At 37.6% G+C, this 144,179-nt stretch overlaps 3 protein-coding genes and 1 pseudogene across 3 annotated transcripts; 1 reads left to right on the top strand and 3 right to left on the bottom strand.

The window, feature by feature from the left end:
* Nucleotides 1-4,407: 4,407 nt before the first annotated feature.
* LOC121452974 lies at nt 4,408-5,469 on the top strand (annotated as a pseudogene).
* A 19,900-nt stretch (nt 5,470-25,369) lies between these two features.
* Cpa3 (carboxypeptidase A3) lies at nt 25,370-49,543 on the bottom strand. Its single transcript, XM_041659354.1, has 11 exons — nt 49,476-49,543; nt 49,224-49,299; nt 46,325-46,449; nt 39,757-39,859; nt 39,550-39,651; nt 37,930-38,031; nt 35,967-36,077; nt 34,834-34,924; nt 33,529-33,731; nt 30,649-30,733; nt 25,370-25,723 (listed from the first exon to the last, which is right to left on the bottom strand). Exons 1-11 carry the CDS (start codon nt 49,541-49,543, stop codon nt 25,536-25,538), a joined length of 1,254 nt encoding a protein of 417 aa, XP_041515288.1. The 3' UTR covers nt 25,370-25,535.
* A 5,467-nt stretch (nt 49,544-55,010) lies between these two features.
* Nucleotides 55,011-85,741, bottom strand: Cpb1 (carboxypeptidase B1). Its single transcript, XM_041659500.1, has 11 exons — nt 85,677-85,741; nt 85,512-85,587; nt 77,567-77,691; nt 70,818-70,917; nt 70,625-70,726; nt 69,778-69,879; nt 68,914-69,024; nt 68,741-68,831; nt 67,665-67,867; nt 57,345-57,429; nt 55,011-55,198 (listed from the first exon to the last, which is right to left on the bottom strand). Exons 1-11 carry the CDS (start codon nt 85,739-85,741, stop codon nt 55,011-55,013), a joined length of 1,248 nt encoding a protein of 415 aa, XP_041515434.1.
* A 31,924-nt stretch (nt 85,742-117,665) lies between these two features.
* Agtr1 (angiotensin II receptor type 1) lies at nt 117,666-119,012 on the bottom strand. The gene has a single exon (XM_041659372.1). It carries the CDS (start codon nt 119,010-119,012, stop codon nt 117,933-117,935), a length of 1,080 nt encoding a protein of 359 aa, XP_041515306.1. The 3' UTR covers nt 117,666-117,932.
* Nucleotides 119,013-144,179: the final 25,167 nt, after the last annotated feature.

The raw sequence follows: 144,179 nt of genomic DNA, 5'->3' as shown, positions 1-144,179 counted from the left end.
CCAGCTTTTCTCAAATTCTGAAGGTTTGAAAATTATCAGGTCTGACAATGGTCAGGAGTTGTGTAACAGCTTCACCTTGTGGATGGAAAATGTAATTGTTAGAAGCTATTCACATCCAAGAGTGACTTCAGTGAATTGCTGAGTTTGGGGATAAAGTCTCTAAAGACACAGTCAAGATTCAGTGAGACCATGGGAGTGGCACCCTACCCGTATAGAACTGCTATCTTTTAATAGAGTCTTCTTCCCCTCCCGTTCTTTTTCCTTGCTGTCTTACCCCCTTTGTTCCCTTTCCCTCTCTCCTTTTCTATCATAATTCCTCACAGACATAAGGTTGAAGCAGCAGCAGCTGGTTATAAGCCAGCAGGAGTGGCCTTACCAGATACTGACTATATCAGTGAGAAAATATTGTTTTGTTGTTTATAGCATTTTGATTTTTAGGTCAACTCTAAGATACTCAGTCTCACTTTTTATTTGCAACCTCTGTGGATTCTGTTCTGTGAACTTGGAAGTTAAGAGCAATGAAGATCCTATTACTCTGTTTGGTCTGCTGGCAGATGAAATACAATCATAATTAATCTTGATAATAAAAACCTAGAGTCATATATTGGGGTAAAAGCTGAAAGATCAGAGAAGTAAAGAACCAGCCACAGTCACCTCTTACCTCTCTGACTGCTCAGACCAAAAAAGGCCAAGATCTTGTCTATGCCCCTCCTTATCACTTCCTCTCTCCACCCAGCCTTATCATTTCCTGTTTCTCTGTAGAGACCTCCAGATCTCTATGGTTAACTAGTGGCAAGCTCCACCCTCTGATTTTCAGGAAAGCTTTATTTGTCAGAAGACAAACAGAATATCACAACAGGCAGAGACAGACTTTTTAAATAAAGGACTTGGCATGAGTAATGCACAGTCTGATATCAAAGGACTGTGATGACAATGGATAAGATGTGAGGGAGAATACCACAGTCGCTTATGTTGGGAGAGTGCTGTCTTTACTTAATGTTTTAATTTTATGTATGTATGTATGTGTGTGTGTATAAATGTGTGTGTTTTACTTGCAGGCACCTATAGGCAACATGTTTGTGCAGTACCACAGAGGCCAGAAGAGAGTGTTGAGGACTCTGGAACTGTGGTTACAGAGAGTTGTGAATTACATGTGGGTTCTAAGAGATAAAACTGGGTCTTCTTGCACTCTCTCCAGTCTAGAGATAACAGTACTTAAAACATTCACCCTCTGGCTCTCCAGGAGGCATTGCACAGTGACTACTAGCTAAATCGTAATCCCCCAGTCCTCCTTCTGCAGGGCAAGACTCCAGTCCCAAGACTGGACAATGGAACAGGTTAGCTCCCAGAGCTGTTTTTACCATGGAAAACAATGAAAGCTGCCCTACCCCAGCACTCATTCTTCTACTACAGTCATTATTTCTGGTCCACATGATTCAGTAGCTATTTTATGGTGAAACCCAAAAGGTGAGTCAGATTTTCAGGATGCTTCTCTCTAACCGGTAGTTCCAGGTCCCCATCCCTCTCCACTTCAGAAGCTGTGTAGGGTTCTGGTTGGCCCATCCTGCACCTATAGCACAACTCCTAGTCATGAGCAGTGGAATCTTTCCCACAAAATATGAGACTACAAATAGGCTTCTGACCCATACATCATCTCTACAATGGAACTCTTACCCCAAATTCCTACTGTCTGCCCAAAGTATGAGCCTTCACTCTAACTTTTGCACCCCACATGATCACACATTACTTTATAGTGTTAAAGATGAGAGATGTTTGATGATTGAAAGTTATTTGGGTTTTCTCATATTAACATTGACACTGACTGAAAGGATTACGCTTCACCAAAATGACTACTTGGGGAAACTGACAGGTTGGAATTTATTTAAAACTGAGCTTCAGTCTGAGTCTTATCTAAATGTCACACAAAGTTACTTATTCTTATAAACATTGATGGCTCTTCATAGTATTTATAACTAGTGTCTATGTGACTTCTTCCTGTGAATTACCACTGCTTTTATTTATGACTGGGGTGGAAGGCTCAGTCAGTATCTTCAGAAATGTAGCCTCTGATAGGTTGACTGCCAATGGTACAATTAGTGGTCTTATACTAATACATACATTGGCAGCATAAAGTAGAATCAATAAGATTTAAAGTGACGCATGGAGGTGGAAGAGTTATGGGGGTGTCTCAGTTAGGGTTTTTGTTTTTGTGAAGAGACAATATGACCATGGTAACTCTTATAAGGAAAGCATTTAGTTGAAGGGACACACAGTTTCCTAGATTCAGTTCATTATCATCATGGCGGGGAGCATGGCAGCATAAGGGCAGACATGTTGCTGGAGAAGCAGCTGAGAATCCTACATCTTGCAGGCAACAGGAGGTCTGGGTGGTATCCTGGGGCAGTTTAATGACCCAGTATACGATCTCATTAGGTGTAAAGTTACATGTCTCAATTCTTGCATTAGAAATAATGGTGAGATAAGAAGCCCATAGTGGAATCAGTATGGACCTGCTGGACATGAAGTGTATTTCTAAGTTTAAATTTTAACTGCATTTTTAAACTATACTAGGCAATGAGTCCAGTTGTCACAGGGATAATGACTCAGAAGGACTTCCTGTGTCATTAGTTAAAGGCCAGAAAAGATTCAATTTCTGTGCTGGATCCTTTTAGGACCTTGAACTATACCCCAGCCCCCAGGATAAGCTGAAGGCTGTAGGACCCCTCTTTAGGGGAAGTATTAGCTAATGAAGAAACCTAAGTTACATAAAGTTGCTGACTGCAGCCCATTCCCACACCCAACTTCCCCTATCAGCTGGGTGATATCAGATAGGTAATATTTCAAGCAGCCCCTGCAGATAGCACAGGGTCAGCAGATGTCTGGAGGATGTAACCAGGGGAGCTGTCTATCCCCCTTAGATACTAATAGCCTATCAGGAGCTAACAGCTGAGCTTTACCTCACCTTTAGCCAATTGTGATATAGGATACATAGTTTTATATTTTGAGATTGTAACCTTGTGATTGTTTTGTGTTTTTTGTCTTTATCTACCCCAAACAATAGTAGATGGGGTCCTTCTCCCTCCATCTGCTGTGTTAGACTGTGAGGCAGAGTACCCATGCTAGCCTGTACTTAATAAATGAAACCTTGCTTTTGCATTTGGAAGTGTGGCTCCATGGTGATCTTCTTGGGCACCCTTAGCCACTACTGTTTCTCTTCTGTTGGTAACCAAAGTGAGTTCAAATTAAAAAAGAAAGCCCTTTTCTAAAAATTTCTAGCTCATCTACATTGTCCTGTTCTCTCATGGAAAATTCTACCCTCTCCTTAATAATTTCTCCACACACTTTTATGACTTCCGGCTTATTGTGATTCTCTCTCAACTCTGTTAACCTTTTTGCTGTCATTCTTTTTTGGCAGGGTTTGGTTTTTCAAGAGACAGGGCTTCTTTGTGTAATATTCCTAGCTGACTTCCGGCTTATTGTGATTCTCTCTCAACTCTGTTAACCTTTTCGCTGTCATTCTTTTTTGGCAGGGTTTGGTTTTTCAAGAGACAGGGCTTCTTTGTGTAATATTCCTAGCTGTCCTGGAACTCACTCTGTAGACCACACTGGCCTTGAACTCATAGAGATCGGCCTGCCTCTGCCTCCCACATGCCGGGATTAAAGGTGTGCCCCGCCACTGTCCAACATTTTTTATCATTCTTATAGAGACTGATGGTTTAGGATTTTGAGGGTTGTGCTTAAGAACATTGGATTTAGGATATTGTGCTGATTAGTTTTGTTAACTTGACACAAACTTGAATCATCAAGAAATAAGGAGTCTCAGCTGAGAAACTGCCTTTATCAGATTGGTCTCTGGGTATGTCTGTGGGGCATTTTCTTAATTAGTTATTATTGATATGGGTAGTATCATCTCTCAGCAGGTGGTTATGGGTTTGTATATAAAAGAAAACTGAGCAAGCAAGTAAACAGCATTTCTACATGGTAATTGTTTCAGTTCCTGTTGAATTTCCTGACCTGATGGTTCTCAATGATGGGCTGAAACATGGCATTGTAAGCCAAATAAACCCTTTCTTCCCAAGTTGGTTTTGGTTAAGTGTTTTATCACAGCAATGAAAACAAACCAAGACAGACATCTTGGTTTAATATGGAATGATTTTATAGACTAATTTAATTTTACAGCTTTCCTTTTCTTTTTTTTAGTTGTCTTATTCACTGTTATATTGCTATGAAGAGACATCATAACCAAGGAAACTCTGATAAGAAGAAGCATTTAATTGGGGATTTCCTTACATTGCAGTGGCATAGTACATTATCATCATGGTAAGAAATATAGTTCTAGGGTCCGGGGGCGGCTGGCCCCACCGCCGCCCTCTCTCTCGGAGGCGGGCCGGGCAGACAGCGGCGGCCATGTTTGTGGCACGCAGGATCGCGGGGGACCACAAGGAATTCATCCACAAAGTGTCTTTCGACTTCCACGGGTGCCAGATGGCCACCTGCTCCAGCGACCGGAGCGTCAAGGTCTGGGATAAAATGAAAGCGGAGATTGGCATTGCACTGCTAGTTGGAAGACACATAGTGGATCTGTGTAGCGTGTGACATGGGCTCATCCTGAATTTGGACAAGTTTTGGCTTCCTGTTCTTTTTGACCGAACAGCGGCTGTTTGGGAAGAAATAGTAGGAGAATCAAACGATAAACTTCGAGGACAGAGTCACTGGGTGAAGAGGACAACTCTAGTGGAGAGTAGAACATCTGTTACTGACGTGAAACATATGGGTCTGATGTTAGCAATCTGTTCAGCAGATGGTATAGTAAGAATATATGAGGCTCCAGATGTTATGAATCTCAGCCAGTGGTCCCTACAGCACGAGATCTCATGTAAGCTGAGCTGTAGTTGCATTTCTTGGAACTCTTCCAGCTCTCATGCTCACTCCCCCATGATCACCGTGGGAAGTGATGACAGCAGTCCAGATGCCATGGCCAAGGTTCAGATTTTTTAATCCAATGAAAACACCAGGAAATATGCAAAAGTGGAAACTCTTATGACCGTCAAAGATCCTGTTCATGATATTGCCTTTGCTCCAAATTTGGGAAGATCTTTCCATATCCTGGCAATAGCAACCAAAGGTAAGAATTTTCACATTAAAATCTGTGAGGAAAGAACTTACTTCTTCTGGTGGTCCCACAAAATTTGAAATCCATATTGTGGCTCAGTTTGATAATCATAATTCTGGAGGGTGAGTTGGAACATTACAAGAACAGTACTGGCGTCCTCAGGAGATGAAGCCTGCATGAGGTTGTGCAAAGCTAATTACATGGACAATTGGAAGTGTACTGGTATTTTGAAAGATAACGGGAGCCCAGTAAATGGGAGTTCTCAACTGGGAAACTCAAATCCTTCACTAAGCTCAAATATTCCAAATCTTCAGAACTCACTAAATGGATCTTCTGCTGGCAGAAAGCACAGCTGAGTTGTACTTGTAGCTAGCTGGAGTAATTTTGCTGTTTGGCTGCTTGTTACATGCACACAGGAATGGAAATCAAATTCCTTTTCCCCTTCCCCAGCGCTGTTTGATCTCTCCCAAGATGCACCAGAAGCCTGATCACTACTAAACACAGTCCGAAAGGCCTTTAAAATTGCAGTGTATATGGAAGGCAGAGAGAGGCAAGCAATCTCAGTGAGTTCAAAATTAGTCCTGTCTACAGAGTGAACTCCACGACAGTCAGGGCTACACAGAAAAACCCTGTCTTGAAAAAAATTCCATTGTATTGCTTGTGATCGTTATGCCTCATCTATGGTTCTAAGATTGATGATGTATAGATGTTATTTATGTATTTTTATTCGTAAATTTAAGTTTAATGTTGCTGCAAAAGTTGGTTGATTGCATGGAGTAAGTGTGTCCCCTTAGCATTTCTTTTGTCAAATAAAATTTACTTAAGGTGAAAAGTTTTTTCTAGTTTGAAAAAAAAAATTGCAGTGTATATAATTTTTTGTACAAGTCAGTTTACCGACAGTATAAATAGAAAGGCTTTTTGTTGAGACATCATCACCAAAACAATTTTTTGAAATGTTCTTTAGACTAACTTGGGCTTAAAAAAACCGGAAAAGATTGCTACTATCCTCATAAACTATTGGGAGGAGGAAAAATACAATATTATTCCATTTGGAGAATATAGGGATCTGTCTTTTATTTTCTAAAACAATAAGCTAAAATGATGAGTTTTTATAATTTTAATTTGAAAATTGAACAAATATTTTTCATGAAGATTGTTTTGAGTGCTAATTTGTTCACCTTTTGTAGAACTGCTTTATAGGTGATATTATCTACACAACTGGTTTTTCTTGTAATTAAAAATACTAGTAAAGGAGCAGATAATTAACGTAGCACCAGAGTTCAGATAAAATGGTTTGTAGCTAAACATCACATTAGCATTTGCTATAGCTTTTTTTGGTAGTAAAATAGTGGAAGCACTTTTAAATTTTCATCCCGTATTCAATAAAGAGATGGCTATTTCTATTATGTGCATGAATGCTGATGGTGTGCTTCTATACAACTTGGTTTCCTTTTAGACAATTTGGAAACAGAAGAAGAGTTGACATTTTGCTGAAAATTTGCATGCAGTTGAAATTCCATGTCTCAGGATTTTTAATGTGTTGTTTCAATGAATTCCTGTCTTCTAAAACTCTTGACTTTGATAAAGTTATGCACCTTTTTATTTACTAAATTCTATACATATTATGGGTAAGTTATAAGATGGCAGAATAACAGACTATAATTCTTTGAGTCTTTTTAGACACCAAACCTGTAGCGATTCTCAGTTTTTTGCAGGAAACCAAAACTGTTCAATGATTATATTTTTCAAAAGCATGTTGCAGTAGCCAGCTTTCCAGTGTGAGAGCGTGTTCGGGTTTGTTCTCAGTATCATGTGTGCACTAAACAGTTGTGCCTGCTGCTGCAGCAAATACAGCTTTGCTCCAAATGGAAGGCATATTAGATTTGTAAATTACGGGATCAAATGAGAGATTAGATAAGGCTTTAAATTTATAAAATTAATGTCTCTGTAACATATGTACTGATAATTTTTTGGCATTTTAACTTCAACAGATTTTTTTTTCTCCCAAATTTTTATACTTGCTTAAGCAACCTTGATTTAAGTGAGAGTCTTGATTTATACTATTATGTTCCATTGGTTTTGGCATGAATATACAAGCTTTTTTCCATTTTTTTCTTTCCAGCATGTTTTCTCTTCTTTGGTTCTCTTTGTATTTACTGCTTTTCTCTTTTTCTTCTGTTCCCCCCCCCTCCTTCCCCCTGTTGTTTTTGTTTTGGTGTTTTGTTCCTGTCTTCATTATTTCAGATATTTCTTTCCCCCTCTGGATTCCCCACAGGCTAGATCAAGATGGTCCAGTTGTGCCCAGCTCCTTCCTCCTCCTGCTCCTCTGGTAGAGCACTCTTGCGGTGCCGATGCTGCCAACCTCCAGTATCCTCACCCTCGCCGAGGGTACCTCTCTGGGCCTCTTAATCCCTTACCTTAGAATGAATGGGTTTAAAACACTGACTAAAGGCCTTGTTCAGATGCTTGTAAATGCTTTTATTTTGGGCTGCTTTTTTGTTTTTCTTCATTTTCTTTCAGAAGATCCTTCTTATTTAGGGCATGTCTTGCATGTATTACAACTGAAGTATTTGGAATCAAACTGTCCTGCACCAGGAAATCCTGGCTTCACTAGTTGGTTACCTCTGATGAGATGAGCTTCAAAAAAAGCAACACTAACTGTGAAAGATCCCTGTATCTGATTCACAGTGCCTGTCGTGTAAATTCTGTGTGGAGTTGTTACTGTAGAGTTCAGTTTAGCCTGTTTATAGGCAGCTTTATGGGAAAGCTTATCATTGTGAACTTCACTCTGCATTTCAGACACTAAGAAATGTTTTTAATTTTTTTGGTTGATGTTACAAATGCTTGTAAAATAAATCATTCCTGTGTATAAAGCAGCAAATCATAAGGATATTTTTGTTTTTGTTTTTTAAATGAAAATGCCTTTCATTACTTGGAATTACTATTTAAAGCTTTTGTAATTATTCTCCAAGTAGATTATTTAATAAAAATATTTTAAAGGGGAACCCCCCCCCCAAAAAAAACAAAAAACAAAAAAAGAAACATGGTTCTAGGGCAGTTGCTGAGATCTACTTCCAGATATGCAGTCAGAGAGAGAGCGGGGGCGGGAGGGAATGCTGGGTTTGGTATAGGTTTTTGAAACGTCAAATTCCACCCCCACCAGTGTTTAAACACCAAAACTATTTAGTAATATTGTTCCACTAGGAGTCACTGTGGCCTCAGTGAAACCAGTCCAATCATGCCCACAAACTATTTGGCTACATAACAATGATTATCAAATGTCTACCTGAAGGTTCCTCAGATCTTTCTGGTAATCATTATCAGAAACAGTAGACATACATCAGTTTCTGGAAGACAGTTTCTTCCATCAGAAAGACAAATGTTACGAGACTATTTAAAAGACTTTGAACCCTTCACCTCAAGGTAGGAGTTTCAGCTCATTGTTGTTATTTGTGACACAAGGGCTCCATCTTTTTGCAATGTATATTGAACTATTTTGTGATGAACTATTTACAGCTTTTTGCAGTATGGTCTTTTGCTCATTTCAGCTATTACATTCCCACTCTTCCTATGCATTTCTCTCAGTCAGAGGTAGGTGGTGGATCCAGGAATACCACCCCTGAAAAAAGGAATGAATGAAGGAGGCATTCAGGGATATTCTCAGGCCAGGGATAATATAGGATACTGCTGTGGGACAATGGTCTTGTACCCTGTAAAGATTTGTCACTTGTATTGGTTTTATAAAACACTGACTGGCCAGTAGACAGGCAGGAAGTATTGGCAGGGTGACCAGAATAGGAGAATTCTGGGAAGAGGAAAGGTTCAGTCTGCAGTTGTCACCCAGAAGCAGAGTATTATGATGAGAATGCCTCACTGATAAAAGGTACAAAGCCATGTGACTAACAAGGATAAAAATATGAGTTTATGTAAGATGTAAGAGTTAATTAATAAGAAGTCTGAGCTAACAGGCCAACCAGTTCATAGTTAATATAGGCCTCTGTGTGTTTCTTTGGGACTGAATGGCTGCAGGACCAGGCAGAACAGAAACCTCTGTCAACAATTGGTGCCAGTGTGACCAACTAAATCAACTGAAAACCTAAAAGAATTCTCATTTTGGGGTATGATGCTCACAACCTACTTCAAGTCTGGAGGCATCTGTGCTCATTTGGAATCAAGAAGAAAGAAGCTGAGACCATGCCTGTTGATTGCCTTTGGGTGGGCTACTCAGTCTAGGGATTGTAACCCACCCGGCAGTCAATTATTCCAGGGTCACGGAGAGGCACCACCTGGAAGATAATGGGCTAGGAAAGCGGAAAGAGGCTAAGCGAGAATTCTTGTCAAAGCCTCAGTTTATTAGAGACGGGGTACAACTTTTATAGGGTAAAGAGTTGGGGGGTGGGCACAGGGGCCTGGGCTCTTGCCACGTGGTTCACATTGGTCACATGGTCCGAGTTGGTCACGTAGGCAGGAGGTTGTCTTCGGTCAGGTCACTGTAGGCCAAGAAGTCACGAGTTGACACACCTAGATCCCTAGATAGTTTGGAATGTGGGGTAGGTTCCGCTAACAGATAGCTCTCATTAACAGCCAATTTGGGTGTGGGGTAGGCTCTGTCAATAGAACTATTCCTAACACAATTAAGGGTGTGGGGTTCTCTGCAGACTCCCCAGGGTGATGGTTCCTGTAATGATTTTAGGAGGAAATTGGCTCCTAACACATGCCCATGGCTCAGCACTCTCTGCCTGGGCAGGCAACAGATCAACTCTGTAAGGCATGAGCAGGCAGGACAGCATGGCGGATTTGGGCTGCCATACACAGAGGTATTTCTAGACCACACAGTGAGTTGCATGGTAGATTTAGCTTTTAGTTAGATAAAAAGGGTTTATGTGCTGAACAATCAGAGTTGAGGTTAGTGAGGACAGCTCCCACCCAGCAGTGAACTGCCTCTGCCATATTGAAAGCCTGAGAGAGAAAAATTCAGCATCCAACATTATCATTTTAAAAGTGCTCCTGGATTTCCCTGTGTGCTAACCTGCTGAGTGGGAGCCTCACCCAGGAGCTCTAAGTAGACAGACACTCAAGGGCCAAAAAAGGCTTCTCTCTTGGATGGACCACAGGGCACACTGGGACAAACAGGTCTGCTCTCGCTGTCTCCCTCTGCTCTTCAGGCTCCACCTAGTCCCCTTATTTCATCTGTCCAATAACTTGGAGGGGGAAGAGAAGACTACTATAAAAAACATGGATGGTGTTTTTTTATTAAAATGGAAAAGCCATTTTATTCGGTAAACTTAAAGTCTCATTTCCATGTGATTTCTCTATGCTAAGGCTGTAATATATTTGCCTCATTCTTGAACTAAATTTCTGGTTCCAAAGCCATCCAAAAAACACAAAATATAAATACACTATTTTAAATTCTACAGGATATTTTGGGCATGATTCACTGTAGTTTACATTTAGGGACATGTAGATGCTACTTTTTTCTACTTTGTAAACCACAAGGCGTGGGAGGCTAGAAGAAAGTTTAAATTTTGAACTTGATGAATTGCTCACTGTAAAAATTAAGTGAAATATTGTCTCTATCCCATCTTGAGATTAAATGAAAGTACCAGAATTTATATCACATTATTTGTAAAAATTATAGTAAATTATAACCTTTCAAATGTTTATATATTGAACTTGAGGTTTGTGGCCTTTAAAAATAAATCTGACATAGCAACTATAAAAAAAATAAAAGTGCTCCTGATCAGAAAATTATTACAGATATTCAGTAAAGACAAATTCACGTGTAAGATGGTATCTCAGAGTTGCTTTGCATTAGCATTTTCCTGGTGGTTAAGGATGTTGAACATTTCAAGTGTCTTTTGGACATTTGAGATTCTTCTGTTGTGAATTATCTGTTTAGTTCTGTATCCCATTTTTTAATTGGGTTATTAGGAATTTTAATGTCTAATTTCTTGGGTTCTTTATATATTATGGAGATCAGCCCTAAGAGGATGCTCAAACTGGCCTCGCCCTGTTATCATACTGATGAATATCTTTTTTTTAAGTCTGTGTTTACAAAAATTTATTATCCAAATCCACATTTCTGATCAGACTCCAGTGCAGGGGAGAAAAACTGATGAATATCTTAAAAATCAGAACCTTCATGTAGCAACTGATGGAAACAGAGGCAGAGAACCGCATTGGAGCATTGAACTGAGCTCCCAAAGAACAGTTGAAGAGTGGGAGGAATGAGAATATGAGTAAAGAGGTCAAGATCATGATGGGGACACCCACTGAAACAATCTACCTGAGCTAATGGGAGCTTACCAACACCAGCTGGACTGGGAAGGAACAAGCATAAGATGAAACTAGTCCCTATGAATGTTGACAGTTGCATGGCTTGGGAAGACTGAGGGACCACTGGAATTGGCACCAGGATTTATCCCTACTGCTTGTACTGGTTCTTTGGGAACCTATTCTCTTTGGATGAATACCTTGCTCAGCCTAGATACAGAAGGGAAGGCCTTGGACCTCTCCAAAGCAATGGGTCTTACCCTCTCTGAGGAGTGGATGGGACATGGGGTCGGGGGGTAAGTGGAGGGAATTGGAGGAAGGAGGTAGTGGGAACTTGGATTGGGTATATATAATGAAAAAAGTTTGTTTCCTTTTTAAAAAAAGAAAAAAGAGAAGAAAAAAGACATTTAGATGTAAAAGACTTCTAAATGGGTTACAGTGTTGGATAAATGTATGTAGGCTTAGGAGAGATAAAAGATAGTTAAAAAGTAAATGATTTTAAAAAATAAAACAAAAACTTTAAAGGCACAGAGTATAGACAGTCATAGATTAAAGGAGTAAATATAAAAATAAGCCATGCAAAGATGAAATATACATGGAGGATCTGGATTATGTATATTATTGCATTTTTTTTAAAATTTTTCACTGTGAATGAGCTAAATACAGAGAGCCATCTCATTGTATAGGTGGTTAAACTAAACCAACATATATATTTTAAAGATTTCTTGACTTTAAAATTTAGGTCTGAGGATATGTTGCTTTGGAAAAGAGGTTCTGCTTTTGTTTCCACAGAGGATGAGAACCTGTGGATTCCTTCTAGACTAATATGGTTTGATGGACTAAGAGCCCCTAAAAATCTCTTTTAGAAGCTGATGACCCAGATGACATTTCAGAGGACCTCTGATGGAGTTTTCTCTGAGTGATACATCCAGAACAGCCTCAAGACTATTGGTTGAGATGATCAAGCCTCACAGAATATTCTAATCAGAACTTGATCATATCCTAAATTTTCTTTAGGTCCCCATAAGATTATCAGCACCCTCAATAAACAGAAAGTAGTATTTTTTTTCTTTTGGTTTTTCGAGACGGGGTTTCTCTGTGGTTTTGGAGCCTGTTCTGGAACTAGCTCTTGTAGACCAGGCTGGTCTCGAACTCACAGAGATCCGCCTGCTTCTGCCTCCCGAATGCTGGGATTAAAGGCGTGCACCACCACCGCCCGGCAGCAGAAAGTAGTTTAAAAACTATACCCAAATTCCCAAAAGTAGATTATGGATATTTGTCTTTGTTTAGAGTATTGATTATAAGTTGTTATGGATAATGGTCAAAAAAGCTAAATAAAGAAGATTAGATTCAGAGTATGTGTTATAAAAAAAGGGAGGAAGGTATTATGGGACAATGTCCTTGTACCATGTAAAGATTTGTCACTTGTTTTGGCTTAATAAAATACTGATTGGTCAGTAGACAGGCAGGAAATATAGGTGGGATGACTAGAATAGGAAAATTCTAGGAAGAGGAAACGCTCAGTCTAGTCAGCACTCCGACACGGAGGATGCAAGATGAGAATGCCTCACTGATAAAAGTTACCAGGCATGTGGCTAACATAGACAAGATTTATGGGTTAATGTAAGAGTTAATTAATAAAAAGCCTGAGCTAATAGGCCAACCAGTTTATGCAGGTCTCTGGGAGTTTCTTTTGGCTTGAAGGGTTGAAGGACCCGAAGAGGAAGAAACCTCTGTAAACTGGATGCAAATTTCCATGTACTTGTATCCCAGAACAATAAATCACACACATAGCTAGAAACAGAAATAGATACAATTTATTAATAAAAAGGTAGACAGCTTCTAATAATGGGAGTTGGAGAATAAGTTGGGGAGGGGTGCCATATGTTCAAGAAGATACAGGGATTACCATCCTTTATAGGACTTTTACATACTACCCGGCTCACCCTCATTTGGATATAGTTGTCGTGTGATACTTTGTTTGTTTCTGATCAATAAAGCTTGTCTGGAGATAATAGGAGAGAGAACTAACCACCATTTAACTATAGAGACAGGGCAGTGGTGGCACACACCTTTAATCCCAGCACTTGGAAGGGGGAGACAGGAAGATCAGAAGTTCAAGGCCATCGTGGACTACATGAGATTGAACCAGTCTGAAGGAGAAACAGATCAGGGCAGTGGTGGTGCATGTCTTTCATCACAGGGAAGTGGAGACAAGAGTATAAGGTCAGTAGAGATAGAGACAGGATGCCTGCCTCCATTCAGTCTGAGGATTCATAAAGGTAAGAAATTTCACTGGTGGCTGCTGCTTTGCTTCTCTGATCTTTCAGTTTTCACCCTAGTATCTGAATATGGATTTTTATTTAATAAGACTAATTAGGATTCCCCTTCATATATGTCTTGTTCTTCTCTTTTCCTTTTTCCCTTTTGTTTTTTTTTTCCACATAGGATTTTTTTTAAGATTTATTTATTTATTTATTTATAGAGTATCCTGCCTGAAGGCCAGAAGAGGGCACCAGATCTTATTATAGGTGGTTGTGAGACACCACATGGTCACTGGGAATTGAACTCAGGACCTCTGGAAGAGCAGTCAGTGCCCTTAACTGCTGAGCCATCTCAATAGCCCTCACATATGGTTTCTTTGTGTAACTCTGGCTCTCCTGGAACTGGCTCAGTAGACCAGGTTGGCCTTGAACTCAGCAATTCACCTTCCTTGTCTTCCCAGGTGGTGGAATTAAGGCCTGTGCCACCTGCCAGGCTTCATTTACTGTTCTTAATCATGTTCCATTTGTTATGTGTGGCTCAGGTGGGAGAAGGGTTCCTTTAGTTTTCCTCTACCGGTAGTCTCACGTGCTAGGATAAATTGTGACTTTGTTGAACATGTGACTTCCTTAGGGATCATTGAGGACATTTTTCTGTGTGACTTTCTGGTTTGTAGAATTTATACTGGCAATGTTCCAACATCTGAGTCTTCACAGGTTCTCTGAACAAGATAATAGATAACCCACTACAGAGTAGTCTTTCATTGTCACACACCTAGTTTAACTGGGAGCAAGAGCCTCCAAGCTGTCCATTCTCTTAAATATTACATTTACTATGTTTGGCCTCCAAGTTTGTTTTTGAAAATCCTGCAGGTCATTTATACTAACTAGTCTAAAAGAACAACGTAGACGGAAAGCACATCTGATTTTTTCCCCTTTGATAGAACAGACCCACTTAGAGGATGATAATGAATCACAAATTTTCAGTTATTGGTCATTTATTTTAAAACAATTGACTTCAACTTTCTGGTGGTATTGTACAAGGCCAAGATAAGATAATTTTTAAGGCTTTGATAATTAATTTGTCCCAATTATGGAGAATACACCAGAAAAGAAATCAATATGTCTTATTTAGGGTTTACATTGCTACAAGTAAAGACCATGACCAAAAAAGCACATTGGGGAGGAAAAGGATTTTTCAATTTGTTCTTCCACATTGCTATTCATCAACAAAGGAAGTCAGGATAGGAACTCACTCAAGCACCTAGAGGCAGGAGCTAATGTAGAGGCCATGACCATCCTCATTGATCACTAATTAAGAAAATGCCTTAGGAAGCATTTCCTAAACTGAGGCTTCTTTTTCTGATGAGTCTAGGTTGTGTCAAGGTGACATAAAACTAGCTAGTACACAATAGGATTTAAAGTGAAGAAATAATCCAATCTGGTTTAAATGGTCTACTTTTTCTGACTCTTACAAGTCAGGACCCATAAATTGCCTGGAAATCAGCAGTAACACTTATTGCTCAATCCTGCGGCTACTATGCAGTTGAAAAGCAAGGTTCAAAAGTTTACTGGGAATAGTCTTAGCATATTCTCATCAACTCTAGGGATACTTTAGTGGTGACTAAGTTTCTGAACTAACAAATCTCTGAACCCACAAATTTCCTGAATCAAGCATTACTTTAAAAAAAATCAATTAAGAGACAGGATTTCCTCTTTCAAATGTTGCATTGTTTTTCCTCATGCTAGGATCTGGATTGATTTGGAGAAATCTACAAGAGTTAGTTGTAGATGTCCATAGGCCATGCTGCTGTTGGCGACCATGTTGATGTGAGTGGCCTGTGCAGTCACCCAAGGCCATGTAATGTAGGCATGTACTGCTGCTGAAGGCCATGTTTGGAGCTATGGCCCTAAAACAGCTGGAGTCTATGTAGATGTCCATGACATGTGTTTCTACCAAAGGCCAGATGGATACCTGTGATCTCTGCCCTCACTTGAGGCCATGTTGATGTCTAGCAGGCATGCTGCCACTGGGACCACACTGATATGAGTGGTCTGTGCTGCTGTTGGTGACATGTTAGCCTAACCTGCAGCTCAGGGTCATGTGTAGGTCTGTGGGGGGTTTGTGTTGATGTGCATGGCTCATGTTGCCACCAAAGGCCATGGAAAGCTGGCCTTTGGCTTGGGCACCAGAGGGTTGGTCTAGTGAGCAATCTCAGTTAGAGAACTAATCCCTCCTCCTAGGAGAACAGGTTTCAGTGTCATGGTCATGAGATAGTTGGCTGTGAGACACTTGACAGCCCTGGGAAAACTGTCTTCCAGCTTAACAGCCCCTGCAATAGGAGAACTGGCCTGCACATGAGAGATCTGCCCCATGCCTCACCATCTGTGCAGGAAAACTGTGAGGGAGAGCTGGCCCTGACCTTCACCTGAGTAGAGGCCCAGACTGACCAATTCAGCTACCACCCAGGACCACATCCAGGGCCTTGAGTTGGATCACTCCAATATCTACTCCACTTATTACCTGCTGGAGCACATGAAGGGATTGGGCTCCACAGAATCTCCATGACTCAGGACAACAGCAAGATATCCAGGAGAGATTTCAGTAAGGATCTAGTATTGATGGTATACCAGAAGGCCTTGAATCAGCAACTCATCACAATGAACATTTGCTAATAAGGCTATCTGGGCAAAAGGATGGACTGGGTTGGCACATGGCTTGACAAATGGATATGTGATAGAGTGGTGGGAAGCATGGAGAAGCAAAACTTGTTTCTTTCCTTCTTTCTCTTTATTTTTAAATTATTTTTGTTTTTGAAATTTTCTTTTGTGGAGGCTGTAACATGACTAATAAAAACCTAGAGACAGACATTGGGGCTTAAGATGAAAGATCACAGAAGCAAAACAGCCAAGTTCTTACCTCTATGAAATCGTCAGACTGAAAAGAAAGTGAGTTCCTGTCTTATACCACCTTCTGTTCCTCTCTAGTGCTGGGATTAAAGGCGTGCACCACCACCACCCAGTCTCTGTGGCTAACTGGTGTGGCTGCTGAAACCAAAAGTGACTTCCACCACTGCCTGGCCTGGATGGCTGACTAGTGTGGCTAGCTTTGCATTCTTATTTTCAGGCAAACTTTATTTCATAAAACACAAATAAATTATTACCATTTACAAAGGCTACAAAGGTGGAGGGTGGACTTGGAAGTACTGGGAAAGGAGCTAGATTGGGGTATATGGTGTGAAATTCCCAACGAATCAATACGATTTACGTTAATGTCAAAATATGTGTTAAGTATGCTGAAGTGTGTCTCTTCACAACTAATTATTTCTGGTGGGGGGTGCAGGTGGGTAAAGACTCAGTTTTTTTTTCGGGCTGTCCACTGTGACTTTGACCATGCTCCCGCGAGTACATGGACAACACATGGGATTTGTGTTCTTTTGTTCCCTTTTACCCTCCTTTTTTTTTTTTTTTGCAGGGAGGAGGGTCACAAGTGGTGGGGTCTGACCTGTGAGGACTGGGAAGTAAATGTGATCGGGGTGCATTATGTGAAATTCCAAAATAATCAGTAAAAATATTATGTTGGAAAAAACAAAGAAACCAAAATCATTTAAAAGATAGGATTTCTTGTCTTAGATGTTACATTATTTTTCCTTCTGTTTAGATTTGGAATGATTTGGAGAAATACGAAGAGCTATTTATTGAAGCCACAAATGTGTTGTGTTACAGGCTCATAGCTACAGGAGAATCTGCAGGACCCCGTTCATACATTGTATAACATATCCTGCACAAAACTAGAGGATCCCACAATGAAAATCTGTTACTACCTCCTTATTTTGAAATATGAACTATATTGACCTAACTACATGAAAGTTCTCTCCCCCACTCTTACCTATCTTGGAGTAGAGTCATGAGGCAGCTGGTGTACAGTGCATGTCGTATTATTTCCCTGGATTCCTACAAGCGAGGCACAGTTGCAGGATGCTTCTATAGCTGCAAACTTCCCCTATAGCTAGCTTGCTCAGAAAGTGGGCTTTAAAATATTAGCATCTTTTCTTTTTCTCTTTCTCTTTCTCTCTCTCTCTCTCTCTCTCTCTCTCTCTCTCTCTCTCTTTTGGTTTTTCGAGACAGGGTTTCTCTGTGGCTTTTTTGGAGCCTGTAGACCAGGCTGGTCTCGAACTCACAGAGATCTGCCTGCCTCTGCCTCCTGAGTGCTGGGATTTTTCTTTCTCTTTTTTAGTTATATTTTTATTATTTAAAACACTTTTTAAATTTAAAATATGTTTTAATTATATTTTTACTCTCCTTCAAGTCCTTCTAAATCTTTTCCTCCTCTCAACCCCCTGAAATGTTTAAGTTCTTTGGTGAGAGTGGAGTGTTGAAGTGTATGAAGTTTGAGGCGTGATTTATGCTTCAGTAATGTTTCTTTTACATATATGGCCCTTGTATTTGGGACATAGATATTCGGAATTGAGATTTTATCTTGATGAACTTTTTTTCTGTGATGAATATGAAATGTCCTTCTCCATCTGTTTTAACCAATTTTAGTTTGAAATTTATTTTGTTAGATATTTGGCTAGCTATACCAGCTTGCTTCTTAGGTCTGCTTGATTGGAAAATTTTTTCGCAAGCCTTTACCCTGAGGTAATGTTTGTCTTTAAAGTTGAGGTGTGTTTCTTGTATTCAGCAGAGGGATGAATCCTGTTTTTGTATCCATTCTGTTAGCCTGTATCTTCTAAAGGACACATTGAGTACATTGATATTAATGATACTAATGATCAGGGATTGCTAATTCCTGTTACTTTTGCTTTTCTCATTAATAGTGGTAGTGTGTGGGATGTGTGTGTGTGTGTGTGTGTGTGTGTGTGTTTCCCCTCTTTGGGATTTTCTGGTGTGAGGTTACTACCTGTGTTTTGTGAGTGTAGTTAAATTCTTTGGGTTGTAGTTTTCCTTCTAGTACTTTTTGTAGAACTGGATTTGTGAATACGTATTGTTTAAATCTAGTTTTGTCATGGAATATCTTGTTTTCTCTGTATATGGTGATTGAAAGCTGGGCTGGCATCTGTATTCTCTTAGTGTCTGCAGAACGTCTGTCCAGGACCCTCTTGTTTTCAGAGACTCCAATGAGAATTCAGGTATATTTCTGATAGGTCTGTTTCTATATGTTACTTGGCCTTTTTCCGTTATAGTTCTTAGTATTCTTTTTAATTATATATGTTTATTATTTTGATCATTATGTGGTGAGGGGACTATTTTTTTAGTCCAGTCTATTTGGTGTTCTGTAAGTTTCTTGTAATGTCATAGTCATGTCCTTCTTTAAGTTGGGTAAGTTTTCTTCTGTGATTTCATTGAATATATTTTCTGTGCCTTTGAGATGTAATTCTTTTCCTTCTTCAATTCTTATTATTCTGAGGTTTGGGCTGTTCATTCATGGCATCCCAGATTTCCTGCAGTTTTTGTGCTAAGAATTTGTTGGATTTAACATTTTCTTTGACCAATGAATCTATTTTCTCTATTGTATCTTCAATGCCTGAGATTATCTCTTCCATCTTTTGTATTCTGTTGGTTAAGCTTGCATCTGTATTTCTTGTTCATCTACCCAGATTTCCCATTTACAAAATTCCCTTGGTTTGGGTTTTCTTTATTGCCTCTATTTCACTTTTCAAGTCTTGTCTTGAACTATTTCCTTCACCTGTTTGATTTCTCTTGGCTTTGTTTAAGGAATTTATTGATTTCTTCCAATTTTTTCTTTGTCTTTTCTTCTATTTCTTTAAAGGAAATTGTCATTTCCTCTTTATGAATGTCTCTCATCTTTATAAAGTTATTTTTAAGGTCATTTCTTCTGCATTAGGATGTTCTAGTCTTGCTGGTGTAGGACAACTTGGTTCTGGTGGTTCCACATTTCTCTTCATATTGTTGAGTGTATTGTTGTACTAGTGTTTACGCATCTCTTCCTCCATTTGGTGCAGGTGATGCCTTTAGCTCTGAGACTGCTACCTTCAATTGGTGCAGGTGGTACCTGTGCCTCGAGGGGTAACTTATCATCTAGTCTGTACAGGTGGAGTCCTTGTCTCTGGGGGCTATTCTTCATATGATTAGTGCAGGTAGTGTCTTTGTCCTGGAGCCTCACTTCATACAATCTGTTCAGGTGGTGTCTATGCCAGAAGCCTCTGCCAGTCCAATTGGTGCAGGCAGTGTCTGCGTTTCTAGGAGCTGCTAATGCCAGGGAGGGTGGTTGGGGTTGGCAGGAAGAGGTGGCCTTGTGATTACAAGGCCCAATTGGGATATGGTGGTGGAGAGGCCTGACTACAGGTGCCTTGCCTGCTTGCAGGATAGTGGGGCTGTAATCAGTAGGGGAGAGGTCTGGGGCCTAGAGTTGGTGCTGTCCCAAGTGTGAGACCAGTCTCTCAGCACTTTGTACAGTCAGTTCAGATGGTACCTGTGTCATTAGGAACTACTGTTAGAGAGGGGAATGGTGGATTTTGAGATGTAATGGGCCTTGTAGATTACAGGGTCCAATAGGGGTGGTTGTGGAGAGAGAGCTGCAGGCACCTTTTCTACTGACTGACTAGTGGGGTAGGGATGGGTGGGAGAAGGGCCTAGGACTTAGAGTCTTACCTGTCCTGGTGGGAGACCCGTCACTTAGCACTTTGTGCAGTTGGTTCAGGCAATGTCCCTGTCTCCAGGAACCACTGATGCCACGGGGAGGGGGATGGTTCTTGTTTGTCATTTGTATATAGGGGGACTATAGATATTTTTTGAGTTAATCTAGTATTCTGTTACTTTGATGAAAGTATCGTTGTAGGAGTCTTCCGGTGGAATTTTTAGGGCCATTTATATATACTATTATATCATCTGAAAATAAAGACATTTTGACTTCTTTCTTTCCAATTTCCATCCCTTTGATCTTCTTCAGTTGTCTTATTTCTCTAAGACTTCAAATACAATATTGAAAAGATATGAAGTGAGTGGACAATTATGTGTTTGTTCCTGATTTTAGTGAAATTTCTCTAAATTTCTCTCCATTTAAGTAGATGTTGGCTATTGGTTTGCTATAATTGCCTGTATTATATTTGCCCAGAGTCAGCTTCTTTTCTTTAGATTCTCAAGATCAAGCTTGTTTTGATTCTTGAAGCTGTAATCATAGTGTGGGGTAAAGGGGTATCCTCAGTGGAGTGATAGCTTTACAAGAGTAGATTCGTAGCCCACAGTCCATTCTTAGAGTTCTCATGAAGGTCTATGGTGTGTCTCTTTTCCAATTACTCCAGCCTAAGCATCCTGAGGCAAACCTCAGAGTCTCGATAGGCGAATCAAAGACTGGTTTCAATCACCAACAGTCATACTCATCCTTACCCTGGCTGGAGTTTTGACTAATTGCTTACACTTACATTGCCTCTGTTCCAGAGCTAAGTCTGTAGTCCTTGTTTTGAGCATATTTGGGCTTTGGTCTTTTACTTCAGCAGGATAAAATCATTTTCTTACACTCTTCTAAAGAAACTCTTTAAAAATCCTGACTTGTTTGTATAAACAGATTTGGCTTGCTTTTTGTTTTTTGTCTTATTTTTTTTTTAAATATAAACCTGAGTTGCCATTCAAGTGAGCAGTGTATGGGTGGGAATTTTCCTTAGGTCTAAAGCTCAAAGCAATGTTTGTTTTCCTTGAGTTATTATTTCCATAGCCTTCAGAACAGACTATCTGCAGTAAATGAGCAGTGAGGAGTTGAGAGCAGTTACAACAGTGGTTCTCTAACTTCCTAATGCTGCGCCTCTTTAATGCAGTTCCTCATGTGTGGTGACCCCCAAACAGAAAATTATTTTATTGCTACTAGATAACTAATTTTGTGACTGTTAAAAATCTTAATGTAAATATCTGATCTGTGAACCCTGTGAAGGAGTTCAACCTACAGGTTTAGAGTTATTGAGTTAGAGTATAAATGAAGGAACAGAACCATGTCTGAGACTTCCTGTTCCCATCATCCAAGCAGACATCTTGGAGGGTGGAAAGAACGCTGGGGTTGTAAAATGAATCCAGTGGTATGGGAAAATCTAGGGGTGCGGTGGTTTTTCTGGCACCCAGTGGGTTTAGGGACCACATAAACTTCATGATCTAGACAGAGGCTCCTCCCAGATTCATAGAAAGAATCGCTTGAGTGGAAGGAGACTGACCAACCAAGGAGACATGTTTTGCTATCTGCAGGTTGTGCAGAGACCTCCCAGGATATAGCTTTTGTGAGTTGTCACCTGTGTTAAGTCACCTGCTTTTGAGTCATTTCTACTACTATATATATATCCCCTCACCAATACTCCAGCTAATCATGCCAATAAATACTTATTGTTTCACTAACTGGGATTCCAGTGCAGTTGTTACTTTAGTCTGTCACAGGCTCCTTATTTGGGGTGAGTAGACATGTGTGTACATCACTGTGAGTGTCACCTCCCTTGGAAACGTTTGTCACACAATATGGACAAGTACAAACGAGTTTGTGTCTACTTCCTGGTCAGCTTAGCAAACAGTATAGGTGTGGATCTTAGTTTGGAGGGCACTCACTGATGTTTCCAGGCTGTGTCTCAGGACAGTGCTAGTTTTTTGTTGTTGTTGTTGTTGTTTTTTTTGTAAACTTGACACAACTTGAGTCACCTGAGAAGTGGAACTACAACTGAGAAAATATCTTTATCAAATTGGATGGTAGGCACATCTATAGGGGCATTTTCTTCATTAGTGATTGATGTGGGAGGACCCAGGCCATTGTGGATAGTGCCACCCTCAGCGGGTGGTCCTAAGTTGTATAAGAAAGCAGGTTAAGACCAAGCTGCTAAGAGCATTCCTCTATGGCTTTTGCTTCAGTTTCTGCCCTGACTTTTCTTCATGATGGACTTCAACTGTAAGCTGAATAAAACATTTTATCCCCAAGTTGCTTTTTGTCATGTTGTTTTATCTCAGTACCAGAAAGAAAACTAGGATGGAAGGCATTTTCTCCAAAAGCACTGTACTATGAGGTTTATGGCTCTTCACAGGTAATTTATATAGCACCTACTTCTCTCACACACGGCCTTTACTGACCCATGCTCTGGTGTATGTGGCCCAGATATTCCTCTCTCTGTCTCTGTCTCAACTGCCTTCCTTTCCCGTCATCCCCCCTTCCCTCCTTCTCTCCATATATTTATTCTGCAAAAATGGAAGCTACATTTTTAGACTAAGTACAGACAGGGCATCAGCAATAGCAGTAGTGCAGTGCAAGTAGGATAGCTGTGAGGAGGTTTATAGTTACAGAACAAGGGTTTGTCTGGATGGTTTGTAAGTATTGGCTAACTTGGTTTTCTCTTACAGTAGTTTTTAGACTAAAGATATATTTAATTATAATTTGAGTTTATAGACAGGAAGAGATAAGACCACTTTGATTAAGAAAGACCAAGGCTATGATTAAACATCAAATTTATTCAAATTTTAATTTTATTTTTCTCCAAATATAGAACATTTATTTTCTGTTTAAAAAAATGCGGGCACTGAAGCATATTTAAATAAGTTTCCTGCTTTGGAGGCAGCCTCAAATCCATCTCTTCCTGTTTTCTTCAGTATAATCCTGAGGAATGTGTTAGTAGTATGTTACTCCCTGGCCCTCAAGCCTTACTTTCCCAAACCCATTAAGTTTGAATTTTAATTAATATCTCAAGACATCAGAAGCTGTCACAGTCATCAAAATCAAGCTTCTTAAATAGACCATGTATCAGAATATCCCAATAGAAACAATATGTATTAAACCCAAAATAAAATGTTATTCCAATACCATTTAACCCACCATGGCAATGAGTCTTCGACAATAAAAGAGTTCATTATGATGAGTGTAGTGGCATCAGATAGCATTAATTTGTTTTTCATATGCTTAACTTGACTTTTAACTGTAATATGGAAAGTAAAATGCTGTGCCATACTTGGCCCTCAAAAATGCCGGATGACAAATCCTACCCCAGGTCGAGGGATGTAACTAAGTTTACTTGTCACGGCAGTCATGTTCAAAGGGTCCTCTTTCCGAGTGATTGAAGCACACACGGAATGTGTGATGGCTATTCTTGGTTACCAATTTGACTACCTCTGACATTAACTAAAACAAACAAACAAACAAACAAAAAAAAGTAGAGGGCATACTTGTAGGGATTTTTGCTTGATTTGAAATAGAGAGATCCACTTCTAATCCAGATCGATGATTGTGGGTCCTGGTGAGCTGCAGGTCTGGAGACCTTTTACTCTTTGTTGTTACTCATCAAATAGCTGCATATTGCCCAACTCTGTGTTTGACTTAACTTTGTAGTGATCATTAGATAAAACCCTTTAAGGATTTGAGCTTCCACCATCCTAGAGGCTACGAATATCCTAAAGTATTATATGAAGCCCACAACAGAGATTTTATTTTTATTTTTTTATTTTTTTTATTGAGAAAAGGAAAAGAAAAAAGAAAAAAAGTTTCCGCCTCCCCCCAGCCTCCCATTTCCCTCCCCCTCCTCCCACCCTTCTCTCCCTCTCCCCACTCCTCTCCCCCTCCCTCTCCAGTCCAAAGAGCAGTCAGGGTTCCCTGCCCTGTGGAAAGTCCAAGGTCCTCCCCACTCCGTCCATGTCTAGGAAGGTGAACATCCAAACTGGCTAGGCTCCCACAAAGCCAGAACGTGTAGTAGGATCAAAACCCCGAGCCATTGTCCTTGGCTTCAAGAGGTCACAACAGAGATTTTTATGCTCTGCTCTGGACTGATGACCTGAGTCCTACAAACACTTTTAAAGAAACACCAAAATTTGTGACTTTTTTGTTTTATTTCTAGAAAAATCTTATGAATTTGTTACCATATTAGAATGTTGTATTTGGGACAAACAGAATTTGTGTTCTTTTTCCATAGTCACTAACATTTGGCTCCTGAATAAAACTTTGTCTTTAATTGAGCTTTGCAGTTTTGTACAGTATAATCTAAGGGTGTCTTCTCTCTCTCTCTCTCTCTCTCTCTCTCTCTCTCTCTCTCTCTCTTTCTCTCCCCTGTAGTCCTTCCCTTGGTCTACATGACTTTTAGTCACCAACTTGCATTGGCTGTATTGACTGGCCTTCTTTGTATGAACTGGGAGGGCAAACTATCTCAGCTGTGTTTATAAATTGCCAAATGGTGTTGTGGAAGAAATTTTTCGATGAATGCTGCAGATTAGAGTAAGGTATTTTTAGTTAAATGAACACTGTACTGAAGGAAACTGGATTGCTTGCTTAAAACTCTGAAATTCATCTCTCCATGAATTATTTTATTCCTTCCATTTTCTTTGCCATTTTGAAGATATGAACAATGTTCACTTCTATCAGAAAAATATATATTTGAAAGGCAAATTATGTATTTTAAAATTGAGAATACAGTTTCCTGTCATCATATAACCATTGACATCAATATTTGTTAGATTTATATGGCTAACAAATAAAACTATTGTAAGACTATCAAGATGATTGGACTATTAAGACTAGTAAAGAAATCCTGGGAACTTAGTTTATTAAAAATAGAGGATGCCTTTGTAAAGCATCAGAATGTAATCTGTTTAGTTTTCATTTTGTTAGCACATGGCATGAAGGAAGTCAATCAGATTCTGGAGAAACAATGTTTTCATTTCTTTCCCATGCTCACTACATATCACTTCAGAGTATTTAAACTGTGTTTATTATAAGGCTAAAAAAAGAAGAAGAAACATAGTTCAATGCATTTACTCAAAGTTCTATTGTTTTGGTGCCATTGGAAGTAAATAAGAACATGAAGAAATCAATGCAGGACTTCATGAGCAAGGAGAGGATGGATTCAGGTGATGCAGAAGTTTGCCTTTTCAGGGAAAGCTTCCCTGAAAGGATTAATTGTACATTCCAAACCAAAGGCAATTCATTAGGAAGATTGCTTGAGAATATACTTAGCAATAAATTTTACGCAAAGCATGGTTTCCTTGCATGTTGGCTTTATCTGGGATTCTGGAAGAAGAAAACCAAATTTGCCTTTATCACGGAGCTCAAAGGCAAATGTGTGCTTGATGCCTGCTTTGTAAGCCCAGTCTAAAGAAGAACCTGATGTTGGATCTGCAAAAGAGAATCAGTAAATATTTCATTAGAGGCAAGATTATTGTTTGAAGACATGGAGATTGTTGATGCAGAGGAGACAGCTCAGTTGGTAAAGTATTCGCAGTTTAAAGATTAAGTCCTGAACTTGGATTCTCAGCACCCATAAGAAAGTCAGATATGGTGGCTCATGCCTGTAATGACAATGTGTTGATAGGATCCCCATCCCATCAACCATAGGATTGGTTGACCATCCAGTTTCGCCAACTGGTGAGTTTCAGTTTCCATGAGTGGCCTTGTCTCAAAAAAATAAAGTATAAAACAATAGAGAAAGAAACCCAGTGTTGGCTTCTGGCCTCCAAACTCAACACACACACACGCACACACACACACACACACACACACACACACACTCAAAATTGCATGTGTAAAATTAACAATAAAAGTATTTATATGTATGGGTAATTGTAGTAACGTCAAAATAGTGTAAACAGTACAGAAAGTACTTACAATCTATCATATATTTTAAATATGTACCACATTCAAAACTTTTAATTTTTTCTGTCCTTTATTACTTTAAAAATTATTTAGTCAGCTAGTCATTAAGAATGATGTGCACAGGGTAAATTCATTGGGCATATGGGCAGCATGTGTTCAAGGACTCCCTGTAGCATTGAGATGATACATTATTATAAAATATAATGTACCTTCGCTGCTATTATCATGATCCTTATGAGAAAATACAAATCTATGTTTTATACACAAAAATTTTCTGGTAATAAAATAATATAACAAAGAAGGTGATGCAGAACACATCTAAAGAAAATTTAATCATGAAAAGTTGTGAATTTAGAATAAAGTTTCACTAGAAATATTATTTAAGTTTAAATATATATATTTTCTTTAATTTAGTAGATGTCTCATTTTTAGTTTTTTTTGTAAATTTAATTATTGCAATGATTTCATTATTGAGATGCTTTTCTACATTGTAACAAAGTACACTTAAGTAAAGAAATACTGACATAGAAAAAAAATTAGTGTTAATATATAAAGTGATTTCATTATGAAATTTTAATATATATCTGCCTTTATAACTTTTTCATACTTTTGATATCTTGTCATTTATGCTCTCAGAGAAAATCATTTAGAGTTATAAGACCAAGAATATTCAAGTTAGTTACTTTAAGGATATATTTAATACTCTATTTTTAAATTTTATATCAATTTTTTGAAACTTTACTAAAGTTGTTATTATTTGGAAAAATGCTTAAAGATATAAACATCTATAGAGAGGTTGCTCTCAATGTGTATGTGTGTATATATTTACAATATGTATGAAAATGCATGCTAACTATAGATGCATGCACATACAACATACTGTAAGTGCATGTATGTATTTTCCTTTATGTAATGCAATAGTACTTTCGTGTGTGAAATCACTGATGTTTTATGATACACTTAATTGATACCAATATTTTAAGTTTGGAAAAGAAGAATTTAAAGATTTTATAAAGAAAGAAGGGATATATTTGGGTGGGAAGGGTTACAGTTTAATTATTCAGTAGCTACTTATGGTCACTTATATGCCCAATAGACTCTACATGGGCTGAGCACAGTAATGAATCTATCTAATTCCAATAGTACAGAGATTTAAACAAGAGCATGGTGTGAGGCCAGTGTGGGATACATTGTAAGGCCTTACCTCAAACAGATAAATAAACAATGCCCAAAACAAACTTAAAACAAACACACTACCTAGACAACCAAAACAAACCCCGAACAATACACTTATTTGTCCAAGAGAGGGTAGGCAATACAGGGCTACCAAGGTGATGTGTGGTTTCAGGATCTTGTAATTTAAAGGAGAGACATAAGGGTAAAAACCTTAGTGCAGAGCACAGCTGTAATTGCCACAGGAAAGGAGGACTACTTGGTAAAGATTTGAAAGAGAAGCAATGTTGTGCTTGGTGAGCAGGACTCATACTCAGACATGTCAAATTCCACTTTCATTATGCAGAACATATTAGGGAACTAAAGAAAGAGAAATATAGAAAGAGGTGGAAGTAGAGAAAGACATCATTCTGGCAGGAGAATACCAACAGTGAAAAATCTATGCGCACTTTAGGGACCTGTGAGGTTGGTTTGGGCTGGAGTTAAATAAGCAGTGAATGGGAAATTTTGTAAATGTTATAGGTTCAGACTGTTTTTTGAGAAGCAATAGGCACTTTCATATTCTTTATACTATATGCAATAAAAAGCCTTGGTGAGAAAGTCTAGACAGCAAAATGGTAGGCACCATGAAGTGAAAGGCAGAGAGAGTTAGAATAGAGACAACATGCCGGGAATAGCAATGGGGTAATCAATAGCCTAATTTGATAAAACTATCTAAAATTTCGATCTATGTAGTGGGGAAAATCTGTATTGCTAACAAAAATTGGGTGAAGTAAGGAAATGGGAGGACCAAAGAAGAGAAAGGAGGTGGCATTTGGCCTTATTAGGGAGACATTCGGGAAGGAGGCTGGGGAAGTCAAACTGTTACTAACCAAGTGTTATGTGCAGAGGTGATGCATATATACTTAGGATTATTTCCTTGTTGGTGGATGGATCTCTGATTTTTCTCTTATACTATCTGATATTTAACATAACTTCCTCTTTCATTTTGCTTAATTTTTATCCTTTTTATTTCAAGAAGTCTATATAGTTAGATTACAAATCAGCTTTTTATTGTTTTTATTCAGCTATATAATTTTCTCTGCATCCCTCCCTTCCTTACCCTTTTCTTCTACTCTCTCCTATGATCCCATGCTCCCAATTTATTCAGATCATGTCTTTTTCAACTTCACATATACATTAGATCCATGTGTGCATCTCTTAAGGTTCTCTTTATTGTCTATGAATTGGGGACTTTTTTTTGCCTTATGTCTAAAAGCCACTTATGAGTGGCTTTACATAAAATACATATAATATTTATATTTCTGGGTATGGATTCCCTCACTCAATTTGATGTTTTCTTGATCTATTATATGCCTGAAAATTTCAAGATGTCATTTTTTTCTGCTATGTAGTACTTCATTGTTTAAATGTACTACATTTTCCTTATTCATTCTTTGGTTGAGGGGCATTTAGGTTATTTCCAGCTTCTGTCCATGACAAATAATTCTGCTATGAATATAGTTGAGCACATGTCCTTGTGGTATGACTGAGCGTCCTTTGCATATATATCCAATGGTACTTCTGGGTCATAAGTGATCTCAGAAATTCTACCAAGGAACTTCTACAACTCATAAATGTCTTCAATAATGTAGCAGGATAAAAGATTAACTCAAAAAAATCAGTAGCTCTCCTTTACACAGATGATAAATGGACTGAGAAAGAAATTAGAGAAATATCACCCTTCATAATAGCCACAAATAAAATATCTTGGAATAACTCTAACCAAATAAATGGAAGACCTATATGACAAGAAGTTTAAATCTTTGAAGAAAGAAATTGAAGAAGACACTGGAAAGTGGGAAGATCTCCCATGCTCTTGGGTAGATAGAATTAACATATTAAAAATGGCAATCTTACCAAAAGCAATCTACAGATTCAATTCACTGCCCTTCAAAAGCAATCTACATACAGATTCAAAGCAATCCCCATCAAAATCCCAGCAAAATTCTTCACAGACCTTGAAAGAACAATAATCAACTTCATATGGAAACAACAACAACAAAACCAGGATAGTCAAAACAATCCTGTACCATAAAGGAACTACTGGAGGCATCACAATCCCCAACTTCAAACTCTTCTATAGAGCTACAGTGCTGAAAACAGCCTGGTATTGGCATAAGAACAGACAGGAGTACCAATGTAACCGAATATCAGTCCACACACCTATGAACACCTGATTTTTGACAGAGGAGCAGAAAATATAAAATGGAAAAAAGAAAGCATATTCAACAAATGGTGCTGGCATAACTGGATATCAACATGTAGAAGAATGAAAATAGATCCATATCTATTGCCATGCACAAAACTCAAGTCCAAATGTATCAAAGACCTCAACATAAAGTCAGTCACACTGAACCTCATAGAAGAGAAAGTGGGAAGTATACTTGAACACAATGGCAGAGGAGAACACTTTTTAAATATGACCCCAGTAGCACAAACATTGAGACAAACAACTAATAAATGGGTCCTTCTGAAATGATAAGCTTCTGTAAAGCAAAGGACATGGTCAACAAGACAAAATGGCAGCCTACAGAATGGGAAAATATCTTCACCAACCGCACATCAGGCAGAGGTATGATCTTCAAAATATACAAAGAACTCAAGAAATTTTCCATCAAAAGAACAAATAATCCAATGAAAATGGGGTACAAACCTGAACAGAAAGCTCTCAACAGAGAATCTAAAATGGCTGAACGACATTTAAGGAAATGCCCAACATCCTTAGTCATCAGAGAAATGAAAATCAAAAACAACTCTTACACCTGTAAGAATGGCCAAGATCATATTCATTTACCTGTAACAGGAAGGGAAAAGATCATAGGGAAAAGAGATTATGAGTCAACACATGCACATACCATAGATTAAGGGGAAGACATTACTAGAAATGAGACAAGAACAAAGGAAAGAAGAATCAATTAAGTAGATGAAACTAGATATTGCCTCTGCCCCAATTAATTCTTGTTTTGGCAAAGATTAAACATTATGTTGTGGAACAGAACAGTAGATAAAGTAAGCTATACATTTCTATTGATTTAATAGTTTGTAGAAGTTCATTGCGATTTGTTCCACAAACTGTCCTAACGCAGAAGACAGGCAATCCTGCCTTTCAGGTGCACATATAATGTAGAACCTCTTGCAACAGCTGGAATTTATAATCTACAAATTTGATAACTTTATTTACTAATAACATAGACATAGATAAACAACTATAGTAAATGAGAGGTAAAACTTACACATTGTTGATGCTATTGGACCATAGGTGTAACGGGTTTCATATCTAGTTGAGAGAACATCAGTTGCAATTCTTGAGACCTTTAACTAGGGAGAAAAGTGAGACTGGATTACAAAATACTATATGAATACATTTTTTAGGAGTTAAAAACCAATTTTATAGGTTATTTAGTACTGGAAGATCAAAATGTAAATGACTAGGTAAGAATATTATCAAAGTGCAATCAATCAATTATATGGAATAATGTTGCATTTTATCTCTTTCTCTTTATCCTTTTAAAAAATAGTTTAAAGATTTATTTATGTAAGTATATAAATGTTTGAATGTTTTGCCTATATGTAGGTATGAGCATCACACTGGTGCCTGGTGCCCATGGAGGTCAGAAGAGAGTAACTGGTATGAGAGGGCCTTCTGTCTGTGTGCTGCTTTTATTGGTTAGTGAATAAGGAACTGCTTTTAGCCTATGGCAGGGAAGAACAGAACTAGGCAGGGAAAGCTAGGCTGTATGCTGGGAGAAAGAAGGGCAGAGTTAGAGATGGAGCCACCGAAGACAGATGCTGGAAACTTTAGCCAGTAAGCCACAAAAGCGTGGTGATACACAGATTAATAGAAATGGCTTATATTAATATGTAAGAGTTAGACAATAAGACGTTAGCACTACCAAGCAATAATTGAATTAATATGGTTTCTGTGTGATTATTTTGGGTCTAAGCTAGCCAGGCAGCTGGTAACCAACAAGCAGTTCTCCTCCAACATGTAACTGAAATTACAGATGGTTGTGAGCTACCATGTGGGTGCTGGGACTCAAACGCTGATCATCTTCAAAAACAAGTGCTCTATACAGAGAAACCATCCTTTTAGCCTGGTGTGTCCTTTCTTTCAGATTCTCTTTTGGATTCATATATTCAAAAATTATTTTCTTCCATCCCTTTCTCTGTAATAAGTTTTCTAATTGATACAAAACTTTCTCTACTTGTGTAATAGAAGAAATGTAGTTGATTCATTTTTTAACTCTTCATTGACTAAACCTGTATGTGTCATGCATGTGTGGGAATCTAATATAGAATATTGCATAACAGCCAGACACTGAACTGCATCTCTAGTATAGCTTACTCATCATTAAAATGGTCCTGTTATATTAGGGCTTCTCCTGGCATGGCACTTATTCATATTTAATCAGTTGTTTGTGGTAGGAAAGTAATCGTTGAAATAAATGCTAATCAACACAGTATTTAATATATTTGAACTCCAAATGAATGCTTTCCATTGCTATGTATAAATGTATTTGATTAAGGAATTTATTTTATTAATATATAGATAAATATGCTGCTGTGTAAAAACTTTCAATTTACTCAGAAAGGCTTGCTATGTATATCTGTGTGCATTTTCATCCTTACCTTCCTTTCTGTCATTTATGCAGCTGCCTTGATGTATCTGCACAAATTCGATAACTTATGGGTTCAGTTTCTTAGCTAGATTGGATCATACGCTACAGTGCAGTTACAGAACACTAATGTATTTTTTCAATGTATAGATGGAATTAATGGTTGCTTGAATCTCAGATTTAGCTAATATTAAATGCCACTGTAAAGAACACAATTCATTGTTTAATAAAATGCATGCTAAAATTTAGAAAGATGTAAATAAACATATTAAGCAATGTCTGTACTATGGTTATAAATGATCACAAGAGAATCTAATAGTTTTGACTAACTGGAATTCATTTCGTTTTACATGCAGTTTTACTGTTGTGACTCAAAACCGTGCTCATGCATGTTGTGCAGGCCTTCAAGATTTTCTTTGACTTTCTCCAAAAGCAGTGTTCCTTTATGTTCTATATAGACTCACTGACAAAAATGAATAAATAAAATGTAGTAAAATTTTTAATTAAAAAAGAATACAATTGAGTGATGTCGAGATAAAAATTATGACCCAAATTTCTCCTAAGTTGTTTTGAAATGTCTGAGCCACAGCATTAACTATGTCTCCAGCTACTATGTAATTTGGGACACCAGACCTTGTATGCTGCCCATATTTTCTTCTACAGTAATTCAAGAGAGTTACCTATGTGTGCAGGTTAACTATGTGATTATGGTGTTCTTCCTAAAGCTTATATGATCAAATAAGATGCAGAGAAAGAAAAATAATGTTAAGTGGATCACTGACTTGAAATGATATCATATTCTTACTGACAGAGAACTATAATATTCTTGTGTTTTCTATATAGCAGAAGAATTTATTTTTTCAGATTATTAATAGGGAAAATTATCTTGGATCTCTTTCTGTCTGGTGTCCGGAGGTTAGAACTAGCTGTCTCTGCTGCTCTATTAGGTATTCTATTACCTTGAATGGTTTTATAGTATAACCCAAAGAAAGTATTAAATACTATTGTATTAGAATTCTATTTTACTGCATATATTAGAATTCTATATCTAGATCATTCAATATTAGAATTCTATTCTGGTTGGTCTAGATTCCTTTTCCTTATAAAAATTTTCTTATAATCACATATAATATTTTATTGTGTTTATAGCTATCAAACAAAATATTTAAAGATTTAACTACAGAGTAAACTTCACTAGCCTTAATTTTTTGGTATTTAAAATGTGAGGTCCTGGTGTGGTGGCAAAAGTGTATTTCTAGGATTTGGGAAGCTGAGGCAGGGTAGATGGTGAGTGTAAGTTGAGGCTGGGTCACATATTGAATTCAAGGCCAGTCTGAATTACATACTAAGACTTTGTTTCAAAACAACCAACCAAACAAAGTGAAACCATTTCAGCATACCTCAAAGCTGTTAAAAAATAGATTCAAAGTTAATGATGGTGTAAATGTACACATGCATATGTGTACGTATATATATATATATGTAAGTATTACATACCAGATCATCATAGTTGGGTGGCAGTTTGGATGTGTAGCCATACGGAAATAATAGCACTTGGGAGTAGGAATGAAAGGTGATATAAGCCTTGATTGAGTTCTTATGTCTTCGAATGAAGTTAGTGACAGCTTTTGTCTCTTTTTCAGACTCTGCTGCAGGGCCCCTGTATACATGCAGGCATGGGTTTGCGGTGTTTGAAGAAGCTACAGAAGAAATGTGGATGGGATCACAAGGCACTGTCCACTAACACCACCCCTGCCTCTTTTGGTTCACCCAAAGTTTAAGACATGAGATATCTCCAGTTACATGGTCATTAGAGGTTTTGTGGACATATGTCCCATAGACTGTGGAAATATTCTTAGCCTTATTTGTCATCCTTTTTCAGGTTATAGTAAAAACACAAGCATCCCAAGGCTTAGAGCCTAGATCTACACCAGTTTCCATTCAACCCCAGCTCTGACTATTGAGAACTGGTGTAAATCTCCTGTTGTGAGCCCAGGTTTCTTAAGTTTCTTTCAGAAGTCTGTCTATTGATTAAGGATAACTGCTGCCATTTCAATATTCATTACAGTAGAATAGAGTTAAAAGGTATGGAAAGCTCCATGTTAGCACCATTGGCTCAAGTTCCATGCTAATACATTGGCATACATTAAAAAGTCTTTGAACAGAAAACATACATATAAAAATTAGTGTATTGAATTTTTTATTTTCAAGTGTTTTATAATAAAGTTTATTTTTTTAAAAGGTATGGTCACCTTTTACAAACCAAAGTAGGTAAAGAAAAAATGCACAAATTGGGGCAGAGGTATGGTCTCTCTAAAGTCGGCAAAGATAAAATTGTGTGTGTAGAAATGAATGCATCGTCTGAAGTAACAGGTCTAACTCGTCACTGTATTCCTAATACACGTTTTAACTGCTCTCATCCCTAATTGTTCTTCATTGAACAACTGAAGCATCATTACTTGTATGATGGTTTTAACCACTGGTATTTCTCACCTTCTATAAAGTTAAAAAGTGGTAAGGCCCCAAATCACCCAAATCACCAAAATATCTGTTTGTGTGTGTGGTTTTTTTTTAATGTTCAGTAAGAGGTGGCTCAATAGATATGCAACATTTTTTCCTGTTTCCTCCCACAGAAAACCTTCAAAATCTTTCAATGGTACTGATGATTATCTTCTATTTAAGAGATAAAGAAATCAACACTAACTCAGGGGATCTCTATTATTGCTGAAATAAATAGGTAGTTTATTTAAACTCATGGTCTAAATGCAAAATCATTTTCTTGACAATAAATCTGCAACTCACAGTTCCATGAAACATCAAAGTTCCTGTTGAGGTCAGTGCCAATGCAGGTAGAATTCTTGTTCTTGGAACGGTTTTTTCTCCACATTCGGTCCTGCCAGAAGGGACATCAGAGTGTGGACGCATGTGCAGTGTTGCCATCTCAGACTCTCTCAGTATGTGTCTACAAGTTTATTTGAAATCTCTATAGCTAACCTGATCTCCTTTATTACAAAGAAATGCTTTCTTACAATATCTAATTTTTAGACACAATTTTTAATCTTAATGTTTTTAGCATTGATGAAAATTTTCCATAAGTTTATGGAAAATGGTTGATTAGTTTTCTGTATTAGAAAATGACCATTACCGGCCTTGGAAAGAAGCAAAACATTCATATTATTTTAGTAATACCCTTGCAACCAGAACATTACAGTTGATCAATGGACAGAACATAAAAAATTTGGGAATGATCAGCCCTAAATAGTACTTTCCTAAGTGGGATACCTGTATCATACCTTTCCCTTTCCTAGGGGGATGAGAGATTGGAAAGAATGTGAAGAGCCAGAAGAGGTGGTTGACAACAAGAAAACTGTTTTCTAGACACAACTGGGCAGACACACGTGAACTCATGGTGACATGACAGCATGCACTGGATCTGCACTGGATACATCAGACAAAAGTTCAGCATCAAATGGGGAGGTGGGTAGGAAGTCCCACCCTAACTGAGGAGCTATTGACATTTGATTGCTGCTGGGAAAAGAGAGTCAGTTTTCTTTAATGATACTGGGTATATCAAGCACTCCAGGGTAAGGCCCATACTCCAGAGTAGTCGGCTGATACAAACTGGACTCCATATTTTTTGTTTGCTTGTTTTGTTTCGTTTTTTAAGACAGACAGAAAACATGAAGTTGGGTGAGTATGGATGTGAAAGTGATTCTGGAAAGAGATGAGAGTAGGGAATAAAGAAGATAAACGTGTATTGTATGAAATTCTCAAAGATTACAGAAAAAATAATTCTTAAAAATCTAAAAAGTTACTTTTCTGAATTGGAATCAAATAGTCACCCAAACCTTAAACATAATAAACAGCAATACATGTGCATTAAAATCAGTGACTAATAAATTTCTTAAATGCAACAAATGTATATAGAGCAGTACCTGAGTCCATGACCAAATATACCCATCTACATTGAATACAGGCAGAACGTAAAAAGTCATCCGATCCAAGAGTTTGGTCATGATCCTGTTTTTTCCATAACTCTTAGTGGCCTAGAGGGGATAGAAAGTGAGGTTGCTATTGAGAAAGCTAGATCCTATTAGCCATAGCTACCACTCTTAGAGTTGTTTTCCAAGGTTACAAGATTTTAAACATTTTTAAAAAGTACATAAGGATAAATGACCCCTATAAATTATAGGGAAAAAGCACTTAATAAATGCAGGGACATGTACTGAAATGAACATTCTTCAAAGGTTAACTTAATTATCCATAATAGAAACTGCCAGATGTAGCCTGTATAACCACAGAAAAAATACAGTCAAGTGGAAGGGGATAATGCCAGGTACTTGATAACATCTTGTGTCCCTTAAATAAATACAGCTCAAATCTGTGAACCTAGAGAGACAGGAACATTGGAGAAGATTCATAAATATTTATAAGTATGACTGAAGAAAAATCCTTTTCTGTGCTGTAGATTCAACCCAAGTTCTTGCACATACCAAGCATGTGGTGTGCTGTTGATTCATACCTCCAAGCCAGAGAAATTCACATGTGCATGCGTGTACAGGTGTGTTTTGTGCACCTGGGAGTGAAGGCCAGAGATTGACAACAGATTCAGATGTCTACCTTAATTTTTCTCTATTCTCACTGAACTCAGAGCTTGAACATTTAGCAAGAGCGAATGCCAGAAGACCCCAAGGATCATTTGTCTCTGCCTTATCAGAGTCCCCTCCCCCAGTGTTAGGATTGTAAGCATGCACTTTGCCCATTATTTTTTACATAGATACTGGGGGTTGAATTCTGGTCTTCATGCTTGTGTAGCTAGCACTTTACTGACTCAGTCATCCTTCTGGTCTCACAAAATTAATAAAAATCTCTGGCAATAGTATATGCTTCCTAGCAACCACAAAACATTGGGTTCAATTTCTAACAATATTGATAAAACAGAAATTTAAATGTCACAAATTCAGCCTGTCAGTGTTTCTATTTTCTGGCATAAGTTCCAACAATTATATGAGCTTTCTGTAGCTATCAAAATTCTCAGAAACAAAAAGAAACAAAACCCATCCCCATTCTTGGAAAATTCCTCTCAGGACACGTGCATGCATATGTGTGTATGTGTTTCAGAGATGGAGACAAAGGGAGAGAGAAAATGTGTGTGAAGATCTCACCATGCAGCCCAGAACAGTGCAATCTAGTTCTTCTGCACAGCTGTCCCAGGGCTGATATTGACAGCATGTAGGGATTCCTTGCAGTCATAGCGCTTTGTCCTTGTTTGTTGCTTAAGAGGGGGTTTTGGCCTTTAGTTGGAATTGTTAAAATAATCAAAATTATAAGTCAATACTATGCAGCATCTTTCCTAGTGAATGTATCTGTGGGTCCAACAATCAATGCTGTGGGTGTTCCAAAGTGCTATGTGAAACAGTTGGTGGAGAAGTTTAAATAGGATGTGTCAAATACATTGTCAGTAGATATTCAGAAACATACAAACTAGATCTATTAGTATAATACAAGCTATTTCTCAGTTGAAAAGAAGTTAAGTAGGAAAATCCCAAGTTTGTATATGACCAATGAAATAAGTTAAGCAAACTAAAAATTTATGTTCTGAGTTTATTAAAGAAAAATTTTCAGTTTATAGCATAAAAGAGGTATCAGATTATTATATAACTGCAGGATAAATGTCAGTATTACACCTAAAAGAAGGTGTTTTCATTATCATAAACTTTCAAGTAGAGTTTAAGGATTTATAAAATGATGAATAAATCTCAGGCCTGTATGTGCTGCCAGAGGAAAATGGACATTTCTCTAATTAGGTGGAACATCACACTTTTGGAAAGGAATGTTATCAGTCAGTAAAGTCTGGAGACCAGTTAGAGAGTAGCTGATTGTGATTGGTTCACTTACCTGATAGACAAACCACTGACAGAAAGCTGGGGAGACCCATTCTCGTGCATGAATGCCACAGTCCATGAAGATAGCCTTTGCTTCTCCATCTTTTTTCCCAATCTGTTAAAATAAGGGATTATTTTGCATTGGTTCACTTTTTAGTTTCTTATCATTCAGTAATTCATATTCTCAAACAATTATTTTCCTTGCCTGTTGTTGAATATGAACTATGCTTATGCTTACTGTCCTCAGGGAAGATGATGGCAGCTATTCTATCTATACATAGTTCTTATCTATTACAGGACAATCTTTTTTTTCAAAAATTTTTCCAAGGTTTCAAGTGGCTTTTAAGGTTTTCTAAAAAGCAAACAAAACAAAAACAACACAGTCAGGGGATAGAAAGTTAAAGTACTGCACCGCAATGGGTCTGAGTTCTGTCCTCAGAGCCCATATCTAGTGACTTTCAACTGCCTGGAACTCCAGCTCCAGGGCAACTGATTCCTCCTTTTACTCCCTTGGATACCAACATTCACATGTACATATTCATATGCAGCTGTCCAAGCAAATACATCCTATTAAGGATAAAACATATCTTCAGAAAATGAAATATAGTGTCAGTGAGAAGGCTTAGTGGATAAAGGCACTTGATGCTAAGCCTCGTGACCTGAATTCAGTCTTTAGGATTCATATGATGAAAGGGAAGAACTGACTCTGAAAGTTGGCCTCTGTCATCTACATGTTCCATGACATGCATGCAACGACACATATGTACACACAAACACACACACACAAGTAATAAAAAATTTAAAACCTACAACCTCTTCTTGGACAGGATGTCACATGCATACCTGTAATCCCAGCACTCCTGAGTTTCAGGTCAGCCTGGGGTATGCAGCAAACTCAAAATTGTATCAAAAAATGTCTATGTACCCACAAAAATAAAAAAGCAACCACACTATATATTGTTTCCCTTACTCCATTGTTAATGTTCTGTGCTAAGAATTTTAAAGATAGTTCATAAACTGGAAGCATTCAGCCTGGGGTGTGGCCTGGTACTGTATGTTAAGTAAGGTACAGGATCTGCATCTGGTATTTGAAAGGTTTCTGTTTTAAACCGAGTTGGAATTTAGTTTGGGTGGATGGAGACACTGATTAATGGAGATATATGATATGGATGCCTTCCTAGTTATTAATGAGCTGCCAGGGAGCAAAATCTTTGTGTCTACAGAGTCGGGTAGTAGTTGAGTGGTGGTTCCTTCATGAATCCTGAGCTCTGATAAGCTCTGGTCTTACACATGCTTGATATTTAACTTTTTCATCATGATATTCATTCACTAGTTTCATTCCATCTCAATAGATTGGAAAGAGTTGTGTAGACAGGGACACTGCAAACCATTATAACAGAGTTATCCTGTGAAATATTTCTTGGTTTGCTCATTATGAAATCTCTAGTAACTGCATATTCCTGTTTTTGATGGCATCAGAGAGTGTAATATATGTTCTTGAATTGACATCCAGAGTTTAAACTTTCAAACAATGAAATGATTTCCAAATTTAAATTTATCTCAGCTACCACTAAGTGACTTTTGTGTTCAAGTTTTAAGACAAGCTGATCGATGGTTCTTGAATTATTTTTACCTTGAGAACATATAACGGATTATCTTCAAAAGTTGATCCAATTTTGATTCTTGAGACCATTTCAGGATATTTCTCTACAATTTTTTCAGTCCAAGAAACAATCTTAAGAAGAAAATCAAATTCAAAGAATTAAAATAAAGGAAAATTGCCTTGGGCAAAAGAACACAGTCATTTAAAAAAGACTATACTAGGCATTTTACACCATACCTTGCCCCAGTCATTGTATTTTGCATAGCTGTGCCTGCCTGAGACTTCATCAGTCACATCAAACTGTTTCTCAATCTCTTCTTGTAGATTGTGTATCAGAATTCTGTTTGACAGCAGGATGATAAAACACATTTATCACATGAACATTTTATCACAGGAAAGAGAACATTTATCTTTCACTTGCAGAAAAGTGCCTCTTCCTCTCCTCTATCTAAAACAAATCCCATTTCCTGATTGCTCTGCCCTAGTCATCTCCTTTAAACAAGTATTGTGTGGCGTCTTTCCCCCATCTATCTGGGCTATGTATACCATTATTATAGTTCTGGATTCATGTTGCTATCCAGAACTTATAACAACCTTGCCCAGAAGTAAAGATTATAGTAAATGTACATTATGCATGACATTTCAAAGAATTTGTATGTAAAATAATTCACTAATATGGTTGATATCGCTTATATGCTTAAATAGTAATATTTGCTCTATATTTAGTTAAATAAATGTAATTATTTCTACTGCTTTTTTTCACTTACAATGAACTAGTGGCATGTTTGAAACCACACATCTGACTCAGACCGTATCTATATAATGGACCTAGCTTCCAAAGTACACACAGGCACATCTATATCACACAGGCAGCAGTGAGTATTCTCATGCACAAATCTACTAAACAGATTTTATTGCTTAGCTTTGGAAATCTAGGGAGAAAGTCGAATAACAACAATGACGGCAATAAAACTGGGAATTCCACACTTAGCACAAACCAAGTATTTTTCTAAACTTTTATGCTTATTAAATCACTTCATCTTTACAAGGAATTCTTACCCTCATTTGACTGATGACAAAACCTAAGGCACAATGTTTTCAAATATGTTATCTAATGATAGAGCTACAATATGAGTGGCTAGGGTGATTTTTGAGGAGGTAAAAAAAGAGTCAGAAAAAGTCATTGAGAGGGTGAAACTGTTGGGGTCAAAAAGCTTATGCTTCCACTTCAATGTTCATCTCTTCTTGCATCAACTCATCTCACTATTTCCAAGATCTTATAGATTGGAGTATTTCTGGCCTCATAAGGTCTGTCTGTATTGAAATTTCAGTGTTGACCTTTCTCCCAAACTTCTAAACACATCAAACTACTAACTCTTAAATTTTCTCTTGTTCTCTGTTCTAAATGTGTTTAACATGGTCCAGATTCTGTTTTATATACATTGTTTGATCCTGTTAATATTATTACCATATAACAAATAAGGAAGCTATTGCTCAGAAATACTATATGCTTAAAATCTGTAACTTTTTACACATTCATTTGTTTATTTATTAAGTGTGTGCATGTATATGTGTGTGCATGCATGCGTGTGTGTTTTGTGTGTGTAGAGGCCAAGGAGGACTTGTAGGAGTCAGTTCTCTCTTCTCATGTGGTTGTCTGAGACCAAACTTAGGCAGACAGATACATCAGGAAACTCCTTTACTCACTCAACCATGTTGTTAACCCTGTAGTTAAAGTATCTGTGTATTTGGAGTTGGGAATTAGAATCCAAAATACTTCAAATTTGTTTCAACAGTGCTATTTTCATTATGTGCATAAATATTTTAATGTATTTTTTATTTGTGGATTTACTGTCCACGATCATGAACTTATTCTTGAACACATGTGTAGACAGAGACTGCTTGGTCATTTCCTGGCCACCCAGACCCAAATAATAACACAGAAACTGTACTAATTACAACATTGTTTGGCCAATAGCTTATGCTTATTTTTAGCTAACTCTTAAAATAACCCCCTTTCTATGTATTGCCATAGGCTGTGGCTTACCAGTGCTGGCATGTTAGTCCTTTGGCAGCTACATGGAGTCTCTCTGACTCCACCTTCCTTTTCCCTCTATCTCTGCTTGGAATTCCCACCTCATTCTATTCTCCCTTGCCATAATTTCAAGGTTACTTTTAGAGAGTATAAAAGAAAGGTGAGATATCTATGGGCCAATGTCTAACTGCCGTGTGTGTGTGTGTGTGTGTGTGTGTGTGAGAGAGAGAGAGAGAGAGAGAGAGAGAGAGAGAGAGACGGAGAGAGAGAGACAGAGACAAAGACAGAGAGAGGCGGGGGGGGCTTGTTGTTAGCTTGTTTTATACAACTGGTATGTACTCCCTTGATGACTATGTTATAGCAGAGCTATTTTACAAATATACTTTTAGATTTTATAAAGTTGGATTTTGATAGTTTCCTAATTGGGTTACCATGTGCATTGAGCTCTGGATTTGCTGACATGGATTTCCTAATGTCTGAGAATATCATACAGTGAAAAATAAACTTTATGGTATAGACTTGTTCTCTAGAGAGAGGAAGAACATCTAAGGGCCTTCAGTTCTCCATTGCACTGAATGTGTTTGTGTGTGAGAGCTTATGTACACATGCACATGAATGACCTTTCCTCTTCCTGAGCTAATGAAAGGAACCAACCCTGTAGAATCAGTCACTCCTCATAAAAATCCTGTGAAATAGCTCCTTTAATATCACATTTTAAATAGTGACAAATAACCGACTTGGATGAGCCTGGGCACAGGCAGTTTTGCTTCAGAATGTTTTTCCTACCACTCCCCTATTCATTTTAATTTTATTTTTATAAACCATGATCTTTATCTCTTGCAGCCAAGCTCACATGTCTAAGAAATAACAGCTGTATGCTCAGAGTAGGAAGAGAAGTGAATGGAATAGCACTCTAAGTAAGTCATTAGCTATATCTGATTGAGACAAATATTTAACATGACAGATTTACATTTGAAACATAAATTTGTATCTGGATGAATATTATTTGGTAATCAAGCATTGACCTAAAGTGTTGAATGTCACTGTGTGAGTTTATATACTTGTACCTTGCAATTCCATATAATCTTGTGGAGTTCTTATTATGATTTTATTTTATTGTACCATCTAAGTTTTATTGAATTAACAGCTTGCTTCTGAATTAATTTTTATGAATAACTTTATTTTCTAATTTTAATTTTTGATCAAAGAAAAGAGTGCTAGTGATTATCTCAATGTAAAAAATTATTAAAAAGACACATATGATTTTAGCTGTGACTGAAATGTGGTATCTGCCCCTCTGGCTCCCAATTCAGTATGTGTATTTTTCCCATTTGCCAGTCTGCTTGGGCTTCTTAGTACAAGTACATACTTATTATTTTTACTCTGTATTTGATCTTTTATGACTTTGTAAAAGCATAAATAAAAAAGAACTAACATGCTACTTTAAAATCAAATCAGCTTTAGTAGCTTAATTTTCTGAAAATTAAATAATACCATGCGTAGGTGCCTTAGATTGAATAATGGTCTGTGTGCTCTGTTTAATATAGAGTGTCTAGGCTAAGGGAATTACTGTTTCCAGCCAATTTCTGCAGCTTTAGTCAGCCAAGCCTTTTTCTTAGAACTCTCCTTTGTTATGGACTGACATCAAGTAATACACATAATTCATATGTAAATAAAATTATGTACTTGGGTACAGAATTTTAAATGTTTTTTGTTTTTACCGATAGCTTTTCATATTTATATTTATGAGGAAGATATTTAATTACCTGGCTTCCACATGTCTGAAACTAAATTGAGACACTTTCTAGAAACATTGTAGTAAGTAGATAAATCTAATTTTAGTAAATAGTTTAGCATTTTGCTTCTTGATACAGGAAACAAGAAACCCTCTGGGTGTCAGATGAAGTGACACTTGTGAGGCTCTCATTACAAGGCCACTTCAGATAAGAGAGGCCTGCAGGACCCAAGAGGGGAAGGACAGTATCTGATTAGATGCATGATGTCAGCCCCTTGTCTCAGTCTTCCAGTGGTTCACATCACCATCTATGGTCATGTCAAACATTGTATATTTTGTCTGCGTTAGAAGAGTAATAAGGAAACTAGAACTCTTCATTTTTGATCCTGCTGTTCAAACCAGATTATATAGAATTTGTCTGAGCACTGTTGTGTTTTAGTTTGGGCTAGTTTCTTTGTGAAAATTAAGTAATACTAAGAACTGATATCAGGTCTTTATCAATTATGTAAACTGAAGGATATAGCCACTGAAGCACAAATCAAAAGTCAGAAGTTTGGTTATGTAGTAAATCTATATAGAGAGACTGGAGTGGTATACGGCTCATGGTTGTTGTTCAATCAATTATAATTTCCTTTTACTGTTCCATGAGGCAAAATAACTTACTCCTGTAACTTTTGTTATTTGAGGTTCTCTCTTTTGCAGTTTAAGTCTTGTTTTATTGCTTTGCTTTCATTGAGGTCAATTTTTCTCTCCCAAAGAATGAATGAAGTTAATTTATTGATCTCTCTCTCTCTCTCTCTCTCTCTCTCTCTCTCTCTCTCTCTGTGTGTGTGTGTGTGTGTATGAGTATGAGAATGAATATTTTTTATATATCAGTTCAATTTAAAAAATAAGACAGTGCAGATTATTGCAATTAGTCCATAAATCCTGACCTGTCATCAGTTATGATGATATGCCCTTCTTAGGCTGCCCTGCTTGTTCACATCTGAGCCCTCTGCTTCTGTAGGCTGCTGCCATTTATTCAGACCAGAGCAAATGTAAGATGGAGACTGAACTGTCAATAACCCTATCACCTCCATAAATGTACTCCAATAGTCTGAAAGAAACTGTAAATTTTATCTTCTATACATAGTACTTTAGTATTTGGCAGTCCCAATTTTAAAAGAGTTTCATTGTATGGATATAACTGTAAAATATTTTACTGAATGAGGTAACCCATATCTAGGAAGACAAATACCAAATTTTCTCTCCTACTTGTGACCCAATTCTTTAGATATGAGTAGATCTGGAATAAATGCAGAAGCCTGGAAAGTAGAATGGGAGAGGAGGATAAACAGGGAGAAGAGCTTAACCTGAAGAGGTTAAAGGGAGAAAGCAGAGAAAACTAAAACACTAAAATATTTGAAAAAGCTGTAGAAAAGCATATTGTTTTATTAGCTTATTAACAAAACCCTAAGTTCCAGACAAAGGAAACATCTCTTCATGTTGTTGGTCAGGGATTACAAGTTATACCCTTCCAAGACAATATAGGCTATTCGAAGGTAAGACCTATTGCTGAAGACACTACACACTTCAGACACATGACTTTCTGGAACTACCTGGAAACTTTCTCCCTGAGGATTAGATTGTATAATATCAGAAGATGTATGTAAGCTTCTAATGGAGAGAAACAATCAGCAGTCATACATGTTTGAAAAAATCTATGAACCATAGCAATGATCATCTGGCAAGATATCCCCTAGTAACACTTTTATCTTCCTTCCTGTCTTCCATTTTATTTTCTTGCACTTTTTATGGTTGTTACTATTTGGTTTTTTGAGACAGGGTCTTTCTATGTATAGTAGGTTGTCCTTGAACTCACGGAGATTCTCCTGCTTCTCCTTCCAGAGTGCTGGGGTTAAAAGCATATGCTACCATACCAGGCCACTGGCACTTTTATATTGAGGATAAACAATAGCTTTCTAGTTGGGTTTAAGCCAATTCAGTAGAAAGCAATTCATTACTGATACTGTAGACCTAGTCAATTCCTATGGCTAGAGAGGTCATAGAACCTACCTAGAGCAGTGGTTCTCAACCTTTCTAATGCTGTGATCCTTTAATGCAATTCTTCATTTTGTGGTAACCCCAAACATAAAATTATTTTTATTGCTACTTCATAACTGTAATTTTGCTACTGATACACATTATAATGTAAATAATTTTGGAGACAAATGTTTGTCCAAGGAGTCACAATGTGCAGGTTGGGAACCACTGCCCCAGAGGAAGATTTATTACTGCTACTTCTTCTAAATCACTATAGCTTCTAACTACATTCTAAATCCTTATACATATACCCATAGACTTAGCTTACCAAAGAAGCTTCATTTTGCAAGAGATGAATCTTGCAAAGATCTCAACTGGTAAACTGTGGGGTGACCAGCCCTAGTTTGGACATCTAGGATACAATCTTTTCAACTAGGTTTTGAGGACTTGGAAGAGAAGGTGTAAGAACTGTAAGAACTACAGGATCAGAATTTCTGCTGAAGGATGGTAACTTTGAGACACAACCAGTTTTCTGCACCCATGAAATCCCAACAATATAATTGTCTACACAAGGTTTGCATAATGACCATAGCAGTCAACACACCAACATGGATGGGACAAACTTTGCTAGTTGAAGAGCTACAAGAAGTCTATAACTGCTGAATGAGAGATGATCACTTTTCTTCATGGAAGAGGCCCTTGATAGGTTATATAGTCCTATGTGGTCATCCCTAAATACATGTACCTAAGAACAATGCTAAGTGATCTCATCAAGGATGTGTGTGTGTATCAATAATTATAGAAGATGACGTCATGAATTCCAGAGGCTGTGGATGGAATGACCCTGGAAGAGTTGGAGGATGGAGAGAGAGGGTGAGAAATGACGGAAATACAGTGTACTCATGTATAAAATCTACCCTCAAAACCTGAAAGATTTGTAAAACATCCCCAAAATTTCAAAGTTACCCAAACTCAGATAATGAAACATAAATGGATATTTCTCCAGCACTTACTCATAGTTCATTTTATGTTGTTCCAAGATTGACTGGATAGTTTGAGAATCCTTCTCACTAACTCGGAAATCCACTGTCATATTAGCAACGACATCATGAGTAGCATCTGGATACCAGAAATCAAGCTGTGGAGACAAGCCCATTGTTAGCTCTTGGTTTGTTTGTTTGATAAACGTGTACATATTTAAAAAGTTGAATGTGGCCATGCACACCTGTAACTTCAGAATGGTGGGGAATAAAAATATGAGCATTTCCAGGGCTTGTTGGTTCCTGGGTTTAGGGAGAAATATTTTCTCAATGAAAAAAGACAAAGTGATAAAAATATTTGAAGATTTCATCTGGCCTCTGTTTTTAGATGGGTATCATACATGCTACCCACACACAGGAGAACATGCACTACAGTAAACACAGATATCACACACACACTGACCACATATTATTCATGATAAAATGGTGTAGAGTTCTGTGTAATGAATAAGGTAATAAAAAATTTTTAGACAAATGTATTTAAAAACTATTGAATATCAAGGAGGAAGAAAGAAAATTATACTAACTAGAATTTTAGGACAATGCATTTATCAGAGAAAATAGAAGAGACAACCACTTTAGTTAATCTCCCTTTACTTCTATCATTCTGGATGTGAACAAAATTATTTCATAACTGATTTAACCACAATTGGCTGTAATCCAGCTTTTATAATTTTCTGACTTCTCCCATGTATTTCTCTGTGAATTCTGGAATTTCTGGAAGGTTTGAATTTGTCAAGAAGATATACTTTATTAGCCTCTTTTAATTTTATTATTTTAGTGTACATCTTGATCAAGTCAATGGAATTGATTGTTTTTTCAGTGTTCCTTAAGGAAAAAAATATGGCCATTAGGATTCCTTGGTGAGTACTGTGGATATAGTGAGGTGAATATGCATTCTTAGACATCCTGAGATTTCATAAGAGATGGTTTCCTCTTTACTATGTTCCCACAGTTGAGAATCTCAGCAATTTGATGAATAAGCAGACAAGGAAAGCATTTTGGTTAAAATAGAGAAAAAACAATTTCATGGTTCTTTAAAATAGCTGTCACTTTTGAAGCCAAGTGAATTACAAATTCCCAGTCAGGGGGATGTGAAGGAGATGCTCAGTCTCTACCACCACACTCCACCTCCGAGATGTGAAGAAGATGCCCATCTCCATAATTATACCCCACCTGGGAGATATGAGAACAATATCCAGTCTCTATCATCACTACAAGATTGAGGCATGTCCAAGTCACTTTTGATGTCTCTTAGCTACATTACACCTTAGCTCTTGTGCAGTCCATTATGGGACAGCATGAGATTTTTATGAACCAGTCAACACATCTGTTTACTTTGAAACATCATCTAAGTTGGACACATCACCATTACACAGGAACAAATCTGTGTTAAAGCAAGAAAATGTGGGGGAGGAATTTTAAGATCAAAGAACTGTTATGGACATTTATTAAGCAGTAGATGCAGAGGTGGATGCCACAAAAGTGTCTTACAGGGAAGTTGTAAGAAGAGGTTTTGTGTGGCGGACAAGCCAAATATGCATATTTCCACCATGTTAGGTAACAGCAGAGGAAGGGGAGGGTGTCCTAACAAAAAAGAGCAAGGCAGATTTGAGTCTTGTAGAAACAAGAAGACTCAGCCAGATAAAAAAAAATATTAGAGAACAACATTTCTCATAAGAAAACACATACAAGATGGTGAAATTGTGATGTCCATGAAACTCTAGGGTCAGGAAACAGAGAACAGGGTCTTGTGCTTGATAATAAAGAGGCTAGCCAGGTGTCAAATCTTGGAGGACACTGGCTAAACCAAAACCCACAGAAAATGCTTTAATAGGTTTTTTTCCAAACAAAACCAGAAGCCTGTGATATCCATTGTTGTTGTTGTTGCTGCTGCTGCTCCTGCTGCTGCATGCAAGTTTATAAGCTGTATTACAAAAGAAGAGGTCGATGCCCCATGAGCATCTGAAACTTGCCTAAAGCCACAAAGCCAGTTTAGCTAGGATTTGAACCCTTGCATCTGGCTCTGAACAACAGGCTGTCCTCAAAAACATTTTAAAATTAGGAAGCACAGATGTCGAGTTTTAAGATTGTGGAAGGTGGAACTGAAACACTGGATGCTGGTGTGCTAGAAAAGGGACACCAGAATTGCATAAGAGGCAGGAAGGACTTGCCATTGACAGCACAGAGGAGGTGGGTGTGAGGAATGCTCAGGAATTAGAACTGACAGAATTCGGCTGATTTGACTGAAGAGATGAGTGACACTAGAATGAAAGCCAGGTTTGGTTCTGGGTTTAAATCTGATTGTAATTTTGGCCATTTAACTTACTATCTTTTTACTTCTGGTCTAGTGTTTTAAAGGTGTTACATTTCAAATCTACTGGTAAATATAAAACAGAAGGAAGGTGACTGGGACAAAGAGTCTTGTGTAAAAGAAGTGGTTGAACCAGTGATAGAGAGTGTTCCCTTTTCTGTTGGAGTTTAAGGAACTGCTTTACAGTTAAGAATTTCTTTCGAAAGAGGACCCACTCTTGGCAAAGAACTTTAAAGTCATCAGTTTGTACTTGAACAGAAGTCTCCAGGAGAAATTGGAGCAGATACTGGGGTGGGCTGATGCAGAATACAGACAAGAGGGAAAGGTGCCAACAATGTCCCTTGATTTATATATTTATTAAGAAGTGATTGCTTGTGAATCTGGAAGGAAAAGCAGTGAACTATTGAAAGAAAATAAAGTGGTGTATGATCCAAATGGTGCCTGTCATCTCTACTTGTTTGTCAGTTTTTGGTGTCCCTGTGGTCATTGAAGAGAAAATAAAAGAATATCTCTTACAGAATAGAAAAGAAAGATGTAACACTCTTCTGAATGTTTTACCTCAATGGTTTGGGTCAAGTCCTTCAAGACGCTTGCTTGCTTTCCATCCTGAGGCTTCACTCGGAGTACCTTCTCCCTTCAAGTAAGGAAAAGACAAAAATCAAAGAAGCAAAAATAAAGAAATAAATAAACAAACTAAAAAACCAAAAACTAGTAAAAAAGACAAACTAAACAAAAACTGAGTGGATTGTAAAGACATATTCCTTCATTTTCTTCTCAGCCAGAGACTGGATCAAAGGAAGGCAAGTTTACCTGTCAAAGCGAACATGAGCAATCACAAGTGTGGTAGAGATCACAACCATAAGCAAAGAGAACTTCATGGTTGTTCTTTGCTTAACCCGACCCTTCTACTGGTTTTATACCTCAGCTTTTATCTCAAGGAGCAGCTGATTTCCTCTAGGGTTTTAAGGGACGAACTGTTCTTCCATCTCATGTTTTTACAGTTGGAGGGTGGGCAGGCATGTGAATATCCAGGCTTCTCTCAACGGTTTTTTCTTTTTTTTGGTTTTGGTTTTTTGTTTTTTAAGACAGGATTTCTCTGTGTAACAGCTCTGAGTGTCCTGGAACTGCTTGATAGATAAGTTTGGCCTCGAAACCGCTGCTTCCCAAGTGCTACGACAAATGGACACCTGCTTTTTTCTACTTTCTTGATTATAGGAAATATATACTTCTTAGAGAAAGAATGAAAAGAAAATTACTTTAGCAGGTAAATTGCCCAAAGTGATAGGATGGAGCTATCATAGAGCTGGAACAGGAACTTAGTTTTGTTTGTTCTAAAATATTAGCTTCTTAGTAAGCTTGAACTGAACAGCAGATAAAATCAATTCATATGTTTAAATGCAAAAAATATTAATACAGTTAATTTTTATGTGTATGTGTGGAGTGGAGTTTGTGAATACCATCATGTGTGGGGGACCAGAGGACAACTTACATAAAGAACAGATTCTATCCTTCCATCATGTGGGTCCCTGGGGATTGGAACTCAGGACATGGGGCTTGGTGGAAAATGCCTTTACATTGAACTATTGAACTGGCTTCTATCTTCATCTTAAAACTTACAATAATAATCTCAAATGAATTTGGGGGACTGCCAGAGAACTTTGATGCATAGTCTTAAGTAATAAAACTTTATAGAGTTACGGTTTGTTCTCTTCTCTTCTCCTCTCTTCTCTTCTCCTCTCCTCTCCCCTCCTCTCTCCTCTCTGCTCCCCTCCTCTCTCCCCTCCCTCCTTTGCTCCCTCCCTCCCTATCTCCCTTCTTCCCTTCCTCCTTCCTCTCCTCTCTCTCTCCCCCTTCCCTTCTTTCAGGTGGCAGAGACAAGTTATTGCTATGTAGCCTAGGTTAGCCGTGAACTCAGAAACTTCCAGCCTCAACCTTATCAGTGCTGGGATTACAAGTGCATGATACCATGTTAAGCTTAATTACATATTATAATTATCAAAATAATATTGAAAGATGTCCTTATTATCTGAGAAAGAGTTAATACTCCATACAAGAGTTTCATGTGTTCACCCAAGAATCTTGTCTAAACTCTAAAGATAAGAACAAGGAAATTCTTCCAAATGCTTTTTTTAAAAAATGTCTTCATTGGTCAAGGTTGTCAAGGTTAGAAACTCTCAGAGCAAAGGCTTACTTTGTTGCTTTTCCCTGAAGAAAACTAAAAAGGAAAAGTTGTTTTAGATTTAAACCGATACAAACTCAGAATGGCTCCAATAAAATGGCCCCTAAACCTCTGCTGTAGCAAAGAGAGCAGGACTTTGCCTTTGCTCCTTGTCAGTAAAATAAGGATGCTAAAAAGATGCTGATGAATGATGGTTGGGGTTAACTGTGATAGTGTATGTAAGGGAATTGGCATCTGGTAAAGGACTATGCAGTGAGAACTCACCTTCACGTGCTACAAATAGAGATTTGCAGCTGGCACTGTCAGGGAGGAGCTGATTGGTATCAACATGTATTATGTAGTAGAATCAAGTAGAGACAGTAGTAAGCTTTAGGGGTGAAGCCTCTGAATTTATGTTGATGTCTCCTACTTCAAGAAATGGAACAGTTTTTTTCTAGGCACTTTATCTCAGGTTTAAAAACCTCTAATTGATCACTAAAAATAAATTTACACATTATAAGAAAGAAAGAAATCTTCTTTAATTCTGGCAGTCTAAGGTATTTTTTGAAGTTATTATTATCATTATTATTATTGGTCTTAAAACTTTGCCACCAAGCGTGATGACCTGAGCTGGAATTCTGGGAACCACAAGGTAGAAGGGGAGAACTGACTCACCTAGGCTGTTGTGAGTGTCCGAGTTTTCCTGGTGAACAGTTGGGAAGAGGCTTGATTTTCCTAGGGATCCAGATGATTTGAGGACAGTGGTGATCTCACGACAGTGCTCTGACAATAGACTAAGTGCACTTTGCCTGGTGACAACTCCGTGTCTCTGGGTAATATTTTGGCCCACCATCCATTCAGTGTCACTGCCCCCACCCCACCCTGCCAATCCATTTACCTCGAAGCAAAGGACAGCAGATATCAAGAATATTCAGGAACTCAGAATTTGTTATTCCTTGGTGGGTAGAGTTCAATGTAGCCTCCTGTAGCCAATTCAAAGTTTATAAAATGGCTTGTCCTACGTGGAGAGCAGGAAGAATAGCTGTGAGAACTCATGTTATCTCGAGATGGGTGGTGTCAGACTGTGGTATTTCACAGGATAAATGAGTCTCCTCAAATTAAATGTTTAACACTTCACATAACAATAAGGTTTTGTCCTTTGGAGCTTCAGGCTCCCGGGATTTCATGGCGATGCTCATCTCTAAGCACATGCTAAGATATTGCTTCATTGTTTGTTCTCTGACATTATCACCATCAGAGGAATGCCATGGAAAATGGAAGAGAAAGTTTCTCCTGAGTTAGCAGAATCTTTCTAAAGATTCTCCTTATTAAATTTAATTCATTGAACTGCCAGAATATCTTTAGATTTCTCACTACATAGTGTACTGAGAGAAAAAAAATTGAATTAGGTTGTACTTGTTGGATTTATTATTTTTTTCCTATGATACTGGAGTTAAACTAAGGGATTGGATTCTGTAATTAAAAATAATGTTGATTGATAGATTGTGTGCATGCAGAAATGCAGTGTGTGGAGATCAGGGCACAATTGTGTGCAGTTGTCCCCCCCCCCCCCCTTCCACCACGTGGGTTCTAAGACTTTGTAGAAAGTGTTCTTACCTACTAAGGTGTCTCCAGTCCAGAATGGAGCAAAGTCAGCAAAGTACCTTGTACATGCTATAGAAAAATTTGTCTTCATTAGTTTCAGACAAAGGTAGCATTTTTCTAAATGAATATGTAAGTGTGTGAGGCTGGAATGACTATCTGCTCCAGTGAAACAGCTTGATAAAATTCCACATGGCATCCAAATGAACTTGTTAAGTTTTCAGGTTTTTAACCTACAAAATCTGTCTTTGATCAATTTATATGGTTCATTTACAAAACCAGGAGAGTACATATCACTGGGTGTTAGATATACAGACATTACATAAGAGGGACCAGAAAATATACTGCTATTTTTAAATCATATCATGACAGACAGTAATTTAGCATAGTCAATAATGGTTATTTTGAGAGCTTGTGGCAGGAATGGCTGTGGTGTGGAACTGGGCTTACCAAGTGGAAGAGGTTAAAAGAGGAAGAAGAAGCTTTCTCATGAGCTGAGCATGGGTGTTCATGCACGGGCAAGGATAAGAAGGGATGGGTCATTTCAGCAAGAGCTCACTGGAACGATGTATTGGAAAGGAGTGAATCAGACGTTTGCATTTCCATTTTTTGATATATCTTAAATGCACATAACTCTTAGCCAACTACCAGTTAATTTTCATTAGAAAGAAAATTATAGCAAAATGGTTTGAGTGTAGAAAATCTCAAATACTCATACTCCTGACAATATTTGCATGTTTGCTTTCTTATTCCTTATTATCCTTAAGTTATCTTGCCAAATTTTAGAATAGTCTACATGTATTCTTTGACATTTCAAAAAGCATTCGGGTTAAGACTTTGGAAGGTTCTTATTTGTCTTCGTGATTTGCATATTTTACTTTGCTGCATTCTTTAGTTAGGCATGGGTATTATTGGCCAGAGGCAAGGTAAGAGAGTGTCGTGTGGATCAGGAATTATATGTCATTGCAGAGGAATTTCACTCATAACTTCGGCTGAATTAACTCTCAAATTTACAACAGCAAGCTATAACTGAAAAAAAAAGATGAGGGAGAACTACTTATACACATATATGGGAATATACATAACATACATATGCAAGTAAATATATATTCAAGGGGATTTACTTTTTGCACTTAAGGATCTCTCTCTACTTATTGAAGGATTCCTAATTGCTTTGGTGATTGATGAATTTTAGCAGTTGTACTGCTGCCATCTTGTGGATTACCAGGCATTAGTCAGTCTTCGGCTTGACAGATTTTCCTCAATCTCAAATGCCTGTGACTTTAATCGATTTTGTATAAGAACATTCAAATTTTAATATATTATGTTCATATTGTATTGAATATAGAATCTTATTTTCCCTGGCACTACATGTTTTTCTATAAAACACTCTCAAATTATAAATTAGGTATTTATTACTCTACTTTAAAAATTGAACTTGGTGTGATATATGTTAGTCCACTTTTTCCTAATTCCAGAAAATATCAATTCATGTGTGATGCATAAATTGTGGACTGTCTTTTATCTCTTTTATTGAACCAGCTGGTTTGGCGAGCATCTCTTGTCTTGATTTCAATATGTTGGCCATAATCATTTGTTCTAAGAAGACTGGCAATGTCATTCAAAACTCATCTTTTTTGTAGTTTGTCATGATTCTCCATGATTCTAAGCTCAGTGCCTCAAATTTCAACACAGATGTTGGCTCTGTGTGATTTAGTTTTCCTTTCCCATTCCAAATCTACCCATGCCCTCCCTGCCAACTGCCCCATTTCCTTACTGACTTTCTTCCATTATCTTTAGAATGATCACAGGAAGTTGTCTGCCAATTTGTACAACTTATTGTGACTCATTTACCCATACTTAACATTTCTTTTTTTTTTTTTGGTTTTTCAAGACATACTTAACATTTCTTAAAAGCCTTCTCTCCACAGCAGGAAGTACACAGCTTACATGTTCTTTTTGAGCAGTATAACTCAAACAGCTAATTATTTTTAAAAGTTTTGTTATTTTGTCAATTAAAATCACTAATTATTTTAGTTGATTACTGGTTAAATGTCTGTCTTATCTAATGGCCCATAAATACAGAATAGGAAGATGTATAATCATTCTCTTTCATTGTTCTGTCTTCAATTGCTTAATAAAACTCTTGGAATGCTATGGATATTTCATTATGTCACTTGAATGAGCTGAGATAAAACTTAAGTCTTTTCAACTGTACTGTCTTGCAATCTTCCACTTCCCTCTGTGTTTCTTCTTATTCATAAGCTTCCCATTATACTAGGAATATCTGTCAGTGTAAGCGAGTTCTCTAAGGACTAGCTTCTCCATAGTGGATCACACCAGCACAAGCACCCAGCTGGCTTGCTTATTGTTCAGTCACCCTCCTTCCCAAATCAGGCAATCTGCTATATTTTCCAGTGATGATATGATTTTATTAGGATGAATTTTAGAGGTACATGTAGTTTAATATACCCAGAAAGTTAAAAGAAATATTAGAATCTGCAAAGTCTCCAAACAAACAAAAAAGTCAGGACAAACAAAAAAAGAACAGTGAGCACTTTGAATAAGGTGTGCTGTGATCTTCACTAATACAGATGCTGTTGGACATAATTGGCTATGTATTTGACTGCAAGCATTGTCTCTTCACAGGTTGGGCGGATCTGGGACTCAGGAAGGAGAAAGCCATAGGTTCCTGTATCCCGGAGTTCAAAAGTGAAAGAATATTTTATTCCTTGATCATAAGCCCAGTCATCAGAGCCCCCGGCAGCAAGATCTGAAATGAGAAAATACGGAAAAAGAAATCAGCAGCTTGTCTCTCTAACCACAAATTCTTCACTGTGAAAAATATTATAGCTAGACTAACTATTCAATATAAAAATGAAGTATTTCAAAAAATCAATCAAGTTTTGCCCTAGAATTATTTTATGAGAATGATCTCAGAAAGGACTTTTTAGTGAGATGAAAGTCTCAGTGCACTTATATGTGGTGGGGGAGCACACTAGGAACAGTTCACTAAAGAATGGATGTCTTCCAAGGAAGCATAAGCACCTTTGAGTGGAAAGAGGACAGCTCACCAAGTTTCTAGAAACCTAAGAATTATGCAACTTGGCAACATGAGGGTTAAGAGTGCCCCTCTTCTCTTTTACTACTGGAGATTGAACCTGGGTTTTGCTCATGTTAGGCAAGGCCTTTAACACCAAGGCATGCTACCCCTACTCTCTAGGTTTGCAATTTTTATCTTTGGTGTCTAACAACTGGCCTGGCATAATTATTCATTCAGTTGATTCATTACATTATAATTTTGTTGTCACTAATATGCTTGTTTATTATTGTTCATTGATTTAAATCAAGAAATGAACATCTCCCACTGAGCTGCAAACCACGTGCTCATCTCTAGAGATACTGGGACATGAAGAGATATTGTCCCTGTCCCTTATTGGCTTGCTGACAGTGGCAAGATAAACATAATTTAACTCATCTGAATAAACCCATGGTTTAAAACACTGGTGAACAAGTAAGTCATCTCTGTTAGAACCACCTTAAGAAGACACCTTACAAAATCAGGCCACAGAAGGTGCTACTGCACTGTTAGCCTAACAAACGCAGCAGCTAAGGCTGGGGTCTCCTCAGTTGCAGTGGAGATCCTTTGATGACACTGGACTGTTGAGTCTTTTTCCAATCCTTTCAGAATGTGGGCAAAAAGAAATCAATGGAGGGGAGAGGAAGGTAGAGACCAAAACCCAAAATTGGTTCTGAGGACTGTGCCTTTTAAGGTAATCTTGAACTCTGCAGTGACCATAATGCTGAGGTCTAGTTCAAACCTTTTCTTTCTGTTTTGGTGTGTGTGTGTGTGTGTGTGTGTGTGTGTGTGCTCACGCGCATGCTCGCGTGAACACGTGCATGTTGCATTGTGTAGAAGACGGTCCGGAATCCCTTGGAACTAGAGTTTTAGGAGGTTGTGACTCAACCATGTGGGTAGTGGGAATTGAACCAGGGTTCTTTGTAAAAGCAGTGTCGTTCTCATAGTGTGGTCCCCTCCTTTCTTCTTCCCTTTAAGACCTCTTCCCTACCCTCATCTCCTGGGCCCTTCTCTAGTTTCCTGTCATTCATATACACTGGCTCTGGAACAAATACACACATATGTAAAGCCAAGATCTCCAATGAGTAAGAACATGTAGTCTTTGCTTTTCTAGTCTGAGTGACTCTACTCCATGTAACATTTTCCAGTTCCACCCATTTTTTTCTTATAATTGTACGATTTCATTTTTCTTTATGGCTAAATAAAAATCCACTGTAGTATCTACTTGCCTTGTTGTGTATGTGTATGTGTGTGTCTTGTTTACACACATGGAGAAATTGGATTCCTCTGAAGAGTGGCTTATTCCTCAAGAAACCCTCTTTCCTACCCACTCTTTTAATGGAGAAATTACTTACTACTGTGTTTTCATCCTGCAAGGATCCTTCAGCTAGGCATCTGAGTCACCACCTTGGACACAATATCCTCAGCGCGCAGGACACTTGGTCTGGGTGTGTTCTTACTTTGCAATATTGAGGTCATCTCTCTTAGCACCTGTGTCTTTCTGTGCTTCACTATGGTGGCTTCTTTGAAGATTGCCTTTGTCTCCTGCTCCCTCTTTTCTTCCTGCTTTCCTACTTTGTATCCTTCCTTCCTTTTTGTTTTAGTACCGACTGAGATCTTGGCACACAGGGGATGCCCAAGAGACGCATATGGAAATGTGGTTTGGAAGGAATATTTATTTCTCTATCTATCTACTGAGTAGAAGAATACATATTTAATTTATAAGTCACTGTGTGGCAAAGTTATATGTTTTCAATGGCGAGGAAAGAAATGCAGTGTGAAGCATTTGTTCCTTCCTAGACATATGATTTCCTTGCATAGTTCTGAACCAAGGACTCACAGATTGTTGTTGCTCCTGGGCCATACGTGTACTTGGTGCCATACAGAGAGGCGAGTTCCTTGGCTGCACCTTTCACCAGGGCATTCTGCAAAAGAATCATCAGGAAGTGAAAAAATGAAAGCAACCATGCCAAACAAGCACACACCCTGTACACTTGAAAAAAACGAAGATATTTATGACACATTTGGGGGTTAATATTTTATGCTTTTACAATGTCTATTTCAAGTTTTCCAGTTTAGCAATGCTGAAATTTACAAGGAAATCTTGAGAAAGGATGTCTTCCCCAGTGCAAAGCAAAGGCCGGGAAGGCTTTATGCTATGACAAAGGTTGTTGATGTCATTGCACAGGAACAATACTCGAAAAGACAAACAAAGCAACCATGACTTGACCATGTGATAGGTAAAGCTCAGACACTGAGTCATTACAAGATGGTATGATTTAGGGCCGGAGTACTAGCAGTTGAGCACACAATGATTGCATAGAAAATGTAACTGTCTTTTGAAGTCCTTTCCTGTCTGAGACAGACATTGGCTTCTAAGGGCTGTTCTTTTATTGTTATCACTATTAAAGGAGCATTTAGTGTGTGCCTCAGCCTCTCCTGCGCCTGTCCTCAACTGCTCCCTCATATGGACATTTATCTCCTCACAACCATTTTACAGTTACCTCATCATCAGTCTTCAGTTGCTCTAACTTCCTCTTCTGGCAACAAGACTCACTGTGAACTCACCTCAGAGGTCTGTCTCAAGTCTCATCTCATCTCTTTCTGAGGTAGAATTTCCTAATTGGGCCCCTGTACCCCTCAACTTCTCTTTATTGCTGACTTTAGGTATTCTTCTTCCTTCATTGGATGCCCTTCACCCTCTTGGCTTAAACAGAGTTTTTAAATCATTTCTCAGATGTACTTTCATGTTATCTTTGTGAATTTTTCTCCCTCACTCTCTTTAAGAGCAATGGTCTCTATTTTGCAGTAATTCTTGTCTATCAGAGCTCCTTCAGCCTGCTGAAATTAGTTGTTTGAGCATCTATTATTTATATTATTTCTCTGGAGGATTTGTAGTTAGTCTTTAAATTTTTTTTTTTTGCTCTGTGTGTTCTCTATATATAGGCCAGTTGATATTGAACTTAAGATTCTTATGCCTTGGCTAGGGTATTCATTTCTATCCTCAGCAGGCCACTCAGTACAGGTTGGTTGAGTGAGTCCTGTACTGGGCTCGGGGACATTATAAATAAGCCATATCTGGGTGGGTCACATTGTACCAAGCTTTTCAAGATGGATTGTGATCTCCTGAGCAAGCAGAGACTAAAGAGGGTATGGGACTGGGCAGTGATATCATGTATTTATGGCTGATTGTCATATTTAGATGCTGACATTTATTACAAAGGGAGAAACCTAGACTCTTTTTCTAACTCATTTAAAACCAAAAGACAGAAAAAAAGATAGAATAATATTAATTAGCTAAAATATTGTGTGTTAAATTCCAATTATCTTAACAAAATTCCCTACAACCAGTATAGGTCTTTTCTTTTGACAAATTTAAATAATTTCACCACAAGTACTCATTTGTATTCCCAATATCATCAGTCCACATTACAATACCATAGAATTTCCCAGCATAATTGAATGCTGTGTGGAACAGCACACTCAATCTGAATGTTCCAGATGGATATCTAGCCCCTGCTGAGAACTGTGGTGGAAGTGTGCTTCTAGCATTTGCCACAGTGTGTGTCTGTGTGTGTCTGTGTATTTCATTTAAAAATCACTGTGTGTGTATACACACACACACACACACATAAAAGTATATATATATATATATATATATATATATATATATATATATGTTTGTTTATATATGGGACTATAACCCATATATAAACCAAAGAACAAAAAAACAATGCAGAAGACCATAGAGTCTACAACTCAAAACTCTAATTAACGACACTTTCATTGAAATCTGCCATTTGAGGAACAGGGTTTGAAACAATGACTAATGCGTTCATAGTACATTAACCTTATGCTTCATAAAGAGTTCTTCCTAACAGCTAGAAGCAAAATGAAGAGGGACTAAAAGAACATGCCCAAGGGTATGTAGCCAATTGTAGCCAGCTTGAGCTATGGCATTCTTTCAATTTAGTCCGAAAGAAGTGTTTTTGAAGCTGATTTACTGATTGCCAAGAACAGGAGGAGTTTAATATACATCAGCATAGATAAAGCCAAACATGGCCTTTATTAATCCTTAGCTTTGAGTTTCCTACTATATTTTATGCAGGTTTTCTTAATGTAAGAGCATCTAGACAAAAAGACAGAGTCTAAAATGTCATATGTAACTCAAAGCCTGAGAGAAAAAAGTACTACACTAGTCACTGGTCCCTAGGTTATTGGGGCCTACTGGGATGAACAGCACACAGAGTTCTTCTCGAACGACCTGTGCTCCAGAGACCTTAGGCTAAAAACATCTCTGCACATGACATTTACACCAAGTCCTTGCACACTGCTAGAGTTGGGCTAATTTTCCAGAGCCAATTATTGCAATATAGGAAAACAAGATATTATAACCAAGTCTGAGATATGAAATAATTCTAGAAAATTTAACTTGACCAGAATTTAACTGCCCTTGTCGATAAACACATGTGATAAAGGGAACCTCAAATTATCTCTAACTTTGGTTTCCTTCCTCCTGTCCTGTGATCATCTCAACTTATACCATGGGGCCAATAGGAAATGTTACTTTTATAATTTTGCTGCATAACGAAGTCTTTAGCTTCAAGCAGTCACCAAGGAGAAAGCACTGGACCTGGTAAATTCCTGGTTCTGAGGAACAATAGCAGTGAAGAGAGGAGTCAGGAAACAACTGGTGTAGGCCAGCTGGGCTGCTGCCTCCCCCAGATCCCGGGAGCAATGTGGACTAGAGGAATGCTACCATTGACACGAAGCAACTTTTCCATTCTCTTGACCTGCATGCCTATTCCTTACTCTTTGACGGTCAAGGAAAACACAAAGTGTGAGTCAGTAGAATTTGCAGTCTGCAGAGTTTTTCTTTTGATAAAAATGGTGTTTCTCCCAAGTACATTTTAAAAATAAACATTGCATAACACAGGAAAGGGGTAACCTTTGGCAACTAAAATTCGTGGAACATCATATTTTATTTTTGAGGAAGATATAAGATCCTGTGAAAGCCAAGATCCTTTGGCCAGAAATGCGACTCTGCTCTTACCTTAGTGTAGAGAAGTTTCTCAATCTCTGCTCTCCTGGTATTTGGCTGGATCACTGTGTGTTTATGTGGGGGGAAGGTAGGTCTCCTCAGACACTGTTGCATGTTTATTAGCATTCTCTGTCCTCTACCAGAATATGTCAGTAAGCTCACATAGTATGCCAACCAAAATATCACACAAACAATACCAAATGTCTTCTCTGGGTATGAGTGCGTAGAAAATTAGTACAAAGTGAGGTCAAAGATACGGTTATGGCAGATGAGAATTTAGGAGAAAAGTTAAAAAGGAAGATACAGGTTTTGAAGGTGTCTCTGCTGATGATGTTTCAGATATATGCCTCTAGCACCTTGGTTCCCCATAATACCATCTTGCCATCAAGATTAATAGATTTAGCAATCATATAGACTCCCAATTAAATGTAAATTTCAAATAAACTAGGGACATTGCTCTAGTATGAGGATTTGAGACACTATTAAAGTAAAAATAAGTGACTTTATGGAAAACTAAAATAAATGGGGAGTCATGTAACAGACCTGGCTAGTATTTACCACATCTCTAGCTTCATGGCTTACTGTGATATAAGCTCCTATTTTGACATCCAGGATATTCCCCAAGATGTTCAACTTTACTACCCACCTTTTTCTACCAAGAACACTCCTTAACTCTGTTTTTCATCCTGACTTTTGATGGTTATATTCTATGTTTTCAATGCTCCATTCCTTCCCTGCCCATCTGAATCATGTCCAAGCCTTAAATCTCAGAATAAATATCACATCACCCTCTCTCTCCTCCTCCTGCTTTTCTGGATAAGGTTTTTCTATTTAGCCTTGGCTGTCCTAGTACTCCCTATGTAGATCAGGCTGGCTTTGAATTCACAGAAATCAACATGGCTCCACTGCCTTCATGCTGAGAGTAAAGGCATGCACCACTGCTACATCTACTTTCTTATTGAATATGCACTGGCTTTGTGGGCGCCTAGGTAGTTTGGATGCTCACTTTACTAGACCTGGGTGGAGGTGGGTGGTCCTTGGACTTCCCACAGGGCAGGGAACCCTGATTGCTCTTTGGGATGATGAGGGAGGGGGACTTGACCAGGGGAGGGGGAGGGAAATGGGAGGCGGTGGTGAGGAGGAGGCAGAAATCTTTAATAAATAATTAATAAATTAAAAAAATAAAAGTAAAAAAAAAGAATATGTAACACTTGTTACCATTTCCCTCTCATAAATCCGTGCAACTGTGCACTTCTGGTTATGTACTGTACAGTTTCCTGCCTCTGAATTTCAGTAAAATCCTAGGCAGGGGTCTTAATTTATGAAACTTAGTATGCACTCAGTACAGTTTCTGTTAAGTCATGTACTATTGTCCCAGGAGGAGAGTTTTATCAAGCCAGGAAGTCCCCTGAACTTTGTAATGGTATATCATCAACAAGCTTCTCTGTTAAAAGACATTATATGGTTTCATCTAAAACTTTTTGTGTAGTTTTTTTTATTTGTGTTTGAAATGAGAGATTCTGAGAAAATACTTTAAATAGATACTTTATGCCCCAGCCTCTATTCTCTTTAGCAGCCCATTGACTGTGGGGTTATGCCCTTGCTAATCTAGCCATTAGGCAGGCACATAGTATCAGCTGTGATGGGCATGTGCATAGCACTGTCTTTGCCTATCTTCTAATTAACATTCATTACTTTTTAATCTTTACATTTGTGTATAAATGTGACTTTACATTTCATTCACATCCTTGTGTAAGGTGTCAGACATCCTTGTGTAAAGTGTCAAGATTCCTTTTTTTGAGGCAAATTAAATTGGAATTAACAATGTGTACTAACACACTCAGCTTGACAGGATTCAATTTTTGTAGCTCACTAATTAAAGTTTTATGAAGAAGCAGTGAGTGACATCCCATTGAATTGGAAGGTATTTTTAATCTGTGGTTACATTGAACAGTTTTTCAGAGTTTTGTCTTTTTTTTTCTGGTTATTGTCATCTTTCTTCTCTTGGATAATGAATATATATTCATCAAAAGAATGGTCCAGGATCTAAGATTTTACTCTGAGAAGTAAGTGCTATCAGTCAATCTAAGTTAATACTTTGTAATACACAAGGTCAGAGGTAATCACAGGTCGAATGCAAAACATTTTTAATGAATTTCCTCAAGAAAATTGAAGGTGTACCATAGTAGAATGTGAAGAAATATGTGGGCCTTAAATTGGTCAATGGTATTGAATTGAAGACCTAAATATAAATCTACACACCTATGAAAACCTAATTTTTAAAATAAAATTAAAAATAAAAAAAAATACACATGGGGAAAAGATAACATCTTCAACAAATGGTGCTGGTCAAACAGGATGGGAGAAAGTAGAAAATACAAGTAGATCCATACTTATCACCCTGCACAAAACTCAACTCCAAATTCATCAAAGATCTCACCATAAAACCAGTACATTGAATCTGACTGAAGAAAAAGGTTCAAGAACAGCCATGACCATACTGGCACAGGAAAAGACTCCTTAAACAGAACACAACTGGCAAAAGAACTAAGAAGAGCAATTAATGAATAGGACCTCATAAAACTGAAGTTTCTACATGTCAAAGGACATCGTTAAGAGAACAAAATGGCAGCCTATAGAATAAGAAAAGATTTTTATGAACTACACATCATAATAGAAGGCTAAAATACAAAATATATAAAGAATGCAAGAAACTAAATATCAAGAAAATACACCAACTTAAAAATAGGGTACAGATCTAAACAGAATTTTCAATACTGGAAATCCAAATGACTAAGAAGCATTTAAAGAAATATTCAATATTCTTAGTTATCAGGAAAATTAAAACTAAAACAATTTTGAGATTTCATGTTATACCTGTCTCAATGGCTAAGATCAATAAAACAAATTACAGCTCAAACTCGTAAGAATATGGCATAGGCCGATCACCTTTTAATTGCTGGTGAGAGTTAAACTTGTATAGCCACAGTGGAAATCAGTGTGGAGATTTTTCAGGAAGATGTGAATCATTTTTTTTTTAAGATTCAACTATACCACTCCTAAGCATACACTCAAATGATGCTTCATCTTACCAAAAGCACACTTGTTTAACTTATTGCTCTTATTGCTGTTCTATTCATCCTAGTCAGAAAGTGGAAATACCCTAGATGTCCCTCAACAGAAGGGATAAAGACAATATAGTACATTGACATAATAGATTATTACTCGCTATTAAAAGAACTGACATCATGAAATTCAAAGGTGAATGTATGGAACTAGAAAAAAATCATTCTGAGACCCACAAACACACAAAAAGTATGAATCTAATTATTTGTGGATATTAGTTGGTAACCAGGAATTAGAGGTTATGTATAGAGTAAGGGCCTCCAAGGTGACAGAGAAATAGAATGCATGGTTAGGGATGGATCGTGGAGGGGCTAGAATGGAAAGATCAAGTAGGTAAGAGGAATGGAGTGGGATATGATTCAGGGGGTATGAGAAGAGACAGTTAAAATTCAAGGATATTTGAGAGGTAATATGGAAATATAGTAAGTACTTTCTAGAATATGTATATGAAGGTGATCTAACTGAAAAAAACAAATAATGGGGATATCGTGTATCAACCTGCCATTTCTTGTCACCAAACAAAACTTCTGGTACTGAGATTTGGTTATATATAATTGAGTTACTGGGTCCCATGGTGTGTTGGTTTGAATGAAAATAGCCCCAGTACTCTCATAGGGAATGGTACTACTTGACAATTATGAAGTATGGTTTTTTGGAGTAGGTATTGTCTTGTTGGGAGAAGTCTGTTACTGGGAGTTACAAATACTGTAAGACATGTGGAGATTCCCAAACCACCCAGACTTTGGCAAGACAATAGGTTGCTCTCTACAAACTGACAGCAGGTTCCCATTTCTGAGGACAACACCTACAAAATTCATTGAACATGGAGAAGCTAAGCTTGTGCCTACAAGAGCCTTTAACCCTATGTTTTAGCATCTTTTGTACATGAAGGTACTCTTCATACTATAAGAAGAGAAATGTAAACACAAAGACAGCCACAAATCCCTTGATCTAAAATGGTGTACTACCTAAAAATTATGATAGGGCAATGTCAACAGAAAGCTTGTGGGAGTAACCAACTAATATCTAATTTCACATAGGTCCACTCCATAAGATAAAATCCATTTTAACATTGCTTGGGCGATCAAGAACTGAAGACTAGATATGTCAGAGACATGGGGTAAATCTAAATACTGCTGCTATAAAAATACAAATAAAATGATTTGCAATGATATTCTGTCACTCATAGATCAGTGCTTTGCTGAGCCATCATCAGAGACGCCTCCTCCTGCAGAAGATGGGAAGGAACACAGAGATTCACAGATAGACATTTTGTAGAAGGTGAGAGACCTTGAAATTTTCAGCTCTACTTAGAATGTTTCCTTCAATTCCAGCCCCCTCTGGAGCTCAGCAATCCCGGATAAAGAGGAGTCAGAAAGGGTGTAAGAGCCAGAGCAGATGGAGAACAAGAAGCAAGAGCCTCTAAATCAAAACGATGAAACGTCATGAGCTCACAGACAGAAGCAGAATGCGTAGAGTCAGCACAGTTCTGTACCACACCCTCTATATAGAGTATGGCTTCCAGTTAAGTATTTTTATGGAATTCCTGAGGGATCAAAAAGACAGGTTTCTGATTTTTCGATTATCTCTTGGTCTCTTATCCTTCTGTTGGTTTGTCTTATCTAACTCCTTTATGATAGATTTTTTTTTTTGGAGACAGGGTTTCTCTGAAGCTTTGGAGCCTGTCTTGGAACTAGCTCTTATAGACCAGGTTGGCCTTGAACTCACAGAGATCCGCCTGCCTCTGCCTCCCAAGTGCTGTATTAAAGGCGTGCGCCACCACCGCCCGGCTATGATAGATTTTTATTATAATTTATTTTGTTTTATTGTAACTATCCCTTAGAACTTTTATGTTTACTAATTAGAGGCAAAAATGAAGTGGATTTGGGTGAGGGAATGAAGAGCAGAACTGGGCAAAGTAGAGGGAAGTAAATCATAACCAGGATATATTATGTGAGAAAAAAATTATTTTCAATGAAAGGGAAAAAGTCCTTAGATATGGTGGCAAACTAAAAAATTTTCTAATAGCCACTATCTCTAGGCTCATGGTTACCATCCCCCTACTATTAGTTTCAGCTTCTCTAAGCCTTCATGCCTAGGCTGGAAAATAAGAAGCAGACCAGAGGATTTCTTAAATTATCTTATAATTTCTAATGTTGAAAGATCCTTTTGTCCTGGACTGGCAGTGTTGGATTTACTCTGTTTTCTTTTGGCTCAGTGCGTGAGGTGGGATAAGGAACTTAGCTGCTGTTCTTCTAGCTTCTCACTTTGAATTATTGCAATATTATTTATTACTGTTGCTAACAAGTCTATGTGTGTCAACGAAGGACTTGGAAATTTTTCACAACTGGTATATGCAGTCTTATGGTTAGTACTGGAGAGATTTTCCTCTACGTCTCACAGTTTTTAATTTCCTCTGACCATAAATAAATCTCAAAGTTTATACTTCCTTGTCCTTTAGAATTTTGAAAATCCAAGTATAATTTCTGAGCCTTAAACTTCATTTGAAGATAAAATAGCATTATATTATGATGTCTACAAGAGGGACTGGATGGTTTGTGAGTCCAGAGGAATTATGAGCACTTTGTGTTCTTTTTCTAAATTATATGAAATGGCTAAATACAAATTGCATTCCACGTATTCTTATTATTCCTGCATTTTTATTGTTCGTTTGAAGATGTATTTTTAGAAGTCATTTTTAATCTATAGAGCTACTTTTGTTTTAATTTGCGTGTATGTTTGTTACCAATTCAAATGCTCTCAATTCTGTCTTGCTCTTTTGGGCCATTGGTCTCAATTTCTTATAGCCAGAAACTTAAAAAAATATATTTATATATTCAATATATATATATTTGAAGGATTCAAACATGATTTTAAAATATATATGCATTGATGTGTGATACTAATGTGACTTCTATAATTAATTTCTCTTGTGATTATATCTTGATCGTTGAACAATCCTGCTAATATTTTGAGTCAAAGATACTTAAACTTTTAAAAATTGTTCCCTATATTTAGAAAGCCTCAATCATACTATTTGATCAATGAATGATTTATTATTGTTTTATCTGATCAAACAATGAAACAAACAATTTTAGGATCTCACAGTAGGTAACAAAACCACTCAATGTTACAACTTCTTAATGCCATTTGCCATATTCTGTTCAAGTCAAATCTACATCAAGCAGCTTAGCCAAACACACTGACAAAAATGAGTTGTGCCATCAAGGACTTTGTTGGTTATCTCCAATGTGACTAATTGTCCTTTGATAAGTGTTGTGGTTTGAAAATGAAATGTCCTCCATATGCTCATGTGTCCGAATACTCAGTCTCCGGCTGGTGGAACTGTTTGATCTTTGGGAGTTAGAGCCTTACTAGATGAAACATCTCACTAGGGACAGGCTTTGTGGTTGTGCAGCTTGTCCCCACTTGTGTTCCTTTTCTCTGGGTTTTCCCCCCATGTGTGTATAAAATGTGTCCTCTCTGCTTTCTAACTGCCAGAGCAGCCTCATGCTCCTGACCTGCCTTCTCTGCCATGATGAACTTTATTTCCTCTGGAACTCTAAGGCAAAATAATTCTCTTTTGCCTTAGCTTGCTTTTGGTTAGGGTATTTTTATCACAGCAACAGTAAAGGGACTAATGCAATCACTATCTTGGAAAAGCTAGAGGCAACTACAGTCATCTTGAATATTAGTAAATAAATCACATTCAATGGAAATTTTTCCCTGTATCAAAATTCCATCTCTTTTATTCAGTTTATTCAGACAATTCAATTCCTTAATATATAATATACATATTCATACAGGCTACACACATTCACATACACACACAAACATACACACACATGCACACACATACACAATACACAATGTTTACTCCTAAAACTAGAAAGTGAACATCCAGAAATTGTCCTGACAACTTTTTTAGAATCGGAATAAAAAGTTTCAACACTGAAATAGTCTCCTACCTCACCCCACATTGCATGCACTCACCAATTCCTCATTGTTACTAGGCAGCTTATAGGCATAGGAGTAAGGGTAGAGCATCATCTGGGAGTATGAGTGAATTGTCAAATAGGCCTTGATAGAAGAGAGGTTCTGGCGGATGAAATCTGCCAGGGCCTTTGTCTCCTTTTCAGACTCTGCGGCTGGTCCACAGTAAGTGTCAGAGCAGGGACTTCGAGAAGCTCCCACTTCTGCAAAAGTGTATATTTCTATTAGTGGCCCATGATCACCTACTGAAGTTCTCATAGGAGATGTTAGGTGTTTCAGATTTTCAAATTAGGAAGCAAGATAATATAAGGCATTATGTCAGGAGTCTTTACAACAATTCTTCATGATTTCTCATCTATCTGCTGTCTATCTATCTATCTATCTATCTATCTATCTATCTATCTATCTATATCTATCATCTATCTATCTATCTATTCATCTATCTATCTAATGAATATCTATCTATGCATATATTTGGATGTTTTTAAGCAAATATAATAAGGAATTACACATGAAATCACTAATATTTTTCCATTATAGGCCTTTTTTAACATTAGTATTTATGAAGACAAGTAGTATCTGTATGTTTTGACTGTACTTCAGTCTATACTGTATATATGTATACACAATGAGATCAAGACAATATAGGAAAATTAATAGATTGGTTTTTATTAATCACATTCATGAAAAATCCTATGTTATTATGATCACTTAATCACATCACAATTTTCATTAAATGATTATTTTTAATAACTGTGTCTAAATGGCTGTCAGATTAGATTCTATAAATACATTTCACACATTGTTGGATTATGTCAGGTATGTCATTTGTGAGCTTTCAGAATTTAAGATAAATATGTTCTGAGAACATATCACAGAATTTTGTTTCATAGATTTTAATCAAATGAATCAATAAACTATTTTCTGTGCTTTGGAGAAAGCTAAAATTCTAAAACATCAAACTTACTTTATAGTTTTTCTCATTTTGAATATTTACCTATTGTTTTCTTATGCTACTTTTACCTCTTACACTTTTTAATGCTGTCTAAAAAATGGTTAGTCAGACAGATACTCACCACACCAACCAGCATTAAAATTTCTGTTTGGGTCTACACCCACACAGGAGCTTCCAGCCTTAGTAGAGCGGGTCTTTCTCCACATTCGACTCTGAAAGTAGATTATACGGTTAGATCAATTATCATAAGAAGTAACTGGTAAGAATTCCATAAGTCTTTCTGAATTTATGTACCTTTGTCCAGGTGTAGACATAGCCGTCAATGTTGATCACAGGCAGAACATAAAAGTCCAGTTCATCAAGAAGCTTTGTCATCTGGCTCTCTTGTCCATAGGTGCGAACAGCCTGTATATGAATAACATTGTGGGATTTCATGGGATGAAAGGGAATGATGCTATCAAAATTTAATGACCTGTATGCATGTTGACTTTGGTAATAGAAGCAGGATTCTCTGCCTTGTTGCCAGCCTACATTTAAATTCAAACTTTCCCTGGGCTTTTTTGGATAAAATATTACAAATTAATTCAGAAGTTCTTTGACCAAAAGAAATTGGATTTCATATAACAAATTTGTATATTTTTAAAATATCAATGTATGAAGTTTAGATTTACAGAAGAACTATAAAAATAGTGCAGGGAGTTCCTACCCATTTTAATCTAGACTTCCCTAATATATCTCCTTAAGTCTTATGATCTAATCTTTGTAGCCTTCAGAGGGCTTACTGAAATACTTATTAGTATGATATTCTAAAGGCAATGTTGTTCAATATTTTGCATGTATTGGCTGGACTTCTCACTGTATTAGCTGTCAGTCTGTCCAACAAAGGCAAGTGAGAAAGTGCAATTTAGAGAAATTGAAATAAAACTGTTTTTCTAACTTAAAGATGCATCTGACAAAGATCTGTTGACACATGTTAAAACTAATTTCCCTCAATAGGAACTGGGAATTTTGGCTTTTGTGTGAGCACGCATGGTGTGTGTGTGTGTGTGTGTGTGTGTGTGTGTGTGTGTGTGTGTTTGCTTCCTCATGTTATTAGATTATAAAGGAATTAACTAAAATTATTACTTCTACTTGTCAAAAATCATACTATGGACCCACCTCTTTTACAAACCACTGACAGAATGCAGGAGAAATCCACTCTCTTGCATGGAAACCACAATCCATGAAGATGGCAGGTTTATTTGCTTTAGCTTTGCCAACCTAATGTGAAAAAAAAGCAAGGAAGAAATGTGATCCATCTCTTAGCACTCAGGGGTTAACCTCCATTCCCTTTCAATGTGTGAATCCTGACACTCAAACTGTTTTTGTCTTTGGATGCTCACTGTGTCTAAGCTAAAAGCTTGCATTATTATTAGACTTATCAAACCTACATTTTCACAAGAAGCTTGATTACCGTATTAAACTATATTCCCAAACACTTATTATTCTCAACTACTGTTGTTAGGTGATGTGACAATGACAACCAGATTACTAATTATAAGTAATTATGATTGTTGTTAATTTTATGAAAAAAATTCTTTTTTCCACTTATATTTTGTCTTTTAATTTTGGCAGTGGAATTGCAGATCAGAAGTGGCATTGAGGATGATGGAAACAAGTTGTTGATTTTTACTATAATGTGGCCTAGTAAATGAGAGTAGCCCTACAGATGAATTCCAACAACACCTTGCAACTTGCAAACGAACTTGGAAAGCCCTTCTGGAAGAGGAGAATTTCATCACTTTGATGCTTACAGGTGTGTGGTAGTATTTATAAGACTTCTCATATTTTCTTTCTGAATCAATCAAAAGTAATTATGTAAATGCACATAGAATGAAAGAATCCAATAAATCTGAGCTTTAGAGGATTTTTTTTCTTTTAGATAAGCATGAAAACTATGAAACAGATGCTAGTGAATCAAAATTCATTGATTTAAACCACTCAGCTCTTGTTTAAAGATCATTACCTTGAGGAGATGTATGTTACGTCCTTCAAATGTGGTTCCAATGGTCCTCCGAGAAATGAGGTCTGGATTATCATTGGCAACTTCTTTAATCCAAGCCTCTATCTACCAAATGGAATTGTTCTTGCATTAATGTGAAATTGCTGATTCAAGCCCCAAACTCCCGAAAAAGAATCAGAATCAGGGGTACCCATACCGTTTCCCACTTGTTGTACTTGGTGTAACTGTGTCCAGTTGCACGGGTGTTGCTGTCAAACTGGGCTTCCAGAGTGTTTCTCACGTTGCTTATCAATACCCTGTCGGAGTCAAAGTGGGTGTTTCTTAGTATGAGTATATTTCCTTTCAGGGGACACACATGAAAATCAGAGCCACAGCTTTAGTGGATGCTGCAGTACCTGCACTGACTTACACATTCCCTTACTGAGTTATTTAAGGGAAATTCTATTATAAATTGCAAAATGTGAGACACTGAGGATCCCAAAGAACATGAGTGTGATAAAATCTTACAGGGCCATACTTCAAATACTTTACTGACTCTAAACACAGAAATCTTACAGGGCCATACTTCAAATACTTTACTGACTCTAAACACAGAAATCTTACAGGGCCATACTTCAAATACTTTACTGACTCTAAACACAGAAATCTTACAGGGCCCATACTTCAAATACTTTACTGACTCTAAACACAGAAATGGTTTTCTTTGATATCCTTTGCCTCAGGATCATGGGCATCCACACAACAATACATATCTGAAATATATTTGTTTTATTTTATTTTTTGAATTTTGGATATTTTCCAAAATTTTAGCATTGAAAGCCCCGTGTCTCAGAAACCTACTCCTTATGTAATGTGAGAGTTGGCCACTGAAGGCAAATTTTCAGGATTTTAGGAAAGCAACTTACTCGTTAGAAAACCACAAAACTATGAACAGTACGAAATATTTTTAGGTAAAAAGACACTAGGTTTAAAGAACTAATGTTTGTTCTAGAATATTAGTTAGCTCCTGCCTGGCTTTGAGTGGCATAAGCTATGATTCTCTTACCCTTTAGTAAATAACTAAATATAAATTATTTATTATTTAAATAAATAATTAAGGAAATTAATAAGCAAGCAAGCAAAGAAGTTCAAAAGACTGGTTATTTAGAGCCTTCCAAAGCAAAAACTATGTAAGGAAATGTTTTAGAATAAGCAGAAACATATCTCAAAAGATCTGATTAGCCAGGATTCTTCTTTTTAAAAAAATAAAAAATAAAAAAAGTTCAGAAAAATTGCTTAAGATTCTTGAGATGTCACGTTAAATAAACAAATCTAAAATTCTTCTAAAGCTAGGATCCGTGCAAAAGAAAGAACATGTGGTGTTTGTCTTTGTGGGTCTGGGTTACCTCACTCAGTATCATATTTTCGAGTTCCATTCATTTTCCTGCAAATTTCATAATGTCGTTGTCTTTACAGCTGAATAACTTCTGTTGTGTAAATGTAATTTTAAAAAAAGAAAGAAAAAACAAGTGTTTCTTTACTGTTTTGTTGGCCTGATAATCCAAGCAGAATCAGACAGAATCAATCCAGGTAGAACCTAGATGCTTGCCTATTCCTATAAATTCAGTTGAAAATTTCTACATTAGGGTCATATGTTTGTATAGTGAGTGTGTGTATTTATCTTTATCCCTCATTATTACTTTGAGAGAAAAGTATACTTGGAATGGAAAAACATCTGAGGATCAATGTCTTTTATTTCTGAATATCCCAGACAGAACAAGGCCAGTTTGAAAACTTCTCTCATTCACAGTTAAGTTTTGCAGTGGTTTTTATCTGACACGAGAGAATTGTAGATACCCATCAATCATCTTATTTTGCCCCCTTGTACCCAAGAAAAACTATCAGGGACATCCTTTGAACCTCAAATGTAGTCCCCTTCCATTTGGTGAATTTGGGTATTAGCATGTGTCTGTTCATAGAAGATGCAATAAATTAATGCTAAATTTGAGTTCTTAGTAAATTCTTTCTTAAAACTTAAGTTTCTTACTATTTTAAAAGATGAAAAGGAGTAAATCTTACAGTTTATCTCAGCAAAGAAATTTTCTTTGGAATAGTCATCAAAACTTTGTTAATGAGTTAGTATTCTGTGTATCACCCCAAACTTAATAGCTTAAAGTCACATAGGTCTATTAAAGTATAATTCTGGAGGTTAAGAGTTACACATAGGTCTCACTGGGCTAACAAAAAGGTTATCAATATGGATATTTTTTTTCTGGAGTTTCAAGAAAAGAACTGACCCCTGGCTAACATTACCTCCTCCACCTACAAAGCCAGCTAGAGCAAACTGACTCCTCGATTTCAGTCACTTGGGGATGAGTATGAAGACATTTTAAGATTAAAATTGCAAGTTCTTTCTTTGTACTCAACATTTTTACTAGAGGTTCAAAAATTTGAAAGGAAAGTAGAAGGAATTGTGAATTGTGAATAAAAAGGTCAAGTTAGTGGCTTGGCTCAATTTATTATGAACTTTAGAAAAATAATGCACTCCCTGAACCTTAATTTCATGATTTGAGAATGGGGCTTTTGATTAGAGGATACTCAATATGGCTTTCAATTCTAAGATGAATTAAATCCATTGTTCTTGGTCCTTTACATAGAAGTAAAAGTAAAAACTCTGTGTTTACAAACTTTATAAACTAAGAAAACAGAGATATTAAACCTTCATCTAGAAAAACACTGGGAAAATTATCTCCAAGGATAATTGATAGTGAAAAAGTAGTCAAACACAAACAAAAATTAAAAATATAAATCTGAAAATGAAAAGGAACCAATTTACAGAAAACTTTAAGAAAACATTTTTTTTCAGTATCATCCAAAAGAAAAAAGAAATCTTGCCAAACACAGGCGAAATACTTGGAATGGAAGAAAGATCCAGTAGAAATGGCAGGTGATGTATACTTTAACTTTTTATTTTATTCATACTTGGGCCCAAGTCCAGGGCCTTACGTATGCAATGTGAACATACAGTTGAGCTGTATCCCTAGTTTTTTATTCATAAGACATGCTAGAAAATATGTAAGTTACATGGCATCTTACTGGGTATCTGAGGAAAATATATCCTAAGTTAACTGCCTTAAGACTTTCAGTAGACATCTCTTATTTAAAGCTGCAATCATAGCCATTTTTAGTATTCAGCAATCAGCGTTAGGTGGATGAAACAATGAAGCTCATAGAACATGTAGTTATCCTTTTAACACAGCCAACCTCAAGTTCAAATGACATTAGAGAAGACTTAGCAACTATAAAAGGCTTTTGGTAGTGTTTTGTTGCAAAAAGAGACATTCTTTTAGAATTCTGACTGTAAGCATTTTTATCAATAATGTAGATGACAAATTATTAAAAAACATTTTGAATTAAAGATGATGCTCAATAATAAAAGTGTCCGTTTGCACCTTGGGAAAGAGCATTGGAAGACTTTTATTGTTGATCAGATTGAAATGCAATGCTAACTACTTGAAGGCTGGGGTTCACCTCAGATGATGCTTTGCAGCGTTTTAGTTTGTTGGCTTTATTAGATTTAGAACAAAATTTTATTATACAAAATATTATTAAATATTACTATTAGTTAGTTACTATTGTAAAAGCTTAAAACAATGCCTCTTTATATAGTAAGGGTGTCATTGAGGCTCTAAAATACATAGACATACATACTATATACTTTCATATGTTTTTATGACCATGCCATCCAGTTTTCATTTAATTTTTTAAAACATGCAAGCAAATTAGATCACTGTGATTCTTAATAAGATACAGAATATTATAGCTGGAAAGGAAAGGGAGACATGGTATAGTTTTACCTCCTCTCCTGCCCCCACAGATTCTGGAAACTGGACTATTAAATCACTAATTTTTTGGTCATTATTATTTAAAGACACTTGCCTGCACAATACTTTTTTTTAAGATTTTTCTTTAAAAAAATATGTGTATGAGTGTCTTGCCTGCTTGTATGTCTATGCACCATGTGCATGCAGTGCCTATGGACAGAAGAGGGCATTGCATCCCTTGGAACTGGAGTTACAACCGGAGCTGGGGATCAAATGCTCCATCCTCTGCAAGAGCAGCTAGTGCTCTGAACCATCTCTTCAGCCCTATAGAAATTTTCAATATGATAGTGCAAGCAGTTAGCAACATTAAGTCTCTGATTTGAAGTAAAGAAGAGATGAGTTTCTTGGGATCTTTAGGAAGGGGCCTTGCAGAGTACTGTCAAAGGTTGTGTCAACTTAGCCTCAAACTGGACTCTAAAGTCCAATATTATTCAACGATACAATTTTACCTTTCGGAACTATAGTTTATCTTTTTTAGGTACACATTTTGAAATTTGTTCCATGATAAAACTCAAGCTATGGCTGAAATTGCTGAATGATACAGACATAGTGAAGAGTATGAGATCTACTGGACATATATGAACCAATTTGGTGGAACTTCTGCAGTTGTTGGTCTCTGAATATACAAAAATATTTAACTGTAAGTTTTTGTCAGTGAGAATCCAGCTTATACAAACTAATTACCATCTGAAGCTCTAACAGGGTATGTAAGGTACACTGCTTATGACTTGCACAGTTATTGCTGGAGTGATCTTCCAGGATTCCTGGGAACTTTTTTATTATTCAGGAATATTATATGCTTCAATATTCTAAGCAGAAATGCAAACATTAAAGGGGAACACTCTATACTGCAATACATAACATGCACCCATAACCACATGGAATCTGCCAATAGAAAAAGGAAGGGAATCTTCTACTTTCTATTGTTATGAGAGCTGACAGGAGGTTGGAAAAATCTCAATGTATAATTGTAAAAAATAATGATGTAATATATGAACAGAATCAAGACATCTTTTTGGTTTCTACGTGTATAGTTCACAATCACAACTCTTCGTTTTTGTGGGAGAATTCTATAGAAACTCAGCTTTATGTAGATTATTAAGGCATTTCAATCTGAGAATTTGACGTCCTTGCCAGACTATAAGAACAAAGTATCAGACATGACTCTTAATGTGCAATTTACAAGGTTATATTTTTTTTAACAGTAAAACCTGTTAAGGTAGCATTTTGATACCTTTCTTAGTAAGGAACAGAGAGCTAAGTCAGATAAGGCATGATAATGGAACAAACCATAGCAGTCATGTGATATCTTGAAAAGCTACCATATTGTGTTGGAGAGATAGATAACTCAGCATTCGAGAGTAGGCACTTCTAGGAGATCTGAGTTTGATTCCCTGCACACACATCAGGAAGTCCACAACAGCCAGCAACTCCATTTCCAGAGAATTTGATAGCCGTTTTGGCCTCTGAAAGCACCGTACTCATGTACACAAACCCACACTAATACAGACACATGTATGTATAATTTTTAAATATATAAGTCATTAAAAAGGCACGTGCATTTTCTCTCTTTGTACAACAGTAAACCAGAGAAGAACTTTCAATAGTAGTAAAATTATAAATACAAATTAATAGCGTGTTGTTCACTTATCACTGTCTTTCCTCATTGCATCTTCATCTTGTGGCTTCAGGAGCTGAGGCTGAGAAACTAAAGCAGATAGTAAGGTTTCATGCCAGGAATTTGCAGAGGCAGTGATAGACACTGGTGTGGTTTTCTCCAAAGCATTTTCTGGTTTTCTATGCCACTTCTGATAATGGCATAAGTTTTATAGTTGACTTCTTTTTTTTTTTTGGGGGGGGGGAAGGAAAGGGATTTTAATGAAAAAGCCAACAGGGAGCCAAAGTGCAAATTGCCCCCTCCCCAATATAGTTGACTTCTGACATGTTCCTTGACACAGACACTATTTTCTACATTTTTAAGATTTAAAACCCAATAAAGAAATTTTTGATGCTAAAATTGTGTACTTAATATTTTCTCAAAACGTAATGCATATTTGCATGTTCGATCAGGGATTTATGGGTAAGCATTTGCACATCCCAGACTAAAATTCAAGAACTTTTTGTTCCTCCTTGAGCTATCCCTGAAGGAAGAGATCTGTGTTGTCCCAAGATCATTTCTTCTCTTCCTCTCCTGGAGATGCCGCTGAGTCAGCATGTTCTCTCCTAACTTTAAGCTGTAGCCTGTCATCTGTTCTCTACCTACAGGATGGCTTTTCCATGTTGTAGTTTGGCTGACCCCTACATACTCTTCAGTTCTCAACCAAAATCTCATTTTTTTTTTTTGGTGATCCTTCCATGAGCCATACATTTCCTCCATTCTGATCAATCCCCAGTGCTCTGCTCTTTCTAGTAACTATTTTACACCACTGCAATCCCTCATTTGAAGTTTATCTTCTCCTAATGGATGTAAAGTCCTAGTCACCCTGTTCTGTATCTAATTACCCAGATACTAAATCTATTTTGGGTTGTCAGCCAATGAACAACTTTTTCTTCTTTAAAAGGCACGCTCACTTGAATGTTGTAGACATAACAATGTAGTATTTGGGGAGAGCAATCTAACAAATTTAAAATCCAAGTCCTCTCTTGTTATTTAGAGTTCATGTTCTTTTCTTTTGACTCTTCTTCATGACTCCTGATACTGGTGGTGGAGGTCCTTAAAAAGGACATATTATCTCTAGTTTTAAACTACAGGAGCATGAAGAACCCTCACTGCCCAAAAGAGGTGTGGTTGGCCACCCAGAGAGAGTAGTAGAGGATAAATCTAGATCCAGATGATAACAATGTCCTATGACTTGGCCTTGACTCTCTATATCGTTTTTAAAGCAGTAGTGGCCACATATTTGCCTGGTTAGAGACTGAAAAACATTTTCACTAAGCCATTAAATTTGAATCTATGGGTCTGGTGCTAGCTGCACGATTACCACTCTGTGTGGGAAAACACTCCGTTCTTCCTGTTTCAGTTTCCCTGGGTGATTCACAGACTTAATAAAAGGGAAGAGAATTTTGATAGCTATAAACTTACTCATAGTGAAATTCATTCTGCTCCAGAAATTTCTCCACAGAGGCAACATCTTCTGCTTTAACATGAAAGTCAACTGTAGTGAGAGGTTTCACTTGTGTAGCAGAATCTGGTTTCCAGAAATCAATCTGAACAAGAAGGAATATGAAATAAACATCTATAGTTCAAATTAGTATCTGAGAGCATTTGAATGCTCTACTTCATAGAATTATCTTAAAACTTCCGATCTTCAGGAAATCTATAAATATCTAATTTGAATTAGTAAGAATCAACAAGTTTTATGCCAATAAAAATGTGTACAAGGCTGGGGAGATGATTTTGTGTGTAAGAGTGTTTGTTGCATAAGCATGAAGTCTGAGTTCAAATGCCCAGAACATATGCTACAAAACAAGCTGTGTTTTGGGAACTTCTTCAGCTTATAGCCTTTAAGAGCCCAGCCTACATTGAATGTAATCTCAAGTACTATAAGTCCAGATGAAAAGTGTGCTCGGCTTCCCCCTACCCTTTTTTGCTCTTGGATTCTGTTCTAGTTCCCAACACATGCAGAGTACTGCAGTTCACTACTCTTACTGTGAGTTTATCCCCAAATAAATAAACCTTTGTTATAGTCCATTCCAGGCTATTGTTGAACTCTTTGATGCTACTACAATATGAGTGTACCAATAACACCAGTGTTTAGTGAGGGGCAAGGAGAGAAAAGATAGAATGATCCCTGGCTGACTGCCAGTCTTGTTCCAGGCACAGTGAAAAATCCTGTCACAAGGGAGTAAGGTAGAGAATGATAGATGAGATATCTGACATCCACCTCTGGCCTCTGTGTGCACAGATGGGTATTTATAGCAGCAAGCAACCATAGGCACACATAAACCTTATACACATACACACACACACAAATACATACAGACATATATACAAAATTAAAACAATGATTAACAAGAAGCATGAAGAACATAATTTTTTCCATAATACTAGTTTATTACAGTATAATCTAGCTGTCCCTTTCTGTTTTCCAATTTTTGGAACACTTACTTATTATATTATTATATATTATACTATATATTATTATATTTTATAATATGTATACAATATTATATATTACTATCTCTGTTGTAATTGCTAAAGCTGCTGAATGATAGTAAATTCACTACATATCAAAAAGGTAGTAAAGAGAAATTGAGCCTCCCTTTCATAATCTTGGAACTTATTTCTGTGAAAGTCACAGTATTATGAGTTCAAGAGCATCATCCCTATGTGTTCTCCAGAGTGCTTAGAAACAAAATACTCTTGAGTTATCTGTAGTATACTGAGATTTCTATCTTATTCAATAACTGTTATTGGGGCATATCACATAATGGGCTTCAGGTTGGTGACACAATAGTGGGTGAATCAAATATGACTTTTGTCTTCTTTAGGAAACTTTAGAGAAAAGTAGGAAATAATAGTGTGACTGGCACAATTGTTTATTCTAATGCTTTTATTTATGTATACATCATCACAAATATTTATTTTCATGGAAAAATATCAAATAGGTTGATATTTTTATTTGATAACAAATAGGTTGTTGTACAGATGTTCTTCTATTTCTTCTTTAAATTGACAGAGGCCTAGAAGTCTGTGATAAATCTGACATTAGGTCTTGCCTTGCTACCGTGTCTCACTCAGTACATGGCTAGATGTTTGTAAGCTAGACTCAGGGTAATATATGACTACTGCTGATACGTGGGGCCATTCTTGAGAAACTTGTAAGGACAGATTTGGAGGCTGTCTGCCAGAAACTGAAGAGGCAAGGTTTTAAGGCAACCAAGTTTCTGATGCACTTGCATGGAATCTAGTGACTATAGCTGGCCCTGATGAACTTGAAACCACAGTACTAGTCCACTGGATGGTGAGCCACTGCGCAGGCTATAGAGGATGCCAGGACAGAAGGACATGTGATTCCAAAGAGAGGGATCTTAGAAAAAGAGTGTGAGTGTGAATATAACAGACAGTTAATCAGTTACTTTAACAGTAGGTAGGAGAGGATTGGTTAAAGCGTATGACTCAGAGTTGAAGTAGGGAGGATACAGATTGGAGCTAAAATGATAGTGGTGCTCTTGGGAATATACCCAAGAGAGGCCCTATCATACAACAAAAGTATATGCTCAACTATGTTCATAGCAGCATTGTTTGTAATAGCCAGAACCTGGAAACAACCTAGATGCCCTTCAATGGAAGAATGGATGAAGAAAGTATAGAATATATACATATTAGAGTATTACTCAGCAGTAAAAAACAAGGACTTCTTGAATTTTGCGTACAAATGTATGGAAATAGAAAACACTATCCTGAGTGAGGTAAGCCAGACCCAAAAAGAGGAACATGGGATGTACTCACTCATATTTGGTTTCTAGCCATAAATAAAGGACATTGAGCTTATAATTCGCGATCCTAGAGAAGCTAAATAAGAAGGTGAATCCAAAGACAAACATATAGGCATCCTCCTGAATATTAACCTTCATCAGGCGATGAAAGGAGACAAAGACAGAGACCCACACTGGAGCACCGGACAGAAATCTCAAGGTCCAAATCAGGAGCAGAAGGAGAGGGAGCAGGAGCAAGGAACTCAGGACCGCGAAGGGTGCACCCACACACTGAGACAATGGGCATGTTCTATCGTGAACTCACCAAGGCCAGCTGGCCTGGGTCTGAAAAAGCATGGGATAAAACCGGACTTGCTGAACATAGCGGACAATGAGGACTACTGAGAACTCAAGAACAATGGCAATGGGTTTTTGATCCTCCTGCACGTACTGGCTTTGTGGGAGCCTAGGCAGTTTGGATGCTCACCTTACTAGACCTGGATGGAGGTGGGCGGTCCTTGGGCTTCCCACAGGTCAGGGAACCCTGATTGTTTTTCGGGCTGATGAGGGAGGGGGAGTTGATCAGGGGAGAGGGAGGGAAATGGGAGGCGGTGGCGGGGAGGAGGCAGAAATCCTTAATAAATAAATAAATTAAAAAAAATGATAGTGGTGACAATATAAAGGTAGACCACAGCAAATACAGAGGAAGCTGGCATGAAGTAACAAAGACAGCACTATAAAGAGAAAAGATGAGGGTAGAAGGGCAAGTCTGTTTTTGAACACTAACTTTAAGTTTGTGTTTCTAACCTGCCAGTATCATCTTAGTTATAGAAACAGGGATTTAACATGGATGACCTCAAAGTGTCTGTGGCCAACATTGACAGTGCCTGTCACACGCATAATTACTGTGACTTTTTAGTGTACTCAGGACCTCACTTTCAAGAATTATATCTTTTCTTTTCTTCCAAAATCATGAAAAGACAAATATATGATCTAAGTAGACATGGGATGCTGCAAAGATAACTCAGGGAACTTACTGAACATATGACCTTAGGAAATAACTTCTAGGTTTTCATCCCATTAGTCTCATAGGTGGAAGAATTTTGAAATGTGTGGTTTGTACCATTTCCTGGAGATTCCCTGTGGGTCAGTCTCCAGTTATTCTTTGTGACAGTGGTTTATTAATGCTGCATTGACTATGTTCCTGGCTCTGTATCACCCCTCCCCCATATTTTCATGATGCTCACTGTGTTTTCTAATGAGCTATTTTTCTTTCAGTCTTGATTCTGGGTCTGCTCTGGAAGAGTACTTATCGAGATGTTAATTTTCTGCTCAAAACAACAAATGCCTGCTTGATATGTTTGAGGATGGTTCTAACATAACCTCTCTTTCTGTTATGAACCTGTAAATTAATTTTTCTGACTTCCTCACTTCTTACTCATTTTCCTAGCTCTGCTAAATATTGGAAAAATAGAAGTGTTTGTATAACTTTTCTTGAACTTCTGCTGTAAGAATGATGGATTCTTGAAGAGGGATTATTATAATGTTGAACAACACTTACAGGCCTAATTTGAGGCTGTTAAATATTTTCAATTTGAAAGGATAAATATAGAGCACAGTGTTGGAGTGCTTATGTGCTCTAGGGAAATCTCTGCACTCCATCTGACACCTAGCACTGCAAAACGAAACACCAGAACATTCCTTTTGACATAGAGACAGCTGGTGTGGTTAACATCCACTCATGTGGACCTGCAGTCCTGGAGACAGACCCATTGCTTCTCCAGAACCAGGGAAACAGAAGGAACACAGTGTCCTCACAGTGGTTCCCAATCACCAAGTGGTTACAAATGAGAACCTCAAATAATAGCACAAGGAGGGAGAATGAATTTCAGGAGTTAGACTTCTGAAGGAGAATTAAGGAAGTGAGGTGATATATAAGATAAAAAATATGAGAAAATGAGCTATATTGGTCAGTATTATAAAACTAAAACTATAACATTATATTATAGAGCACTTAGTGACAGAGATCCACATGGAACATTTGTTGAGTTATAAATGACTATCTCTAAGTGGAATCTTGTGAGACTATAAGTCTAGTCAATGAGATGTGGGTAACTTGAGTCCCACTAAAATATAGTACACAAAGGCAAGATAAACTGATGTAGCAATCTGAAATTCAGGCTGAGTATGTTGCTCAGGTGGTACAGTGCTTGTCTAGACCAAAAGCTCAGGATCTGGTCTCCAGTACTGCATAAAGCCGTACATGAGTGTGAAGGCCTGTAATCTCAGTACTTGGAAGGTAAAAACCAGAAGATAAGAAATCCAAAGTTGTCCTCTGCTACATAGCATATTCAAGGTGCGCCTGGGCAACATGAGTTTCTTTCTTTCCTGTTAGATTCCTTGGAAGGTAAGTTTAGCAGATAAGAGCAAAACTATTGGTACTGGGGAATTAGAGTTTTCACAAATATGCCCTGTTTGTTTCACACTGTGAGTGACTGGGAGTCAAACAAGCAAGTCTCTGATTTATCTTGAGGATCTTTTTTCTCACTTGAAAGTAAAACAATTTCTACTCTAGGCCTAATTTAGACAGCAGGGAGGAACTTTCTGATATGTCAACAATAAAAGAGATAGTAATAATTTTACTTTATACATAGAAAAATATACTTAAAAGAGAATCCAAAGAAAACTCAGAGGACAGAGGGTGCCACTGTAAATGTCTTGATTGAAAGGACCAATTATAATGTAGTGCAAGGGGTACAATAAAACCCCTGCTCTGCAATTTCACATCACAAAACAGAAGGTGCTGAAGCACACTGTAGCTCTGATGCTTCAATACATCCAGTTCTTGAAAGGACATGTTCAAAAGCTGGGAGGAAGGACACACTGACCAAGGATAAATTAAAAGACTAAGATGCTCCTTTGATGATCTTATCAGGAAGGCTACATCCCACAATACACTGCACCACTGCACTAAACAGAATTTAGACCTTTTGAAAATTTATGTTGGAAATAAAGAAAAACATAAAGAAGAAGCATGCGGCTTCCTGTGTTGAACTAGAGTGTGCTGCCCCAGCTGCAGGAAAGCTGGTTTGTTTATGTCTCCTAGGACTTCCTTCTTTCCCAAGATTTTTCAACTTCCAAAGAGAACATTGAGGTTCAAGGTAGATGAGGAGAGAAGTGATTATACTGTCACGGAAATTGTATTCAAAAGCTCGATCCAATGACACACTTATATTCCTATTTGAACTCTTACAACAGCCCACAAGGGAGACAATATTACTACCATCACAAATGAGGAAGGTGAGGTACAGAGAGGAACACAAGACTAGCTACAAGTAGTATATTCAGAAACTAAGCCTGGTGAATCTGAGACCAGCCCCTCTGCTTGACCACAGTAAAATGGGAGAATTCAGATGACTAAAACAGTATGTTGGATAGCATTGCTATATTGAGGAATACAAACGGTCCAGGGGATCACTGGGGGAGTGCAGAAGTTCCTTGGAAAATAGATGAAGCAGAAATGGTAGCCTCTGGGACCCAGGATAGATGCCAATAAGCTACAGAACCAACCTGAAGCAGATGGGCCGTGAGTGCTCAGGAAAAGGAAGAGTGATCTCTGGGAGACATCATGAGTTAAAGTCCCAGTTAATTTAATCTGATAAGTGGAAGATTCAACTACTAGCCTTTTTCTCTGAAGCATTTGATAAACTATTTCTCCTGATATGTCTTTTTATAAGCCAGAAAGCTACACAGTGCTATCTCTAGATAATACAAAGCTTATATAAGGTAGTTGAGCATACTTATCCTAAGGAGAGCAAGCTGATGAATCATTTTCATTTTAAATGCCCTACATGGTACATTGGAGACTGATGATAAAAACGTATTAACTAAATGAACTATAATGAAGGTCTCTTTGTGTGGACCCCTTACTTACTCAACATTTTCTTCACCCATAAAAAGCATAAATCAAGAAGACATGCTCGGGGCACTGAAGAGGTGGCTCAGAGGTGAAGAGAACTGCATGCTCTTCCAGACAACCTGGATCTGATTTTCAGTACCCACATGGTGATTCACAACCATCTGTAACTCCAGTCCTAGAGGATCTACTCTTGTTAAAAGAATTTCAGTATGCTTGGAAACAGACTATAAATGTAAATGTTGCAAGGCAAGTTTAAAATCCCAAATTTATATTAAGGTAAGCACTGAAAAGAGAGGACTACTTGCTTGAGGGTAATTTGTGTGACAAAAAAAATGATTCATATTTGACCCAAGTTTAGTATAAGTAGAATGTGCTCTAGTATACCTGAGGTGTGAAAAAGTATGTTAGACCAGAGTAATAAGTGTCTGTTATTCAATGAAGGCAAGTGATAGTCCTGAAATATATATCAAGGTGCTCCTGGAGGCCCACTGCCAATTATGAAAGATAAACTTTCAAAATAAAATAGGAAGATTTAACTGTCTCCAGAGGTGACCCAAATGCTCCAGATTCTGTAAGCTAATAAAAGGAGAGATGATAGAAAAGCAAAGAAGAAAAACCTTAGAGCTAACTGGTTTCTGACTCAGTTGCTTCTAACGAGTCCAAGTTAAAAGGAAGGCACCTCCATCTTGTTATATTACAGAAAACCAACAGGGTGGTTTGTAAAATGTTCCTACTGTCTCTAGAAGCAATTACTAATCAACGCTAGCAAGTAGGGATGTTACTTCCTAGCAGAAAATTCTAGATTTGAAAGAAAGGCTAGAGTAGATGACTTTATGTTCTCTTTGAACTCAAATTTCTCATTTTATGATTATGACACCTTCTTCCTTTTACGTCATTTCTCTATGTCTACCTTAAAAGTGAAAACAGAAATGATACACTTAGATGATAGATAAATAAATAGATGGATGGATGGATGAATAGATAGATACAAGTGTGGATAGGTGGATGGATAGGCAGACTGACACCTAAGAGCTAGGAGATTGTTTTGCCTCATATACTCAAGAATAAACAACATTGACCCAGATGATACTACTTGTACTCAGAAGTAGATTGCTGTCACACTGTACACAGAAGAAAAAATGTAAATTCTAACCCTGTGGATATTTTTTGAGTAGCATGATTTTATTTTTTTTTAAAGCAAAAGATTAGTATAGAAATCACTTGTGAGTTTTATCTTCTTTTTCTCTCTCAATTAAGGCCATTACAGTCAAGGTCAGAGAAACTCAAGTTCTGTAATTAGAAATGAGAGAAAATCAAAGGGAAATATGACACACAGTTTACGGAAATGAATTTGAAGTTGGAAAAAAGCCTGGTTTTCCAGTCGTTTCCAAATTGGTCATTTTTCTCCTTTGACTTGGAAGGGAAGTGACTTGCATGTTAGATGTTCTATGACCTTCAGGACAGATCCCACTTATCAGGCTGTCATTGCCAGCTCTTCTAAAAGGTTGCATGGATTTATAACACATCAGGGCTTGCTACAATCTAATTTAAGCAGCAAAAGAAAGCATTGTGACATTATGTACTTTCCAAGTTTTATGTCTTGTATCTAAAATTCCTGTCATTTCTCTTTGGTAGAATCAGAGTAAATCAGGCTTTAAAGTTAGTGTAAAGCAGAGAACTGTCACTTTACCTGCTTGATGTTGGCCAGCTCCTGAATTAAATTGATATGATCTTCATCAGGTACACTGACACGGAACACCCGATTGCTAAATGGTGAAAATAATGAATAGAAACGTAAATTTCAGCAATGTGTCTGAAATTATCAAACTTTCTTGGTAAGGAAGGATGAGCTTACCCATCAAAGTCCTCCGGAGAAGGTTGAGCCAGGGCCACACTCACCAGAACCAGTAGCAGCAACATTGTATCTGATTAAGACTCCTCCGCAGCAGGATCCCACCTGCTTTTATAATCCAGAGTGTTCTTTCTGTTCTCCAGGTTAAAGGGGGGGGGGGCACTATCAGATCTTGATTAGTAATTTTCCTGGCACAGTTACTTTGGTAGGCATATAAAGTCCAAGAAGTTATCTTTCTCAACACCTGTAGAAAGAGCAAATCATCTCACGTTCCAGTTTGCACGGAACTAGTTTGCATATTAAACCTAGAACCATTGGGAAGGATTAAATAAAATCTATGTTATAGTCTTTTAATTTTCATTTTGAAATGAGATCTACATACAGTAAATCAGGTAAATTAAAGTATGTTTAATTGGCTTTGGCAAATATATAATCCCCCAAAGGCAGAAGACATTTTCTAGCTTAAGGAATTCCATTAGCACCTTGTCTCATATATTTTAAAACTTCCTTAAAGAAATTACTATTGAAGTTTTAACTATATATTAATTTTGTCTATTCAAACTTCATGTAAATGAGATTGTATTTACCATGTGCATTTTTGTATAACAACTTCTTTTGTTTTTTAGATTAATCATCTTTTAATATTCATGTCTTTCTACACATAATCACCATTTCACTGTGAGCGTACTCCAATTTTTCTAGTTGCTTTTATCCTTTGTAACTTTGTGCTACTATAAATAACACTTGAACAAACATTTTACACAAGTCTTTTTGTTGACATACTTCCATTTGGGTGAAATTGATGAAAAATAATTTGGATGCAGGCTTACCATGATCCTACCAAGCATTTTCCATAGTGTTTACATGACTTTAAGCTTTGGCTAGTTGCTTTAAATTCTCTACATTTGTCACCTTTCATTCTGCTAATTCTAGTAACTGTGAAGTGACTTCAAAATGATTGTAGGTTGCATCTTCCCAAAAACTGAAAATGCTCAAGACCCTTTCATGTGTTTAATGATAATTTATGAATCTAGTTTTGTGAAGTATCTACTGACGTCTTTTGAAAAGAAATCCATTGCTTACTTTTTTATCTTCATTTTATGTCAGGACTTCTTTATAAATTTTGAATATATGTACTTTAAAAAATTTTTTATTTATGAGTGTGCACATAAGCTGTGTGTGTGTATGTGTTTGTGTGTGTAGGACTTATTTATATAGCTGTGTTGTGTGTAGGATTCTTTATATAGCTTAAAACATTTTTAAAATTTTATTTGTATATATGTATGCTCATATATTTTCATGATGTAATGTATATGAGGTCAGAGGATAACTTTCAGGAGTCTTTCCTCTCCTTCCACTGTGGGTTAGGAGGATTAAAGACCGGCCATTAAGCTATAGCAGCAGGTGATTTTTATCTTCTGAGTCATCTAATGGGCCCTGAACACAGGTTTGTTGTTGGAAATCTATGTTGCAAATATTTCTTGCTGGAACAGAGTTAACATGTTTTAATGTTTTCTTTAGATATATAAAAATTTTATGTTTTCTTAAAGTTTCATTTGTTTCCAATTTTTATAATTAGAGTCTGTTTATCTTTTCCTGAAAGAGATTATTGCCTATGCTAGGATCTCAAATACATTCCCCTGTTCTCTTACAGAAGCTTTGCCATTTTAGGGTTTTTTTTTTGTATAGTGTTAACTAATTTTTAAATATTTGGGTATGCAGTACATCCAATATTCTTTTATTGATGAATTACTTTGATTCTTTGTCAAAATGTATTCGCCATGCATGCCATGAGGCCATTTCTGAACTTCCAGTTATGCTCCATGAACTTTTGGTCTAATGTAAGATACTACTGCAGTGTCTTGGTTACTATTTCTTTTTTTACACTTTTATATTAGTTTATTTATTTTTTTTGCTTTATAAATAATACCATTCAAAATTTCCACCTCCTCCCCTCACTTTCCTCCCACTTCTTCACTCACCCTCCCCCACCCCCTCCAGTCCTAAGAGAAGTCAGGGTGGGAAGTCCAATGCTCTCCCCTCTCCATCCAGGCCTAGGAAGGTGTGCATCCAAACAGACTAGGATCCCAAAAAGCCAGTACATGCCGTAAAATCAAATCCCAGTGTCATTATCATTGGCTTCTCAGTCACCCACCATTGTCAGCCACATTCAGAGAGTCCGGTTTGATCAAATGCTCATTCAGTCCCAGTCCAGTTGGCCTTGGTGAGCTCCCTTTAGATCAGTCACACCATCTCAGTGGGTGGACGAACCCCTTGCAGTCCTGACTTCCTTGCTCATCTTCTCCCTCTTTCTGCTCTTTAACTGGACCTTGGGAGCTCAGTCCAGTGCTCCGATGTGGGTCTCTGTCTGTATCTCCATCCATCACCAGACGAAGGTTCTATGGTGATATGCAAGATATTCATCAGCGTGGCTATGGGACAAGGCCAGTTCAGGCACCTTCTCCTCTACTGCCCAAGGACCTAGCTGGGAACATCCCCTTGGACACCTGGGAACTCCTCTAGAGCCAAGTATCTTGCCAACCCAAAAATGGCTCCCTTAATTAAGATATCTTCTTCTCTGCTCCAATAGCCGCCCTTCCTCCATCTCAATTATCCCAATCCCCCAAGCTCTCCCCAATCCTCCCCTTCTCCCTTCTCTCTCTCCCTCTCCTCTTCCCCCCATACCAGCCGCATCCCCATGCTCTCAACTTTTGCCCAGCGATCTTGTCTACTTCCAATTTCCAGGAGGATCTATATATGTTTTTCTTTGGGTTCACCTTATTATTTAGCTTCTCTAAAATCAAAAACACCAATGATAACCTATGCTGGAGATGTTGTGGAGTAAGGGGAACACTCATCCATTGCTGGTGGGAATGCAAACTTGTGCAACCACTTTGGAAATCAGTGTGGTGGTTTTTCTGGAAACTGGGAGTCAACCTAGCTCCGGATCCAGCAATTCCACTCTTGGGGATATACCCAAGAGATATCCAATCATACTATAAAAACATCTGTTCAACTATGTTCATAGCAGCACTATTTGTAATAGCCAGAACCTGAAAACAACCTAGACGCCCCTCAATGGAAGAATGGACCAAGTGTGACAAATGTACACATTAGAGTTCTACTCAGCAGTAAAAAACAATGACATCTTAAATTTTGCATGCAAATGGATGGAAATAGAAAATACTATACCGAGTGAGATAACCCAGACCCCAAAATATGAATATGGTATGTACTCACTCATTAGTGGATTCTAGCCATAAATAAAGGATATGGAGCTTATAACTCATGATCCTAGAGAAGCTAAATAATAAGGTGAACCCAAAGAAAAACATATATAGATCCTCCTGGAAATTGGTTACAATTTCTTAAAGCATGCCTTAAGATCAAACAGTAGAATCTTAATTTTTTGTTTGTTTTTTTGAGACAGGGGGTTTTTCTTTTTTTAATTTATTTTTACTTAAAAATTTCCACCTCCTCCCCTCCTCCCATTTCCCTCTACCCTCTCCTTTTCCCCCTCCCTCTCCAGTCCAAAGAGCAATGCAGGCAAGTATTACTTTTATGAGACAAAAGACCCAGTATAACAATATAATTTACCTCAAACTTGTATATACATTTGGTGCAAATCCCAGTGAAAGTAAAGTTTTTCTTGAAAATTAAAATATATATGTAAATGTAAAGTTCTTACCACAAACACAATATTGTGAATGAACAAATTTCTCCATTTGTAGTGGTGCACACCTTTAATTCCTAGAGGCAGTTGGAGGGACACTGTTTACTGGCTTCCCTTGGCTTTCTCAGTCTCCTTTCTTATACAACCAGGGATGGCACCACTCACTATGCGCTGGCCTTTCCCCATCAATCACCAATTAAGGAAATTCAGGAAATCTCATAGGCTTGCCTACAATCTGATCTTATGGAGGCACATTTTCATTCTAGACTCCCTCATTTCAGATGACATTAGCTTGTGTCAAGCTGACATGTGGCTTGTGTGTAGATGTCAAAAGAAAAATTGAGGAAGCTGGTTCTCTTCTTCTACCATATGGGTCTCACAGGCTCTGGATTTTATTCATCCTAATTTATATTTTTAGTAGGTACAGACTTCTTTGTTGATTAGAAATAAAAAGAAATAATAACAATCTGACATCCACAAAATCCCAATTACTTTGGTACAGTTGAAATAATACATTATAGGGAGATTACAATTAAGGTGGGTAGTCCTTTTATAGGAACTTCAAACGTTTTTCCTTTTGGTTGATAGCAATGATACTTTCCAGAATCCCCTCTTATTTTTATAAATATACAGAAAGTCACATGAAAAAATTAGAAATATCTCAAATCATAATCTTGCTTCCACTATGTCTATACTCTTAGGGTTGATAGTTTCTGTTGGAAGATTCTTCTTAGAACTTTCTCTCTCTTTCTGTGTGTGTGTGTGTGTGTGTGTGTATTTCTCTATTTCTCTGTCTTTCTCATTCCTTCTTTCTTTCCTTATCCCATCCCGCCCTCTATGTTCTTCATTTTAGACATGATCCACTATGTACCCAGTTTGGCTTCAAGTTCACTCACAGGCTCCTCCTGTCTCAGCCTCCATAGGGTTAGGTTTACAGGTGTGAGCTACCATCATACCCATATATGATGTCATTTTCATTATCATACCCGTATCACACATTGTGCTCTGGTTCCTATATAAATGGTAAATGATATGATTTATTTTTTAATCATGAATTTACCCTGAAATATCTTAAACCAACATACCACGCATATGCATCTTATCCTACTGCAGAATTTTTCAGATTCTGATTTCACCCAGTTCTATTCAGATCTTGAGAAGTCTTCTCTGGGTTTCATTATTTCTCAAATGAATGTTAAACTTAATAGGTCAATGCTTTTACTACAAGGAAAGTTTGGAGAGTTAAAATCTACTTCCAATTTTGCTAGTGAGAGGATTTCATGCTGCTTATGGTAACTTATTTGGAGAATTCTCTAAATTCAGATAATGAGGTTAGATCCAGAAGGCTCAGAATTATAAATATTCACTCAGGAAGGACACACAATCATCAATGTCTGACTTCTATTTTGAACTGTGAAAATATTTGAGAGTTTATCTCAAGTTAGTAATTCATAAATCTAAGAAGAGGGAAATTAGCTTTCATAATTTTTCATAGATACTGACATTTTGTTTCCTGTTTTATGTTTATATTTTAAATTATCCTTTTATATGTATAATACTGGTGATTAATATAGCAGGAGGCACCATTGTGTCTTTCTGTGTTTTTTTGTAATTGTTTGAGATTTTAGAGTATCTAAAAATTGTTCTATGGTGTTATAATTCATTCTATATAATCTTTAAGTATGTGGAAATTTTTTCTATAAACACATCCCATAATACAGAAGGGTTCTGAGGTCAAATATGTTTGCTTTAAGCTAAAATAAACAAGCTCCTTTTTGAGCAATTTTTCAGGGTCTGTAATACGTGCTGTAAATCACCAAAAATGGAATTTGGCATGCAATGTTTCCAGAACACATTTTCCATCTGTGCCTGGGGTTGACTGAGTAGTTAAACCAAGGAATTCAACCCAATTCTACATTCCCATGAATCTGGCTATGGATCAATTTCTTCAAAAGCAGTGCTTTGGTCACAGTTTAGGACTATCTGTACTGAGTTCATGAGTAGAATTATAATTACCTTACCTTAAGGTTTGGTACTGGGAATTTCTGATCTTTTTTATTAATGAAATTTTTAATTGACAACTTCGTGAACACGTATATAATGTATTCTGATTACAGTGGCAGACTCTGTGATTTGAATGTCTACATGGAAGCTCATATTCAAGTTTTCTTACTGGTAAAAATTTGATGTCAAGAACAACAATCCTATACAATAAGACTATATGAAAAGTGGAAATGAGACTGTAACAATGAAATTACTAACATTTTGTTAGACTCTTTCAGGGTTTCTCCACATTAGCACTGATGACTATTTCGACTAGATAATTTTTTGTGTGTCTCTGCCCTGTCACTGATAAAGGTAAACAGTTCCTTTACATCTCCCACCTCAAATTGTGATATCTCATGGCATCTTCAGACATTGTTTCCGTGTGACTAAATATGCTCTGTTGAGAACCCACTGGCTTACTAGTCTTCCTTCTAAATCAAGATGTGGCTAACATGAGTGCATTAAGAAAAAGACATATGTCTTTCTATACCTGTCTCAAAATATAGCGTAAGATAGAAAAGAAGACTTGACTCTTTTCTGCTGCTGAGCTGTGGAGCTATATGTCACCGCAGCACAATTTAGCTCACACTGATGGAATGCCAAGTGGTCAAGAGTAAGTTACATGTTTAAAAATGAAAAATGAGGCGAGGGATATAGCTCAGTTGGTAGGGTAGTTGTCTGGCATGCAGAATTTTGGACATAACCAGGTATGATGTCACAATCCTGTAATCTCAAGTACAGATGAGAGGAACAGAAGTTCAAGGCTATTAGCTCCTTAGTAAATTTGCTACCAACCTGCACTACACAGGGCCCTGTCTTAAAAGCAAATACACACAATACTGGACCCAAGAAGGAAGCAAAGCTTCCTCTCCTCCTAGTCTTATTGAAGCCTCTCCAATTCTGTTTCATAAACAGGCTGGTCCTGAAATTATTTTCAGTGTCAAGGCTACAAATCCAAGTTTTAGCTTCAGATTAGGTCTATAAAACTCTCAGGCAGAAGTCCTTAGGGTAGCAGTGGGGAGATGAGCATTCCTGTGTCTGTATCCTGAAACACTGAGGTTTTAATAATCATGCTTCGTCACTGGTGTTAGTTAAGAGTTGGCTCTCTCGCCCTTCTTCTGTTCTCCCTGAGACCCAGGCATCTGGGAATTGCCAAGAGTAGGGGTCAGGAAAGGAGCTGAAAGCTCATGCTTTGTTCTTGAATGCTCAGACCTAAGAGAAACTAACTTTACTTCTTCCGTCCACTCACTGGTTAGGAACCCCAGTTTGCTTCTCTGAGAAGGAGGAAACTGGTGCTAAGAAGTACTCAATAATGATTTTGTTTGTTGTTGTTTTTGAGTCAGGGTCTCATTATTCCAGGCTGGCCTCTACTCACTACGTAGGAGGCTGACCTTGAACTCCTGATCTTCTTGCTTCCACCTCCCAGGTATTAGGTCTATAAGCATATGCCATACAAGCCTGGTTCTGACAATGATTATTTAAGCTTAGCTTGCATGTTATCAAGGTCTTTCTTCTTGTACACAGATTTCAAGATTAAGATGACATAACCACAGAGTGTTCGTCAGTTGCTAAACCTGAGAAATATTCCAAGAATGAATATTATATAATGAAATAAAAGGTTTCCTTTTCAGTTAAAAAGAAAGAAAGAAAGAAATAAGAAAGAAAGAAAGAAAGAAAGAAAGAAAAGAAAAGAAATATGTGCAGTGTTCATAGACATCATCCATGGCTTTTTGAGTGGTTATGTCATCATTCCTAGGAAGCAGTTAAAACATTAAATGACAACACAGTCTCAGAGACAATAGCAGCTTAAATGCCAACATGAAGAAAATGCCTACTGAAGTAGAGTCTTGAAGCACAAGGAGGTTTGTAGCCTGGGAAGAGTGATGGTCAGTGACATGAAGTGCAACAAAACTTCATCCGAGACCATTGAAGTCCTACACGGAGCCAAGGAGGCAAACTGGCCTCTGCCTCTGCAAAGCAACAGCAGTGTTTTGTTTGTTTGTTTTAGGCCTCCAAAGAGTGCAAACATCACTTACTTTTCATCAATGGAGGGAACTAATTTCTGTCCCTTTGTACTTGTTTCCTCTGAACATCTGCAAATGTGGACAGTGTCTCAGGATAAGGGAGTTCCCTGAACAGCACAGCTGGGCGTGAAAGCCATGAACACAGTTATTGAGGCCAAGGCTTCATTACTATTCCTCAGCTCCCCAGGGCTCAATTTTCCCCGTTTTTCAGGGATGACAAGTGGGGGCAAGGAAATTAACAAATGTGTACTTATTTTTGTTTCCTTCCTGTTTTAGTTATGATTCTGTATCCCCAGAGTGTAGTAAACATGAGGGGTTCAATAAATAGCTCTTCTCTCTCTAGGATCCAATTAAATATTTGTTTGTTTTGCTAACCTTTATATTTGCCCATAGGCCTTAGCACATTTTGTACTGTTGTCTGCCTAATACTATTAGTAAAAAATAACAAGAAAACAAAAACATCTGTGCAGACAGTATACATTCTTCTTTCATTTTTATTTTACATTTAATATTAATATTCTTAAAAGTAGAATGCTTGAATCAATGTAATTTTGCTAATTTCTGGGTTAAAGAAATCTTTTTATTTTCTTGTCCCCTTCTCTCCCTTTCTTCCATACCCCCCTCCCCTCCCATCCTTTCCTCTCTTCTCTTCTCACTACTTTTCTTCCCCACTCTGTCTCTTTCTCTCTGTCTCTTCCTTTTTAAGGCAGGATGTCATACAGCCCAGTTGGCACTCAACTTGCTATATAGCCAAGAAAGCCTTGAATGTCTGATCTTTTTTCCTTCATCTCAATAGTGCCAGGTTTATAGATCTGTGTCACTATGTCCACTTTATATGGTGTTGGGAATCAAACTTAGGGCTTCATGTGTATGAAACAAGCATTTTACCAACTGAGGTACTTTCTAGAGTCCCCAGAATTGTTGAGAACATTTGTTTTAAATGATTTAAAAGTGAGTATCTTTAAATGTGAAGTGAATGTGTGTTTTTCTTAGAAAGAGAGAGTACTTTAGTTGAAATGTAACTGTAGAGGGCGAGGTGATGTGTAGAGGAAAGAGATTATGGATGATCATTGTGTCCGGGACAAGAATGAATGAATGAATGAATGAATAAATAAATAAATAAATGACTTTAAAATAAAGTGTTGAACTTGGGGCAATTTTATTTCAAAGTTAAACCCATTCCCCCTTTTGCAGAATGTACACGGGTTAGAGTCCAATCTCTGGGGTCTTCATGTCCTTTCTGATCAAGAGAACAGATGACTCACTGGAGCTAAACAGTACTTTTAGAGGTGTTCTGTACTTTGGTCCTCCATTTCCTACCTGATGTAAGGTAAGAGACAAAATGGGCAATTTTGCTAACCTCTATATCTTCAATGGTATTGGCCTCTTAGCATTGAAAACCCAGAAGGTCAGTTACATTAGTAGTAAAACTCAAATTATGGGCTAAAATTTATCTGTTGACTATTATAAACAATAAAAAGCAGAAAAATAAATTAAAAATATTTTGAATTTAAATTAGAACATAATCCCCCATATTTATGAATTTTAAGTATGTACCCATATTTATGAATTTTAAGTATGCAAATCTTCTTTCATCTGTAATAAATGTTTTAATTTGATGTATACCAGCGCATTATTTTCTCAAGTTTTATTTTTACCTTTTTATTTTGTCTTTTCTGTGACTGTGATAAAATACCATGACCAAAGTCATTTATAGACTTTTGGTTCCAGAAGGTTATAGTCTATGATGGCAGGTAGGGTGGAGGCATCAGGCAGGAATGGCAGCTAGAATAGATAGCTGAGAGTTCATATATCAAGCATGAAGCAGAAAGAGCAAACTGGAAATGGCATGAGTCTTTCAACTCAAGACACTTCCAATGATGTATTTCCTCTAACAAGGCTACACTTCCTAAACCTTTCCAAACCGTATTACCAAATGGGGACAATATATTCAAATAGCGAAACTGTGGTGGACATTTTTCATATAAACTACAATAGTGACATATTTTTAATTAAATTTATTTATTTATTTTAAAACAATATAATTTCATTTTACATACTAATCCTAGTTCCCACTCCCACCCCTCCCCTGCTCTTCTACTTTCCCTCCACTTTACTTCCCCTCCACTCCTCAAAGAGGATAAAGCTTCTCATGGGGAGTAAACAAAGTCTGGCACATCACCTTGAGGCAGGACCAAGGCCCTCCCCACTATATCTAAACTGAGCAAGATGTCCTTACAATGATAATGGATTCCAAAAAGCCATTTAAAGCACTAGGGATAAATCCTGCTTCCAGTGTCAGTGGTACTACAGATTGACCCTGTAACCCACATTTAGAGGGGCTAGTTTGGTCCTATCTTGGTTTCCCCACTGTCAGTCCAGAATCAGTGAGCTCCCACAAGCCCTGCTCATATTATTACTCTTCCCACTCTTCAGCTGGACTTTGGGAGCTCAACCTGGTACTGAACAAAGCACACTGACATATTTTAACAATTTGTTTGTTTTAATCTCTATTTTTAGTTTGAAACAATTCTGTGTCAGAACACATGGAAAAAATCTTTCCTATTTAAAACCCTTTTTCTTTCTATATATCTTATATCTGTAATTTCATCTTTTTGATGTTTTATTGTTAGGATACTACTTCAATAATGAAATAGAGAGGAGAATTCTGAGTACGTGTGAGAAAACTTCAAGAAAACAAAACTAAAATATTGTGGCCTCAGTTTCTTTTAAACATGTAATTGTTCTTGGGATGTGTTTTCACGTAGCTTCCAGGTATAGCAGATTAAGTGAGTTTACATTATATTATTCACTATAACTGGCTATTGCTATTTGTTTATACAGCTCTATGGAAGAGCATGTTTGGCACATGCAGCTTGTCTGCCATGTGCAACTTGCCCTTAATAACTATGCACTCATGTGACTCCTCTTAACCATACTAGTATAAGTTGGATTATGTTATGAATAAATTTGGCTACTGCATAGTACTTTAGTCCAGCTCATTTATTGACTCCATTCCCCAAGGCCTACCCACCACAGAGTGGCAAATATTTTACCTATCTATTCTTTCACAATTTTATTACCCAAACATTTATAATGCACTTTAAAGACATTTTTCTCTATCATCCTCTTTTGTCCCTTTCTTCCCTGAACTTTATCTTCCTAAGTCACACTAGTATTTTCTTGTCTTTTTGTTAGTAGCCCACTGCATTTAATTTGAATTGCCTAAGTTACTATGGTTGTTTAGGCAAGACATGCCCAGTGATGGAAGAGTGGCATACTGTTATGTTGATAACCACTTTGTGATTCAACATTAAGCTCCTTTTACAGGAGAAAGTAACTCTTAGTACTGTACACCTGAACAATATCTCTAGGGCTTGGAAGGAAACAACTACTGTTGTTTTGATCTTGACAGGATCTTAAACTTCTTTCTTAATACTTAGGCTTATACCAATACATAAGTGCTGATCTCAGCTTTGGTCAGGGATGTTTCTGCTTGAAAGTGGTTTACAAAATCCACAGACATTCTCAGCAGTGTTCATTGCTACTTTATTCACAATAACCAGGAAATGGAAACAATATAAATGCTTTTCAACAGATGAATGGTTAATGAAAATATGGTCTATATACACAATGGAATACTATTCAACTGTAAAAAAAAAGGAATCATAAAATATTTAAGTAAATTGATGGGCCTAGAAATGATTTTGTTGAATGAGATAAGCTGGACCCAGATATACAAATGCTGTATATTCTCTCTTATTTGTCGTTCTTAGCTACAAAACCCCAGACACGAGCATACGACATGGAGTAAACAGAAACCAGGAAAGTATAAAGGGATCTTAGGTTGGGAGGATATCTCAGGAAAAGAAAAGCAAGATGCAGGTGATATGAAGTGAGAAAGGTAAAAACAGGGAGGAGGTTCCAATTCTCCAACTGGAAGAAGGATAGAGGTCAGTACAGAAAGAGAAGAAAGGACATTATTGCCCCATGGTAGTTTGATAAGGCAAGAAGGAATCGCATTACTTTATAGTTACCCAAATTTATAGGCAATACATATAAACATATAAGTGTGCATATATCTTGAAAGAAAGCGCTTGGTTTGACAATGCTTCCCACAAGAACTATGGACTAACAATCCCCCTGTATCAGGCACAGGAACCCCAGGAAACGTCCCTTCTTTTTTTTATTTATTGATTTATTTTGAGACAGGGTTTTGTTGTAGTTTTAGAGCCTGTCTTGGAACTAGCTCTTGTAAACCAGGCTGGCCTTGACCTCACAGAGATCTGCCTGCCCCTGCCTCCCTAGTGCTGGGATTAAAGGCGTGTGCCACCACCACCCGGCCTGGAAGATTCCCTAAATGATGGGGGAGAGTCTTCTGGCTTGTGTTAATTTCATTGGTTAAATAAAGAGACTGCCTTGGCCCTTTAATAGGACAGAAAATTAGGTAGGTGGAGTAAACAAAACAGAATGCTGGGAGAAAGAAGCCGAGTCGGGAGTCACCATGATTTTCCCACCCGACACAGCCGCAGGTTAAGATCTTCCCTGGTAAGTCACCTCGTGGACTACACAGATTATTAGAAATGGGTTAGTCCAGGTGCGAGAGTTAGCCGAGAAGCGGCTGGAACTAATGGGTCAAGCAGTGTTTAAAAGAATACAGTTTCCGTGTAATTTTTTCAGGGCATAAACTAGCCATGTGGGCGGCTGGGTGGCGGGACACAGCCCCGCCACTCCTATTTCAACACCTAAACATAGAGATTATCAATGTTTCCCTTGGTTGCCTCGTAGGTGCTGAGAGTAGACTTCTATTGATGAAGACATAACACAATTAGGACAGAGAACTTGAATAATTTAAGCTAGTTATGATCCAAAAGTCTGTTTCCTGCAGTCTAACTTGCATGCTTCTAGAAAGTACTATGAATGCTGCCAAGGAAGAGAAGCAACTAAATAGTTGTAATCAGCCATAACATTAATGAACTGCAACAATCACAAGCATAGTCAAATATATATATATATAAAGGTTCAATAAGTGACCCTGACATGCAGATGCCAAGCACCAGCTGTCTAAATGGACTTACGACCCACTCACGGGAGGAAAGTCATGCTGGCATTAGAAAGCTTGCCTGCTTCCTGGGGCTAGAAAGGTTATGAACCTTAGAAAATAACTATTTCTACCACTTTGCTAAACCAGTATAAATCCTTACTAAATTTTAAAACTTGTGCTTATACTCACATATACATCTAGCTTCCACTTGTTATCAAAGAAGCTTCTTTTTAAAGCAAACGGAGACCACCATAGAAAAACCACAACTGAACCCAATGCAGAAATCAATAGCTTATGGAAAGTCCAGTCTCAGTGAATTTTTTTTTATTAAAGCTCTTGCACCTATGGCTCAGAGAACATGAAGAGAAGGGGATTAGAAAGATGTAAGAGCCAGCATGTCAGGACATTTGCTATGAAACAGTGTCTGCTAGAAATGACTGTATAAATAAGACCAGAACATTGCAATATCTACAGACATGTTATATTGGAAAGGAAAAATTCTCATGGGTTCTCAGCCCTAAACAAAGCAACTAATGACTCCAGGGAGAAGGAGATTTACCCTCTCCCAGGGATAACAGTTATTGGTTGTCTAATGCAGAGTGGTCAGCCTTGAAACCATATACATTCAAACAAAAATTATATTTATATATATATATATATATATATATATATATATATATATATATGAGGTATATAATCTTCCTGGGCTGGAAGAAAGGGTGGAGAGAAATTGATACAATTATATTTTGATTAAAAACACACAAAAGACTGAAATTGGAGCACCAGGTTACAATAACAATGAAAGACTTTGAGCTTGCTTACATTAGAATGGAATACAATACAAGACAAAAAATACAAATACAGCAACTAATTCAAGAGACATTGAATATATTATAGAAAATTGAATATTCACCTCGGTAGAAATAAAAAGGACTGAAGGACAGGAGGGAAAGGTTTTGTCAGTTCTAAGAAGAAGTATGAAGACCTCAGTGATAATCATCTTGGCAAGAATGGGAATATTTTTAAAGAGACACTTGTGCTCCTTTTGACTATGGGACTATGTTTATTGAAACAATAAGCCCCAACTAGTTGGAATTTCTCCATGATTCTCATGCTAATAGAAGGAAAAGGATGGGATCCAGAACCCATACAGAAAGGGATCCTATCTCCAGGAAACAGATTTCATCCAGTTTTGACAACTGGTCAAGTCACTTTGAAGTACATATTGGAGATGAGACAAAGATGGGTTACTGTGGTGCAACACTGGCTTATTGTTCAAAGTGCAAAGGTTAAAACTCTTGGCTGAACTTCATCAAGATTACTCTGGGTTCTTTCTGAACTTTTCATGTACAGTATTTATCATAATAATGATTCTCATTACTATTTAATATAGGTTAGAGAATTCATATTTGTCAGTGGAATTGCTTTTAAATAGAAGGAATTAAGATGAGATATAATCTGAATTCTGTAAAATGTCCTCACTACCACAGCCCCCAAAAGAAACTAGAGGCTTTGAATATCAAGGGATACAAGGACTAAAAAACCTCCTTTTAGCGTTTTCTCTTAGTGTTATGCATATGATGATGGTGGCTAGCAGAAAGCTTGGTTTGCCCAGCTTAGTACTTCTGTTCGGAGAAACAAGCAAATAGTGCTGTAAAAATGATCTACTCTGGTTATAAACTAAACATTATGAATGGGCCCTTAGAAAAATTAGCAGAAGTCCAGAAGAGAAAGCAAATAAACAAAACTCCTTTTCTTTTTAGTTCAATTCTATGATTGATGGGAAATTAAAAACAAAAAGAACAAGAGTAGAGGTGACAGTAAGTTATAACTATCTTTTGTTATCTATACCAAAACTTTTTATAGATATTATTTTTGAATGAGATGGATAAAGATTAGATTTTTAACCAGTTTCTTGGTTTCTAAGATCATAATTTATCATATTAAAATTATCATATTCAATTAATATTATTATTAATTTAATTAAAACTGAACTTTGGACCTCTATCAGCCAATGTTGTATGGATTTCTAAACAAAGATATAATTTTAATTTATTCTCTGTAATACAAATGTCCTTTATTGTTCAGGTACAGACCAGCCTTGAGAGGAAATTGCTCCCTGGTGGGCTTAGAGACCAATTTACTAGGCTCCTAGTCTGGGAAGGTATGAACCAAAATATTAGGATGGCTTGTGCTGGCCTTATGGAAAGGTCCATCATGAGTCAATGGGTTGTGACATCACAGAATGTTGGGTTCCAGTCACATTCCAGACTCTTGTGGCTGCCCTTCAGGCCCAGGTCCAAACTCTAGCTGCTTCTTTTACTCAAGTCCTCATAGCTGGACAGCAAAAGCAAACACCTCAGAAATGTTTCTTATGTGGTCAATTGGGGCATTTTAAGAGGGATTGTCTGCAAAAGGGCACTAAGATCCAGGTGCAGAAGGGATCCCTTCCATCTCCCTGCCCTTGCTGCCACAAAGGGTACCATTGGGGCCCAGAATGCCACTCCAATTTTGATATGAATGGGAAACCTAACTCAAATCAACCTTTAAGCTAGATGAGAGGGGGTGTCTTCCAGATTCCTTAACCAAAGAAAGAAAAGATGCACCATTAGTTCCAATGGTAAAAAGGTTTGTGATTCAATATGACTATGATCTTTTGGGGACAAAGATTCCTATGCCTGATAGACATGGGAGCTGACAGGACAGTCCTCAGAAAGTAAGAGCTGGGATCTTATAACCAGGCCACCTATCATGGGGATTGGGAGAAAGGCTATGTCCCAAGAAATGCCCAGTCCTATAACTTGGGTGAGGAAAGATGGAGACATAAGAACATTCAGGCATCTGATCCTCCCAGGGATTTCTGCAAACCTCTTGGGACAAGATGTGTTAGGACAAATGGATGCCACTGACCATCTAGCCTTTTATGAGCAAGGTGTCATCAGGAAGACCCCTGACACTTGGATTCACCTTCAAAAGTAGAGGTCACTGTCCCCAGTATCCTCCCCATTAGGTGGGTACCTGATAAACCGGTATGGGTGGAGCAGTGGCCATTACCTGAACTTAAACTTAAGATGCTGAAGGAAATAGACAGAAATCTGCTTAAAGAAGGATGGATAAGGCCCTCGAAGAGCCCCTGGAATTGCCCTGTGTTTGTGATATGTAAGCCTAATGGGACATGGAGAATGTTACAGGACCTACAAGCAATCAATACCCATATGGAGCTAGTAAGGGCCCTTTTAAGGGGCTTAACTTGGGTCCCAGAAATCCCCTCCCAGGTTCATCTCAGTGTAATTGATCTAAAGTATTGCTTCTTCTCAATTTCTCTTCATGAGCAGGATTGTGAAAAGTTTGCCTTTTCCATTCTTACAGCTAACTCCTCTTGACCTGACAAGAGATATGAATAAGCTGTTCTCCCATAGCGGATGGCCAATATTCAGGCTTTTTGCCCACAATATTTGTATAGTATACTCTCTTCTTATTTTGACAATGATAATACCTGTCTGTATCTTTATATGAATGATTGGGAATTTGGAGGAATCAGGGCTAGCTCCCTGGTTAACCACTATTGTTGATATTATCCAACAACATGCCTTTAAAATAACCACAAAGAAAACACAAAGGATACTCTCATTTCATACATTGGGATCCCAATTAACACTCACTCAAGCCAAAGTGTTAAGTCTGGAGCATAGCCTCCAGCCCCTGGCATCCATCCCAGCCTGCCTGGCCTGGGAGTTGCATTGCCCTGGACTCCAAATCCCAGCATGCCAGGTCCTGACCCCTCCTTGGATGATGGTCAGGACCACTCCCACAGGGTATTTAAGTGGGTTTCCAGGGAAGAAACATGTCATCCTGGTTTGCATGTGCTCCCTGCTTTCCTGTCTCCTTGCCATGTGCTGGGCCGCCCAAGAGAGCTGTACTTAATAAAATGATGGGCATTTTAATTTGGTCTGATTTGACCTAATTGGACTTCTTTGAGATGATGGAACCATCCCTCTTATTATTTTTTCTTAACAGACCCCAATTAATCCTGCCTGAGAGTCTCAATTTATCGGGGTTACAAAAGTTACTGGGGGAAATGAACTTGGTAAGGCCCTGGTTGCCTGTAGAGACTGGAAGACTAAATGCGTTATATGATCTCCTAAAAGGGAGGCAACCTTATGAGAACAATTTCTTACCCTATGAAGGTCGTCAGACACTCACTGAATTCATCAATGAGCTCCATCAGACTTTTTGATAAGATATAATCTTAACATTCCAATCCAAGGCTGGATATTATTAGGGAAAAAGACCATGCTGGCTGCCATTGTTCAGCAGTCACAACCACTAGAATCACCCTGGGGGGGCACTCCCAGAAAGTACTCTATAGTCAATCAAATAGCTGATATGATAATAATAATCAGGGATGCAACCCTCCAACATTATAGAAAAGATTCCTCTAAATTAATAATTCTATTCAAAATTAAGGATTAAGAATGGGCAGCCAGACATTGTTTTTGTTTGAGCCTAGCCCCAGAGGGATTTCTGGGTAACCTGGAATCCACTTTAGGGGGTTCTGGTTAGTGAAGCTCTATCAAGAACTTCATTATAGAGTCCCCTTACTCTTTTCTTCTACGACCTTGCCCCAAACATTCACTGTTTGTACAGATGGCGAGAAGAATGGGGTAGCCTTTGTAGTTTTCCCTACAGGGGGGACCAAGACAAAGATTACCAAAATTCTCCCTTGTGGGGGATCTGTTCAATATAAGAAAATGATGGCCATATATATTGCCCTACAAGAGGTCCCAGAACCCTGCAACATCTATTCAGACAGCTCTTATGTGGTGAACCTACTGCCACACTTACCCTATACCTATATCAGAGTGGATGCTAGAAACCAAATATGAGTGAGTACATCCCATGTTCCTCTTTTGGGGATGTTCTATCGGGAACTCACCAAGGCCAGCTGGCCTAGGTCTGAAAAAGCATGGGATAAATCCGGACTAGCTGAACATAGAGGACAATGAGGAATACTGAGAACTCAAGAACAATCGCAGTGGGTTTTTGATCATACTGCACGTACTGGCTTTGGGGGAGCCTAGGCAGTTTGGATGCTCACCTTATGAGACCTGGATAGAGGTGGGCAGTCCTTGGGATTCCCACAGGTCAGGGAACCCTGATTGCTCTTTGAGCAGATGAGGGAGGGGGACTTGATGGGGGAGGGGGAGGGAAATGGGAGGCGGTGGTGGGGAGGAGGCAGAAATCCTTAATAAATAAATAAATAAATAAATAAAACAGAGTGGATGCTAATCCTATTTCTGCCTTGATGATACAACTTGGATCACTCTTAGAAGATAGAAAACACCCCATATATATTTAACATCTCAGAGGACACCAAAACCTCCCTGGCCTAAGGGAATGCTGCTGCAGATGCTGCAGCTTCAGGGGCCTGTCTCATAGAGATCTCAACTCTGCCCATTCAAAATGCTACCCAAATGCATGACTTAATTCATGTCAATTTGAAAGGACTCAATTACTTATAGCCACAGATTCCTGCAACAGAATTAAAGAGAATTGTTTATAAATGTGAGAGTTGCCAACAGTTTCTCTGCACAGCTCTCCTTTACAAGGGCTGGGGGGGGGGGGTTTACCCAAGAGGGTTAGGGCCCAATATCATCTGTCAAACAGATGTAATGCATTACCCTCCATTTGGCAAATTAAAATATATGTTTGTGACCACAGACATGTACTCTAAGGCATCCTGGGCTACCACCCACTTAGGGGAAAAGGCAATCCATGCCTAAGGCCTATTTTTACAATGTTTTGCTACATTAGGACTACCACAACAGGTCCAGACTGACAACTGTCCCTATTTTATAAGTAAAACACTAAAAGAGTTACAACCCTCAGGGTCAAGCGATTGTTGAAAGACATCACCAATATCTCAAAGAGGTCCTTATAAAACTAAAAGGGGGAGAAGTCTCTCCATCTACAACTGCAAAATGCATTATTAGCCATCAATATTTTAAATTTTCAAAAATCAGATGAATAAAATAGATTCTAGAAACACTGGGGATCCTAACCAACCAGGCCCTGACTAAAGGTTAGGGAGAAGGATCCTCTCACTAACCAATGGAGGGGCCAGATCCCTTTTGACACAGAGCTGAGGATACAGATGTTTCTTCCCAAACAAAGAGGAAACGCCTATATGGCTACCTGCTTGTAACTTAAATTTTTTCACCTCCCTTCAGGATAATGGGGAAAACCAAGATGACCAGTAAAGAATGAAAGAGATTATGGTGGAGAACCCTTAAATTCAAACACAGGAAAGAAAAATCACCACTGTCCAAGGGAGACTGACCCTAAAGGAAAGTATTTCCTGTTTATCTATTTCAGATAGCTCTCCTGGTGATAATCATGGTGATCTCATGGGGATCAAGGTCCAGGCAGAAAGCCCCCACCAACCATAGAAGGTGACATGGATTTTGTTGAGTACTGGCACTGGAGGGATCCTAAACCAGAGTTCTCAGATGATGACACCCTGGATGTGGTGGCCTGACCTGATATTTGACCTCTGTGATTTGGCACATGGGAGCTGGGATGTGAGAAACTGGATTATAGGGATCAAAGGAATATCTAAATTCGGAGGCTCTTGGGGGTGCACCTTACCCCAGGCATCTTACCCTAATGAGCCTGGGTGTTCTAAAGTCCTTAGGAGACATGCCGTCCTGCAGACACCCTTCTATGTATGCGCAGGAAGCAACTGGACTGTCTCCACTATTAGAAACTGTGTGTGTGTGTGTGTGTGTGTGTGTGTGTGTGTCTCCTGATTATTATTGTTCTTCCTGAGGATTGAGCAGACTGGGACTGGACATTAGATAAAACAACATGGAGATATAATGATCTCCAGTGTCTCCTAGGTACCCCTATCCTGAAGCTTCATATATGGAAGATGCACTCAATTTATATGGAACCCTCTGATATTAAGGTTTACAGATCATGGGAAGAAAAGGGACCTATCCTGGTTATCTGGGAAGATGTGGGAATTAAGGTTATACCAACAGGGATATGATCATGGCCTTATATTCATGCTCCTAATAGAGACACTTCCTGAGAACACATTTTGGATGCTGGGGCCTACTTCCAACCTTGGAGGACATGCTTGGATATACCTCAAATTTTCATACCTCAGCCCTTCCATCATCTACCCCTAAGTTATCCTTCACCAAGCCACCTAGAAATGTAAAGGGATTACAAGCCTCATCTTATTTGATGGACACCATTAAGATGGCCTTTATGGCTTTAAACCTTACCCACCTGGAAGCAACTGAGGCCTGTTGATTTTGCTTACAGCCACTACCCCTCCTACTTTGAAGCTTTTGGGGTAAATGGCTCTTCTGAAATACTAAATAAAGCTGATATTTGTAGATGGGAAATCCCTAAATGGGAGAGATATTGGCACTGACTAACCCTCTTAGTGACTCCTTTAAGAGAGGTTTCCTGATTCAGTAGTAGCTGCAATTTTGAAATGTCACCTTTCTGGGCTATGCTGTCAGTGGAACCTCTGGCTCTTTCAGAAGGCCAAGCATTTAAATGGGGTCTCTGAGCAGACTGCTACCACTTGCTTAATGGTAGCGGAGATTGGCTGTGTGCCTAAATATAGGGCAATGTATATGAATCTCATAGGCAGTGAACAGCTCCGCCATGCTGTGCTGGGTGGGGCAAGCAGGCAGTGCTATATTTCCCCTAGCAATGGTACTGCTTAAGTTCACAGGAAGGGCTTAGCATTTTAAGAAGCACTTCTGGTCTGTCAGATAATAATAATAAATACACAATAAAGACAAATTCAGATGGAAAAGACCTCTAAATTGGCCACAGTTTTGGATAAATACACTAGGCTGGGAGATAGAAGAAAAAGAATATAGACAGTTAAAAAAAATAAAGTCTTTAAAGAGGCAGAGTACAGAGAGTCATAGATTAAAAGAAGTAAAGGTAAATAATCCACAGAAATACGTATGATGCACAAAGCGTCTGGATAATGAATAATATTGTGTTTTCTTCGAATTTTTTGACTGTGAAGGAGCTAAGTAACCAACATATATATCTTAAAGGTATGTTGACTTCAGAATATGGGTCTATGGATATGTTTCTTTGGAAAACAGGTTCTTCTTTTGATTCCACAGAGTATGAGAACCTGTGGAGTACTTCCAAACTAATGTGGTTTGATTGACCAAGACCTGCTGAATGGATGCCTTGAACACCCCTCAAAATTACTTTGCCTAATAAACAGCAAGAAGCAGTTTGGAGAGAACTATGCCTATATTCTCAAATATTGTTTATAAATATTTGTTTACATTTAAAGTGGGTTATACTATAGAGGTTTGAATTGGTATGGATCTTGGTTTATTGATACAAATTTAAGGTCAATGTTGTTATACATATTTCTGCTTTTGATTAAGGTATTGTGTTTGTGTAGCTCATTTAAAAATGTAATGTATAAATAAGAAATATAGGCCAATAGAGAAATATCTATAATAGTCAAGCTTGTAGTCATGCTACTTAGGTTTTCTAGATATATAGAGATATATTTCAGATGCACAGAGACCTTCAGAATATGGCATTTAAAATGTTTTAAGAAGTTCGGACTTTTCATGACAGTGAGACACATCTGTTCCTGGTATCACCAATTACTTCAAGGGAAGATGTGCAATGAAGGGGCTCCTTATAGAATTGGTTAGCTATTTGGGCAAGAAACTGCTCTTGCTGAACTGGACATGCAGGACCCACCGTGAAATGACTTCTGATCTTGCCTTAATGTGAGACAATTCTTTGGGGTTCCTGCTTCATGAAAGAGTTTGCTAGACATTCTGCAGGACACCGAAGAAAGTGACTGAGAAACTGCCAAAATAGGTGGAAGTGTCTTTGAAATTACCTGCTTCATAGAAAAGTCTGCTGGATTCTATGGGCCTGTGGGCTGTAGATTGGATGTCCCAACAGTGCAGAAGAACTTTGGATGACTATCCAGGCAGTGAGATGTCTCTCTCATTTCTAGAGTTTTGGAATTACTTCCTGTTTACTTTGGTAATATTGTATAATTCAGGAGTCTTTGATGGAGTTGAAGAATATATGTTATAATTATAGTTTTCCTTAGTTATGATAAAAGATAAAATAGATATAAATTTTATAACTATAATTCTTGTTTGATACCTGTATTGTTATATGTAATTTTATTATGCTTAAGTTAAAATCTTTCTTTTCATTTAAACAAAAAAGAGGAGGTGATATGGAATTCCCCTATGTATGTTGTGAATATTATTGGTTAATACAGGAACTTCTTTGGGCCTATAGCAGAACTATAGGGGACTAGAGCTTGGGGGAAACTAAATTGAATGCTGGGAATAGAAGGCAGAGTCAGAGAGAAGCCATGGAGCTGCTGCTGGAGACAGATACACTGAAACTTTGCCCTGTAGGTCAGATTAATGGAGATGGGTTAAATTAAGATCTAAGAGTTAGCAAATAAGAAACTAGAGCTTATGGGCCAAGCAGTGACTTAAATAATATGGTGTCTGTGTGATTATTTCAGGGCTGAGCAGCTGGGAACCAACAAACAGCCTCCTACAACTCTAGGGAATAAGGCTAAGGAGGCCTGGCACAATATAACAAATATAATTTGAATTTATATCAATATACAAGAATATATACAAATCTAAACTGTTTATAAATAATAGTTCACAACCTAATCTACCTACTATCCCATCCCATCCCCTTCTTTTCTTTATCAAAAGAGATTACTGAGTTTCCTGAGAAACCGCCACACTGATTTCCAAAGTGGTTGCACAAGTTTGCATTCCCACCAGCAATGGATGAGGGTACCCCTTCCTCCACAACCTCTCCAGCAAAGGCTATCACTGGTGTTTTTGATTTTAGCCATTCTGACAGGTGTAAGATGATATCTCAAAGTTGTTTTGATTTGCATTTCCCTGATCGCTAAGGGGGTTGAGCATGACCTTAAGTGTCTTTTGGCCATTTGAACTTCTTCTGTTGAGAATTCTCTGTTCAGTTCTGTGCCCCATTTTTTTAATTGGGTTAATTAGCATTTTAAAGTCTAGTTTCTTGAGTTCTTTATATATTTTGGAGATCAGACCTTTTTCTGTTGCGGGGTTGGTGAAGATCTCCCAGTCAGTAGGTTGCCTTTCGTCTAAGTGACAGTGTCCTTTGCTTTACAGAAGCGTCTCAGTTTCAGTAGGTCCCATTTATTCAATGTTGCCCTTAATGTCTGTGCTGCTGGGGTTATACATAGGAAGCGATAGCCTGTGCCAATATGATGTAGGGTACTACTCACTTTCTCTTCTATCAGGTTCAGTGTGTTCAGATTGATATTGAGGTCTTTGATCCATTTGGACTTGAGTTTTGGGAGCTCACCAAGGCCAGCTGGACTGTGACTGAAAAAGCATGGGATAAAACCGGACTCTCTGAACATGGCGAACAATGTGGGCTGATGAGAAGCCAAGGACAATGGCACGGGGTTTTGATCCTACTTCATGTTCTGGCTTTGTGGGAGCCTAGCCAGTTTGGATGTTCACCTTCCTAGACCTGGCTCGAGGGGGGAGGACCTTGGACTTTCTACATGGCAGGGAACCCTGACTGCTCTTTGGACTGGAGAGGGAGGAGGAGAGGAGTGGGGGGAGGAGGAGAGGAGTGGGGGGAGGAGGAGAGGAGTGGGGGGAGGAGGAGAGGAGCGGGCGGAGGGGGAGGGAAATGGGAGGCTGGGAGGAGGCGGAATTTTTTTTCTTCTTTTTTTCAATAAAAAGTAATAAAAAAAGAGATTACTGAGATTACTTAATTTTTACCCCAACCCTATACCACTTATAACCAATGTCTAATAGACATTAACCCTGCAGATAAACATTGTTGGGAGAGCAGACATTATTCTAGAATTATTTCCAGCTGTCATGGGGGCAATTTTATTTTTATGGAATCCTATAAAAACTAAAATGATGGTTAAGTTTCAAAATTACTGTTTGGCCTCTGAGTAGTCAGTAGGGCTTTTCTGAAATTTTCATTTGAAGTTCTGGATGGAAAATTGTAAAAAAGTGCACCATCTTATTTATCCAAGTTGGAAACATCTTGAGCAGTTTGCAACCCAAAACTGAGTGGTGCTAACAACACCTTATTAATGAAATGGAATCATTGTTGTAGGGCCCCATCTTCTTCCTGAAAACTTCAAAGACTACTGAAAGAAAATTTATTGTTCATTGTGGAAAACTTAAACATTATTCATACAGACATATACTCAATGAAAGGTACCATAGAGAAAAAAATAGATATGAGGAAAAGCAAACTTTTGTGAAAGCAGAGTTTTGACACTAGTAGTCCTAGATTTTTTTCTTTTTTATATCTCACACCACTTAGTTCCTGATATGATAGAGAAACTCTGGATTTTTTAACAACTTGCTTAGATTTAGGGAAGGATAGCCACCATCCAACTCCAAAGCCGGCTTTGAATTTCAGTAAATGATAACTATTATGTGTATGGAAATAAGATCTTACTCTGCAGGGGATATGGATATCCTAAGTCAGATTTCTTTTTTCTTGATTATTCTTTCTGGATAGTTATCTTTCCCTCTTTAAGAATCTAGATGCCCAAGGTCTCTCCACTTTTTGAAGATGGATATTTACTTGCAAAGACAAGAACAGAACCCTGCCTCAACATTTATGAGTTTTCTTTACCACCTGTAAGATTGTTACATCTGTGGATGAACTATGATTTCACTTAATAAAGAAGTTTCTCTTTTTCTAACTGAATCTTTATTAATTTTGATGGTATCCATAGCCTAACTTCTCCTGTGGAAACAAGAGTGAAACCCCCTCCCCAATGTAGCACATCTCCTGTTTTTTTTTTCTGAGATCAAAACATCCTTGAAATACACCTGCTGTTATAATTCCGAAGTTTTTTTTTATTATTATCCAATCTCTCTCTGCTGCCATTGTTCCTTGTTCAATAGCATTAAGAAAATTCAAGGTTAATAAAGCATTATGCAATCTATTTCTGGGGGAATATTTCATCCCTTTTATTTTATTTAATATATCTTTTATAGTTTATTTTGATCTTTCTATAACCTCCTGACCAGTAGAATTGTGTGGTAAACCTGTAATATGCTTTATATTTTATAAGCAAAAAAAGGATTTCATTTTCTTAGAGATTTATGCTTTATCTATCTTTATTTATCTTTATCTATCTTTATTTGTGCAGGTATACCCATGATAGGCATAACTTCTAATAAATATGTGATTACCAAATTAACCTTTTCCAAACCCAAAGCAGCTTCCCATAGAAAACCTGAATAGAATCCTACGTCGCTGTATTTCCCTGACCAGTGATCCAGAAAAGCACCATGGGCCTGAGTAAGCAACCCTCCCCCTTTACTCCCTCCCCACTTCCCCTTCCTCCTACGGGCAGGATCAGCAGCCTTCAGGTGCCTAAAGCTGGACCAGGCCCTCTGAGTTGTTGCTCAGGTCCCCTCAAGACCCGTCAGGTCTCGGGCCCAATTAGGATCCTTGAAGTCCTACTATGTCCTTGCATTATCACATAGTTCTCCCTAAATTCTTTCAGGAGCCCTTGGAGTCCCATCAGGTTCTTTCACGTTCTTTAGGTCGCAGTCAACTCTCTTCGGGTCTCCTCAGGTTCTACAGGTCCTCTCAGCAACTGGTCAGTCTATGAAGTGGGCACCATTTGTCTGTAAGATAAATAATAAGACACACTCATGCAAAAGTGAACAACACCCCCTCTAATCCCCCCCCCCACAAAAACGAATGAACAAAAAAAAACATATGGAGCTTAAATGCGGTATCTGAGCTGAAAAACTGTTGTTGTTGTTTTTTAATTATTGTTTAAGAATTTAAGACACATTTTAAAAACAGACGCAATATAGATTAGTTGTTACCATTAAATTACAACCCTTGAAATCATAGCTCTATCTTCACTCTCTTCCTACAATTATATTTTCTAAACATACCACCCACTATCCCTTCCCACTTACCATACATGCCACCCTTTTCATTGTAAAGCATAGGGGAATTATTTCTAGAGCCCCAGTGCATGCCTGGTGTCTCCTCTGGCCCCACTTCCCAAGTGTCCAAAGGCTTTAGGAAAGGTTGAATAACATTGATGCTTCATCCTTAAACGTTCAGATTCATTGACTGTGCTACAACTTAGTAAATAAATTTGTGTATGCCATAATTGCAAAAGTAAGCATAACTCCATTTGTTTTAAAAATGTAATGGGGGTGAGGGGCAGGAGAAGGGGAGGGAAGGGGATTTGAAGTTGGTATGTAAATGAAAATATTTTTTTAAATAAAAAATATGAAAAAATAAAAAAAAGAAAACCTGAATAGGTGCCAATGATGTGGTATATAATAATCTTACAAATTCTACAAAATGGAGCACATTCTTATGCCAAACTTTATTCCTTTGAGTACCCTTTAGGTTACTTCCTGCAAGTGGTCGTGCTTGGTTATATAAAAAACAAGTAGGATGCATCCATATAGTCTCCTTAGTTACCATCTAATAGAAAATTCCTTTTATAAATCTTTGCTATAGACATGATGATTTTTATGAAATTCTGAGGCCTGCAATTTCCATTCAATAATTGATCAGTTTCTGCATTACCTTGTTTTAGAGGACCCACATGGGACAGAGATGTGTTATGGGAAAATCCCTATTTCTGAGTAAATAATGAAATAAATTCTGTATTATCTGGTATAAATTCAGCTGTTTCAATATGCCAAATAACTCTCCATATTGTGAATCAGTAACTACATTGAGATGCTCTTTAAAAATCCCTTAGTACAATGAAAATAGCATATAATTCTGACTTTTGGACAGAATGATAAGGCTTTGTTATACTTTACTTAAACCTGATTTGTAACCTTCCTTTCCTTATTTATTTGTATCAGTATAGAATGTAGGGGCTCCAGTTATTGGTGTGTCTTATGCAAAGTAGGGGAGGATCCAATTCACTCTGTCTATAAGGTTAATTATCGCTTTTGGGATAGTTGCTATTCATTTCCCTCCAAAAATTAGTACAACATTGCTGCAAGGAATCTCTGCTTGTTCATCCCAGCCACCCAGAACCAAAATATTCACATAATTAAATTACTGCTTGGCCCATTACCTCTAGCTTCTTATTGGCTAACTCTTACATCTTAACTTAACCCATTTCTATTAATATGTATATTGCCATCAGGTCATGCCTTACCAGCAAAGTTCTGGCATGTCTGACTCTGGCGGGGGCTCCATAGCATCTCTTGGACTCTGTCCTTCTTTCTCCCAGCATTCAGTTCTGTCTTCCCCACCTATCTAGCAACATCAATCGGCCTATCCGTCCTATCAACATCTCATGGCAGTTTTCTTTATTCATTAATGGTAATCACGGCACACAGAGGGGACTCCCACATCACAACCTCTTCACGAGGGTTCATTGTCTTCCCATAATTTTTAAATTTTATTATAGTATAAGGTACTATAATCTCTGCTGGGTCTATTTCTGATAATTGACAAAGTCTTAATTTTCCTTTTAAATTTAATTCAGATACTTTTTCCAAATAAGATTTTAATTTTTTACTTGGTTTATATGGCAAAATGATCCATCCTAAGATAATCTTTCCTCTGCATTAAAATTTATGTAGGGAAATATTTGAAGGGTAATATGACCAGAATGCCCTTAACATTCAGACCCACATGAGCCACATGTTTCTCCTGCAATTTTCCTTCAATAAAAGTTGACTATTTCTCAGCTTTAGCTGTTAATTCCCTGGAACTCTTCAAGTGTTTATTCTCATTTAACGTTTTGTTTATATGAATTATTAGATACGTTGTTATCTCCATAGACTGGAAATGTTTCCTAGTAATCTTTGAAAGTCCTCAAGAGTCCACAAGCTATCTCTCCTAATTTGTGCTTTTTATGTTCTAATTTTCTGTAAACCTATTTTATAAACTCGATAATTGATAGAATCTCCTCTTTGTATTTTTTCAGGAGAAATTTGTAATCTCTAACAAAGTGAAACTTTTTTACTTCTTCAAACATTTTTTCTTCTTCTTCTCTCTCTCTCTCTCTCTCTCTCTTTCTTTCTTTTATTGAACATTCTTTCTAAATAACTACATTTGAATCCGATAGCAAAATGGTATCCATATGATGGTAGTCTATAGATTTAAGAAACAGCTTATGTATCATTTCTAATGACTAATTTACAATAAAATATTGGCACACGATGGGGCTATTTAAATTCCATATAGGTGAATCTTCCATTGATATTTTTAGCAGGCTGATAATTACTATAATTAGGCACTATGAAGGCAATTTTTTTGTGTTTTTCATGTAAATATGTAATGAAGAAGCAATCTTTTAAGTCAACTATAAGAGTCCATCATTTAAGCAATAAGAAAGCAAAAGAATTCCAGATTATAGAGAGTCCATTGGCTGAATCACCTTATTAACAGCTCTTAGATCTGTTACTATTCTCCATTTTCCAGATTTCTTTTTAACAACAAATACAGGAGAATTCCAAGGGCTGGTTGATTATTCAATATTCTGAGCATCTATTTGCTCCTGTACCAGCTGTTCTAAAGAATGCAGTTTCTCCTCTGTTAAAGGCCATTAATTACTCCATGTTGATTCCATAGTTAACCAGTTTAAAGTTAGGACCATTGGTACCTCAAAAGGTTTGCTAGCTGTTTTGTGTTTTTGAACAGCCTGAATGGTTGGTGGCTGTTTTTTTAATAGTACCTTATTATATTCTTCCCAGAAACATGAGCTGGTTTATGATCTATTTCTCAGACTGCAGGAATGTTAATCTGGGTACTTCATTGCTGCAACAGATCATAACCTCATAGTTTCACTGGTATATTAGCCACATATGGCCTCAGCCTTCTTATTTGTCCTTCTGATTCTATGCAGTCAACCTATCTCATGCATTGTTTTACTTGAGATAGGGTTCTAATTACTAGGAATTGAACATTTGTCTCCTGAAGATGCCAATTCAGATGCCACTGTTATGGAGTAATAATAGTCACATCTGTGCCTGTGTCCAGTAATTCTTCAATTATATTTTTGTTTATTCATACTCTCAGCTTTGGTCTTTGAATATTTATAAAAGTCTGTCAAATATGTTTTCTATTTTCTATTGAAATTTTTGATTCATCCTCCTTGTTTATTTTATCATCCAGAACAGTGTTGTTGTTGTTGTTTTAACACAGGCACTGGATAATTTCATTTTCCTAGGGTGGTGTGTCCTTCACAGTGACTGGAAATTACTGGACCATGTTTGACTTGGGGGTCTGTGAGAGGCTCCCCCAAGGAATTTCCCAATGGTAACAGGTTGTATTGTTTGTCTCTTATTGATCTACATTCATTGGTCCAATGTTGGCCTTTGCTGCGTCTTCTACATTATTCAGAAGTTTGAGACCATCTGTTTTTGTCATTCCCAGAAGAAACATTAGTTATGGGAATGACTTGTCTACAATCCATTTTCAGATATCCTATTCTACCACAGTTCAAACATTTGGTATTTTGATATCTCTTTATACATTTGGAATTTGTTTCTTGTACCCACACCTCAGTATTATAGTCAAATGATTCAACATTTACTGTGTAGGATCCATTCATCCATTGCTGCTGATCTGACCTTTAAAGGCCCAAGTATCTTTTTCCACTCTAAGTTGGCATTTTCAAAAGGAAGAGATTCAATAAGTACTCATCTAGCTCTTTGATTTGCTACCCCCATTTGTACAGTTTTAGATAACCTTTGAAAAAGTCACTAAAGGGTTATCTTGGGCTTTGCATTACCTTAGGATATGATTCAATTCTTCTTCCTGATTCTTGAAGTAAGGCAGGTCTGAGATCAGTTACCTGAGTTACCTAAGACTTAATTACTAACAAATTAAATTACTTAAGAACAGCACATCCTTATATGGAGAAGGTTTGAGTTGGGCTAAATATCAAGGAACACAGAGCTTCCAGGCAATAACGAGTCATGGGGTTATTGACTGACCCGGTCAATAGCACATATCTGACTGGGAACACAAGCCAGAGCAGCCACTGCCCCTGCAGTCAGAGCTACGACTGATCAGAGTAGGCCTGGTAGAAGCCAGAGAAGCCTGTGGAGGAGTGTCGGCAAAAAAACTGTGTGCTGCAGTAAGTCAGTTGCATAGTAGGCAGAACCAAGGCACATGGAAGCGTGGTCAGTGGGAAATGTTAAGTCACCACGCGACTGGCCAGAAAAATATTGTGCTGTGCACCAGAGGGGTAGTTCAGCTGTATGGAGTGGAATAGGCCATAGATGGTTGAGGGAGCGATTGTGGAGTTCTAGGCAGGGCCCAGCAATGATCTGGAATCTGGCCATATGGGCTCCAATTTGATGTCCTCCAGAAGAGTTGGTTGTGGATTTCTAGGCAGGGCCCAGCAATGATGTGGAATCTGGCCATATGGGCTCCAATTTGATGTCCTCCGGAAGAGTTCCGCAATAGCCTAGAATGGAGTATAACAAAGGTTTATATTTGGAAATGAACTTATAGAAAGGGTAGCAATTTGCAGCCTTCTGCATGCACAGGAACTAAAACTGAATCCAGTAGCCAAGAGACCTGCACACACTTTTTGTCTGCATTTATAGTATACGAGACCACACTCAAAGTAGGCTGGAATCTTAAAGGCTATTGACTGAGGGAATTCCCACAAAAAGAAGACACTGAGTAATGTCTACAACTAGATATTCTTTATACTCATTTGCACAAGAGGATGAGAAATATGGCATATCCATGTTCTTGAAAGTTCATAATCGTTAAACTTAAAATGCTGAAAAAAGGTTTCAATTTGGTGATTAGCTCACAACATGATAGTATGTCTTTATTTGATAACAATCAAATATGCAATGATTGAGAAAAATATACTACTGTGCTATAATCCTGAGTGAAATACATAATGATCTATGCTTATTATGATTCAATGTAATAATATATGTATGTACCTGAGCATAGAATATCAGAAGTAATAGAATTGAAATATTAACATATTCAATTTTTTGTTTGCATTGGAGCACTAAATAAGACTTTTATTTTATCATTTTTATATCTTTCCTAAATTTCTTACAGTGTTCATGTAAAAATGAGTCAAATTCCAATATTAAAAATTATAGGTAAAATAATGTATTATTTTATATTATAAAGAACATAAAGTATTCTGTTTTACAGAATAACTTTGAAAATTTCCAAAGGATGTGTTCATTTCATGTTATTGATTATAATGAAGTGTTTTCTTCTAGATCTTTTTAAAAGTGAGATTTAAAAATATATAGTATCTACTGAAATGGCTCAGTGGTTAAAAGTTCTTGTCTCTAACACTGATGATTTAAGCTGAATCCAGGGAACCCACATGCAGACAGACAAAACTGATTTCCTCAAGTTATCCCCTGAAGTCCACATGTGTGCTGTGGTGGGTATGTGCCCTACAATAAATAAATGTGATAAAAATGTTTAAAATTTATAACTACACATATTTATATAATATATAGTTATAATTAAATCAAACTTAAAATAATATTCATCTTTACTCATGATTTAATTAAAAATAAATCAATGTATATTATAAGTAGTGAAGATTAAATACATTATGATAAATTTATTTCAAAATAAGTATGTTTTCTAGATTTTAATCAAACAACAGCTTAGAAATATAGTTTTACATATACACATAGAATATGTACATTTTTAGAACAGTAAGACATATTTTATGACAAATCTGCTTAACAAGGACTATACAATTCTCAGATGTGAAATAAAACTGGTCTGCCTAGGGAACACAAACCCCTGAGACACATGGTTCAACTTTGGTGTATGACTGTTATAACACCATTATATAGGTAAGCTGTTTTCATTATATAGGTAAGCTGTTTTGTGGGCACTGTTTGGGCAGTATGGATTCTAAACTACTAGTTGAACTCCACAAAAAGTTTTGAAACTTGATGACTAGCAAATCTTAGGAACAATGATGTCATAGTCTTTAGTAGCTAGATAGCTGGAAAGTTTTTCTGTCTTTTGGAACTACTGACCTCCCATCTCCTTTTTGCCTATCTACAGATTTAACACATTCTAAATACTTTTATGTGGAAATACAAAAGTAACAGAATGAGGGGAGACAGGAAACATTGCTTTCCTGCCAACACATGTTTTTTCAAAATCAATAGTCACTTAGTTTCTGAAATGTCCTTAGAGCAGTTATCCCATCGATGAGAAAGGTGGTGAACAGTAGTTTCGCTCCTATTTGTCTTAACGGGAAAGAAAGCTTTTGTTTAGCAATTCAGAGAACATGTACAGTCCACCAAATATGGACTTATCTGCCTTAATGTTGAAAGGGCTGGAGATTCCTTTTGTAGTGAGCTGTCTAACCAAATGCTGCTCTGACTTCTCTCAGGGGATCACTTCACTAGCAAGCTTTGAACCCCTCACTCCACCTCAAAACAAGATGCAGGCTTCTTGACTGATGAGCTCATGTTATCTGAAGGGCGGTAGGAAAGAGTGCTCACTTTTGTTGACAGGCTTGACTGGGACTTGGCCTTTGGGGGAATATATTTCAGAAGCTGGAGGAAATAGTTTTTAAATTTTTTCCCCAGAAAGCCATAAAACAAAGGATTCAGGCAATTGTTAAAATAAGCTATGCAGATGGTGATAGGCATGGCAGTATCCACGATGTCAGCGATTTTACAGTTGCGGATGACGCCCAGCTGAATGAGCACATCCAGAAAAGTGAATATTTGGTGGGGAACCCAGGAGAAGAAAAAGAAGAGCACGATTGCCATAATTATCCTAAAGATGTCGTCATTTCTCTGCTTGTTCTTCTGAATGTCGTAAGCCTTCTTTAGGGCTTTCCAAATTAGAGTGTAGCTGGTGAGAATGATCAGAAAAGGGAACAGGAAGCCCAGAATGTTCTTGGTCAGTCCCAGCCCAATGGGGAGTGTTGAGTTCTGAGATTCATAGTGGAAAGCACAAACTGTGATATTGGTGTTCTCAATGAAAAATACATTTCGGTGAATGACTACTGGCAAACTCGCCAAGCCAGCCAGAAGCCAGATGATGATGCAGGTAACTTTGGCCAACAGCATTGTGCGGCGGAGGCGAGACTTCATTGGGTGGACAATGGCCAGGTAGCGATCAATGCTGAGACAGGTGAGCAGGAACACACTGGCATAGAGGTTGAAACTGACACTGGCTGAAGCGATCTTACATAGGTGATTGCCAAAGGGCCAGCGATATTCCATAGCGGTATAGACAGCCCACAGTGGCAAAGTCAATAAAAAGCATAAATCAGCCAGGGCAAGATTCAGAAGAAAAACACTGGCCACATTCTTCAGCTTCATGTAAAAGTAAATGACAATCACCACCAAGCTGTTTCCAAATATTCCCACCACGAAGATTATGCTGTAGAGAGTAGGGATCATGACGAAAATGTAGTTGTGCCTGCCAGCCTTGGGACAGTCATCTTGGATTCTTTTAATTCCATCTTCATTAGAGGAGTTAAGGGTCATGTTGCTCTTTGGGTTGAGTTGTTCTCAGACACTATTCAAGACACACCTGGAGAAAGCAAAGATTTATTTTTAAAAATTGAAATATCTGTTGTAAAAAATAATGTTAATTATCAATCACAACTTCAGTAATTCACCTTTAGTCTTTGAAAAAATATTAGAACATAAATCTCTGTAGGTTGGTAAATTTTAGTTTCCAAGTTGCCTTATAACAATCTAAGCATTGGAAATAACTACCAAACTAAATTAACTATTCTGAATGACTTGAGAGCTGTTACTGGGCTGAACAGTTCTGATTAACAGATCTTTTACCTTAAGAGTGTGGTGCATACATATCTTACTCTTTAACCAATTTATTTCATCTCTCAATCTTTGTTTGGCATTCTTCCTTATGTAGTCAGCTGCTGTTGGTCACTGTAGGAATAGATTTAAAAGAGGTAGTAAGAAGGGTTCCGTGTTTTGGGAAATAGAATTCCTTCCATGGTTTTCTAGGCTGCTTTAGGATGAAACTATTTATTTTTTAAATTCCTCACTCAATCTACCAAAAGCCTTTTTTTGGACTTTCATTCCTGGTGTCTTTTTCTGGACTTCATGCTGAAGTTAACTATTTATTTAATTTGCTATTTGGGTAGTAAGAGTGTCAAATGAGCAGGTTAGGCTAGAATTATTTCCAAGACATATCTCTAGTAAGAATTGGAGGACAGTTGTTTATTGTAATCAGATCTTTAGATGCTTGGGAAGGAGTTCCAAGGGACTTTTGTGGATATTTTCCCAACATTTCACATGATCAAAATTCAAGCTGTTTACTTATGTGATTTTAAAATTCCATACATTCTGTTTTATGTAAATCCACCAGGAACATTGATACTCTGTAAGAGTAGCATAGCAAGGTGTGGAACAGGAGTTCTCTGAGGTGAGGTTAACCTGGCAGGCAATGGTGTTAATTACACAAGTTCTGTCATGATGGCGTAATCAGATTGCTACAAGCATATGGCAGTGCATTGTGATATGACAGTGTACCCTGGGGAAGAAAAAGAATGGGGATATATTTCTATTGTTCTTCCCATTATAGATGTGTTTGGCATCCACACTCTTGTCTATCAAAGTACAAAGCAGGAAACTTCAGTTGCTGGATGTGAGGGAATAATAGTCTAGAGGAAAAGAGATCTTTTTATATTTCTGGTAGTTAAAGCTATTGTCCCTCTTTATGTGTCTAGTTCCACTCCCATTATCTTTCCCTTTGCATTCAGCTTTATATAATTTAAACCTCTTCCTCCTTTAACTGATTTTATCAGTTACATATAAGCATATCCTACTCCATGTGTCATATTTTCTGTGATGTCTTCTCAACTTCTCCAAGTGGTCTTGGAACTTTGGACATGTGTTTTGACACTTTGAGGATCTTGGCATATTCTCCCTACTTGGCTAATGAAGGTTGGGTTATTAGACAATGCATGAGCAAATGGCAAGTGGTTGAGATATTCTGAGTGTTCATGCCTTTTATAGGCTTCATCAGCTATAATTTATGCTCTTGCTCATGGAATCTCATAGAAAAAATACAGTGTCAACTTGACAATATTGACAGGAAAATGAAAACAATGGGCAGAAAAGTCATAGATGTGTGGTTTACAAAACAGTACAAGTTGTAAGGAAAAAATATTTGACAGAACCCATGACTCTGAGGGAAATAAGCATAATTATTTCTCAGTCAGGAGGAATTCCCTTTGCTTTGTTTTCATTATAGTTCTGGAACTTATGCTAATCTAAATGTATAATTTCATTAGATAAATATTCTCTATGAAAGTCAAGTATATCATAAAACTTTTATGGGCTAGTAGTCATTCATACCTTAGTAGGGATTAATTTACTTATTGCTTATTACTCTCAGATGTAGTTCGAAGTAGCTGGATTTTGTTCAGGAAAATATTTAGAAATGTCAAAGTTAAAAAATGTTTTAAAAATGAAAGAGGCCAAAGTGAACTCTTTACCAAGAGTTGGAATATTTGGTTTGGCTTGAGGATAAGAACAACAAAAAATAGAAAGACATTCCCTTAAAGTATGACAATCCCTTGGGTGCCCTTAGTTTCTAGAACAAGAAAAAATTTTCCCCTCTTCCCTCTTTACCCTCTTGACCCTGCTTTGACTCACATAAATCAGTTGGTTTCATTAATTTTGTTTGGAGTAAGTAAAATTGTACTGACTAGTCTGAGATTACTCAGTTTAGAACATAAAGGGAAAACATCTGCATTTAAAAGGACAAATTTATTAAAATGAATTTGGAATCCAATTTACGAGCTGTTTCTCCTGCACTTCAGTTGATTTACATTGGGTTATCTGAGATGAAGGAACTACAAGCGAGAAAATGTCTCTAAAAGACAAGTCTGTAGGGCATTTTTCTTAATTAGTGATTGATGTGGCCCACTGTGGGTGGTGCAGTCCTGGGCAGATGGCCCTGGGCTCTGTAAGGTTAAACAAACTGTGGTGGTCAAGCTGGTAAGCAGTACCCCTCTAATACCTATAAATCAGTTTCTGCCTTCAGATTCCTGCTCTTACTTCCCCTGGAACATGGGCTACAAGCTGTAAGATGAAATGAACCCTTTCTCACAAGCTGCTTTGGCCATGATATTTCATCTCAGCAATAGAAACTTTGACTAAAACAGAGAACATCCTTGGAAATTTTATTTAGGTCTTGATTAATTAATGAGTGTATTACTTGAAAGACTCTAGAAACAGGACAAAATATACTAATCAGAACATGTCCACGAGTATTTGAATAATGACTAAGACTTATTACCTAACAAAGAAAACACATCTCTCATACTTGAGGCTAGAATACAAGGAGAGAAGAACTTTAGGGGACAAGAAAAAAGGATCATAAATATGAATAGATATATTCTGCAAGCTCTCACTTATCTACCACACTCCCCAACACTAGCTATGTTCACATATCTTGTCTAGTATGCAAATGGCACAGCAGAGTCTTCTTCTTTTACAGTGCTCACTTCTAGCAGGGGAAACAATCCCTCGAGATCCAATCATCTTCATTGTGTTCCAGGTCATGTGAGAAGTTCTCTGTTCATAGTTGACCCAGGTTGGTGAAAAATGTAGGTCATGCCGGGGGAGAGGAACTTAGAGAAAGCATTTATATTATAGAAGGTATGGAAAAAAGAGAATAGTAATAACTTAAAAGTAGCAATCTGTCCAGTCAAAAGGTAGTAGAGATGAAGCTCCAGCTTGTACTTTTTCCTCTTTATGGATGCCTATAACACATCTATGGGAATTGGCTGCTGTGAATTTACAGATGCCGAATAACTTCTTCAAAATGTTGTTCCAAATATGCACTGTCTTTCTGAATGGGAGGGTGCAATGAGGTTCTCTGCTCTGCATTCATATTATTTTGATAAGCCTTCCTAGGGTAACGTGGAGTTTTAAGATGAATGAAAAATCAAACTGTCAGGTCTAAAGGAAACTGTTTCTAAAATTTCAAAAGAGAGAAGGGACAAATGACTTTCTGTGGTACTATTAATGTACCAAAGTGCATGTTGGCCTTCAGGCTCCTTCAAGATACTTCAAGAATCCATTACACATTCCAAAGGCCATACGAGGATCCTAGCCATTCTCTTCTCCTCCCCTACCTTAAACTCTGTCCAGCTCATGGGTTTTCCTTAGCTACTCATAACCCTTAAAACCCTGCTATTTTAGATATGCTCTCTGTCTCCCTTCTACACTCTTTTTTTGTCTACCCTTCTCTTTCTTGTTTTCTCTATCTCTTCCCTCTTTTTGTCTCTCCCTCATTCTTCTATTATTCTTTGTCACTCTTTCTGCTTTTCTCCTGCTTCTTTCATGACCAGGTCCAGTCTGCTTGGCCATGTTCAGTCTCTCTCTGTCTCTCTGTTTCTCTGTCTCTCTCTGCTCTGGACTCTCCTATATACCTTTGGTTATTATCTCTTTCATTATCCACAATAAAAACCTGTTAACCATGCCATAGAACAACAGTTTATATGGAACTTGTGTGATAGGTACCTAGAGCAGTGTTGGGCTCTTTTTACTTTGAAGCAAAAAGGAAGCTATTTGGGCAAGAATCTCAAGGAGGAAAGACATTATTAAGAAAATGAAAACTGCAAGACACAGAAAACAGCTACATTTCTGTTCTCACCCCCTGAGCTGGTTTCTGAAAATTAAGAATGCTGACAATAGTAATAACCAACTGTGTATTAAGGGACAGTCAGGCAGAAGTAGGGTCACTTGGATGATGATTGAGTATGGTACATCTCATGAAGCTGGAAGAAAGGACTCTGAAGATTTTTCTCATACAGAAATGAGAATGAAAAATATTTGAAGAGAGAGAAACATTTAACCCCATTTAATCATGACACAATGGGTACACATATTGAAATACTATGGCACCATGGATACAGTCATACGTATAATTTTTGGATTTCTGTGGCAGATAAATTTTTCAATAAGGATTAAAGAGTCAAAGGAAAGCCTGTTTAATTTTAGGTCATGTTATTGCCTTTGATGTATACAGGAATTTTATGTGCCATTTTTCAGTAGTCTGGGGAAGAAGGGTTTGGAGCAGAAATAGATCTGTCCCTTCAAGAACAGTGAGACTCTGGTTATGTCATACAATTTCTCTGGATGTTAGCCTTCATCTCACCATCTGTAAGACAGAAAATGATCCTCTCTGAACACAAAACATACAATTAAATGAGATTGTGTGAAAGTACTGGGCATTAATTTCAAATGGTGTTTAATAAATATTTTACTTGAAACTATATACTGTTTTTTTTAATGCAAAGCAAGAATTGACTCAGAACACCTATCAGTAAGGAAACATGAGAGAACACAAAACAGGTTTATCAGTGGTAAATTTCTCATGTTTCCTGTAAAAGGTTTAAAAACTCCAAGCTGTTTTTCAAGGAGTATGGGTAAAATGTAACTGGAAGCAGCTGAACAAATTTGCCATGAGTCACAGGGGACCTTCAGTCTGCTTGCTCTTGTATGTATTTGTATTTCTTCACATTTTTCTTGCTTCTCTGAAGCAAGCAGAAGACAAAAGAATATTCTTTTATTTTAATATAAAAAGTCTCTAATACTTCTGATCAGACTGTTAATACTTTAAATTTTTAGGCAATCCAACACCTGTCTAAATAGTGTGCTGCTTTATTTTTATTGAGTTTACATTCTAAAGAGAAAACATAGTCCATAGTTCCCTATGCTAATAATGATCGAGGATAAAGATCCAACAGTTGGATTTTCATTTTTTCTTCTTTTGGAATAGCTCATATATAAAAGAAATATAGCTCTTTACAAGTAATTTGCAGTTTCGACAGTTCAATAAACCATCCTATTCAAAACCCAGTTTCTGTCCTGTGTCTGTTTTACAAATCAGACATTAGAAAGCAGCCCTTTCTTTTTCTATGTGTCCATCTTCTCCAACAACATTTCAAGGAACAACTGACACTAATTATTCTTCGTGAGTTCACTAACTCATAGAAGTTGGCACTAAATTTTTGTCTCTATTAGTTTATTTAAAAAAGAAAACAAACCTGTGTGGTGGTGGCACATGCCTTTAACCCCAGCACTCAGGAGCAGAGGCTGGCAGATCTCTGAGTTTGAGGCCAGCATGGTCTACAAGGGTTAGTTCCAGGACAGGCTCCAAAGCTACAGAGAAACCTTGTCTCAAACAAAAGCAAAAATGAAAAAAGAAAAGCAAAATAATGCTGCTGTGCCTTCATTATTTTCTTAAGCATGCTGACTGTGTATGTCTGAAAGCTTCAAGCTTTATGGGTGTGTGTGTGTGTGTGAGAGAGAGAGAGAGAGAGAGAGAGAGAGAGAGAGAGAGAGAGAGAGAGAGAGCTCAAGCATACTGACTATGTATTAAGAATACCTATCTGAATGCTTCAAGCTTTGCATTTGTGTGTGTGTTTATGCGCACATGTGCATGTACATGCATAGCATGCAAGTGGAGGTCTTACATAGAAACTCCATTCTATGTAAATCCTGATGATCTAACTTGGATTATTGGGCATGGTGCCAAGAGCCTTTATCCACTAAACTATCTCATTGGCTCAGACTCTATGGAAGGAAATGCAGGAGTGACTTTCAATCTGGGATATGAATATTGATAATAGTAAAATATTAATCCCATATCTTAGTTTCTCAGAAATAAGATAAATCCCTTTATCTGGAAAACCCTAGTTACTTTGAATTATAGTCAAAATAAAATGGGTCCCAAGTGCCTCCTCACAATTATCCAACTCCCCCTTTTTTTCTTCTTTCTTTCTTTCTTTCTTTCTTTTTGTCTTTCTTTCTTTCTTTTTTCTTTTTCTTTTTTCTTGTTTCTCAAGACAGAACTTCTCTGTGTAACAGCCTTTTTTTCCTCCTTAGAACTAGCTCTTGTAGACCAAACTGGCCTTGAACTCAAAGATTCATCTGTCTCTTCCTCCAGAGTGCTGATATAAAAGGGATGCACCACTACCACACAGCATATTCCACACGCTTGGTTGCATTTTGCTTATCTTTTATTTAAAAAAGAAAAAGATAATGTCAGCAATCAGATATATGTGATGAAGTCTAAATACTGTGCTTAAAGAAACTTTCCCTCTGTCACACTATTTTTTTTTTGCATAAAATAGTGTCTGTATGTTAAGCAGTGAGGAGAAGGGAGAGTTCAGAATGGGTAAAAGACCTTAGCATAAATCCCGCTACACCAACCCTCATTAAAGAGAAAGTGGGAATTTCTATAACCAGTAGCCTAAAAGTTACCCTCCCACTTGGGAGTGGCCTCTTATACTATTTATGCCAATGTAAAGCACACATCCAGTGACTTTTCTGCTGTGGGATTCGGTTGCTGTTCTATGTTCCAGCAGAGGATTGTGACTTGTGAGTCTACCCATAAATAAATAACTCTCTTTTATTCTCAATTCTGAGCTAGTGTGGGATTTCTTTAAGCATCCTTCTTCATCTGGCACCCCACATGGATTCAGACTTCACATCTACTGGGTGGACAGTCTAAAGCCCAGAAAGTATTCCAAGCCTGCCCACTTAGCTTGCTTTTCCCTAGCGGTCTTTTGTAGAATCCCTGCCACAGCATTGCTAACTGCATGTGGCGACTTGGAAACTTTCCAAACACATGCATGTCCCCCACTTCCACTATCACATTCCTTGCTGCATGCCATCTCTTGTGCAGCTTCCAGTTTGTGTTCCCTGCCCATGAGTTCTGGGCTTCTTGCTTTGTGTGTGAAATTGATTTAAATGCTTTTAATTTGTCAATCAAAACATATTTCTCAGTGTTTAACAAGTACCAAGGTGGAAATCTAAAGCAGATCAGGACCATTCTGGTGGTCACTGGCTGCATTCCTGCTTGTAGCGACTCTGCAACCATGATACTTGCATGACAATAAAGATTATTACACCTAAAACAATTTACCAGATCTCATAACAGGTAATTAATAAATCAATAGGGAAGACTACATTAATAGTGAAACTGTTAATGAACTTTTTGCTAATACTATGGATTATATTCTGCAAGGCTTATATGGTTATACATCCATTTATTGGATATTGGGACTCAGTTTTTTAGTTCATGTTATAACCTTAAGAAAGAATGTGGAACTGTTAGAAATGATACCGTCTTTACAGGCTAATAATGAATAGCTAGTTGACAGGATTAATACCATTGAAAATCAAAAATCACATGGAAAAATACTATTGAAAAGAGTAATGTTAATTTGACAGACAAAATGGAATCCATGTCTAAGGGATATTGAGAAATTATCTAAAAGAATTCATACTGTTGGATTTGATAATCAAAACTTGTTAAAAAGTTATGATAAGTTAGCAGATAGAATATCTCTCGTAGATGGCAATCTGCACACTATCCAAATAATGTCTAAGGAAGAGGTGTTATCTTTAAAGGAGAAACTTAAACTTCAGACTTTGTAATCACATACATGTGCAGAATGAGGACCAGAGGATGAATGGATATATAGGTTTACAGAAAATTAGAACACAAAAGGCACAAGTTAGGAGAGACCAATTATGGATTCTTAATGACTTTTAAAGATTTTTAGGTGACAGTTCCAGTCTATGACCAGATATTGGGGTATCACCTGATTTAATAATTCATTTAAACAAACCTTAGATGATGATAAAGACTTGAATAGTCCCAGAGTATTAACAGCTGAAGCAGAAAAGGAATTGACAACTGTTGAGGAGAAATTACAGGAGGCACATGTGGTTAGGGTGACCCAAATCTTAATTATATTCTAGTCATATTGCCCTACAAAATTTCTTCTACAGGAATTTTAATACATTGGGACGATATTATCTTTGAATGGATTGTTTTACCACATTAACCAAGTAAAAATTAAAAACTTATGCAGAAGAAGTCTCTGAATTAATTATAAAAGGTAAATTGAGACTTCATCAATTAGCAGGTATAGACACAGAAGAGATTATAATGATGTTACTACTGATAAAATTAAAAAAAAAGTTATGCAAGACAATGAACCCTGGGAAAGAGCTTGCGCTATTTTGGGGGGAGAAATAAATAGCAATTATCACAAAAGCAATAAACTTAACCTTATAAAAAGAACTTCTTGGATTCTTGCCTGAATTTTATGAGATGCTCCAGTAACTGGAAACTGTGCATTTTTTACTGATGCAAATAAATCAGGGAAGGCAAGTGACATATCAGCAGAATTATGTAAGGTGGAACAAAGCCCTTATAATTCTGCCCAGAAGGCAGAATTACATGCTATTCTCATGGTGTTAAGTGATTTCAAAGAACCTCTTAATATAGTGATTGATTCATAATATGCAGAAAGAGTTGTCCTGCATATTGAAACCACTGAATTTATACCAGATGATAAAGAATTGACTTTATTATTTATCCAAGTGTAAGACATAATCACGAATAGGCTTTGTCCTATATGCATAACACACAGCTGAACCCACATGGGGCTTCCACATCCCCCAGTGCTAAGTAATGTAGAAATTAATCAATTATTGATTGGAAGCAAAGTTTTAAAAAAAGTTTTCTATTACATGGCAACAAGCTAAGGAGATTATAAAGAGGGGTCCTACTTGGTCTTTCTATAAACCAAACACTGCTACCTGCTGGGGCTAGCCCAAAGGGTACACAAAAGGAATGAAATCTGGAAGATGGATGTGTTCCACTTCGCAGAATTTGGGAAATTAAAATATGTAAACCATTGACACTTATTCAGATTTTCAGTGGGCAACTGCTTTCACCTCAGAAAAAGCTGATTCAGTAATCACACATTTATTAGAAGTTATGGCTATCATGAGTATACCTGCATGAATAAAGAAAGAAAATTGCCTGGCATATATCTCTAAGAAAATGAAACAGTTTTTTGCTTATTATAATATTATGCATATTACAGGTATACCACACAATCCTACAGATCAGGCAGTTATAGAAAGATCAAATCAAACTATAAAGGATATGCTAAACAAACAGGAAGGGGTAGAAAATACCCCCAGAAATAAACTACATAATGTTTTATTGACCTTGAATTTTCTTAATGCTAATGAGAAAGGGACAACAGCAGTAAAGAGACATTGGATAATATAAAAGTCTGCTGGATTAAATCAGCCAGTGTATTTCAAGGTTGTGTTCATCTCACAATGGAAGCCAGGAGTTGTGCTACATTGGGGAAGAGGTTTGTTGCCACAGGAGAACAAAAACTATGGTACCATCAAAATTAATTAAGATTCTGTTTGAAAAAGACAAACCTCTGGAGAAAGAGAAATGACAATAATTCAGGCGGTAAATAAATCTCATAGGTGTTAGGCAGGGTTCTTGTCAGAACATACTCATCTTCAAAAAGTCAAAAGACCATGGACATCTAGCTATTCTAAAGTGGAAAATATAATTATCCATATGGGAGCACCAAGCAAAGAGAATTTTGACTTATTAGGAAAGGTCATCTGAGGGTAAGAATCTCAAAAACATAAGCAAGAATATTAAACATGATTCAATTAAAAATCAAAGCAATTTTGGAGTTGGGCACTGGCTCTGTCCTTCTCCAAATCCAAGCATGCTGTTAAAATAAAAATTCAGAGTTTCTGCTTCATGTGAGGAGCTATGATATGGGACAGAAAAAGAATTTAGAAAAAAATTACTTTCTTCATACCTATTTTTGTTTCTATCATACTTGTATTGAATATGTATTTCTGTATATGTCTATATAAATGATGTTTAAGTTTTCTACAATGAACAATTAATTTTCCTGCAGCAATCTTTGAAGTTTACAGGAATAGGATGGGGCCCCACAATAACAACTCCACCTGGTTGATATGATGTCATGATGCTGATAGCTCTACTATAAGACCTGTTTTGGGTACAGCTGCTCAAGGTGGGTTCCAACTTGGTTAGCTGAAATAATGCACATCTTTTACAATGTTCTAGCCATAACTTCAAATAAGAACCTCAGAAAAACCCTACCAAATACTCAGAGACTATTTGCAATTATACCAGACAATAATCTTCGAACTTAATCATCATTTTACTTTCACTGGATCCCATAGAAAGAAAACTGCCCCTATGACAGCTGGAGGTGATTCTAGACGACAATGTGCCCTCTCCCAACAAAGTGTGTCCTCAGGGTTAGGGACATGATTTAGGGGTTGATTATAATTAGTGTAGGGTTCAGGATTGGGGTGGAAACTATGTAGGTTCAGGGATCTCGTAGAAATAAAAAGGAGGGAATTAAATGGGATAATAGATTAGTATGAGCTTACTCACACAAATAATAATAGTGAGTAATAAAGTGAATACCAATGAGCTATTATTTATAGGCAATGTACATTGGTATGGATTCTTGTATATTGATACAAACTTAGATTATATTGAATATGTTCCTATTTTGTCTACAATATTTGTATATCTAGGCAAAGTTATTTTGTCATATTTTATGCACGCTTCTACCTCTGCTTAAAACATTTTTCTATATTGATACAATTTTAGGATATATTTATCATATTGCAATGTGCATTTCTACCTCTGATCAAGATACTTATACATTGTTTACATTTTGAGGCCATTGTCCTCATTTGTTGCACAGTTGATTATTGTATAATATTCTAGTATGAAGTCTTAGTCTTTAAGTTATATCAGTATTAAGAATTTTAGATCAACAGTCATCAATGTTTGTCATACTTAGACTAATCAGGTTCTTTAGATACATAGAGTTTGTATTCTCTATAGAGAGGTAATTTTCAACCACTTCAAAGACTTGGAGAATATGGCATTTAAATAACTTAGGATTCTGTTGACATGACACGCGATTGCTCCTGACAGCACCAATCTATTCCTGAGAAAATGCTGAACACCAAAGACACTCCAGTCAGAGTTTGTTTTCTTCTTGGTACAATTAGCCTTTGGGCAAGGAACTGTCCATGCCTCAACCACTGACAAGGTACATGGTATCCAGAAATAGATAAGCAGGACACAAGGAAAACAGACTGTCAAATCTTGCCAAGACAGGGTAAGATGGTTTTGAAAATTTTTCTGCCTCTGAAAAGTCTGTCAGTTACCCTAGGCCTTAGCCAACTTTGGTTGCTTCAATACTGCAAATGAGACTTCGGGTGATTGTCCAGGTAGACAGTTGTCTTTGTCATTTGTTGTACATATTTAGAAGTTGCTTGATTGCACTCCCTGCTTACTCAAGTAATATTATTTCCCTTCTCAGATTTTTGATGATGTTGAAGACTAGATAGTTGTAGTTACTTTCCTCACTTGACTTGGCCAAGTTATTTATTATACAAGACTTAAACTCATTTGGATAAGATAATTATTGAAACATTTATCATATGTTTCTTGCTTGATATATTTGTTCTTATTTCATATAATTTTTTAGTAGGCTTAGAACTCTCTTATTTAAACAAAAGGAGGTGCTATAGATAAAGCCTTTAAGTTACCTGCCCACTTGGGTGTGGCCTCTTATACCATTTATAGCAATGTAAAGCATGTGTCCAGCCTCTTTTTTTGGCATGGGATTCAGTTGCTGTTCATTCCAGCAGAGGATTGTGACTTATGAGTCCACCACTAAATAAATAACCCTCTACTCTACTAATACTGAGCTAGTGTGGGATTTCTTTTATCATCCTTCTTCAGATCTCTTCCTAAATATAATACCAGTAGCAAAGATCCCGAGTCAACAATTAATAAATGGGACCGCTTGAAACTGAGAAGCTTCTGTAAGTCAAAAAACATAGTCACTAAGATAAAATGGCAGCCTACAGAATGGTAAACAATCTTCACTAACCTTACATTAGACAAAGGACTAATCTCAAAAATATATAAGGAGGGCCAGACACGGCGGAGCGACACGGCATACAGGAAGAGGCTTTGGGGGACCAGCGCAGCGGCAGACCCAAGCGGCGGGGACAGGTGTGCAATAAGGAGAGCAGATCACCCTACTACAATTGAATCAAAGAGGTAGGCCTTTGGTTGACCAGGTCACTGGCACACGGGGAGCCTGGTCCTGTCCTGAAGATCCTTCGAAGGGGTGAGAGGGTTCTTGGCCTGCAGCAGGAACCAGGAAAGAGAGCAAGGGCATTTTGTAAGCGGAGCCCTTGGCCAGCAGGGAAACCTGATCCGGTTTTTAAAAGACCCATTAGATAGGATGAATAGGAGGAGATGGGCAGGCGCCAAGGCAAGAATTCACCCAATAATTTGAAAAACAACATGAAAACACCAGAACCCAATGATCTTACAACAGAAGTATTTGAACAACCTAACACAGAAGAAGTGGAAAAAATTGACTTTATGAAGACAATAGAGTCCCTTAAACAACATGTAAAAAATGCCCTTATAGAAATGGATGAGAAGTATAACAAAAAGTTGAAGAAATGAGGAAATACGTACATGATACCCTGGGAAACCAAGAAAAAACGATCAAACAGGTAATGGAAACAGTTCAAGAATTGAAAACTGAAATGAAGGCAAGGAAGAAAATACAAACTGAGGACCAGCTGGATATGGAAAATCTAGGCCAAAGAGCAGAGTCTACAGAAACAAGCATAATCAATAGAATACAAGAGCTAGAAGAAAGAATCTCAGATGCTGAGGACATTATAGAGAAAATAAACGAACAGATCAAAGAAAACACCAAAGCCAACAAATTCTCAACACAAAACATTCAGGAACTATGGGACACAATAAAAAAAACCAAACCGAAGAATAATAGGAATAGAAGAAGGAGAAGAGTCACAGCTCAAAGGCCCAGAAAATATTTTCAACAAAATTATGGAAGAAAACTTTCCCAACTTAAAGAAAGATATTCATTTAAATATTCAAGAAGCATAGAGAACACCAAACAGACTGGATCAAAGAAAAACATCTCCTCGCCATATAATAATCAAAACACAAAATATACAGGTTAAAGAAAGAATATTAAGAGCTGCAAAGGAAAAAGGCAAGTAACTTATAAAGGTAAACCAATCAGACTTACACCTGACTTCTCTATGGAAACTATGAAAGCCAGAAGGTCCTGGATAGAGGTTCTGCAGAAGCTAAGAGACCATGGATGCAAACCCAAACTACTATACCCAGCCAAACTATCGTTCATTATCAATGGAGAAAAAAAGACATTCCAGGATAAGAACAAATTTAAACAATACGTAGCTACAAATCCAGCTCTACAGAAAGTAATAGAAGGAAAATCGCAACCCAAGGAATCCAACACTGCCAACACTGCCTACAATAACCCAGGCATCTAATGACCCTTCACCAGCACATCTCAAAGAAGGGAGACACACAATCTCTACTACCAAAAGCAATAAGAATAACTGGAGTAAACAACCACTGGTCATTAATATCACTTAATATTAATGGGCTCAATTCACCTATAAAAAGGCACAGGCTAAAAGATTGGATACGAAAACAGGATCCAACATTCTGCTGTTTGCAAGAAACACATCTCAACCACAAAGACAGGCACCTACTCAGAGTAAAGGGTTGGGAAAAGGTGTTTCAAGCAAATGGTCCTAAGAAAAAAGCAGGTGTGGCCATACTAATTTCTAACAAAACTGACTTTAAACTAAAATCAATCAGACGAGACCGAGATGGTCACTTTATACTCATAACAGGAACAATTCATCAGGATGACGTCTCAATCCTGAATATCTACGCCCCCAATATAAAAGCACCTACTTATGAAAAAGAAATAATACTAGAACTCAAGGCAGCCATCAAACCACACACACTAGTAGTAGGAGACTTCAACACACCTCTCTCTCCAAGGGACAGGTCAATCAGGCAGAAACCTAATAGAGAATTAAGAGAATTATTGGAGATAATGAAGCAAATGGACTTAACAGACATCTATAGAACATTCCACCCAAATAGGAAAGAATATACCTTCTTCTCTGCAGCTCATGGAACCTTCTCAAAAATTGACCACATACTCGGAAACAAAGGAAACCTCCACAATTACAAAAAAAATCAGTGTCCACCTGTATCTTATCAGATCATCACAGATTAAAGTTAGAAGGCAACAACCACGCTACATCCAGAAAACCGACAAACTCATGGAAACTGAACAGTCAACTACTGAACCACACCTGGGTCAAGGAAGAAATCAAGAAAGAAATTAAAGTCTTCCTTGAATTTAATGAAAATAAAGGGACAACATACTCAAACCTATGGGACACAGTGAAAGCAGTGCTAAGAGGAAAGTTCATAGCACTAAGTGCCCACTTAAAGAAAATGGAGAATGCATACATTGGGCACTTAACAACACACCTGAAAGCTCTAGAAAAAAAGAAGCAGACACGCCCAGGAGAAGTAGAAGACTGGAAATAATAAAACTGAGGGCTGAAATCAACAAAATAGAAACACAGAAAACAGTCCAAAGAATCAATGAAACAAAAAGCTGGTTCTTGGAGAAAATCAACAAGATCGACAAACCCCTATCCAAACTAATTAAATGACAGAGAGAGAACACGCAAATAAATAAGATCAGAAATGAAAAGGGGGACATAACCACAGACACAGAGGAAATTCAGAGAATCATTAGATCTTACTACAAAAGTCTGTATGCCACAAAACTGGAAAATACAAAAGAAATGGACATTTTTTTAAATAAGTACCATATACCAAAGCTAAACCAAGACCAGGTGAATGATCTAAATAGACCAGTTACTCGTGAAGAATTAGAAATGGTTATCAAAAATCTCCCTTCGAAAAAAAGCCCAGGACCTGATGGTTTCAATGCAGAATTCTACCAGAACTTCCAAGAAGAGCTAATACCTATACTCCTTAATGTATTTCACAATATAGAATCAATATAGAGTCATTGCCAAATTCCTTTTATGAAGCTACAGTTACCCTGATACCAAAACCACACAAAGACCCAACCAAGAAAGAGAATTACAGACCGATCTCACTCATGAACATCGACGCAAAAATTCTCAATAAAATACTGGCCAACCGAATCCAAGAACACATAAGAAAAATTATCCATTATGATCAAGTAGGCTTCATCCCAGAGATTCAGGTCTGGTTCAACATACGCAAATCTATCAATGTAATCCACCATATAAATAAACTGAAAGAAAAAAAACATATGATCATTTCATTAGATGCTGAAAAAGCATTCGACAAAATTCAACACCCCTTTATGATAAAGGTCTTGGAGAGAATAGGGATACAAGGGTCATACCTAAATATAATAAAAGCTATTTACAGCAAGCCAACAGCTAACATTAAATTAAATGGAGCAAACTCAAAACCATCCCACTAAAATCAGGAACACGACAAGGATGTCCACTCTCTCCATACCTCTTCAATATAGTGCTTGAAGTTCTAGCAATAGCAATAAGACAACATAAGGAGATCAAGGGGATTCGTATTGGAAAGGAAGGAGTTAAGCTTTCGTTATTTGCAGATGATATGATAGTATACATAAGCGACCCCAAAAATTCTACCAAAGAACTCCTACAGCTGATAAACACCTTTAGTAATGTGGCAGGATACAAGATCAACTCCAAAAAATCAGTTGCCTTCCTATACACTAAGGATAAGGAAGCAGAGAGGGAAATCAGAGAAGCATCACCTTTCACAATAGCCACAAATAGCATAAAATATCTTGGGGTAACTCTGACCAAGGAAGTGAAAGATCTATTTGACAAGAACTATAAGTCTTTGAAGAAAGAAATTGAAGAAGACACCAGAAAATGGAACGACCTCCGTTGCTCTTGGATTGGGAGGATCAACATAGTAAAAATGGCAATTCTACCAAAAGCAATCTATAGATTCAATGCAGTCCCCATCAAAATCCCATCAAAATTCTTCACAGATCTGGAGAAGACAATAATCAACTTTATATGGAAAAACAAAAAACCCAGGATAGCCAAAACAATCTTATACAATAAAGGATTGTCTGGAGGCATTACCATCCCTGACTTCAAACTCTATTACAGAGCTACAGTATTGAAAACAGCTTGGTATTGGCATAAAAACAGAGAAGTCGACCAATGGAATCAAATAGAAGACCCTGACTTTAACCCACAAACCTATGAACACCTGATTTTCGATAAAGGAGCTAAAAGTATGCAATGGAAAAAAGAGAGCATCTTCAACAAATTGTGCTGGCAAAACTGGATGTCAATCTGTAGAAGAATGAAAATAGATCCATATCTATCACCATGAACAAAACTCAAGTCCAAATGGATTAAAGACCTCAATATCAGTCAGAACACACTGAACCTGGTAGAAGAGAAAGTGGGAAGTACTCTACAGCACATGGGCACAGGAGACCACTTCCTTCGTATAACCCCAGCAGCACAGACACTAAGGGCATCATTGAATAAATGGGACCTCCTGAGGCTGAGAAGCTTCTGTAAAGCAAAGGACACTGTCACTAAGACAAAAAGGCAACCCACTGACTGGGAGAAGATCTTCACCAACCCCGCAACATACAAAGGTCTGATCTCCAAAATATATAAACAACTCAAGAAACTAGACCGCAAAAGGCTAATCAACCCAATTATAAAATGGGGCACTGAGCTGAACAGAGAATTCTCAACAGAAGAACTTCAAATGGCCAAAAGACACTTAAGGTCATGCTCAACTTCCTTAGCGATCAGGGAAATGCAAATCAAGACAACTTTGAGATATCATCTTACACCTGTCAGAATGGCTAAAATAAAAAACACCAATGATAGCCTTTGCTGGAGATGTTGTGGAGAAAGGGGTACACTCACCCATTGCTGGTGGGAATGCAAACTTGTGCAACCACTCTGGAAAGCAGTGTTTCGGTTTCTCAGGAAATTCGGGATCAACCTACCCCTGGACCCAGCAATACCACTCTTGGGAATATACCCAAGAGAGGCCCTATCATACAACAAAAGTATATGCTCAACTATGTTCATGGCAGCATTGTTTGTAATAGCCAGAACCTGGAAACAACCTAGATGCCCTTCAACAGAAGAATGGATGAAGAAAGTATGGAATATATACATATTAGAGTATTACTCAGCAGTAAAAAACAAGGACTTCTTGAATTTTGCATACAAATGGATGGAAATAGAAAACACTATCCTGAGTGAGGTAAGCCAGACCCAAAAAGAGGAACATGGGATGTACTCACTCATATTTGGTTTCTAGCCATAAATAAAGGACATTGAACTTATAATTCATGTTCCTAGAGAAGCTAAATAAGAAGGTGAATCCAAAGACAAACACATAGGCATCCTCATGAATATTAACTTTCATCAGGCGATGAAAGGAGACAGAGACAGAGACCCACATGGGAGCACCGGACAGAAATCTCAAGATCCAAATCAGGATCAGAAGGAGACGGAGCACGAGCAAGGAACTCAGGACCACGAGGGGTGCACCTACACACTGAGACAATGGGGATGTTCTATTGGGAACTCACCAAGGCCAGCTGGCCTAGGTCTGAAAAAGCATGGGGTAAATCCGGACTAACTGAACATAGTGGACAATGAGGAATACTGAGAATTCAAGAACAATTGCAGTGGGTTTTTGATCCTACTGCATGTACTGGCTGTGTGGGAGCCTAGGCAGTTTGGATGCTCACCTTATGAGACCTGGATAGAGGTGGGCAGTCCTTGGGCTTCCCACAGGTCAGGGAACACTGATTGCTCTTCGAGCAGATGAGGGAGGGGTACTTGATCAGGGGAGGGGGAGGGAAATGGGAAGCGGTTGCGGGGACGAGGCAGAAATCCTTAATAAATAAATAAATTAAAAAAAAATAAATAAATAAAGGAAGGATAGGTGTAGTTCTCATGAAAAAAAAGAATAGATAAAGAAACTGTGGTACATTTACAGAATAGACTACTTCACAGCAGTACAAAAAACAATATCATCTTGAAATTTGCATGCTAATGGATAAAACTAGAAAAAAAAATTCTGAGTGAGGTAACTCAGACCCAGATAGACAGACATGGTATGTATTCACTCTTAAGTGGATATTAGATGTAAAGCAGGGGATAATCAGGCTATAGTTAATGACCCCAGAGAAGCTAAGTAACAAGGAGAAGCCTAAGAGAGACACAGATTGATTGCCTTGGGAAGGGAAAATAGACAAGATCTCCTGAAAAAATTGGGAACTTTGGGGTGGGGGGAGGAAGGGCAGAGAAAAGGCGAGGGGAGAAGTAGCAGGAAAATCTGAGGAAATGGGATAGTCAAGATGGGGAAGGACAGAAATGTAGAGCAAAAAAAAAAAAAGAGAGAGAGAGAGAGATATCTTGATTGAGAGAGCCATTATGGGGCTAGCATGAAACCTGGAACCAGGGAAATTCCCCTTATTCCACAAGGATCACCCCAGCTAAAAATCTATGCAATAGTTGAGAAGGTACCTGGACTGGCCTTCAGTGTAATCAAATTGATGACTACTTTAATTTTCATCATAGACCCTTCATACAGCAGTGGATGAAATTAGATGCAGAGATCTACAGCAAAGTACTGGGCTGAGCTTTTGGAGACCAAAGAGGGAGTAGTGATAATATGATCAAAGGGTTCAAGACCACTCATAAGTGGATATTACATGTAAAGCAAAGGATAATCAGCGACAGTCCATGATTCCAGAGAAGTTAGATAACAAGGAGACCCCTAAGAGAGACATATGTGAATTTCCCTGGGAAGGGAAAAGAGACAAGGTCTCCTGAAAAAAAAAAAAAACAAGAGAGGGAGAAGGTAGGGTGCAAGAGGAGGGGAAGAGGAAAAGGGGAGGGAAGAGGAGAACTTGAGAGAATAGGATTCTAAAGAAGATGGAAGAACAGAGAGAGAGCAGGGAAAGAAATATCTTAATTGAGGGAGCCATCAATGGGTTAGCGAGACCATTGTCACTAGGGAAATTCCCAGGAATCCACAAAGATAATCCCAGTTAAATCTCTAAGCAACAGTATAGAGGGCGCCTAAACTGGCCTTCCCCTGTGAATTAGATTGATGAATATCTTAATTATCATCATAAAACCCTCGTCCAGCAACTGATGGAATAAGATACAGAAATCCACAGTGAAGCACTGGGCAAAGCTACTTGTTACCAGTTCAAGAAAGGGAGTAGCGATAATATGAACAAAGGAAACAAGACAATGATGGTGATACCCACAGAAACAGTTTACTTGAGCCTGTGAGAGCTCACTGACTTTGGAGTGATAGCAGGGGACCCTGCATAGGAACAACCTAGGTCCACTGAATGTGAGGAACAGTTGTGAGGCTTGGGCAGTCTGTGGGGCCACTGGCAGTGGGACCAGGATTTAGCCCTAGTTATAGAAGCACATTGGAGCACATTCTCTATGGAGCAATACCTTAATCAACCTAGATGAGGAGGGAGGGCCTAGGTCTTGATTCAAAATGAAGTGTCAGTCTTTGTTGCCTCTCCATGGGAAACCTTATGCTTTCTGAGGAGTGAATGGGGGTGAGAAGGGTGAGGTGGGAAGAGGAGAGGGAGTGAGAACAGGGATAGCTATATAAAATAAGAAATGATTACATTAAAATTTCTTAATGAATGTTAAAACAAAACCTCATTTTAAAAGAAAGAAATTACTAGTCAGGCAAGAGAGTGATGATTTAGACCCTGCTGAAACTATAGAATGTATATGCATCATGAGTTTTCTGCTAGACATTTTATTGTCTGCATGACAATAATTTTAGGTTAATGCTTTCAACACACAAACCACATAGCTATAACGCTTAAGTCTAAAAGCAGAATATATATATATATATATGTGTGTGTGTGTGTGTGTATGTATATATATATATAGATATATATATACTGCATACATTTCCCCACATTGCTCAATTTTTTAAAAATTACAGTAGGAATATTCTTTTAACCACAGTTATCAGACCAACTCTGGACAAAGGGGAAGTTCAGATTGTGGCTTTCCCATTTGATAGGTGGGTGAACTTAATTCAGAATTCAATTCTCTAGGCTTCTATATCCTCAAGGAAGATTATACACTTACGAGATTCCTTGGATTTGTTTTTAAAGGATATGCATCTTTTGAAGATGAAATCAGCTTGGCTTGGAAAGCAGAATATATTATCAAGTCAGTTCTTCATTTATAATTTTAAATTCTAACCTTGCTTGAAGACAAGACATCAAAATTTAAATTATAAACATCAAAAGACTTTCAGGATAAATAAAGAAGTTCTACATATAATCTATATAGTAATAGCTTCATTCCTTTTTTTTTAAATAAAGTTACACTAAAAAAAAAGCTCTTTCTATGTCGAGATCCTAAGATAATGAAGTTGAGTTGACAAGTATGTCCTACCTGGATTAGCTTGTTTTATTCCATTTATACCTCAAAGCTTGGAGGCTCTCTGGAGCACCTGTTTATTTAATATTGCTACAAGGTGAAAGGGTGTGAAAATAATGGTTTATGATTGATAAAGAAAATTAAAAGCATGGCCTGCAAGAGAGAGTCAAGATTACATTATCCCACAAAAGCTGGGTACATTGTGATATTAAAATAACTCGTAGGAAAAGGAACACATTCATGGATTCTTTGTGGCAAAGTACAACTTCTTAGTTTTACAATTAGTAAATATGGCTCAGTTGCCTTGTTGAAAACAGAGGTGAGTGATGAGTAGGGATCTTCACAACAACATGAGGCTTCTGAAGGACTCAACCAGCAGCATTTTGAGAACTTCATGCCTGCTGTCCTCAAAGAATGAATGTAATGAAGGACATTCAGCTTATATGATTTTATCATAGATACATTTTTTTTGAATCAAACTCTTGTATACATTGTTCTTTTTATAAAATTTTAAATTTTTATACTTATTTTATTTATTTTATTATATGAATGCTTTGCCTGCACAAATATACTTGCATCACTTGTGTGCAAGCCCTTTTAGTCAAATGAGGGAGTTAGATCTCCTAGACTGGAGTTATTGAGGTTTGTGAGCTGATATAGGAGTGTTCAGAATTGGATCAGTCCTCTGCAGGGCAGCAAGTACTCTTAACTGCTGAGTCTTCTCTCTAGCCCCAAGTTTTGCTTTTGTTTTTAGATATTAAAATGGTGTGGAAGTTGTAGGGCCCAAGTAAAGTCTGACCAGACTGGAGTTCCAGAAAAGAGTCTGTTCTTTTATTTACTCATTAGCCACCTCTAAGCAGCAATTCAATCTCCTGCTTTGTCATTCCTTAATCATTACAAGGTGCTGAGATGGTTGGGAATGTCACCATCTGTTCTCACTTCTGCTTCATATTTACTTCAAGTAAAAAGTGAGAAGGATGGAAGACAAATACACATTGAAAATACAACCAACCCTTTATAAGGTTATTCAAGGGCATGTCATGTCAAATGAAGAAAAGTCAGTTTTGCACTTTAAAGATTGGGTAAATTTTTAATTTTTAAACTCAGTAGAATTTGTTATTATAATTTTAAGTATCTTAATAATCATTGTCTTATTATTTATCGATTTATTGGTGTTTATATTACCTATATTAAATTTTTGCATTCATAACACATGCATGAAAACATCAGAGGACAACTTACAGGAGTCAGTTTTCTCCTTCCACCATGTGGGCTCCAGGAACTGAACTCATATAACCAAGCTTTGCAGTAAGTACCTTTACTAACTAAGACATCTCACCAGACTGGTTGTAAGAATTATAATAATATTTTTAATTAAAGATGACTGACATGTGGATGGTGAAAATTGTATAATTTGTTCATTAAAACTGTGACAAATGCTGAGGTACAAACTGGTACTTTCAGGAAAAATCTAAATCAATAGATAGCATTTCTCTTCTTTTCCAACTCCAATAAAAAGTGGGTTTTTTTTTTTTTTGAGGAGGGAGGAATGAATATTCTGTTGAAGAATAGTACTCAACTTCATATGGAAAATTAAAAAACCCAGAATAGTCAAAACAATCCTGTACAATAAGGAAACTTCTGAAGGAATCACAATCCCTGACTTCAAACTCTACTACAGAGGTACAGTCCTGAAAACAGCCTGGTACTTACACCTGTCAGAATGGCTAAAATCAAAAACACAAATGATCGCCTTGCGAGAGAGGATGTGGAGTAAGGGGAACACTCATCCATTGCTGGTGGGAATGCAAACTTATGCAACCACTTTGGAAAGCAATGTGGCGGTTTCTCAGGAAATTTAGGATCAACCTACCCCAGGATCCAGCAATACCACTCTTGGGAATATACCCAAGAGATGCCCTATCATACAACAAAAGCATTTGTTCAACTATGTTCATAGCAGCATTATTTGTAATAGCCAGAACCTGGACAACCTAGATGCCCCTGAATGGAAGAATGGGTAAAGAAAGTGTGGAATATATACACATTAGAGTACTACGCGGCGGTAAAAAACAATGACATCTTGAATTTTGCATGCAAATGGATGGAAATAGAAAACACTATCCTGAGTGAGGTAACCCAGACCCAAAAAGAATGAATATGGTATGTACTCACTCATTAGTGGATTCTAGCCATAAATAAAGGACATTGAGCCTATAATTCGTGATTCTAGAGAAGCTAAATAAGAAGGTAAACCCAAAGGAAATCATACAGTTATCCTCCTGGATATTGGACGTAGACAAGATTGCCAGGCAAAAATTGGAAACTTGGGGGTGGGGTGGTGTGGGGGTAAGAGGAAATGGGGAGAGAAAAATGAGAAGGGAGGATGGGGAGAGCTTGGGGAAATGGGATGATTGGGATGGAGGAAGGGTGGATATGGGAGCAGGAAAGCAGATATCTTAATTAAGGGAGCCATTTTAGGGTTGGCAAGAGACCTGACTCTAGAGGGGTTCCCAGGTGTCCAATGGGATGTCCCCAGCTTGTTCCTTGGGCAGCTGAGGAGAGGGTGCCTGAACTGGCCCTATTCTATAGCCACACTGATGAATATCTTTCATATCACCATAGAACCTTCATCTGGCAATGATGGAGATAAAGACAGAGACCCACATTGGAGCACTGGACTGAGCTCCCAAGGTCCAAATGAGGAGCAGAAGGAGAGAGAACATCAGGAAGGAAGTCAGGACCCCGAGGGGTGCGTCCACTCACTGAGACGGTGGGGCTGATCTAATGGGAGCTCACCAAGGCCAGCTGGATTGGGTTTGATGGAGCATGTGATCAAACCGGACTCTCTGAATATGGCTGACAATGAAGGCTTACTGAGAAGCCAAGGACAATGGCACTGGGTTTTGATTCTACTGCATGTACTGGCTTTGTGGGAGCCTAGTCTGTTTGGATGCTCACCTTCCTAGACCTGAATGGAGGGGGGAGGACCTTGGACTTCCCACTGGACAGGGAACCCTGACTACTCTTTGGACTGGAGAGGGAGGGGGAGGAATAATGGGGGAGGGAGAGGGAAATGCGAGGAGGGGAGGAAGTGGAAATTTTTAATAAAATAAAATAATATTTGCTACATTAGAAAAAAAAGACAAGAGGACCAATGGAATCAAACCAAACCGAAGACACGGATATCAATCCACACACCTACAAGCACCTGATTTTTTGAGAAAGAAGCTAAAAATATTGAAGAAAAAGGAAGCATATTCAACAAATGGTGCTGGCATTACTGGATATCAACATGTAGATGAATGAAAATAGATTCATATCCATGGCCATGCATAAAACTTTAATCCAAAGTGGATCAAAGGCCTCAATATAAAACCAACCCCACTAACTTCATACAAGAGAAAGTGGGATGCCTTGCTGAGCCTTAATGCAGGGGGAGTGTCTTGGTCCTATCTCAACTGAATGTGCCAGGCTTTGTTGACTCCCCAAGGGAGGTCTTACCCTTTCTGAGGAGTAAATGGGGAGTGGGTTAGGGGAAAGTGGGGTGAGGAAAGGAGGAACTGTGGTTGTTATTAAAATGAATAAAGATATTTTAAAAACTAAAATAAAAATAAAGAACTCATTTCCAACACAAATATATGTTTGTATATATTCACCTCATGTTCTTTGCAATTTTGAAACATCTGCAGTTGCTCATTTCCAGGTAAATATTATGGCAGTTTAGAATCATCTATTTGTTTTTCTCTCCAATTAATTTCAATTTTTGCAGTCTGCAAGATGGGTGAAATTGCAAATAAAAATTAAGAGGATGAGAGGAAATGATCATCACACCTTCCTGTAGGAAAATATTTACAACAAACTTATCTATAGAAGAAAGCTCTGAAAGCATGTAAAAGTTTATACCCAGATCCTTATAAATTCTTCATACTTCCTGGTGGACAAGCTTCTGTCTTTTGGCCTTCACATAAAGGAAGACAGAGTATCCTTAAGATGACTAGCCATGGTACTGTGGAATAGGTCAATCTAATCTTGTCAGTACATGACTTCAGCAGAAAGGGATGTACAGGGATCCAATCAAGATTATTTATGTTGCAATTACTTTATTCTATTATGAACATCTCCAGGAATCTGATTTGGATAAAAAAAAACTCCAAGGAACAATTAATAGGAATAGTGGTACCTATTAAAAGTAGCATATTATTTCTGATTAGATGAGCATTTATTATATCCCAATTATTGTGAGCCCTATGAGGAAGATATGACAGTCGCCATATTTCACGTGAATAAATAAGTCCCCAGAGCAGGTACTTACATTTTGCTATTCTAAAAGTTGTACTTCAAGTATAACATCATTTTTGCAACATCAGTTAAATCATCATTTTATAACTAATCCAGGGC

The sequence above is a fragment of the Microtus oregoni genome, unplaced genomic scaffold, assembly GCF_018167655.1.
Source record: "Microtus oregoni isolate MIOR12 unplaced genomic scaffold, Mior012 000010F_ref0000083, whole genome shotgun sequence".
Classification (NCBI taxonomy): domain Eukaryota; kingdom Metazoa; phylum Chordata; class Mammalia; order Rodentia; family Cricetidae; genus Microtus; species Microtus oregoni.
The sequence above is the reverse complement of the archived record's forward strand: the minus strand, read 5'-3'. Positions and strand labels throughout refer to the sequence as shown.

Bases quoted from the DNA above. Each gene is read 5' to 3' on its own strand.
- Cpb1 (XM_041659500.1), bottom strand. From the start codon at position 85,741: ATGTTGCTGCTACTGGTTCTGGTGAGTGTGGCCCTGGCTCAACCTTCT. The intron at 68,832-68,913 runs GTACATAAATTC...ATCTACTTTCAG, and splicing joins ATGTCTACACCTGGACAAAG to AGTCGAATGTGGAGAAAGAC. The intron at 57,430-67,664 runs GTGAGTGCATGC...ATTCTTTTGCAG, and splicing joins CTAGTAACAATGAGGAATTG to AATGCCCTGGTGAAAGGTGC.
- Cpa3 (XM_041659354.1), bottom strand. From the start codon at position 49,543: ATGAAGTTCTCTTTGCTTATGGTTGTGATCTCTACCACACTTGTGATT. The intron at 39,652-39,756 runs GTATGGTGTAAA...TTTCTTCTTAAG, and splicing joins AATACAATGACTGGGGCAAG to ATTGTTTCTTGGACTGAAAA. The intron at 38,032-39,549 runs GTAAAAATAATT...TTATTTTAACAG, and splicing joins ATCCGTTATATGTTCTCAAG to ATTGGGAAAAAAGATGGAGA.
- Agtr1 (XM_041659372.1), bottom strand. From the start codon at position 119,012: ATGACCCTTAACTCCTCTAATGAAGATGGAATTAAAAGAATCCAAGAT.